Source organism: Diospyros lotus, chromosome 11, assembly GCF_014633365.1.
Source record: "Diospyros lotus cultivar Yz01 chromosome 11, ASM1463336v1, whole genome shotgun sequence".
Lineage (NCBI taxonomy): Eukaryota > Viridiplantae > Streptophyta > Magnoliopsida > Ericales > Ebenaceae > Diospyros > Diospyros lotus.
In genome coordinates this window covers 29,099,714-29,243,129 of record NC_068348.1, presented here as the reverse complement: position 1 = coordinate 29,243,129, position 143,416 = coordinate 29,099,714, and the positions used below count along the sequence as shown (strand labels likewise).

The window sequence follows — 143,416 nt, the reverse complement described above, 5'->3', positions numbered from 1 at the left end:
GCTTATGTACAAGTTCACCCTCTTATGATGCTCTTTCTATATACTCTTTACTCGCCAATAAAGTAAGTCCTGTCTTATTAGATTAACATTTTCAAAAGTTCTTTCAGGTTCATATGTTTTGTTAGTAATGAATATTTTTGACAATGAAGAAATGAAGAGAATAAAGAAGCTTATTGGTAATGCTTTTTTTTTTTTTATTTTTCCCCATGTTTTCTCCATCACCCTTCCTATCAACATTTCATCCGTCGGGTATTATGTTTGCTACGTAGAGAACTCTGGTCACAGTTGCAAGTAGGTCAGAGTTGCCAGATTTGTACATTTCCCCTCACTGAATGTCTTCCAGAAATAAGAGCTACCCAGGAAGTTAATGGGTTGCATTGCACTGCCAAGTTTTTTTTTTTTTTTTTTTTTTTTTTGTGGTGGCATTGTACCAGAATAATGGTTGGTGGCTGTGAAGATCAAGTGGCAAGCACATCTGTGAGCAATAAAGTAGGTTTTGCCGCAGAATTTGTGGTAGGAGATGGAAGTATTGAAGGATCACATTTCTCAGCAGAAGGGTCAAGTTTAGATTCTGTAGCATACTTATGTTGAGAAAGAGTAGATCCAGTCCAGACTCTAGTCTCATCTATTACGGTAGGTCTTGAGGTGTCAACTCTGTCAACTTTCTCTAGCTACACTTGGGTGTCATTTGTGGGATTGATAACACTCCCTGGTAGATTTCAGTGGTGGCATGCATGCAATGCAAGACGGTGATGGCCTCGTGCCATCCGCCAACTAGGTCCACGAGAGCAAAAAGAAAGATTGCCCACCATGGGCGAGTTTTTTTAGTTTTTTTTGGTACGGTCAGTCTCATATCACTTGGTTACTACCGAACTGGTGAGATAACCGATTCATGCCCGCCGCTACTTTAGATGGTTACCTGATACTGGCCTAATTAATTTAATGATATGCTATATTTCAATGTAGGAAAAATGGAAGTTAGATACTGAACCGAATGGGTGATCGGTTCTTGCTTCTTGGGAGACAGGTAGGTCATCCATCGAAAAGGCTCTTGAACTCAAAGATTTGTTTTGGACATAGGTATAGAAATTCTGGTATCATAATCAGCTCTCTTCCAAAATCCTAATTTTGATGGAATTTTCGTTTCACGTTATCAAAATTTGTTGCAATACTTTTTTCACCTGTTATTTTCAAAATTTACAAAATATCTTTAGACAAAAAATAAAGACATAATATTTCATAAACATTTAAAGAAGTAAAAATAATATTTTATTCATTTCCAAAGTAACGAAAATATTAATTTATTATCTTCTTAAATTGAGAACAGTCTTGTTAAAGAGTTATTTCTTTTTCATTTCATTTCATCTAAGGTTTAATATACTGAAGAAAATATAATAATAAAATAGACTAAAAATAATCATAGAATAAAATGATTATTTTATATTATTCTCATGCTCTTATTTTTGTAAAACAATAAATAACTCTTTATTTAACCTTTTAAATTTTAATACAAACTTCACTACATAATTGAAAACATTTACAATGCCTCTCCAGGTTAGGCCACAACTAAGAAGAGCATGCTTTCCAAACCCTGTAGGGAATTAGGCCTATTTTGGTATCTCCAGAAGCGATCCATCTACCATTTAAAGCGGCGCATAGAATTCACCAACCCCATGCTGGTATGAACTTCAACCTAACCTACCTGCAACTAGAATTCAAAATTCACCCTGGGTTTGAACCCACAACACAGGAAAATACTTGAGGTATCATACGCTCAACGGCCAAGATTTAACTATCTCATTCAAGATTTCTTGATTTACTTAGATGCTTTTTTATTTTACTTTTAGTTAATAAATTCTTTAACTAAATCAAGAGGCTTTGAATAACATAACCAAATTTTGACCATTTAAGTGTATGTACGGGGCCACCAATACACCCGCGGTGTACCTAACGAGACATACCAAATGTATATCACCAAGTGGCATACAAGCACAATCATGCATTCGGAACAACAATCATCATCTCCATTAAAATAGCACTGCAAGAGTTGTTTTTATAAAGACCGGTTCCTTACTTGCGAACTGCATACCTAACTCTACAATGTACCATTCATTTTCCCAAGTCCATAAAAGATGAATCTGGAGCTAGCATAGCATTAGCAAACACCAGCATAATAAACCATCTTGGAGCCTACCATCTCAACCCAAACCAACATGCAACCGGTTCCTTATAATATGACAAAAAAATATGGAGCTGCCTGTAAAGTTGCAAACTATATTTACCCACCCAATCTGCACAAGGATAAGCAGCCACAGCCAGGATTGAATTTGAAGTTTGAGCATCATCAGTTGAAAAGATCTAATATGTTGGCTGGCAACATAATCGTCTCAAACGAACCCTTTCCTGGAAGACACAACAGATGGATCATGGATGTCTTAATCTTATAGTTATAGCTTGAAGGGAAGATCAACAAGAAGAGATCACACCAACTGTGGATTCGTGAAAGCCAATACAAATAGCTACTTGCCTCAGTTTTGTCATGGCCATATTGAATCAAGAAAAGACACCTGCAGCCTCTTATATCATGCATTCTCCTTTGAATCTCTACAACACGGGCATCATAGTATCGGGCCTGATCTCCCTTCTCCTAATAATATACCCAAATAAACCAAGTACAGGTCAGGGCCGTTCTTGTGGAATCATATGAAACAGAAACAAGGGAAGTCAAATTACCTGAAAGCAAAGTACCAAATCTCCAACTTTCACCTTTCCACATTCTGAATGCTCCAAGGGGACAGAGCGTTCACGGATGGCCTTCACATTAAGCCATTCATCCTCCTCAGACCCAAACCCCACAAATCTAACCAGAACCTCCTGAAATAAATAGCTACTTTAGACTTTTATATCGCAGATGCAGATTATGAGTTTTATGAAGTGCTTGCATAGAGATACCATTCTGATAACCAAGCCATTTATAAAAAGTTCCACCATGTTGAGAAATGTTCTCTATCAGTATAATAATGAGGCGGAAAAGGTAATGGCTACAGCATTAACAAGGCACTGTACAATAACTAAGCTTCATCCACAATTGATCAAAGCAGAGTTTGGTTTGGAAGAAAAATAATGCGATAACATTATTAGCCAACACATAGTTGTATGTAAAATTATCTTCACCCTTCAAACCCACTTAAAATAATACTTGGCCTGTCTCCAACACAAATTGCTAATTATATTCTTTGTGCCAGCATGTAAAAGCACGAGAACAGCCACTATTTATTTAACAGTGTTATGCCCAATAATCGGCCTGGATGCGAAGTTTACAACCTAAAAGGATGGGCCAAGCAACCAAGATGGGTTGGAAGATTAATTTGAGCCAAGGCGAAAAGGACTTGGGGAGGACCGATTAAAGACCAATTAAAAGGTCACTCAGTCTTTCCATAGTCGCTTGGTCATTTAATACTCACTCGGTCAAATGGTCACTTAGTCGCTCGCCCTTGCTTGAAGGCATACAAGAGACCATTGAACCTATAGAAGCCTCACTCCAAGAGACCCTCCCGAGAGGCCGTGAGACTTGGTCAAAGATGCTCCCAAGATGCCCACCAAAAAGGGCGAGTCACATGCCACTTGTCAGCTTTCTCCCCCTCTATAAATAGGAGGGTCACCTCCTCACTCAAAGTGCACTCAATTTTACGCATAGACTCTTTTGCTTTCAAAATTTCACTCTCAATGACTGACTTAAATATCAGAAGGTCCACCCAGGAACACTCACTCACACCCCTAATCGACTTCTTTCTCTGCAAGTCTCTCGATCACTTGGGACTTCTTCGTCACTTTGGGGTCTCTAAGTCACTTGGGACTCCTTCACTTTGGGGGTCTCTCGATCACTTGGGAGTCACTGGTCACTTTGGGACTCTCCCATCACTTTCAGACTCTCCTGTCGCTCTAGGACTCACAAGCATCTTGAGGGTCACCCACACCTTGTTGAGCCACTCACATCGCACTTTTCTGCATTATAAATTTATTGTTGTATTAAGACAACAACAAACAAAAACAATGACCATAAACAAAATACTGCCAAAACATTGCACATATGCATTGGGTATTTAAGACCTAGCACCATGCTATTAGTTATGTGATCATGCCGGACTATTGAAAATGACAAAAAGTGTCAAATGCCCTATAAAAGTAAACACCAAGAATTCAACTTTCATTTCTGGAAATTTGGAAATATATCTTCTGATATTTTTGAGCTGTATCATTTTATTTGAAGCATATTGGTCATACTCTTTAACTATTTTACATTGACTAATTGCTTGCATTTTATTAATTAACCTGATTCCACTCAACACTAAAGGTTTAACATCAGTAATGAAGACAGTAATGAAGGTAGCAGTACACTCCCAGGTTAAAATTTAAACCCATAAAAAATCAGGAATGCGTGGCCTTTTTTTATCTTATCCACTTACAGCTTCACCTGAACTAAGAAATCTGTGGTTGAGAAATGTATCCACATCATACCTGTCAAACAGGGGAAAAAAAAAAAAAAAAGGATTAACATAACATTCTTAAAAATATATCCAATAACATCTGATTGTACTCCCCATTTGAAATTGGTCATGGTATTCTGCACGTTAACAGAATGAAGCAAAATAAGGGTGTGATTTGGGGTAAGTAGCACAACAAAAGTTGACTATCAGAGAGGAATAGGATCAATGTTGGGCATTCACTAACCATTAGTGATTCTATGATATACACAGAGGCCAAGTCACTTTTATTCTAAAGATTTGTGAGAGACTTTAGATGTTAAGCTACTTGAATTGTGAGAAAACAAACCAAAAAGTCTTTGGAAATAGCTTCATAATAGTTTTACCACTGGCTATTTTCATGATAATTAGAACTTCAAGGAAAAGAATACTGGAATTAATTAGTCAGTTCAAATTCTGCAAACTATGAGAAAGGGAACAAGGTACAAATTTCAATGCAACTCTTGCTTTTGAGAAAAAGGAAAAATTAGTAGCAAAACATGGAAACTCTTAACAGATGATATAGATATTTTTGGAGATGGAAAAGAAATGCCAAAATTCATAGACCCAGTTGCATTATAGAATGTTGGAAATGGCAATAATCTAGCAAGTGTATTCATATGTTTACAACATGTCTAGCAACATAAGGTAAATGGTCACTGAAATAGAAACTCTTAACAGATTATGGTTATTCGTGGAGATGGAAAGGAAGCAACTCTAAACTGGCAGTCTACCATATTTCAGAAAATAAAATAACCATCTAAACAGAATTTTAGACCAAAACAAGTATCAAGTGCCAAGCCGGAACCAAGTTTGAGTTTCTTAACAAGAATAAGTCAGAGAGAAATATAATACAACTAAATTCATCCCTTTGGCAGTTTATCCTTTCTCCCACACATTCCAGGGGTAGGAAGACACTTGTCTTTCTTAGTTATTGAGGATCAAGATGCCCTTTCACCAAGGGTGATTGGAGATATTTTGGGGGCGCTGTGAGAGAGTTCTAGGAAGTTCATGCCTGTTGGCAGGGGAGTTCATCTAAGCTTTATATGGACCCCTGGATCCAAGAAAATTGATTGGACATCCTGCCACATTGGTCATCTTGAAAATGCTCATTATGTGGGTGGGGCGGATGCATCAACCTGGCTATTAGACAGGATTCACCATTGTGGCTCAATCAACCTGTCCATTCAGTATGCGACAACTGTAAGTTAACCTCTCTTTTACTACATGGGCGGCCTTCAAAATTCACATCCTCTCAACCCCAACTGGCAGCACTCAAACTGAGTTGCAGGTCATTCTAAGGAGGGAGATATCAAGGCTTGAGCTGGAGTTCCAACATTATACAGCTCATTTCTTAGAGCCCATCAGCATCCACAAGTCTTTAAGGCTTAACATGTTCAATTGTGCTGGGATCTATTCTCGTCATGGCATCCAGGGGAGAGTACATTCAATGGTCTTCAGTAAATGTAGAGGCAATATTATTTGTGTCTAGGTATTCTGAAAAGATGGTATGGTGACTCAGAAAGTAGATGTGGATATCAAAAATATATGATGACTTTAATAAGAGGGGTAGTACTGATGAAAGTAGTTTGATAAAAAACCATTCAGGAGGAAAAGAAAAGGAGGAGCATCACAAGCAATAAATAATCATCAACAAACTCCACTTTGAGGGGGAAAGAAGTCCGAGGCCATTGAACTCCCATGTTACATCCGAAAGGACTAGTTAGCTTTCCACTGAAGACAAATGTGAATCAAGGTAACTCAGATTTTACTGCAAAAATGAGGACATGAAATACCATCACAAAGTCTTCTTCTGAGCACCATTATAAAAGTTCAGAGCAACTTTCATGAAATCAAACTTCTAAGTATTGTTCACTATGTATTATAAGTTCAGCACAAAATAAAAGGAGAATAAAGATACATCCACAAGAATCATACACAAAATCAAACAACCAGCTAATGAAGAAATAACAAATCCTTTCTTGTTGCTGTGTGTAGGCTTACCATGCCCCATCTTTAGATGATCTAGCTTCAAATTCCAACTCTGATAGGTCAGGAACCTTTTCACCTGTTCTTGAAACAAGATTTGTTAAAAAAGAAAGAAAGAAATCACCGAGTAACAATAGCTTTTCATAAATCTTAAAGGTCTTTCCAATTTCATAAATATAAAAAATTCTGACAGTAGACAACAACTAATGGTACAAAGAAGTAGTAAAAGCTAGCACAAAACAACATATCAACCCTTAATTCCATAGGTGAGGTCGGCTACATGATTCTACCTCACCAATTATTTCAATGGTCATATCTTCTATAAGGCCATTAAAATGAAAAGCAAGCCAAAAAAACTTTAGGAGAGCAACAAAAAAAAAAGTTGAATAACACTAGAGAGAAAATATTCAATCACTAGATGGCAACATTATCAACACAAGTATAGAGGAATCAGCAACTGCATATCTCCAAATTTTTATTCATCTAATCAGATGAAGCAGAAATATGTATATAGGGAGAGACTTAGTGGTGATAATTGAATAAAGACTCGGTTTCAGCTGAAATAATAAACAAGAAAAAGTCTTTCCCTGAAAATTTAAGCCCTACACAAGCCTACAAAAATAAGTGAGACTGCTTATTGTTCAAAATCTCAAGACAAAATTCATACATAAAAAAGATATCTCAAGCAACAATTCATAGGAAGAAGAGAGTACACCATCATAGGAAAGTGGTTTGACCTAATAAACTTTAGTAAATTAACCTTTCAACAAGAAGGCAATTTCATCTGACTGCTCAGTGTCGTGGAACACAAAAGTAGGGTTGTATGCTGCTGTTCACATCAGTTTATAAGCTTATATAAAAATGCACATCAGTCAGAACAAAGAATAAGTAACTCAACCAAGTTGATAGAAAATTAAAAAAAAAAAAAAATAGTCCACTAAAAAGATATGATTCAAATGCAGAAGCAAATAAATATGAAGAATTCTGTAAACGGCCAACAATTGAAGAAGAAATGTCTGTCCTGCCAACAAATGTACAGCACACCAACAGTTGCTACATTTACAGGAATTTGACACATAAAATATGAACCTTTCTAACATGTGGGATGCTGATACTACATCAAACAAAATCAAATTTCAACAAATCTGTCTCAGAGAAAACAGTTGCCCTAGAGGACACTTTTAATCACACACACAAAAAAAAAAAGGAAACAAAAAATCCATTTGCCTTTAAAGTTCTACATCTTCAGGAATTTGTTCAGACAAAACCTATTATCGTGATTATTAGGAATTCTTGCATGTCTTGCAGGTGCTAGTTACTCATCTGAAGCACTCTGCCGTATGCCACAAAGATTGCACACTTTCCTTATTATTATTATTATTATTTTACACACAGAAAATGGATCATATCATCGCATACTTAAGGCAAGGAATCTTGCCAAGCAGTCCCACAGCTTGGTTCCTGCTTTGAGCTATAGAAAGGCTTGCATATTGCTTGTCCCACAACCCCAAAAATATATTTGTTCAGAAAGTCTTCTTAGTTCCTGAAACTGTCTAAGCTTGGAAAAAGAAGTTCAATGGATCAAGTATATACAGACTCTGATGACTGGACAAACTGATTCCTACCCTTCAAAGTCATATCCGACTGTACAGAAAGCAAAGTACCTTTTGATGCTGCAGGACTTTCATGGGCTTTATTCAGAGGGCCAGCATCTGGAACAACTGACAACTTCTTGGGAGGATCAGGTAAAGAAGCATTTTTCAGTGGATGGGGAACAAGCCTATCCTGGAACCAGCTTTCTACCTGCAACAAATTTGTAACAACAGTTTAAAGTTTTAAAATAAATGAAATAATAGAGTCCTATATTACAGGAACCAGGAGAAAAAGACAGAGAGAACCTCAGTCCACTTTAAGCTAGGTTGCCCAACTCGACCTTTGGAGGAGCTGAAGATAAAACAGGCCAAACCAATTACTCAAATGCCAAGTTACCATTTCTTCAAAAGAAAACCAACTGCCAGGTCCCTAAGATGTGTTCATTTGATAGGCACATGCTCGTACTGAAATCAATGAAAACTAAACTCACTTGAAATCTTTCACAAGTTTTTTACAGAACTCCCGATCTATAGATTGCTCTCCCAGCTCTTCACAGATTTTCTCCATTTTCTCTATCTGCTTGGGTTGAAGAGAAGAAAAATTTTATGCATCAGGCCGCTAAGTGTGTTGTGAAGGGAAAGAAGGAATAAAAAACCAAAACAAGTTAAGGTACCTACTCTGAGATTCAAGTAGTAGAAAAACCCTGTCCAGGCCTCTAATCCAAACTTAGGAAAACATCAAATTCAGAAAAAAAAAAAAAAAAGGAACTGTAAAAAGACCAAATATACAGACACATTATAAGCAGTGAAAGGAACAGCATTCAAATCAAAATATACAATTAAGGGCATCACAATTACACCCAAAATAATTAACCATATCCTATGGGAGATAATTGCAGTAAAAGTCTACTTTCTTTTCCCCATTTCCCACTAGTTGTCTATAGAAATGGAATAAGGTTAATTAAGGATGTGCCAACTCCCAACCTTGACCGGCCAAACATAATACTAGCCTTTCGCAAACTTAGTCATAACAAGTGGTTGTTCCAAGACCCAATGACAATTGGAATATACCAATCCTATATTGGTACCACACACACAGACAACAAGATAGATAAATGTGTGTGCACGATTCATTAACAAGATAGATATTGCTGCTAGATTCATTAAAAATCCCAAGATCATTGAGTGACTTTCTTGAGATATTTTTTGAAGTAACTCATTTATTGATCCTTATCTTCATTAACTTCCACCCTCATCCCCACTCTTAATGGACTTTAATAGTTTATGTGTGTCATGTACCGCATGGTAGGGGGGTGAAATAACAATTAAATGTAATAGGAGGAAAAGTAGTATATTAGTAAAATATGTTGTAGGGAGTTGTACTAAGTTTGTTGTTGCTCTGGCAACTTGTACATTCCCAGCTCTATAAGCGGTTACCCGCACATGGGAGGTTAGGATCAAGCTACATATAGCTGATCCCTTCCCAAGCTGATCCCTTCCCAAGGATGGATATATGAAAAACCATACAAATTCTCTGAATTCTCTCTCTCTATTCTCTCTTTCTCCCTCATTTTTGTCTCTCTCCCCCTAATTTCTCTTCCTCAACCTCAGGGGTTTCTCCCCCTTCTTCTTCTTCTTCATCTTCTTTTGCTTCCAATAATAATAGTTGCCACTTGCCCTTGTGCCCCACAAAGTATTTATCTCCGCACTTATAGTAGAGGCCGGCTTGGCGCCTCTGTTTCATCAACCTTCCCCCATTTGTAGGGTTAGTAGTAGTTGTTGAGGGTAGTGCTGAGACTCCCTTGCCACTGTGCCCCATATCCCTTCCAATTACTTCGTTCCCTGGCTACCATCCACCCGTGATCACCCCCTTTACTTGGCTCCTCTACTTCCTCATCAAAGCCTCGATTGTCATTTCTTGCAGCCTTGCACTATCAGCAACTTGCTTGACTGTTCAAGGTTGCATCATTTTTACCATTGGCCTCACTTCATCCCCTAGGCCACTGATAAAACTTGACACAAAATATTCCCCAGACAAATGGGGTTGGTGCACTACCATTAAGGACCTCAGCTCTTCAAATTTGAGTTGATAAGCCTGCACCGTTCCTTCTTGCTTGAGCTTATTAAATTCCTCGATCAAATCTCTCATGTTCCTATCCCCAAACCTTGAACAGAGGTTTTCAGCAAACACATCCATGGACTCCCCTCCTTAGTCGTAAGCCATCCCTGAAACCAGACATCTCCCATATCGTTTAGGTAAGTAGAGGCCAAAGTAACCTTTTGTTGTTCCTTCTGCAGCTGGGACTCCATTTGCTTCATCCTTGTTCCATCAACCATGGTGATGGCTTCTCAAGGATCCGATCGTCGCCCAAGAGCACCACTTTGATACCAGGATTTCAGCTCCCTAAGGGTCTGATGAGCAATTCTCGATCAATAGGTTGATCGAGAGAGCAATTAGGGAGAAAGAGATGAAAATGAGAGAGGGAGAGAGAGAGAGAGAATTCAAAGAATTTGTTATGGTTTTTCATATATCCATCCGTGGGAAGGGATTGGTTATATATAGCTTGATCCTAACCTCCCATGTGCTAGTAATCGCTTACAGAGCTGGGAATGTACAAGCTGCAAAAGCAACAACAAACTTAGTACAACTCCCTACAATATATTTTACTAATATACTACTTTTCCTCCTATTACATTTAAGTGCTATTTCACCTCCCCCCCCACCCACCATGTTGTACATGACAATGTGTCTACATATTCTTCCTATATCCTAATAAGTAACAAGTTTATATCTAAGGTTCTCTACATCCTTTATATTTAAGATAAAGATCAAATGTAGTATATTGCTTTTTAATCAATTATATGAAAACAAATTTAATTAGTATTTTATATTGTTATGTTGTTTAATTATATGAAAACACATTTCTCAAAACCTGGCTTCACAAAACTCTTACCATTCATAGCCTGTAGTTTATTTTATTATATTTTTCCTCTTAGAGGATATGGTCAATGATAGAGATGGCTAGAGGTCTACAATTCATACAGTTGACCCCATTAAAGCTTGTGATTGTTCTCCTGGATCACTAAATTCATTATTTTGGGACAAAACCGTACTGTGTTTGGGAATGCAGAGACCAATTTGCTTTCAGTTTTCGGTCACACAGATCCAAAGCCAAAGAGCTTTAGCAACTTACAAATTATCTGAAGACTGCTTCATAAACTTGTTAACCTAAAATTCCCACACAATTCTCACTTACTGAGGGATTCTAGAATAAGAATCGGGAGTATATTTTTCAAATCTCTATATTTCAGTTATGATTTGAAATACAAAATTGACTCACAGCAAGAGAGTAAAATCAATTGCATAACAATCACCTCTAGCAAAAATTGCAAAATAAACCATAAGTGGAAGAATGCATCCATGTAAAATATTAACATAATAGGTGTGTGCATGTTATGATTGGCAAGCTAAAATCCATATAGTCAACCGCAGTTAGCTGGATAAGGGTTGATGGTGGTGATCTTGTTAGGTGCTTACATCTAACTATGGCAAGCTAAGATTTACATGCACTTTTTAAAATTTAAACAAGGTATGACTGATTATAACTACTATTACAAGCTGTCAGCACCTTCTTTACCTTTGCTAACTAGCCTATGTCTGGATCAAGGGGAATGAGGGGGAAAGACCGAAAGAGAATAAAGGAAGAGAAAGGGGAACAACCCCCTTGTTTGGAAGAAATTTAAAGAGGAGAGGAGAGGGGAGGGGAGCCCTCCTGAATTCTCATCCACCCAAATCAGGGGGTATGGGAAGGGATGTTATATTTTTTTAATAATTTTGTGTTTATTTGACTATTTTTCCCTTTCTCCCTCCTCCTCTTGAAACATTTTCATTAAGAACATAAGGGCTATATTGAAAATTTAATGTTATAACCCTTCTCTACCCTTTCAGCTCCCATGCAAGGGGAAAGGAATTCCTTCCCTTTTCTCATTAAACATCCAAACAAGAGATAGGTAACCACTTCTCCTTCTCTTCCCTTCCCTTCCCTTCCCTTCATAAACTCTTCCTTCCCCTACCCTCCAAAACTCCCAAACATGAAAAACCTAGATATTAACATAATACTAGAAGAATGCTTCATCATTTAAAAACAAATGCATTCCAACCATCTACATGAGATTAAAATAATGTTTGAACACATAAAATAAAACAAATACATGCAGCCATTCCCACACATATTTATAGATACCATGAATAGTGATAAAGGATCAAACGTATGTGTAGGAAGTACGAATGGTTCCCTCCGACCACAGACAGAATCTAGAACACCTTACCCTTCCAACAAAATTGGTCACAAAACTACGCCAGCCTGATTTTGCTCAATCACGAAATCTGCGTAGAACCCATCAGCCAACAAGCCCAACTACGACAAATCATGCTTTAGACAGAAAAACCTAAAACCCTTCTGCCTTAAGGCTTTACAATCACAAACCAGTGAATTTGTGCAATGCAAAGCACAAAAACCACCAATGCACTAATCCTGTTATCCTTCTCTACAACTATATTTTTTTTTTCCTAGCAAACCAAGAAACGTAGTTCTCGAAACAAGGGCTAATTCTTCGATGTTCCGTAAATGAGGACAAAGATAAATCAAATAAAAAGACAAAAGAAAAGGGGAATATGGCTCTGAGTGTAACCTCTGCAGTTGAGAAGGAGAAAACCTTTCCCGGCCTCGGCCGAAGACGATCCATGAAGCCCCAGGTCGGTCTCTCTCCCCGAACAAGCCCTTTTACTCGGTTGAAACAGAGAGAAAATCAGACCATCTGGAGCGAGTTTATAGGGCCAAAAAGTTGGATTCTGATTAGGGTAACGGCTGCTTTGCGTTGCTTCCAGGTTCCTTTGAGCGTGACACAATGAATCGTTTCTATAAAGTTGTTTGTGTGTCAAAAACATATATATATATATATATATATATCCAGTCCAAACTGATAGCAAAAAAGCCACTGCTACAGCAACCACCACACCACACCGCGTCTCTAACTACTACTCCGTCTCCCGTTACCAAGGCCCTGCTGTTTGAAGTAGTTATTTTAATAATTTTGTTTTCATTTGTCCTTTATTTTTTAAAATATTCTCAATATAATAATCTTATTATTGTGTTATAAGTTAAATCACATTAGAAAAGACAAAATAAATGTCCAAAAGCCTAAAATATCACTTTGGACTAAAAGGCATAAATTTTTCATATGTAGAGAGTCCTACGTAAACACATAAACTAAATGATTTCGATATACACAAATTTCTCCAAAAAGATAATTAATCATCCATAAGAAATTTCATCATAAAAAGGACAAGATAAGTATCATTTATAAAAATATATGTAATTTATAACAATTATAGTCTCAGTCAAACTATAATTAATCAAGATAAGTCTTATCTACAAGAATTTTAATTTTGTTACACTTTAGATTATTTCATATTCTTCTATAAATAAACAGACACTCATTCTTAAAAATGTACGACGTATCTGATATTAATTTTAATACAAATTTTTTCATCATATTCAGTGTTTGACTTAAGCATTGGACTATTTGTGCGGGAATCTCCCTGCTCCTTTTGATTATTTTCTTATTTTTACAGATTTAGGTAGCTTGATGATGACGTTTCAAATAAACTAAATTCATTGTTATATCTATATAACAACAATTGACGTCGTTTATATGAAACATCTAAAAAACCTATTAATACTACAACAACTCTCACACAATCTCAAGCGAGTATAATCAAATCAATTGGGAAAGAAAACATTACAGGTATGTGATAATCTCATTAATGATAGGAAAATGCTATTGGTATACCCCTTGTGTAGCCCAAGATGTACAAAAATGGTGTACATGTAGCATGATCCTTAATGATATGCTCATTTGTTTAATATTTATGCATCTTCCTCGTTTTGTTTTTTTGGTTATTGTTTTATGTGAAAACAAAATATAGCTATTTTCTCTAATTGGGGACGTAGGTATTACGCTGAACTGCGAAAACAAAAATATGGATATTCTTTTTAATCATGAATGTAGGCGTTACGTCGAACTATGAAAATAAAAAATGGGTGTTCTTTAATTGCGAACATAGACGCTATGACGAACCACGAAAAACAAAATATTCATATTCTTTCGAATTGAGAACGTAGGTGTTGCGTCGAATCGAGAAAACAAAATACTCTCTATGATTGTGGACATAAGCGCTATACTGAATCGCGAAAATAAAATATTGATATTCTTTTGAATTGCAGACGTAGGCGCTACGTCAAATCGAGAAAATAAAATATAGATATTCTCTATGAGTGCGGACGTAAGTGTTATTCTGAATCGCGAAAACAAAATATGGATATTATTTAATTGTGGATGTAGGCATTACGCTGAATCGCAAAAATAAAATATTGATATTATTTCTAATTGCATACGTCGCCCACAATTCCAACAAATACATACACACAAAATTGGGGAGTCGCGACAAAAGTTGTTTCAAGAAGACCGTTAAGATGTCTAGGGGTCAGTAGATGAACAAGACTCACCTTGAACACATGCGACAACTGTTAAGATGTTTGGGGGTCGTTTGTGTCAACGGACGAAGGACTCGCCTCGAACACACGCAAATGTTGAACTCTATTAAGATGTTCGGGGGTTAGTAGATGAACAAGACTTGTCTCGAACACACGTCACAACCGTTAAGATGTTTGGGGGTTGCTAGTGTCGACGGATGAAGGACTTGCCCCAAACACACGCGGATATTGAAGTCTATTAAGATGTATGGAGGTCAATACCTAAGACACTCGCCTTAGACACATGTGGCAACCGTTAAGATGTTTGGGGGTTACTTATGTCGACAGACAAATGACTCACCCTGAACACACACTGATATTGAAGACCGTTGAGATGTTTGGGGGTCATTTGCATTGATGGATGAATGACTCACCCTAAACACATGAGGATTTTCAAAAAATTGAAGTGCGAATGGTTTGAAAATTGAGGAACGAGGGTGCGAGAAAGTTTCAAAAACACCAAAGTGCGGACGTTTGAGAATGATTTGAAAATCAAAGTACGAGGGCGTGAGAACAGTTCAAAAACACCAAAGCGTGGACGTTCAAGAACAATTTAAAAATCGAAGTACGAGAGCGTAAGAGCGAATTAGAAAACAAAAATGAAAAAAAAAACATGTGACTGAAATAAATCAAAAACTAAGAAAGTGTGAAAATAATCTATCATCAGAAATAAAGGTAAGCCACGACACATTTTACTCTTCCATATGAGAAACTCGAATAAAAGAGTGAGAAATAATTGTTGTGTCATAACGAAAAGTCCATTAAAAAATACCAAAGAAAAGGTCCAAAAGCCCAAAATATCATTTTGGGCTAAAATGCGTAAATTTTCCATATAAGGGGAGTCTTACACCAATGTGCAAACTAGATAACTTTAACATTCAAAAATTTTTCCGGAAAGATAATCAATCATCCATAAGAAATTTCATCACCAAAAAGGGAAAGATAAATATCATCTATAAAAAATAAATGTTATCTATAACAATTTTACTCTCAGGTAGACTATAATTAATCAAGATAAACTTTATCTATAAGAATCCTAATTTTGTTACACTTTAGATTATTCCATATTCCTCTATAAATAAATAGACAATCATTCCTAAAAAGGTACGACATTTTTTATACTAGTTTCAATACAGTTTCTTTCATTATATTCAATGTCTGACTTAAGTATCAGAATGTTTGAGCAAGGACCTCCTCGCGCCCTCTAACTGTTTTCTTATTTTTGCAGATTCAAGCGGCTTGACGATGACGTTTTCAATCAACTAAATTCATTGTTGTATCCATGCAACAACACTTGTTAATATAAAAGAATTGTTATAAAAAAGAAAACGTATGCATATTTTTGTATTGTGTAATGGATACACATATATTAAATTTAAAAATTAATCTTGGAATTATGAATTGGATAAATATATTATATTTAGTAATTTTAAAAAATTAAATATAAAAAATAAAAATTTAGAATAAAATTATACGAAAAAAAGGTTTAAGGTGCAATTCAGGCAGTGGTGTCGAAGCGTTGAGGGGCAACACAAGGGCAAGCCTTGGTTGTTTATCAGGAGACCTCTATTTTTGATATGTTGGGAGTTAGGCATGGTCCTTTCCTAGGTTGTCCAATGGTCGATTCCTCTGTGGGTGAAGATTTATGGTTTGTCACTAAAAGGATGGACTCAGAGTGGATTATCGATTATTGCTAGTGTTCTTGGTTGTCCTATCCATGACAAAGGATTGAGAGTGGCTTGGCTATGCCATAGTTTGTGTTGAGGTACATGTTTGATCCCCTTTTCCAAAATATATTGAGTTGTAACAGGGCATTGATGCATTCACAGAGGAACCCAAAATAAAACTTCCAATGGAATACCAATGGACTCCTTCGTTGCGTTAACATTGTGTGGTGTTTGGGCATTCTAAAGGTAATTGCCTAAAGAAAGTAAAGCAAATTTATATTCAAAAGCAAAAAATTCATACTGAGGATGTAATGAGTGATAGGGGGACTCAAAAGGTGGCTAGGCAAGGGCTAAGGCAGAAGAGGAATTCTGGAAAGGCAGTCCTTGAATGGCAAAAGAGTTATATAGTGATCCAGATAGAATAGGGGCTTTTTCTTGAGCAAAAAAAAAAAAAAAAAAAGGGTTATGATGAGGATTATCCTTATGTCCCCATCTTAAACTTCATAAAGTCTATTACTAAGCTGGTTAACTATTCTTCAATAGATGTAGGGCATGTGGTGGCCAATTGGTGGATGACCTTGGGGACTAAAAAGAGATAATATCCACCTTTGATGCGACTTTTAGCCTCAGGAAGATAGACTTTGCTTTGAAATCCAAAACCTAACGCAAGAATGAGCGGCAAAGAAGACATAGACAGAGGGGCCCCAATGATGCTAGCGCTACCTAATCGTTATGTAGCTTGGTGCCTAAAATATCTGCGAGTTGAACCAACTTGCCAAGTAGTGGGAGGTACGCTTCTTTATTCTTAAGTATCAATTATCTTTAATTGTCTTGTTGGAAACTCAAGTATAGGTCCATTGAAAATTGGACATTTCCCGCAATATCATGGCCCGATAAATAGAGAATGAACTATGATTATTGTAATGGGGATCGAATTTGGTTTGGCTATGACCTTGCCCAGCTGTCTATGGATGTAGTGTGTGGCTCAGACCATTGTCCTGCACTCGTATGTCTAATCAAGTTATTTTTTGTGCTATATTTATCTATACTTTACATGAAAAAGTGGATCAATTAAGGCTCTGGCACCATCTTTGCTTTTTTACTACTTTTATTAATATGGAGTCTTGGGTTCTTCTTGGGGCTTCAATGTTTGTCATCATGTTTTGGAGATGTGGGGAGGCAATCCCTCAGTTACTCTGGTTATGTTTTGATTTGCGGACTTTATTGATTGTTCTTTATTCTAGGATTTTTCTTTCAATGGGTCAATCTTGACTTGGAATAATCGTCATTTGAGAGATGATTGTACCTATAGAAAATTTGATCGAGTCCTTGTGAATGATGGTTAGTTAGCTCACTTTGGGGAGAGTTGTACTCTGTTTTTGCAACTAGCAATATCTAATCTTAGCTTGGTAGTGGTTTATCTCCAGGCATCTTAGAGGCAATTTAGTGGTTGTTTTCGCCTTAACAACCACCTCACTAATCATCCCATTTTCCCCTTTATTTTTGGAAGTGCTGGGATATGGATGTTATAAGGACGCTTATGTATCAGCTGGTCTGAAAGTTAAAGTGGTTAAGAATGCCATGAAATTCTTGAACCGTGCCCATAGGTATGTGACTGTGTAGGTTTTACAATGTTGGGAGCAACTTTAGTTTATTCAAAGGTTGTTGCTTAATTCCTAGTTGCACCTAAAAGAGATGGAGTTGGGGTTTTCCTTCTTTGAGGTTTTAAGTCAAGAGTCTGAATTCTTTCTTCTTCAGGCTAGAGTTAGTTGGTTTGGGGAGGGTGATCGTTATACTAGCTTATTTTTCTAGTAGATGATGTCTCATCAGAATCACCACCACATCCACAGTCTGTTTTGAGATGATGGCTCCCTTACAACATCAACTTTTGAGGTTTAGAAGCTATTGGTGCACCACTTCAAAAATTTTCTGGTTCCAGGACTCGAACACATAAGCTTAATGCGGATAAGGTGGGGATCTATGTTGATAGGGCTATTTCTTCGTATTAATTGATGACTCTACAAGCTAAGACATCTTTTAAGGAGGTTAGATAGGTTTTTTTTAGCATAGGCAATGATAAGGCCCCTAGTTCTGATAGTTTCATAGTGAAATTCTTTCATTAGTTGTGGGAGTTGGTGGGGCCTAAGTTTATTGCTGCGGTTTGCAACTTCTTTCACTGTGGCAAGGTTCTTAGTGCAGTGAATGCTACTATTATCATCCTGGTGCCTAAGGTCTCTCATCTGGAGATGGCTAGCCAGTTTCACCCAATTTATTGTTTTAATGTTTTATATAAGGTTATCTCGAAGATTCTAGCAAATAAGCTTAAGGTTGTGCTTTCCAATTTGGCAAATGTGTCCCAAATTGCTTTTATCCCTAAGAGATCCATTAGGGATAATGTCATGTTAGCTCAAGAGCTTCTTTACCATTATCACCTTCATTGGAGTCCTTCTTGATGTATGCCAAGTTGATTTAGGGAAGGCATATGATTTAATGGATTGGGATTTCTTGCTATTTGTCCTTAGCTTAATAAACCTCTCTCCTAAATTTTGTGATTGGGTTCAGGCATGTATTACTTATCCCAATTATTATGTGAAGATTAATGGTGAGCCTTATGCACATTTTGTTGGTGGGTGTGGGCTCTAGCAATGGGATTCTTTATCTCCCTACCTGTTTGTACTTGTGATGCAAGTGTTTTAGGGCATTGTGAAATATCATTCTCAGGATAACTCATTTCAATATCATTGGCGGTGTGAGAGGTTGGGTGCAGTAATGCTTATGTTTGCTGATGATCTTCTACTTTTCTCTCATAGCGATCCGGGGTTAATTGGTACCTTGAAATCTTGTTTGGCGTGGTTTATTGATCTTTCTAGTTTGAGGGCTAACTCGCATAAGAGTGACTATTTTGTCTCCTATCCTGATGAGGTCTTTCGAAAGGAGTTGATATTGATCTCTAGTTTTCGTCAAGGAGCCCTTCCTATTTGGTATTTAGGAGTCTTCTTACTCTCTGTAAAGCTCACACATGGGGATTGCTGGCCTATTTTGGGCAGAGTGAGGACTCAGATGAGGACTTGGTGCAGTAGGATGTTATCTTTTGGTAGTTGTCTCTACTTAGCCTAGTTTGTCTTGTTGACCATTCACTTGTATTGGGCCTTTATTTTTATTCTAACTAAGTGGTGATCCGCAAGCTAGAGTCAGCTTATTCGGTCTCTTCTTTGGAGTAGCTTTGAATTGAATTCCCATAAAGAAAAGGTTTCGTGGCAAGAAGTCTATTGCCCTAAAGATCAGGGTGAGCTAGGGTTGAAGCCATTGCTTGTTTGGAACCAAGCCCTGGTGGATAAGCTGATTTGGAGAGTTTTGCAAGGTTAATGGAGTCCCTGTGGATTAGGTGGATTCACACGCATCGGGTTCATGATCATTGTTTTGGTTGTTCCATATACCATATTCATGTCCATGGCACTAGTGTAAGATTATCTTACTTCAAAATGTGGTGCATCATCACTTTGGCTGGAAGATTGGTAATAATCATCAAGTATTATTATGGTATGACTTCTGGTATCCCTTGGGGATTCTGGTGGATCGCTTTTCTTATCAATTGCCTAGGTAGCTGAACATTCCCATCTTTGCCCATGTCTCTTCCATCATTGAGCATGGTATGTGGAATTGGGCTATAGTGGACTATCTAGCCATGAAGCTTACTTTAGGGTTTATGCTCGATTCCCCTTGGTGGATTGTCATGATTTGCTCTAGTGGCTTCTTGCTTTGGATGGTGTTTTTTAAGTGAAGTCTATGTTGGCTGTTTTGTTAGCTAGCAGGGGGCGAGTCCCATGCTAATCTTTGGTTTGACATAACTCAGGGGTCCTATCTCATGCCTATATTCTCTAGCTTGCTATCTAGGAGTGTCTTTCCTCTCTAGATAGGCTTAACATGTATCTTTCATTTCCCAATAGGTTCCCAACAACTGTTGTTCTTTCATTCCCCAATAGGTTCCTAACTAGTGTTGTCCCTGTCAATAGGTAATTGAGCAACATTGCTACCTATTCTTTGATTGTCCTTACTCCAGGCAAATCCCGACGTTCTTCTGGCACCAAGTGAAGTTTGGATGGCCTTAACAGTTGTGGGATCAACGAGTTAATTGGGCTGCCCCGTAGTGGTGTGGCAAGTAGCCATGGGCAATTTTTACCCACCTTGTCTTCAACCTTTATTTACTTTATTTGGAGATAGTGAAACAATCGTTGTTTCTATACTTGGGAGTGATTGGCATCCCAACTAGCTTATTTAATTTAGAGTGTGGTTTGGACTCGTTTGTCCACCTTACAATTTCCCCGATCCTTACATAGATAGGGCTTGGTCCATTTTTGGCATCTTCCTACAACCTATCTTAGCTATTATCTTAGACATGAGAATCTAGTTTGTTTTTGGTCAGGAGCCTTCTGTCTCTCTTAATGTGTTAGATTTTTTTTTTTTTTGTTGCTCTGCTCAGGGTATGCCCTATCTTCATTGGTGTTCTCTCTCTTTTTACATTCAATGAAGTCTCATTTACTGACAAAAATGATATTTTAATTCTATTAACGATGTTAATCCCACTCCAAATAAAGAAAAAAAAAAAAAACCTCACACATTAAAAATGCTTAAATTGAATTTCAAATTTATATTTGAAGAATTTTACAAAGTTGCAATTTGATATTTTAAAAGTACAGTGATTTATTTGGTTCTCTCTAAAATACAATAATCAATTTAATCTTCAAGATAAGATGATTTCTTTCACACTTCACCTTAAAAGAAAAATGAAAAAGGGCAGAGGAGGCCAATTTGGGCCAGCCTCTCTGTTGGGCCAGACCACAACGAGATGGGCCTTGCGAAAAGTCTAATAAGCCCATTTCGAGGCTCCTTAGAGTTATGAGACAATGCCACGGTATTGTGTGAATCCAATATACTAATAAATATATATATATATATGCAGTTATTGTTATTTACCCTGATAATAAGCAATAATTATATTATTCTAATATAATATATTACCAATATAATTAAGAAAACATGGAGTTTTGATGAGTGAAAATGTCAAAAAGGAATTGAAGTCAATACCAAAACAAAAATGCTATACACAAAAACAACACTCACATTAAAGTGTCAACACACAAAATTTATAATAATTTTATCCAAAATTAAGTATAAATATGCTCACTATTACGAACTATTATTATTTTAAATAAAATTATTATAAATTTTATACATGTCCCGTTAATTTTTAAAAATTATATATGAGCGTTGTTTGTGTATGCATGACATTATATGAAAACCTCTCGAAGTAACGCAGATGATGCACTGCACATGTTTGAGAGCTTGGGTTATCGCAAGGTTGAAGAAACAAGACCCGAATTTTAACTTGCGATTTATCTGTCCGGTCAAAGACTGTAGCAGTGGAGATTTCTCGATTTTTACGATAAAAAAACATTATAGAAAAATACCTAATACACATATTGGTCCAATTTTTACAATTCAATGTCCAATCTTCTAAAAATGGCAATACCTTGAACTTACCAAATGCGCCCACAGAAAATTGAAGGCCGTCAGGTAAATCAAAGATGCACGTCATTAGGACAATATCCCTTTAACCACCTTTTGACTTATTTCCCGTCAATTATAATAAGATATATATACTATGGGCTCATTGTGTCGTCCTTTAATCCACACCTTTCATTTTACTCTTTTATTTTCTATTCAATATTTGTTATTTAAGATATTATCTTATTTTATTTTTAAATTTATAACATATATATAATTATATAAGATATATATATATAAAATAATATTCATGAGACTATATTTCTACCACTCTATACGTATGTGCAGATATTTTAGATATCTTTATTGTACTTGTCTTGTGACCAACCCTTTGTACTTGATTAATCAAGAAGTCAAATAATGTGTTTTAAATTCTTATATTTGCATTAATAATATATGTAGATTAAAGTCGATGAAAGGGTCTCAAAAGTTAAGTATTGACACATTCACTCTTTGTTGTTTCAAACTTCCACTACCAGTTGTTGGCCCATTCAACTGAGCAATTTTCAAATGAGCAAAAACTTATAATAGACTTTGGCATTGGCAACACATCTTTTTGACCCTACAACACATCTCTAATATCAAGATAAAACTAATGTTGTCCCCACGACAGTTAGATGAGTAATATGTCAGTGTCAATTTGGTGGGTTGCGAGTTCGATTCTCGCCTTGTATAAGGGTTAAAGGCTCAACCTGCGATTTATCTTTTTTGATGTAATCGAGGGTAAAAGTATCGAGAACCACGCAAAAACGATCATTTCAAGACAAAACTAATGTTTGAACTGAGAGTTATAGAGTAAAATTACTTAATAAAAAAAAATTAATATAGTTATTTATTAAGGTAATATTTGTTAAAATGAGTAAGATAAGATTATATTAAAATAAGGTTAGAATATTTTTTAAACTAAGATATGGAATGTTCAAGATAAGACTGAGAAGTATTCCAAGATTTTTACTATATTATTTATTAAATCTTTTAGAATGCACTAGAAGACATATGAATCATTTTTTCTTATCTGTAAAATTTAAAATAAATTTATCTGGAGAAAAAAGAGATAAATTTATTTAGAAAATCTCATATAAGAAGTCACATAATTTATTTTTCAAGGGTCACTAGATAAATTTAACAAATACAATATAAAACACTTTTATTTGAAATATTTTTTATATATGACTTTTTTCGGTCTATATATTAATTAATAAACACGTCATAAATAATAAAACTTTTAACCACGTGAAACACAATAATAACTTTGTGGAGAATAGAGAAATACTAAAATGTATCGACAGGTCAATAATGACCATTGTGTTACTTAGGAGTCTACATCTGTTGCTCTCATTTTCTGTCTTCTTAATTGTCTCCCTAAAAAAAATAAGTCACGTTATCAAATTAATACATATCATCAAATAATAATTATTCTAAACAAATTATAGAATCGTATATATTAATTAGTATATAATATAATTATTATTATTTAATGATGTATATTAATTTAATGAAATCACTTATTTTTATTGGGTCGACATCTAAAAAAATTGGCAGAGTGGATCTGACTCGGTACTCAGTGTGTGCTCTTATTTTTTTTTATTAATTAAACATGAAAAGGGGGCTTCACATAAGGATAGAATTTCAAGGCAAAAGTCAAGAGTTGAATGGGTTTTGAGGGGCAGATGTGGTTTATAAGGTTGAAACAAAGAATAGGGACCTTCCCCAGTTGTGGCTGTGGAAACATGGTGTACTTGTTTTGTACATTGTTTTATTTTATGTTTTCTAGGCCTTTGTACAATGTTGAAAGACAAAACATGGTTGGTAAATGTTACCAAGAACATTTTTAATTGGAAAAAAAAGATTATTTTTTATTCACATGGCTTGGAGTTCCCATGACCAAGATTTTTTAATTCCTTATGTTATTTATGTATGTATGTATGTATAAATTAATAAATAATACTAATATTCCTCGATTATAATTATTAAGGGGGCATTTGCTAATCAACATATGAGGTGAAAAAGTTAAGATATGCGATGCATTCCGGACTTTTATGATTTTTAACATGTTTGTTAAGTTTATCTGACCATTCTTAAAAAAATTATTAATGACATCTTATCTTAATTTTTCAACATATGCATATCTTTCGTCCTCTCAAGATAAATATATCTTAATCCCTACATATAAGAAAAAAATGATTTTCGTGTTCTCTAATGTATTTCAAATAATTTAACAAACAGTTTGATAAAAATCTTAAAATGCTTCTCAACTTTATCTTGATCATTCCATATCTTGGTCCGAAAATTATTTCGGACTTATCTTGATACTCCCTTATCTTGCTCATTTTAACAAACACTACTAGCTAAGTGTGTTCATGAGACGAATTAGTTTGAGTTTGAGTTTAAGATTAACTTATAATTATATCAATTTTTGTCGAATCTACAAAATTGGACCCATAATTAAACAAATGCTTGTACAATTAAATTGAATCGACCCAATAAAAAATAAATTGGTTCGAATAGATGCACAGTTTCAATTGCATATAATAATTTATTAATCTCAAATTTTTGTTACATAAGCTTTGAGAAAATAATATTAATGCTCGATAGATAGTTTGCACCTAAGCACACTACACAATAATTAATAATTTGTTTTAAAAAATGACAACTAATTTACAATAAACAACTATAAATTTGAAAAATATATCAAATAATATTAAATATTTATCTATTTATATATATATTAATCGATTCAAGTGGAGTCAAAGACATTGACAGATCTAAATTTAATTTTTTAAACCCATAAACCAAACCTGTGTTAAAAAAATCAAACTAATTAGATTCAGTTAATCTGACTTTCGACATTATCAGACTGATCAACATTCAACACTCCTATAAACAACAAGACACGAGGCCAGCACGTGTTAAGCCACAGGTATTTTTTTTATCCATTTTAAACATAATAATTATATTAAATAAAAATAAAATACTCTATGCAGCAGTCCTCCTTGTAACTTCCTTTTCTTGGAGAATTATTTATAAAAAATAAAATAAGACGGTGTCAATTATTATTTAATATTTTAAAGATAACAATAAGCACATCTTATTTTTTAGGGAGAAGACATATAAATATCCTTGTAGTTTATCAAAAATATTGTGTGACACTACGAAATTTCAAAACGTTCAATTAGACACCTCTATTTCAAAAAAATGAAATTATTAAATATTCATTAGACATCAATTATGAATAATTTGAAAGCATAAAATGCAAATCTCGTGAATATGGTCAATGAGAGAGCGTCACGTGTGACCGCAGGAAACACAACTAAAAAGAGAAAAATAGTTAAGGAGATGCCATTAGTGAGAGAGAGGTGTCCTTACTAAACGCACTCATTAACGTGTGCTCTTATATAGTTTGTTGGTCGGCAAAAAGGTGTTAAATAGTTTAATTTTTATATCTTCCCCTATTTTTCACTTAAAACTATTTTTCTAGTCAAGAAAAAAGTCACGTGCATGTTAACAGATCACGTGACTTTTAATTAATCCACCAGTGGTGGGGGTTAATATTGTACTTAAAAGTACATGACAGAGATTTTGCTGACTAAGCTCAGTTTAATTTACACGTGCCATGAGTTAATTAATATTCTTGCATTGTAAGTGGGACAAAGCATTATGCGTTTAATGCTTGAAGTTTGAGAAAGGCATCAAAATGGTATTAAATGGTGAATTTCTTTTTTAACAAAAAAATTGAAGGAAAATAATCCCCCAAGACCCAAATATAGCAATAAGGGCGCGTTTGGCTAAAGGACACAAGCAAGCAAGCGTCGTGCGTTCCACTCTGTTCCATTGCAGGAACCACGAGCTTCTTCCATCTGTCACTCTCTCTCCTCGCCGCGAACGCGGCGGAGATCTCCCACTTAATCTCTCTACATACGCGGAAAACCTGTGCCGCACTGTCCGCACGTTGCTCTCACTATGATCTCGTCCATCCTACGCCATTTCATGGTAGCTAATCGAGCATTATTAAATTCAATTCCATGCCAAACATTCACCAATCCACATGCTGCTTCCACGTATTTTCCCCCAGCAACAACGAACCAATATATATTAAGTCTTTGGGGTCCTCATCGATGTGCTCCATCTCGTCAAATTTATTAGCCCATTTTTGCCTTTTTCGTTAATTGATTTTCTTTTGGGGAGTGGAGTGGTTATAAAAGGTGGGCAGTGTTTCTGGGTTGTTGAATCGTCTGGTTTTTTTCAGAGGCGAGGTCTGGGAGTTTTTGCGAGGAGGAGAGGAGGAGAGAGAGAGATAAGTATTGCGATGGAGAGGAATGGCGAAATGGAGGACAAATCCGGCGTCGGCGGTGGCGTTGAGGACGCTTACGGCGAGGATAGCGCCACGGAGGAGCAGCTTATCACCCCCTGGACTATTTCCGTTGCTAGGTGATAATGCACTTCTGTCACTTTCGATCGTTGCTTTTGGGACTTGATTTATCACTGGAAATATCCATTCCATTCATTTTGATTCTATTCCTAATGGGTTTTTTTTTTTGTCGTGAAGGATGTCGTTTTATTAAGTGAATATATAGAATTTATGTCCTGGAATCCATTTAATCTTATGAATGATGTCGCCTTATTGAGCATAAATTTAGAATTCATGTAATTAATTGTTGGTGTTATTGAGGTTGCTTCTTCTTGTTATTACTGATTGGGATAATAATTATTTGATTCTTTAGATCTAATAGCATTAGCCTGATCTGTCCTCCATGTCAATTTTGATTCGGTTTTTCAAAATACATACATGGATGTGCAGTTCTTTCCAGGTCGGAATCTTCCAAGTTTCATCCATTTAGGGACCAAATTTTGCTTCTATCCTTGATGATTTCTTGCATCTATTGATTTTCCCATTGGCTGCTTTAATTAAAATGTAAGATGGATTATTTTCTTAACTTTTTAAATCATAACTATCTTGCAAAGCAAGAAATTAGAATCTCTACATCTATGCTTATTTTCAACCTCCCCAAGCATTTCGTCACTTATTAGGGGATGTCATTTTTTATTTGAAAAAAGATAACTTTTTTTTTTTTTCTCTCTTGACTTTCCTTTTCCTCATATAGATTTTGTACCCTGCACATAAATAATTTATGAGACCAAAATAGATTTTGATATTCCTGGTTTCTGATATTTTATATTGTGTTCAATATAACCTTGGCCTGTGGATGGTAGAATCTAAGGCTGCACTTGTAATGTAATGGGGAAATGAAGATTTGGTTAAATGTTTCTATTAAGATTCTATTCTGTATTAGGCAGAAAAGATTGACATTTGATACCTTAGATATAGAGGCCCCATCTAATCTAGCATATTAGATACAGAGGCCCCCATCTAGCATATTTTCCTTTTTATGGACTTTTATAATATCTCTATAGTTTGTATATTATGTCAGAACTAGCAAATATATTTTTTACTTAAAAAAGGAGTATCCTACTAGGCTCTTATTTTGTAAGGATGTGAGAAGATGATGCTTACCTTATAAAGAAACTATTTCTGTAACCAAACTCGTGTCTTTTTAATTATAAAAGAACAAACTTATGATTGCTATTAAGGCCCGTCACTCTCTATACTTCAGGGTGAATAATTTGTCACTGATCATTTGACATTGTTGCAGTTCATTGCATTTCTTATTCAAGAATCTTAGCTCTAAAGTCTTTTTATGGCTTCAGTTTGAATAATGTCTTTCCTACTCCTCTAAAGTTCTAATGCCTTGGGCAAATTGCGCCAGAACCACTTCAACTTTGCAGTAATAGCAAACCCCTTGGGATAGTTCAAGTGGTCGACCTCATGGGTTTCAGGTGTTGGGTATGCCAATGTTGTGTGTTCGAATTCTGAGCAATATGGTAGGTATCGCTTAACTATACAAGGGGCCATGGACATGGATCTTTGACCCGGACTTACTTTGGCCTGGCTTGATGGTCCGGTTTGGGTAAGCTCGTAGGTTATAGGGTTGGTAACACTCGCACCAAAGGCGTCGCTAGGGGAAGCTCCTCGATTTCTACGTTAAAAAAAAAAAAAAAAAAAAAAAAAACTTTGCAGTAATAGCACAAGCAAATGGTTCTCAATTTTCACTTCCCCAAACATTATCTGCTTTGAAGCCTGATGAAAATTTTTCTTTCTTATGGGCAGTGGGTATACTTTATTGAGAGATCCAAACCACAACAAAGGGCTTGCCTTCTCTGAGAAAGAGAGAGATGCCCATTACTTGCGCGGCCTTCTACCACCACAGATTTCAAGTCAGGAGCTTCAGGTTGCCTAATTAGATAGTCGTCTTCTAAGTTTAAGCTTAGTGTACTGCTTCTAACCGAAGCACTATGTTCTTACTCGTGATTCTCATTCGGGTTTATCAGGAGAGGAAAATGATGCACAATATCCGCCAATATGAAGTTCCACTGCATAAATACATAGCAATGGTTGATCTTCAAGAGAGAAACGCGAGGCTTTTCTACAAGCTTCTCATCGACAATGTGGAAGAACTGCTCCCGGTTGTCTACACCCCAACTGTTGGTGAGGCTTGCCAGAAATACGGGAGCATTTTCAAGCGTCCTCAGGGGCTTTTCATCAGTTTGAAAGACAAGTATGGTCATTAGATTGCCTCCAATTCTACACACCCCATCTTTTTCGTTCTCCCTTTTGTCCATGCTTCTGTTTAGAGGCATTATGGACTCTGTCTGCGTTCTACATGAATAGCAACACAACGAAGTCATTGACTACCGGGTTTTTGCAGAGGGAGGATTCTTGAAGTGCTGAAAAACTGGCCCGAGAAGAACATTCAAGTTATCGTTGTAACTGATGGTGAGCGAATTTTGGGACTCGGAGATCTTGGGTGCCAGGTAAGTGTGTGTGTGTGTGTGTGTGTGTTGTGCAGGTCTTTTTTGGACACGTTTGCATGATCCTGAAACATTTGACTGTTGCAGGGAATGGGGATCCCTGTTGGCAAACTCTCTCTCTATACAGCACTTGGGGGAGTTCGTCCTTCAGCGGTATGTGCTTCTAAAGATTTTTGTTGATTAATCTAGTGAAATCTTTTAAGTATTTGCCCAACACAGGATATCATCTCTAAAATGTGGCCCTAATCAACAAGCTAGAATCCATGTAATCAGCCCCACCTAGTGGAATTAAAGCTTCTTGTTATTTATTTTAGCTTTTCACTTTCTTATATTGTGATTGGATTGCATAAATCTCAAGCAAATTGAGTTCCATGCAGTGTTTGCCTATAACCATTGATGTTGGCACCAATAATGAGAAGCTGCTGAACGATGAGTTCTACATTGGGCTCCGGCAGAGGAGAGCAACTGGGCAGGTGTACAGTTTTTCTTACTCGGCATAGTTCTTTCTTTTATGTTCCTCTCCTTTTATAAACACCCAACATAACAAAGTATCTTGTAGCTTTTGGATATCTGTCACATTGAAGTGGGATTCATTGTTGGATCTGGGAATATGCTAAGCGTAGAAATGATTATGTAGCCAACCTTATTATATGTACCTGATCTTATATAATAAAATAAAGACTTAATATGTTATCGTTGTTGTAGGAATATGCTGAGCTTTTGAACGAGTTCATGAGTGCAGTTAAGCAGAACTACGGAGAGAAAGTCCTTGTACAGGTCAGTTTCAGTATAGACATATTGGTTTATTTGACTTACGGGTTAATAGTTGTGAATTTTGGAATAGGTTTCAAAACTAATATTTTGACTGTAACCTTCAGTTTGAAGATTTTGCAAACCACAACGCATTTGTGCTGCTGGAGAAATACCGCAAAACTCATCTTGTGTTTAATGATGATATTCAGGTAGATGATGAAGGCTCTACAGCTAGACCTTTAGGTTGATTTTGAGAAAGTTTTTACATCTTTGAGCATTTATTGTTATTGTAGGGTACGGCTTCTGTGGTGCTTGCAGGTCTCATTGCAGCTCAGAAATTACTTGATGGAACCTTAGCTGACCATACATTTCTATTCTTGGGTGCTGGAGAGGTAATATTGATGTTTCTTTAGCCAATAGATTCGCCTATGAGGCGAGAGATGAAATAGGGTAAGTTTATAGCAGAAAAGGGAGAGGAAGACCCAAAAAAAAAACTTGGTGGGGAAACTTTTTTATTGCTTTAGACATTTTAGTGCCCCTCAACTGATGTTTTCACCTAGTTTAGATGTTCTTATGTGGTTCTTAGTCTCTGTTTCTGTTATGTATTCATCTCTTCTGTCACGTCTAACTTTCCCCTCTTGGGAACTGAAGGCTGGGACTGGTATAGCAGAGCTTATAGCCCTCCAGATATCGAAAGAGGTACTTAATATACTGCTCTATCTATCGTCTTTAAGTCCTCATCCAGGCTCTTGGATCAATTCTCTAACCATTATTTTGGCAGACAAACGCTCCAGTAGAAGAGGCGCGCAAAAAGATTTGGCTAGTTGACTCAAAGGTACCAGGGTCTAATCTCTAGGTCCCTGCTCGGCAAACAATATTTGTTGGCATTTGTTCCATCCAGCCTTTGTTTTCAGCAAATTTATTTCCCCTATTCGAATGGTCGTGTAAATAATCTACAGGGCCTGGTAGTTAGTTCCCGTATGAAGTCCCTTCAGCATTTCAAGCAGCCTTGGGCTCATAAGCATGAGCCAGTTACCAGCCTGTTAGATTCTGTGATGGTATGGATCTCTTTCCTCTGATCTGTTTCAATATTTTAGTAAAAGAATGTCCTAATATACGAAACTCTCTTCTTTGTGAGGGACGGGGAGAATTGTTCATTTTGCTGTGGTGTCTCACATTCTTTTTTGTATCTCAGGCAATCAAGCCAACGGTATTGATAGGAACATCAGGAGTTGGGAAAACATTTACAAAAGAGGTTATTGAGACCATGGCTTCCCTCAATGAGGTACCCCCTCCCTCCTTGGTCTCATTGATTCAAACATTTGTGTCCTAAGAAGATTCTGACATTGATGCTAATGAAATGCGTGCAGAAACCTCTCATTCTTGCTCTCTCCAACCCAACCTCACAGTCCGAGTGCACAGCTGAAGAGGCTTATACATGGAGTGGGGTAAGATGAAATACAAATTTTGGTTTCAGCACTAGGTTTTACATCACAAACCTCATACAACTTCAGCTGGTTGGACTAAAGTTTCCTAGAGTCATGCCCCATAAATCTGGGGCATGATGGTGAAGACAAGCTAAGAATCTTCTTGCTGCATTCATCTTTAAATCTGCAGGGTCGAGCAGTCTTTGCCAGTGGAAGCCCATTTGACCCCGTTGAATGCACAGGGAAAGTTTTCGTGCCTGGCCAGGTTCAAAAAGCATCTCTCTCCACTTTGAATCACGCCTCTTTTCTAATATTGATTGGAAACTTATTTCTATACTGGTCTTATGAAGGCAAACAATGCATACATTTTCCCGGGATTTGGTTTGGGCGTGATCATGTCTGGCACAATTCGAGTGCATGATGACTTACTTCTAGCAGCCTGTAAGTGAAAATAAAAATGACTGACAAAATCCCTATGTGATTTTTCTCTCTTTTTCTTTTGCCACAAAGTTTAACTATTTTATGTACTCAAAACAGCGGAAGCTCTGGCATCTCAAGTTACTGACGAGAACTACGAAAAGGGACTAATCTACCCACCATTCTCTAATATCAGAAAGATATCAGCTCAGATTGCTGCTAAAGTAGCAGCAAAGTCATATGAACTTGGTTAGTTTCTCTCTGAATCACTATGTCCGTCCAGAAAACACTACCCTGCTGTAGTTTATCAACTAACTACAATCTATTCTCTGTACAGGTCTGGCTTCTCGTCTTCCTCGCCCCAAGGATCTTGTCAAGCATGCAGAGAGCTGTATGTACAGCCCGATCTATCGCCACTACCTCTAAGAGTTGGGCAAATTCATACAACCTGCAGGCCTCTAAGTCTTTGTTGCAAGATTATTCACAGCCCCCTTCTTCCAATTTTCGTTCCCCTAACCGCATACTGGTTTTGGTGGATTAGGATCCTTGTATTGCATCCAGTTCTGATATAGCATGTTGTAATTTTTTACGGACTAACTTCTTCAGTTAAGGTTTTCTCACATTACAATGGAAAGTAAGAAAAATAAATAACCACAAGTTGCATTGTTAATCTTTCACCTAGTTTCTACTACAAAGGTGTAAGTCAAGAAACAAACAGAAAGCTTTGGAAGGAATAAATGTTTTCTGCAGTTATGGAGTTCCCCCCCCCCCCCCCCCCCCCCCACCCCCCAAATCTCTCCCCGATTAAAAGATTAAGCTCACTGAAGACCACCTGGTCAGGAATCCAGACGAATCAAAAGATACTATGTTTTGCTTGCCAGTGTACCCTGAAAAGATTGATAGCAATGTCTAATCTCTCCCAATTAAACTCGTGGACCTTATGACAGGCCCCAAGCATTATTAGCAGAGCTAAGAATCAAACTCCTGCGCAAAGTGATAATCCTGAATCCTATAACCATTAAGTTACCACCTTGGATACTTGTCTCTTATCTCAGCCACCTAATCACAAGTCGCCACCTAAGGGTTCTCCATAATACCTTTATCATAGATATGTATGTGAGTGTGAGAAGTCAGAGGTAGAACTCCAACCTGAAAAGCTAGCTTACCAGATGGAGGGATCCTCCTCCTTATATATAGCTCAGGTCTCCCTTATGAAGGCGATGTGGAATTCTCAACATTCCCCCCCCCACGCCGAATCTTCTCCAGTAATTGATACATGCCCAGGTGATCGAGTAAGGTACTGGTCCATGACTACGACAGCCAAGGGTTAGCTCTGATACCATGTGAGAAGTCAGAAGTAGAACTCTAACCTGAAAAGCTAGTTTACCAGGTGGAGGGATCCTCCTTATATATAGCTCAGGTCTCCCTTGTGGAGACGATGTGAGATTCTCAATAGTGAGCATTGGCAAATAAATATCAAGCAAACAAGCAATTTGACCAGATAAAATCTCAGCAAAAAAAAAAAAGTTTGACCAGATAAAAGAAGTGAAAGCTAAAACATCATAACAAAATATTAAAGACAAGTAAAACGAAATTTCAAAATAATACTCCTACAAACATATTATTAATTCTAATGAATGGTCAATTAAAACTTAAAAAATAAATGATTTTTTGAAAATTTTCTTTTGGCACCTACATGTATCTTGAATGCTTTCTTGAAATACAAAATGTATTCTTCATAAAAAAATTTCTAACATTTTTCAGAAACTACTACAACATTTTGTTTCCATGTTCACAATGCAATTCTTCACAATCACATTTCCTCACCTACACCTAAATAGAGTTCTCTAGTAGTATGGTTTGAATTTAATGCTGAAAAATTATCCTCACTCAACTGATACTCATTTTTTGTTTTTCAATATTTTGGAGCTTCTAATAGATTGTCAGCATTGAGATGCTTTCATGACACGATTGTATCTTCAAGCAAAGACACCCATTTGCATTGCAAGATGAAAAAAAAAACAATGTGAATACGAACATACATGTTCTTGTAAGTCATAGAAACACATTGGATCCACAGTTTGCCAGAAAGGAAGTTCAAAATCAATAACACTTCTGCTCAAACAATAAATACGCAAACAGCAATCAATAGCAATAGGTACATTCTGGGAAAGTAATACTTTGTTCGTCTGATGTACAATAAACATGCAACTCAATATTGTTTGAAAGTGGTCATATAACCTTAAGTGATGGAAGCTAAAATGGAAAACGAACATTCACAACGGATTAACTAAAACATATAAATAAAAATAAAATCTCAATGGTTCTCAAAAGAACCATATAATTCTCTAGCAACTCACTATTGTTAGAACAGAGTTGCATATGAAGTACATATGTCATTATAGTTTTTTCTTGCTAAAAGTGTCATTATAGTTAAAGCATTTCACTTTAATCTAAACCACAAAAGTTGAGCATCAAGTTTGAACTACAAGAGAGTTTAACATATTTTTCATGCAAAAGCCAAGAAGGTCAAAGCATAACTTAACCTATACAATATGTACATCCATTAGATCCATAAAATTACCAAAAAGAAAAAGCTGGAGCAGTCATATCAGGAAAACAACCGATGATTAGCTTCTGAAGGGAACCCATGCAGGAGTAGAGGTGGAGAGTCATATCTACAACGCTGGCTCGTAGCTCCATACATGATAAGAAGAAGATGTGTCTGGCTGCAGAATGGAAATTGGATTAAGAAGATTAAGACAATTTACACAAAAAAAAAAAAAAAAGGCCTCCAAACTTATAAACATGACCGGAAACTTCCAGTCTCTATTATGTACTCTTAAACATGTAACCTACACTTCTTCTACAGATGAAAATTAACAGTTTATGGAGCAACTAGAGTTGCATTTACTAAAAACAACAATCAGAAATCTTAATCCTACTAGGCAGGTTGGCTACATGAATTTTAAGTCTCCATCATCTCTATCCATGGCCATATCCTCTCTAAGGCCATTATATCCTATGTTATGTTTAAGGATTTCCCACCAGATTTTCTTTGGTCTTGCTCTCCCTCTTTTGCTACAAAATTCCTCCACTCCATCCACTCACTTACAGATGCGTATATCAAACTTCTCCCAAGATCAAGTCATCTTAATCATGTCTCCCACATTTTATCTTCAATAGGCATCACCATTCCAACCTTATCGCATAATCTCATTCCTTATATTGTCTTTTTCTAGAAAAACTGGTAATTAGACATCTACATACTTGTTTCAAGAAAAAGATTAAGACAAGTACATGCAGGTTAAAGAAGGTGACAGAAGGAATTTGGTATGCAACAGAAGCCTCAGTTCATGTCATCGGCAACTTGAGAACTCCGAATGCCCCAAAATGAGCTGGGCTTCAATTTCTTATTTGTGGCTGTAAACAGCCACCCTATGTAGACATAACAAGTGACACATTCTGCAATTGTCCATGCATACCTGCAAAAACATTGTCCATTAGAAACTTGACGTCTAGTTGAAATCCAGAGTCCCAGACCCCAGCATCCCACAGCGAAGTTGACACAAAATATTTTTTCCAATTAAATCAGTAAAGAAAGAAAGAATAAAAGTACAAAGCATGTGGAAAATAATCTTAATCTCTCTCAAAGTTGGTGATCAAAAGGTTATTGACCATTAATTTGTCATCTGCCACTGGAAACCCAACCAGCAATAGTAGAATAGTTTAAATTGACTAGGAGAAATTGAAGCATTTACTAAATAACTAGCATATCTCAAAAGAATGCTTGTTGACAAACAAACGTGATTCATATCGCATGCCTGTCCGGAAGTGTATCTGATACCAAGTTCCTGGAGTCATATTTCAAACCAGTAACCCACAGGCAACAAAATTATCTCCAAGGATAAATAATTTGAAATTTCAGACTATTATTCACATTCTTAAGGTTTTTGTTTATTGTTAATGTTTTCAAGTAATGTGTTATCAGGATGAATGTGGCATCTATACTCCAGTAACTTAACTGTTAGTAGCAAAAACAAGCATGAGTCCTAACTCAAGATCAAATGTGTTATCAGCTCAAAATTTAGCTAGCCTAAATAAAGGTGCTCATGAAGAGCCAACAATTAGCTAGTAGTTACAGTATAACTTATTCTAGACATGCAGTTACAGAAAATGCTCCAGTTCAGTAAGTTGTATCCCATAATGATTTGCACTAATCCCTCTGCTGTTTCAGTCTTTCAGAGTAATCCAAATGCCCTAATTCGACTAGGTGGGAAACATAAAAAAAATGATAATACAACAAAATTAAATAAATGGAGCACAGAAGACAAGTTTTTAAGAATACAAGCCATAAAAAGATGACTACTTGCCCCGAGGCTTTTCAAAAACTTACATTATTTTCCAACCGTTTGAGATAATTAATAAGTGCTTGTTCAAGAAATAACATATGCTAGCATTGATATTATAACTAGTACAACAGAAATTTTAGATCCATACCCAGGAAACCAGCTGTATTCTTCAACTGGGCCTCCAACAGGAAATAAACCATTGGCTTCACGGAGAGTCATTATTTCATGCACACAGCCATGTGGATTCACATAAGCACCCAATGGCCCTTCACAAGACATCATCAACATATCACTCCGCTTTCCAATCACATTCTACAACAGAAAAATAAGGAAGAAAGAATAATTGAATGTTGGTGGATTATTATGTAAAGAAAGCTTTAACAAGACAACCATGTATTACCTTGCAATCTTTACATCGAACACAATCAAAACTCTCCAGTAACTCAATTTCTCGCCTCAGTCTGTAAGAAATTCCATCAATTTCCAAAAGCTCCTGTCTCATGGATTCAGATACAGGAATTTTACTGGCTATATAAAATGAAAGAAGATCTGGTTTCCAAACAAGTCCATCCATGCTTGGCAACCCAACAATTTGTTTCCATTTATCTGCAATATTTAGATAAGAAACATCACTGAAATTGAAACATACAAATGTCAACAACATCACAAGCCAAATAAAAGAACCGCAAAAGGATAAGAAAGTACATCTTCAATTAGATATGGTTACCCTTATTAGGCCATTGTTGTACCTAAGAAGGATATGAGAGGGGGCTATCAAAGACTTCAGTAATTTTCTTTTCCTTTCAGCAAGTTTTTACTTGCTTCTTTACCAAAATTACCAGGAATCAATGTTTTAGCTGTAGTAACCTTGAATTAAATGCAATGTTTTGAAACCCAAACTGCGGTATCAAACTGGAAATGGGAGAGGGCCAAGGACCAATGGTTGGACCAAGGTCAAACCGCAATTTATTTTATAAATAAAAGATACATGATAATTAGAAATTTGATCAAAACAATAAACCAAAAATAAAAATCATCAGACATACTATAATAGACTTAAAACTTGATCAACATTATACTACAATAGAAAAAGCCCATACAATAATATTAACACAAGTTTAGGATGAAATAAAATAAAACTCACAGATCAAATATTTTAAATTGCAAGTTAACAAATGCAAAAAAATTGTCCATGCATCAACAAGATCCAAATTATAAATCACAGTGTTGTCCCTTTCCTTTATCTTGAATAGGATTTGAGCCACTACAATGATTGATGATCCCCAAGAGTTGCCACCAACTCCTTCCAAATCATTCAAATTATTGTTCGCTTTTGGTCATTTAAAAATAAAATGGTAAAAGTGAAAAAAAAACCAGCTGGTTGAATTGGGTGGATTCATCCAATTTCTGGTTCAACTGGTCGATTCAGCAGTTAATAGATGATACCCAAAGAGTTGATACCAACTCCTAAATCATTCAAATTACTGTTTCTTTTGAACATAAAAAATAAAATAGAAAAGATTTTTAAAAACCAGCCGTTGAAGTAGATGGATTCATCTAATTCCTGGTTCAACCAGTCAATTCAGCGGTTAACTAGCCCCTTTTTCCAATTAAATTTTTTACTTACAACTGGACCAGATGACCAGTTCATCAACTGGTTCAAAATTTTTTGTTTGTTTGAACCAGTGGTTTTATCAACACTGATTAAATGATAACCCCAAATCAAAACTAAAATGTTTATAACTTAAGACAAAAAGTTTCAAGTGCTTTCTATCTTTATGGAAATCCAGGTAAGCCTTAGCCCTATGCTGCCATGATCATTGCACATTAATACAAAATGTGTTAAAATCGTGTGAACTGGACTTTGGAATGAGCGAGCGAGAGAGGGAGACTTCTTTGTATCATCGTTATCATCCTCATCATCATCACAAGCCTTAGTCCCACTACGTTGGATAGAGAGACTTCTTTATATAAGGATGTCCCCAGTGCATCAGGCCACTTGGTTTATGAGGATGGAGGGTGTTGTTTTTGTATAATCTTACCCTTACTTTGCAAAAAGGTTGTTTCCACTGCTTAAGACCAACCTTTCAACCACAAAAGAACAACCTCACCATTGTTGCTAAGGCTCGCCCTCAGACAGATATTCTTTAAATGATTTTTTAATATCTGTTTAGTTGTTCACACCATTAAACTACGTTGGATTGTTTGATCCTTTCATATCCATAAATTTGTGGAAAGAATATTTGTAATGGTAAAATATATTTTATACCATATAACTTGTTGAATAAGAAGCATTTACCACAAGATAGTTTTGAATCTACAAATCACAAGACTTACAATAAACTATGAGGTTTAATTTAACCCTCATTAGCAACCAAACCCAGAATTACCATATACATGATACACTTGTGCCTTGTGGGTGAATTTAGGAAATCAAAGGTTTAGTCTGTTAGGATGGAACTAATGTGGCTCTATCTAGGAGGGTATAATTGTTATCAAAAATGAAAAAGAAAAAGGTAAGGGATATCCCAGTGGTTTAAGTTGCATTTTCACAATAAAGGGAGTCAAATTAAACTTCATCTTACTATTACGTTTGAGAAAAAATCCATCCTATACAAAGAAGGGCCTTTGATTTATAATGTGATGATAAATTAGAAAATTATACTTGCGATGAATCAAGTTGTTGAATGCTGTATTTATTGTATAGTTGACCAAGCTGATTGGCTGATTTATAAGCTGACGTATAGCCGATTTGATAGATTGATTTATAGGTTGATTTGATTGGCCATATTGTCACATTCCAAGGGTATAATTGTTATCAAAAATGAAAAAGAAAAATGTAAGGGATATTCCAGTGGTTTACGTTGCATTTTCACATTAAAGGGAGTCAAATTAGACTTCATCTTACTATTACATTCGAGAAAAAATCCATCCTATACAAAGAAAAGCCTTTGATTTATAATGTGATGATAAATTAGAAAATTATAACGAATCAAGTTGTTGAATGCTGTATTTATTGTATAGTTGACCAAGATGATTAGCTGATTTATAGGCTGATGTATAGCTGATTTGATAGATTGATTTATAGGTTGATTTGATCGCCCGTATTTTCACATTCCAAGGGAAGTCATTGTACTTTGTCTTTTCCTTTCTGTTATGGATATTTTTCCATTAGCTATAGAGGCGGTTACGCTACCGTTTGTACTGCACATGGGAGGCTGTGAGACTATATAATAAGCCACAGCTAGAGGATAGGGATTCATGAATGAAATAACCTGAATCTTTTCCCTGTGAATTCTTCTCTTGAACCTTCTCTTCTCCCTCTTTCTCTTACTACTCTCTCTCTCTCCCCCCCTCTCTTTCTCTCTTAATTTCTCTCCTCCCAATTTTCGTTAATTTTTGAAAATTCACCTCAATACCCTTTGTTAGATCCGAGATCTGACAATTGGTACCAAAGCCCAGCGATCCTCGACCATTTAGTTTCAAGTACCACTGGTGAGCAGCAGATTCCGAGTGATCGGAATTTAGTGACATCACAATCGAAATTATCCACCAATCAAGTTTGGTGAGCTGGAAGTCGACTGAGCAAAGACGATCAGAATTTGCATAATTATGATCAGTTACCTCCTTCGATTGACTCCGGCGAGTTGGGTAGCTAGGTGATCGAAAGTAACAGGCAAATCCAATGATGGCAGAAGGAACAATGATGAGACAACTAGAGACGCGGTTGGATGCGATGGAGATTGACCTTCAACAAAACCAGGAGTAGATAGAGGAGATGTTGGAGACGACGGAACTCGACCTCCATCAGACTCAAGAGGAATTGAGTTGAGGCCAAGTTGAGATGATGGTGGTGGAGAGGAATCGGAGATTGACCTTTGACAAAACCAGGAGCAGATAGAGGAGAGGTTGGAGACGATGGAACTCGACCTCCATTAGACTCAAGAGGAAGTGAGTTTAGGCCAAGCTGAGACGATGGTGGCGGAGAGGAATCTGAGAGAAGATTTCTCTAATCTCCGAGAGGAATTTTCTAGTTTTTTACAACAGCTAAGCACCGTCTTAAGCCTATTATCCAGAATTCCTAATTCGAGCCTGCCAGCGAATTTTCCGCTGAGAACCAATTTGGCTCCAATATTTGTTGGGGCCCAAGTTAGGCAACACACTTTGGATCATATAGAAGCAGAGGAGCAACCGGAATTGGTGTCGGAATCGTCAACGAGAGGCGCTTATACCAATACTAACCATACTCCAATGTCGAGATTATACATCCCAGTATTCAAGGGAGACAAACTGAGATGGTGAGTACAAATATGCGAATAGTTTTTCTACCAATATAGGGATGTAGAAGGACATAAGGTGAACTTAGCAGCCACCTATCTCAATGACATCGGGGATGTATGGTTTCAAGGATGGAGTAGGAGGAGGAGAGAACTAAGTTGGCAAGAGTTTTTAGAAGACTTTTATATGCGATTCAAGGAAAGAAATATGGCGGACATTATTGAGGAATTTAACAAAATGAAGCAAGAGGTAATGGTGGATGAATATTTACTCATATTCGAGGAGCTCAAGTCGTTGATAGATGTCGCCCATCCCACCTTGGACGAATCCTATTTTGTGTCTAGCTTTATCAGTGGGTTAAACGATGAGCTAAGACCGATAGTTAAGATGATGCAACCCACCACCATTAAACAAGATGCAAAGAAGGCCAAATTGTAGAAATTAGCCCTAGCGGCGATTTTCAAGAAGCATCGGGTAGTGTCGAGGGGCCTAACTACAAGCAGCCCATTGGTAGGGGGTGGAGGAGTGTCCAAGGCTATCAATCAAGTTCCACAAAAAGGAAATATGCTGCCAAAGACTTCACCAAATCCAGCTCTGACGAAGTCCCTGTTCATGGAGCAAAAGGGGTAGCTCGGGTTATATCTCTGTTGTGGGGAGAAGAAAGGCCTTAGACACAAATGCCAGAGACAACTGCTATAGATGGAAGGGCTAGAAGAAGAAGGGAAAGTAGATGTTGTTGGGAAGATGAAGGCTACTATAGAGGAAGATAGTGAGATTTCCTTGCATGCACTACAAGGGAGTCCAAAAGAGGCTGATATTCTCATTGATAGCGCCAGTATGCATAGCTTCCTAGATGAGGCTACAACTAAGGACTTACAATGTCCAACACAAGAAACACTTCCTTGTTAGAGCCGGACTCTAACAAGGTGAATTATCCTCAGATTGGGGAGAATTTAGGGTAATTGAGAGGGAAGAACATAGAGAATTGAGGGGGAATAGACGTGAGAGAGAGAGAGAGAAATAGGCGGGAGAGATGTATATTGATATTGATCTTCGATGCTTTAGGGTGCAATATCAGTGTGTTTATATACTGAGCCGATTCCTACTAGTGGCGCCAAGGCCCACTTGATCATCAATTACATAAGTAGTTTGAATTTAAAATTCAGGCCTAATTGCCTAACTACTCTTCCCGCCTAAACAATCAATTAACCATAATTCCCCCCAATTATTACAATTGTACGTCCGTGACATTCCTTTGTCAATTGTAGTAGCCAATGGCAGCAAGATGATGAGTTAACTGGGGTGTCAAGGGTTTAAGTGGACCATGCAAGGTGTGGAGTTCATCCTAGATCTGCGAATTTTGAAGTTGGGAAGCTGCAATGTCGTCCTTGCGGAGGACAAGGTGAGAACGGTAAGCCCTCTAATATTTAATTTTAATAAGTTTAGAGGTTACTTTTGAAATGGAAGGGAAGAGGCTAACATTAACAGGAAGTCGAGAGGCTGGAGAATGAAAAATAATAACAGGTTGGAAGATGCAGAAATTAATCCAACAAGGAGGAGCCTCAATAGCCCAATTGCACTACATTTATGCGGTTGAGGTGGAGAAGGGGAAAAGAGAGGAAAGCAGGGAGGCAGCAACAGAATTGAAAGACCATTCATGGCCTGCATTGACTTCCAATCTGCATTCACTCACTGAGGTACACTCTTGTGACCCCTTACACTTGCTGTTGATTGAGTTTGAGGATTTATTTGCTGAGCCCTCAAACCTTCCCCCAACCACTCCTTGACCATGCCACACACTTGAAACCCAATGCGGAACTTGTCAACATTCGGTCCTATAGATAACCACCCAAACAGAAAACAGAGATAGAGAAATTGGTGAAGGAAATGTTGTCTAAATCTATCATTCAGCCAAGCCAAAGCCCATTTGCCTCGCCTGTCTTATTAGTCAAAAAGAAGGATGGTACTTGGTGTTTTTGTGCTGACTACCGACAACTAAATTCCATCACTGTAAAAAATAAATTTCCTATTCCAATCATTGAAGATTTACTTGTTGAACTAACTGGGGCCACTATTTTTTCAAAACTTGACCAAAGATTCGGATACCATTCTATCTAGATCTTATCCGAAAATGTTGTCTAAATCTATCATTTAGCCAAGCCAAAGCCCATTTGCCTCCACTGTCCCATTAGTTAAAAAGAAGGATGGTACTTGGTGGTTTTGTGTTGACTATTGCCAACTGAATTCCATCACTATAAAAAATAAATTTCTTATCACAATCATCAAAGATTTACTTGATGAACTAATTGAGCCACCATTTTTACAAAACTTGACCTAAGATCTGGATACCATCAAATCCGGATGAGTTCTGCAGACATTCACAAAACTGCCCTTTGGCCTAACTAAAGCCCCTGTTACATTTCAAGCCTTGATGAACCATATCTTTAGTCCTTACTTGAGGAAATTCATCCTTGTGTTTTTTGATGATATCCTCACATATAACCCATCTTTGGACCAACACTTAACCCACTTGAAGGCAGCATTTGAGATCCTCAGATTGAATCAACTATTTGTGAAGGGGTTCAAAAGTACATTTGTTAAGGAAAAAGTGGAATATATAAGCCACAATCACTGGAGAAGGGGTAAGTATAAACTCAAAAAAGATTACAACTATGTTGGATTGGCCAAGACCACAGACTGTCAAAGAATTGAGGGGTTTCCTAGGCTTGATTGGGTATTACAACAGGAGATTCATTCAGAACTATGGGATTATCCATAGGCCACTGGCTGATTTACTTGAGAAGAATAATTTTTGTTGGAATAGTAATGCGGAGGCAGCATTTCAGACTTTAAAAAAAGCTATGACCCAAGCTCCAATATTGGCCTTGCCCAATTTTTCAAGGCCTTTCATCTCAGAGACAGATGTGTCACGACCCCAGGGCTATAGAAGTAATTGTTTCATACATGTAATTTTTCTCGAAGTGTACCTTAGGCTGCTGTAGTATTGTACCTCTAGTTTGTTACTAATTGAAAGGATGTAACAGCCTACAAATAAGTTGTAGTAGGAGAGAATAGGGCATTGGTGAATGAAATGAATTCTATTTTCTCTCCCAAATTCTCTCTCCCTCTCTGTTTTGTCTGAACTCTTTCCCACTCTTCTGAATTCTCCCTCATTTCTTCTGCTTTCTCCCCCCATTTTTGCCTAATTCACCTTCTGATTCCTCCAAATCCCATTCTAGACCCTAGGTAAACCATAGGGTCGTGACATTTGGTATTAAAGCCAACGTTCCTTAGCTGTAATTCTTGCAATTTGTACCAGTTGATTTCAATGACTCTTTACATAATCGTTCGAGCAAAGATTTCAGGTGATTCCGACGAATTCAAGAACTCTAATGATTTCAATTGGTTGTGATGTTGATAGGCAAGCGTGAGCAAAATTTCGATTTGAGTTCGAACGGAACCAAGAACGATTCAAGATTTCAGGTGATTCTGGCGAATTCAAGAACTCAGACGATTTCAATTGGTCACGGGTGTTGATAGGCAAGCATGAGTAGCATTTTGATCTGAATCTGAATGGAACAAAGAATGATTCAACCAAGAGAAAAAGACAAGCAATTATCGGCTCGGAACTGAAGACGAACAGAATCAATCAGTCCTCAGCTGTGAATTCCGGTAGTACGTGTTCGAATTTTTAAAGGTGAAGCAAGTCAAGTGAGTTCTAATAGTGATTCCGAGAAGATTGTAGCAGAGCCAGTGGTCCTCTGGCCATTGGACGGGGATTGGGTGAGACGAAGGCACTGATTTCAGCAAGAAAGGAAAGCATGAAGTGGAAGCAGGTCTGGGGCGGTTGTTGAATCACAACGATTGCACACGGAGTCTAGGCAATCTTGAATTCGCTATGATCGTGGGCAAATAAGGATCAATTGCAAGGGTCCAACAAGCTAGGCAAACTCCATTAGTAGATCTGTTGAGATCGATATGGGACCGATTGAGTCATAGGAGGTTGACGAGCAGTCTCTGGCCTTCAACTTCTCCTATTCGTGAGATTTTTTGCCATGGCGAACAGAACAAGCATGATACGATTCGAAGCACAACTGCAGTAGAAGACTGCTACAGTTTCTGATATACAAATTTGAGTGGAGACTAGCTGGAATTATGAGTCGACCTTGGCATTAATCAGTAAGTGTAAGGCCTCGGCATACAGAATTATCGAAACGTTAGACGAAATTAATGAAAAGTTGGAAGGCCTATAAAGGAAATTTGATGAATCTTTAATGATGTTTTCTAAGAAGGATCAGGTCGAAGATGAGAGCTACAAAGAGGAGATCAACAAGCTAAAACAAGAGGGCTCAGTTATGGAGTACTTGGTTAGGTTTGAGAAATTGAAAGCACTTGTGCTCAATTCCCATCCAACCTTGACCAAGTCTTATTTTGTATCGAGATTCATTAATGGTCTTGACGATGCATTGAGGCCTATGGTGAAAATGATGTGGCTTGCCACGATACAACAAGCAACTAAGAAGGCTAGGTTGCAAGAGTTAGCACTGGAAGCCATTTATAGAAAGCATGGGCTGCCGCCTGAAAGTTATCTTAAAAGCAGCCAACAAATTGAAGGAGCTTCTAAGGCTTCTAATCAAGTAGTGCAAGAAGCTGATGAAGTAGCATTAAAAGATAAGGATTGCAAGGAAGATAGTGTTCATGAAGCTGGTGAGAGGTATGAGGCGGACAAGGTCCTAAGAATAGGAATGGTAGTTGCAAGGAATAGGGAAAAGTCCATAGTTGTTAAAGGCGTGCCTAGGCGCAAGGCGCCAGTTCAGTGCCTCGCCTGGGCCGAGGCGAGGCGATTTCAGTGAGGCACGCACCTTGCACAGTGAGGCGCTAAGGCAAGAGGTGCGCCTCATGAAACCTAGGTTTTAATTAAAATCTAGGCAGCCCAATTCCTCCCCTCTTCTCAGTTCCAACATGTATACATTATAACATATTTACTTTTATTTTATATTTTATCTTCCATTTACTTTAATACATAAATGTAAATAAGAAAGTACCCTCCATTTGAATTCAATAAAAATATCTAAAAAATTAAAATCCATAAGAATAAGAAAATATAATTTTGATTTTAGTACAAACTCAGGATTTAGCGATTTTACCACCTCCAAAATACGTACCTACTATTTCTTGAAAAATTTATTAAAAATCATTTTAACAACAATAAATATTAGCTAACAAAATACCGGGAGATAGTTTTTCAAAATGAAAACATTTTTTTATATATCTCCTTATAATGCGCTAATTTTCCAGACTTAGAAAAATAGCATTTTTCAAAATGAAAACATTTTCTTGATTGAAGGAGATGATGAAGATATTGACCTTGATGTTGATGATCTCCTTGATGATGATTGATTAAAACTTCTTTATTGATTGTGGACTTGAAGTGTTTATATGTTTGTTTAGAACTTTGCATGATGATTGGTATTTGTTTGAGTTTGAACTTTGATGATGTTTCTAGTTTAGAATTTGCATGATGAATGAATCAACTTTGATGATGTTAGTTTAGAATTTGAAGATAATGAATTATTAATGATATGCATGTGTTATTATTGATAATTTGATAATTTTTTGTGATTTTACAAGATTTTGAGTATTTTTCTTAAAAGGTGCGGCTCACTTTGCAAAGGCATGCCTCGCCTCGTGCACCTCAGGCTCCAGTATCCTTTGCGCCTCGTGCCTTTCAGAACTATGGGGAAAACTTGATTTGGATCAGACAATTTAGGCCGACAAGAAAGGAATGATAATTGCTAAAGAAGCTACTGAGGTTCCATTGGAGTAAAAATCTGCTAAAAGTGAGCCTTTGGTGTACACCAACAATCAGGAAGTAAAAGATACTCCAATTGAGGAGATCTCTACTAAAGATGAGGAAGAAGAAGATGTTATGAAGATGGGAAAGGATATGACTACACCAACCTTAGAGTTTGAAGATTTTAAGTTTGCTTTTCTTAAAGGCATAGACCATCAATCACCAGGACTAGAAGAAGTTGTTGAATTACCTACATTGGATTAGATAACTCCGACTGAAAAATCAAATAGTTGAGAGGAAATTTGTGTTTTAATCAAAGTGAATGACCAATGGAGTACAGTTCAAGTTAGGTTAGAGATTAACAGAGGATGCTCGCATTTGGAAGAAATTGATCACATTGAAACCTTCTAGCAATATATTCGTGATTTGGAGCAGAGGAGGAAACAACAAAACGAGATGGAAGGAAGATGATGGAAGAGTTTTTTGTTGATGGGAACGAGACTCTTGCTGTTTTACTTGTTCACATTCCAGTTGGAGAGCGGTAGCATCAAATCAGGTTTTGACTTATAGAGAAGTTTGAATTCCTTTCTACAATTGGAAATGATACGGTTGCAAGAATGATAGAACAATTGGAACTATTTTCAATTGCAATAGGGAAGAGGTGGATGCCTGGACTTGGTGTTGCAGTAAATCATAGTACTGTTACGGTTAAGGAAAAAGAAAAGGACAAGCAAAAGAGAAGGAACATAAAAGCAAAGTGGAATAGGCCTAGAAGGAGAAAGAAAGATGAAACAAATAGTGAAGATGGGAATTGGATGAAAAAACAACGGCTCAATGGTAATAAGTTTCTTGAGAACAATAAACATCTCAAGAATGGGGGATTGTCATGAACCCAGGGGTATAGAAGTTGTTATGATTAGGAGCTCTTTTTGATAACTCAAACAATGATTCTTACTGCCAATTCTTTCAACTCCTCACCCAAAATCAAAACCAAACAACATAAATAAGACTGAAATTTAAAGGAATGAAAACAGAAATGAAACAATCAAACCACAAAAAGAGACAAGCGATATATCCAGTAATTGCAACCCTACATCCAGCCTTCAAACACCCACCAAGAGCAGCCTTCTTTATTACCAAGAATGATCAGTACAACAGCTTGAGTAATTTCTCCTATTCTCGAGTACATCCAACACTCATTCTCCAAGATTACAAAGTTATCTTGCTCACTAGCCTCTCTCTCGGAATGAATATCCACTTGATACAATAGATTGAGAAAATCCCTCTCTCTCGGCTACCCTTTTCCCTCTATTTATAGAATAGGGCGAACATCCCAACGAAAACTTTAGGTAATCAGTGAATCCTCATCGGTGGTAGATTAGACCCCCGAAGCAGTCCCAAAAACTGGACATGGAGCAGTAGCAGGGGATTTGTTGAATATCCATTTGTCCTATCGCCTAGATGGGAGAAACTATATGCAGTGGACTCAATTGGTAAGCACTTTTCTTAAAGTTAGGGGGAAGATCAATCATCTCACTACCTCCCCTCCAAACGGAACTAATCCTATGTTCTCAACATGGGATATTGAGGATTCCCAGATAATGTCATGGTTGTGAAATGCCATGCTACCTAAGGTAAGTAAGAATTACATGTTTTTGGGTTCTCCTAGGGAGATTTGGGAGGTTGTAAAGCAAACTTACTCTAAAATACAAGATGCTTTAGTTATCTATGAAGTTAAAACCAAAATTAGTAGTTCTAAACAAGGGGGGCTGTCAATCACTGAGTATTATAATCGCATGAATGGTCTATGGTAGAGTTAGACCACTACTAGAATATCAAGATTGTAACGCCCCATTTTTCCCAACCGAGCGTTAACTCGAGATTTCGGGGATATTTTTTTTTTTTCAACAATCATTCAACATATACTCAGCGTAATTTAAACCCTAACAATCCCGATCTCCCATCTCAGCATACCAACTTAAAGAATAAGCTAAAACAAGTAATATCATCACATCAGCGGAAGCAAGAATCGAAACCTCGATAATACAAAACTATAATTCCTTTATTCATAATATAGAATTCGTACTATCGATGTTCAACATGACATCACCAAAATAATACGCCTACAGCTGAATATCTCGTACATAATAAAAAACTACAAAAGATCTATTGTGTATCAGCTACATCTCGATAACGCCATTTCCCTTAGCGCCGCTGCTTTCACCTGGAACATTTGAATATTCCAAGAACAAAGTCCAAATTGGATGATGAATTATCTAAGTGAGAGTTCAAAAACATTTTCATAAATATATGCAAGACCATGAAACAAACCGACATATCCCAACATGTCCCAACCCAAGAGAATCCCACATAGCAATTAACCCTAACCGAGGAAAATGTAATCTCTCTAAAGGCAACACGACCTCATCGACACATTGGCATAACACAATCCTGCTTAAAAGGGACAACCTCAACGCATGAACCCAGGTATCACCCCTATATCATGTTAGGCATTACGCTCCCACTCGAAAGCATTCCAGATCTCAACACAACCCTGGCCACAAGAGGATCAACACTATCCCCGGAATCAACGTCCACCTAGGTAATAATGCTATTTCTCAAAGGAACCTGGGATGGTGACCACTCTTAGTCCCGCCATTCGAGTATATCATAGGGTGAAGTCCGTCTCAACCCCGTCCCAAGTGGGTCACATAGCATTAATCCTTGGCACGCATCCCAAGTGCTATCACTCAAGTGCCACACACAGGTTGACAACCCACATCACACAAACATGCCAATGTCACTATCACCAACCATGCATCATATAAAACCAACATTTGCATACACATAATTTAAAATACAAAATTCAATGCACATGTAAATAACCACTTGGATGAACCATCCATATGCAAACAACCTATCACATGTCAAATCATTTGTATAAACAAATCATGTATAGGGTCGAACCACCCAAAATAAAACCAAGTTTTAAGTAAGAACACTCACAATAAATCAAGTTTGGGGTAAGAACCACTCACTAGTCAAACCATTTGTATAAAAAAACCAAGTTTTGGTAGTAAACTACTCACCTCAAACTTATCTCAGACACCTCGATTCTCATGCCAATATCGATTTTTGCACCAATCCTCAAGTAATCATACTAGTGCTCAACCTTGAGCCTCAACGGTCCCTAGACATCATATTCATTCGAAAGAATATCAATATCTATTTTCCCATAATTTTTTCACAATTTTCCTCTATTTTCCTCCTATTTTCTTTTTGAAAATTCCAAAATAAATCTCTTCAAGGCTTTTCTCAAATTTTCCTCCACAATAATTCATAAAACAATATTCCAAATTTTTTGGGAATTTTCTACATTTTTCTCCTATTTTTCTATAATTTTCATAATTCCTTTTTTTTCTAAAAAATTACAAAATAAATAATTCCTTCGACATTTTCCAGAATTTTCCTAGACCAAAATCCAAAAAATAATTTTCCAATTCTTCTAGAATTTTTTTCTATTTTTTTCCTTCTTTTCTTCTTTATTTTCTTTTTTTTTATTTCTCTTACCTTCTCCGGTGACAACGACCGACGACAATCTCCGATGGCTGATTCGACGACACCACCTTTAATTTAAGCCCTCCTCGAGCCGATCACAATGGCACCCTCCGATAGCCGAAACACCCGCTGGAAATAGCCCGAATGGTCGATTTATAGTCCAACTCCGGCGAGATGTGCGATTTTCCGGCGAGCTTCGAAACACCTTCAAACCTTGATAAAACTTCACGAAATTCTCCAGAATTAGTCCTCAACACATGGGGAACAAAAGCCCCTTATCCTTGACTCTTGATTTTCTCTCAAACACGAGAAATCCAAAGTTTAATTTTGATGCATTTGGCCACTTCGATACACCCATATTTATACCTGTTTTTGGAGCCAAAACTAGCCATGCTCGATCAAATCCAAGCCTCTATCATCATTAAAACCATTTAATGGCCTCAAATCGCGATGATTCGATACGCACATCCCTTCCTCAATTTTTTGGTGATCGCGGCCATACCTCGCCATTTTTTGTCAAATCATAGCCATGTCAGGCCATTCGCGACCCCATACCCTGCCCAATCAACTCACCATGTTGTGGGGCCCATTTTTGTGCCCTCAGACGACCCTAGCAACATCGGCCGGAGGCTGTTCAACGGTGGCAGGAGCTTGGTCGGCCATGGCTATGGCAGCTTTTCAAAATTTGCACTTTGACCCCTTTGAAATTTCCTTTTGCATTTTGGCCATTTCCTTGAAGCCCCTGATTTTTCCAATTATTCCATTAAGTTCCACAAGTTCTAAAACCTACATTTTATTTTCGAAGATTCCGGAAAGCCATCGTTTCGACCTCTCTTAGGCAAAATTAAGAAATTACACTTAGGCTCGAATATACATAGGATCGTGTTTTTACCGAAAATCCTTTTGTTTCTTTCTGAAACCACTTAAGGATTACTCCTTATGCTAAATATGAGCCTACTCAAGGTCCCGTTGACTTCTCGGAAGTCACTTACGATCATTCGGTTTCTCAGGCCGAATCATAGCTGTATTGAAAATTGTTTCTGATCGGATTTGTTTCGGCGTCAAAAATCTTGCCTTGAGACGCTCGTCGATGTCATACCGTTTTCTTTAGACATCTAAATTCCGAGGCACTCCCTACCGCTGATTCAGCGATTTATTTTACTATCAAACTCACTTTTCGATATTTTAAACTCATCCAAATTACGTGGCAACCTCGTGCAACTATGGGGTATTACAAAGATGGTTTGCAGTGTTGATGCTGCAACCCTAACCAAATAATTGAAAGGGATAGGATTGTTGAGTTTTTGGCTGGTCTTAACCCTGAGTTTAATCAAGTAAGAGTGCAGATACTTGGTTGGGAAAAACTCCCCACCCTTAATGAGGTGTTTGCTATGGTGAGAAGTGAAGAAATCGAAGGATAGTGATGCTAAGAGAATCAAACACTAATGGCTCTGCAGTGATGGCAAACAAAGGAGAGAAGGCATGGCTTAGACCTGGGAGAACAGAGGCTCAAGCACGAACTAATGGCAAAGAGGGACTATGGTGCACATTCTGCAAGAAGCCTAGGCACACCCGAGACACCTGCTTCAAGCTTCATGGTAAATAAGCTATCCTTGCAAGGAACCAAGTTTACTTATCTCACAAGGGACATGAGGAAGATACGTCAAGAGAGAAAACAGAGGCTGACTGCAGTCTAGATCTCACCCAACTTAATGCTGATGAGATCAACAAGCTGAAGTCCTTCCTCAAAACAATACAAGATGGAGCCTGCTCCCTAGCTCATCAGGAAACCCCAGGTAATTGCACTCATTCTGCATTCTTTCCTACCTTAAGAACTGATAGGAATGATGTTTGGATCTTAGATTCAGGAGCAATAGGCCATATGACACCTAACCCCTATGTGTTTTCTACCTATCAACCTGTCAAGACCTCCAAAAGAATTACCATTGCTAATGGCACATCAATCCCTATTGTTAGCCATGGCAGAGTTAAACTTAACCCCAATCTCTCCATTCGACCTGTTCTGCATGTACCTCACTTATCAACTAAACTTCTCTCTATTCAACAGCTCACTAAAGACATAAATTGCCAAGCCATTTTTTCTCCTAATATGTGTAAGTTTCAGGCAATGAAGATAGGGACGAGGATTGGTGTCACTAGGGAAAAGGATGGGATGTACTGCTTCATGAGGGGGGTTCCTTATCCATCTAGAGTCCAGTTGTAGGTGGCTTGTTCCTCACAAGCTACAGCCGATCATCAAAACATACGACTACATCACTACTGACTTGGTCACCCTCCATTTACTCTATTGAAAGCTATGTTTCCTAATCTATTTCATTCCATAGATCCTAGTATATTTCACTGCGATGTATGCATTCTATCTAAACAACATCATGTTTCTTATCCCATTAGTAATAAAATCAGCTCTAAACCCTTTGCATTAATCCATTATGATGTATGGGGGCCTTGCAAAATCCCTAATTATTCTAAGGCTCGATGGTTTATCTCCTTTATTGATGATTGTACTCGTATGACATGGATTTTTTTGATAAAAGATAAAGCATCCATAGGAATAGTGTTACCAAATCTTTGTAAAATGATTGCTACTCAATTTGGAATTCCTATACAAAAAATAAGAACTGACAATGCACGAGATTATTTCAATCATCATATGCATCAATTTTTCCAACAAGAAGAAATTGTCTATGAATCTTCTTATATAGATACTCCACAACAAAATGGAGTAGATGAAAAGAAGATGAGGCATCTCCTTAATGTGGCACGTACCCTACTTCATCATCATAGGATTCCTAAAATGTTTTGGGGGAAAGCTATCCTTACTGCTACTTTTCTTATTAATCGAGTGCCAACCAAGATCCTTCACCAACAAAGTCCACTTGCCTGCCTGCCTACTCATTTTCCGGATTTTAATTTAAATACCTCTCTTCCTTTTAGAATGTTTGGGTGTGTTGCCTTTATTCACATTTCCAAACAACATAGAGATAAACTAGATCCAAGGGCAGTCAAGTGTGTTTTTCTAGGATATTCACCTATTCAAAAGGGATATAAGTGTTATCATCCATCAACTCAAAAGCTATATGCCTCTAAAGATGTTACCTTCATTGAGTCCATTCCATTTTTTGATTACTCTCCAACTGGTCATCAAGGAGAGACCCTTTATGGTGACTACAACTTTGATGACATCCCATTTCCTAATCTCTTGTTTGCACCCCAAAATGGTCTTCAATCTAGCTCTAGCCCTAATGCCCAGACCAATCCTATTACTACTCAAACTCAACCCATTGACGTATCCTCAAGTAGCCATAAAGAAAGGCATGATGAAGCTAAGTAGGATGAGCAAGCAGCCACCTGAAGGTTGTCATCTCCAGTAAGGTGTAAGGGGTCTCCTTACATTTACGAGTGAAGGTAGCCTAGCCAAGATCCCCAGCATACTCTATCCTCGACTCCTAGTTAAGGTATGGATTTCACACAGAATACACCCACTGCTTTTGAGGGTCCTATGTTTGATGATTTAGATCTACCTATTGTAGTTAAAAAGGGGGTTAGAAGCTGCATCCAACATCCCTTAACCAATTACCTTTCATATCATCATATCTCCCAAAAACATAAGAGTTTCTTGGTATCCTTAGATTCAATTATCATTCCTAAATCAATACATGAGGCACTAAAGGATCAGAACTGGAGACAAACTATGTTGGAGGAGATGAGTGCATTAAAAAGGAACCATACATGGGATTTTGCGTTCAGACCTAAGGGGATCAATCTGGTTGGGTGTAGATGAATTTTTAATGTAAAATACAAAGCAGATGTCACTCTAGAGAGATAAAAGGCTAGGCTAGTAACTAAGGGATACACACAATCCTATGGAATTGACTACCTTGAGACATTTGCTCTGGTAACAAAAATGACCACTTTACGGATACTCCTCTCATTAGCAACTTATTTTGGGTGGAACCTTCACTAGCTAGATGTAAAAAATGCATTCCTCCATAGGGACTTGGAGGAGGAAGTTTATATGGAATTGCCATCAAGGTTCTAAGAAGGACATGAAGGGAAGGTCTACCGGCTCAAGAAGGTCGTATATGGGCTCAAGTAGTCTCATAGGGCTTGGTTCAAAAGGTTTTCCAAAGCCATGAAAGCTTTAGGGTATGGCCAAAGTAGGGGAGATCACACTCTCTTTATAAAACACTCAAAAGAAGGTAAGGTGACAGTTCTTTTGGTGTATGTAGATAACATAATTGTCAAGGACAATGATGAAGAAGAGCAAGGGAAACTCAAGGAAAGGCTAGCCAAGGAATTCGAAATCAAGGACTTGGAGGGTCCTCAAGTATTTTCTAGGAATTAAGGTTGCCTATTCTAAAGCAGGGATTTTTCTCTCTCAAATGAAATATGTGCTGGATTTGTTAGCAGAAACAGAGCTAATTGGGGGGAAATGATCTAAAATTCCCATTTAACCTAACAGTAGGCTATGGAACAACCCAAATAGCCAACCGGTAGACAAGGGAAGGTACCAAAGACTAGTTGGGAGACTGATATACCTCTCCCACACTAGGCTAGACATAGCTTTTGCAGTCAATCTCATGAGCCAATTCATGCACAACCCAACTGAGGAGCATATGCTAGCTGCAAGGAAGATCCTAAGTTACCTAAAGGCCACACCAGGTAAGGGAATCCTCTTTAAAACAGGGAAGGAGCTAGACATCCAGGGTTTTTTAGATACTGACTATGTTGGGTCTATGACAGATAGGTGGTCAACAAGCGACTATTGTGTTTATCTAGGTGGAAATTTGATGTCATAGAGGAGTAAGAAGCAAAGTGTTGTGGCAAGATCATGTGCAAATGCGAAATTCAAGGCTATGGCCCTATGTTTATGTGAAGTTTTGTGGTTGTGAATCATCCTAGAAGATCTAAGGATTCAAGTCCAAGGCTAAATTGGGTTGAGGTGTGATAACCAATCAACAATTAGCATAGCCCATAATCTTGTCCAACATGACAAGACTAAACATGTTTAGATAGACTGACACTTCATAAAGGAGAAGTTGGAAGCCAGATTAATTCATTTACCCTATGTGCCATCTGAGGAGCAAGTTGTTAATATACTAACCAAATGGTTGCTAGTAAAAAAGTTTGAAGATCTAGCAAGCAAGCTGGGAATGTGGGATATACATTCTCCAGCTTGAGGGGGAGTGTTGACGAGAGGATAAAATCCGAGAGCCAAGCTAAGAAGAAAAAAATGTTGTCAAGCTAAGAAGATAAAGATGTTGTTATTCATTTATTTATTTAGTTGTTTGTAAAATAGTTGTTGTAATCTAGTTCTAGATATTAGGAATGTAATCTAATCCTATATACTAGGATTGTAATCTAGTCCTAAACTTTAGGAGAATTAGTGAAATTATTCTGATTTTCTCTACATGGCTATACATTTTGTTTCCATTGGCCACCGTCACTAATAGGGGAGTAATGGCCGTCAACTTGCATTTCAACTCAGTGGTAGTAGCCTCATTTAAGAAGCTATGGGTGCTGCCACTATCAATCAACACCATGAGCTTCTTCTTGCCCACCAGTCCCCTTACATTAATGATTTTTCCTGTTGGACCTCCCTTGAGTGCATAAAAGGAGATCTCACCTCCTTTATCCTCGTGTTCTTCCCCTAGGGTGTTCTCTTGACCTTCCCTCGTGTCTTCTTCCCCTTCTTTTCCTTCGTCCATTCCCTCCATGTTCAACAACTATCTTTTGCACTGGTGGTTGGAACTATATCGATCCCCATACTTGTAACACAACCTCGAATGTCTCCTCTATTTCATAATGGTGATCTTGACTATAATAGCATTGGGGTTCACCTTAGGCAACCTTGGGGCCATCCTTGCCACAACAGCCAGATGGTTTCCTCCCACAGGTTGGTTAGAAGTAAGTTCGGGTCTTGGCAGGGCCTTGTTCTCTTAAAGATGGCTTCTAAGGTTAGCTCCTGCAACCTTGCCTTCTTTGTTGCCTCTCTCACTATAGCAGGCATCATCATTGTTGAGGTTTGCCTAAAGTTTTTCGATTGGAAGATCAATGGAAGCTATTAGACAATTAGGGTTTTTTAAGTCAAAGTGTAATTGATGTAAACTTTAGGGTCTAACTGTAAATTCCCTATAGTTGTTAGTTTTAAAAGGGTTCTACCTCCTCTATAAATAAGAGGGCAAGGCAGCAGTTGAGTATCATCTTCTTCTTTCTTTTCAAGTTCTCGGTTACTATTGTGAGTACCTTTGTTTTAGAGAAAGTGAGACGTGTGTATTGAGTTCTTGAGCTTTTTTGGAGTGAACAAAGGATTGTACTTGAGCGATAGGATTGTATGAGGGCTTGGGTTTTGTACTGATCAGTTTCTTCTCAATAAAAGTTGCTCGATTAGGGTGTTGGACTGCTGGATGTAGAGCCAATTAAATTGGGTTGAACCAGGATAAATCTATTGTGTTTCCTTTATGGTTTGATCTTTTTCAATTATGTTAATTTTTTTCTATTGTTCATTTTCTTTTCTTATAATTCCACTGCATCCGTGAGTGTTGGAGAGGGTTTATGAGAGGGTTTTCTCGCCTAAGGGTATAATCTAAGAGTCTTAAGGTTAACAATCATCTTGACCATGGACCTTAGTTCATCCTTAAGGCCACTGATAAAACTTGACACAAAATATTGCTTTGTGAGCGATGGTTAGGAGCTCCACATTAGAGCCCCTACCTCCTCAAACTTCTCTTGATAGTCCATCACTGATCCCTCCTACTTCAGCTTGTTAAATTCCTCAATTAAATCTGCCATATTCCTCTCTCCAAAATGTTTACATAGTTCCTCAACAAAATCAATCTACCTGGTTTTAGTCCTTCTAGACTTGGTCCACCCTTGGTACCAAGAATCAGTTATATCATTCAAATAGGTTGTTACCAAGTTAATCCTTTGATTTTCAACCAAATTGTAAAATTAGAAAAATCGCTCACACCGACAGATCCACCACCTCGGCTTTGATTCGTCAAACAAAGGTATCTCCAAGCTTGGCATTGGTGTGTGATTGGAAGTATGAGGGGTTAATCCCCTTACTTGAACTCCTAGCTCCATGTCTGGCATCTCCTTTGTCTGTGTCACTTCCCGTGGCCTAGGGAGGTTGCCCTGATTGGATTGGAGACTGCCCGAGGAGGAAATTCCAGTGGTAACCGAAACTAAGGGAGGGATGACAACGTATTGAACATGTTAATAATCCTCTAGCCATACTGCTCCATCGTCTCCTGATGCCTCTCCAATTCTCGCTACATACTCTCCCGTGTAGCCGTCAAATCCTCACACATGCTCTCCCTGATTGTAGCCACATCCTCCCTACTTTGGGCCACCGCCTCATGCGTCTGAGTCATTCTGAACTCCAATGCCCCCATTCTTGACTCCAATTACTTCAACCTCGTTCCTTCCACCATAGTTTCGTCTTATGCACCAACTAAGCCTTAGCACCACGACTCACTTCACCTCCTGATAGATGGAGACCCACGATCTCGACCACTAATCGCAATTCATAACAATCCAATTGACATCTTCGATCTGCACCAGTCACAATTTCTTCGTCGGGGATCGCTGGCTCTAATACCAAAATGTCAAGCCTCTGATTTTGAGGTTAGGCCAATTCTGGAATTACAGAGAGAGAGAATTTGGAGAGATAATTTGAAAGAAGGGAGAGAAAGAGAGGGAAAAGAAGTTAAGAGGGAAAGAATCGGTATTCTCATTCATGATTCCCATCGTCTTGCACATGGCCTTTTATAGGCTTCTCCTTTCAGTTGTAATGCCATAATCGAATGGGTACAAATAGCTAAAGCTATAATCGCTTAGTACAGTAGGCTTATTCACTAATAGCCTAATTACAGGTATGCCCCTACGGTCATGACAATTTCATTTGGGGGGAGAGGGCTATTTGTCACATTCCAAGGGCAGTTGTTGTAATTTGTTTTTTACTTTTTGTTATGGATATTTGTCCATTAGCTATAGAGGCGATTATGCTACCGTTTGTACTGCACATGGGTGCATGTGGGAGGTTGTGAGGCTATATAATAAGCCACAACTAGAGGATGGGGATTCATGAATGAAATGACCTGAATCTTTTCCCTCTGAATTCTTCTCTCGAACCTTTTCTTCTCCCTCTTTCTCTTACTGTTCTCTCTCTCCCTCTCTTTCTCTCTTAATTTCTCTCCTCCCAATTTTCATTAATTTCTAAAAAGTCACCTCAATACCCTCTATCAGATCCGGAGATCTGACAAGTATTTCAGGCATAATTCTTTGCCTAATTTTCTGTTGTAATTATGTTCCACATTATTATAAATATAGATTAAAACTGAGTCTCTTGCTCTCGGGCATTTAGCCAATTCTCTCTTCTCACATGGTATTCGAGCGAGTGTGAGAAAATTCTTCCCCGCTGTGTTATCCCTCTAGTGGTGCCTTTCTTCTCTTTCCCATTGTGCTATCCCTCTAGCAGTTCCTTTCTCAAGATCCCACCATGATCATTGTTTATCCCCTGGCTGATACTCTCTCCAAGCTGCTCTAGCTCCTTTGCCTCACTCACAGTGACCTCATTTAATAAGTATTACCAAAAGACCCGACCAGCCTACTCACCCTCAATTCTCAACACTTTGTTTCATGAATTTCATTTTCTAAGTGGTGAAGTATTTATGCCCCTTCAAGGGCAAGTATCACCCTTAAAAACAATAGAGACAAAGCCCCAAAACTATACGTATACATATCAATGGTTGTGGGCTCCCATTGACGAGGGTATACAAGTAAATAGGCCTATAATCAGGAAACCATTTGCATCTTGATACAAGCAGACATAAGAAGATGAGGAAACAAAAGAAGCCATCATCTGCAATACTGCACCTACTATCACAGATTAGCCATTGTATAATTAATCATGAACTGTAAAGGAAAGGGTACACACACAATGAACACCATTGTTTTCAGATAAACAACAAATTCAACTAAAACTGACGTGTTATGCCATTAGACAATGAATGAACCATAACAAACTCCAACTCTAGATAATTCTTGTACTTGGGAGAACTGGAATCAACATATAATTATTTTGCAGTATTTCCAAGTCTTCTTAAGCAATTAACTTTAATGCAATGAGGGTGGATAATATACTGATAGCTAGCAACAGTATTTGAATCCGCACATGCTCAACTGGGTAGAGAACATATATATATCACATTCAAGTGCCAATTACCAATGCAACTGCAGGCCAGGAAGGACAATGAACTGCAAGAAGTTTCAATAGGTGAAAGAAAAGAAGCAAAATCAAAATACCTGCAGCCTTCTGAGCAAGATAATACGAATCATACATAGAATAAACCCAATAGGGCCAGAATGTTCTTGGGACTTCACGAAACCTGCTTACAGAACTCTTTTTTTGTCCAACACCTTTACCAGGTACAGTTACTGAAGTTAACTCTTTCTTCCTCATTTCCAAGCCACCACTTTCATTCCTTTTGTCACCTTCTGAATGCAGTGGACCTATGCAATCCTCTGCCACGTCGATTTTACCAGCACCATCATGAGAAGTAAGATCAGAATGATGCAAACTCCTTTTGGTCAGTAAAAATGCATTCTCAAAACTTTCCTCTGAAATTGCATCTGATTCATCTTCATCTCTACATCCAAGGTATTCAGACTGGGAAGTGTTTGGAGGTGGTGCAGCAAAATTCCTCAATGGTGCCAGTCGTCCTACAGTATCTCGTGGAGTCCTCGATGGCAAATCTTCTTGGATGATTTGAACCTCACCACATGGCTAAGAAGAATGTAGGCGGTATTACAATTTTACTGCATAAGCGTTAATGAAGATTCAGCACTAAAAATAAACTTACTGTTCCTTCCATGTCAATCCACTGTCTTTTTATACGAAAACGCTGTTTGCCACGGGCAACAACATTCAGTGAACCATCTTCCAAACGTCTATATTGCCGTATCTGAAATCGAAGGTGGAACGAGAAAGTTAAGCCAGACCTGTAGGCAAACTTCTGGTTTTAGTGAACCCATTTCCTATGCCCAATATAAATATATAACAGAATTTGAAAAATCTACACCCATCAATCTCTTCTTACATAAACATTTTGCTTGCCATTTGAGGGAAGGGATTACACTTCAGCTTTGAACAGACCAACTTTAAGATATGTTCTGAAAAAGCTCCCAAAATTTGACCCAATAGATCTAATTGACAAACTTACTCAGCAAATGATATAAGAACTCAATCATGGAACAGGTTATGGGCTACAGGATCAGATGTTGTATTTATAAAAACAACATTGAGTGAAGGAGCCTACCTAACACAGAGTGAAGCCTGCCATAGTAACCAACAACTTGATTCACAAGGTCTATCACTTCCATCCAAAAGCCATTTGAAGAACAAGGGCTCTCCTAGGGTGGACTTTTCTTCTATGGTCTCTTCTATTGGGCCTATTCTTACATGAAGAAATTAGAAAAAAAGGAGCTAGATTGTGATGGAAAAGTGTTTCGCATGCAAAAGGAGATGGGAGACGACTGATCATTCTCCTTCACTGTGGTTCATGACCTTCTGAGGATTTATTTTTCCATCTTTGCTGTTCAGTTGACAATGCTATCCTCGGTTCTACATTTTCTTCATTCTTGGAACAGGGGTGCCTGACCCACTGGCTTTGTAGGAGTTGCTGAGTTGTTCCTCATGGTGAGAATGGTTTCCTCCAGAAAAGACTACATAATGGACGAGAAGTGAAAAGCTTATTTTCTATTGAGTCTTTGTTTTGTTTTTTTGGATGAGTTGAAAATGCAAGTAGATGTTGGCTTTTGCATTGACAGGCCTGGGTTTTTTTTTACAGGGTGTTTTCCCTTAATATGATGATTCTTTTATATTCATGTACAGTTGTACTGCTATTCCCCCCCCCCCCCCCCCCAAAAAAAAAAAAAAAAAAAGGAAAATTGCTTGCTTAAAAGCAACCATTGGAAATAATGTTCCTATTTTACTTGAATAATGACATTAGCAAACAGTATGCTCTATGTTTCTTATCTAAATATTGAACATTGAAATACAAATCAACATAATATCTAACTATTGCAGCAAGTTTCTGCAATATAGAGTATATAATTCCTCTCTGGAATAACATAATTTAGTATAAATTCTGGTTTGAGAAATGCATATAATAATGTCAAATTTGACCGTTAAGTTGACATTGAAATACACATAATGAATCCAGTTTTCATTTTGATTGATTCTAATATTTAATAAGTATCAACAGTGGTGAGATTGATGTTGTTACAACTGAGAGGCGGAAGTTGATTCCAAAATAAATACAGCTATAGCATAAAAGTGAACAGGCAGGAAAAGAAGTACTGAATAGAAGGTAGCTCAGACTTGCTGACTCATACCTCTGCAGTTGTCCCCACGGTTGCAAAAGGTATCCCCCAGTTGTTGACACCCCCATAAGACCGAGCCTGAACCACAATTTGGATATGCGAGTTTTAAGATAAAAGGTAGTGAGAAATTTTAGGCACACAGAAAGCAACTAATAGCTATCGAGGGGTTCACATACAATGCCAATGGTATAAGGAACATCAGCTTGACTCATCGCTTTTTCAACAGCAGCTATAAAATTAGATTGTAGAACTCGTAGGGGAAGGGTGGCCTCTGGAAACAGAACAACTCCTGAAGAATTACAAAGGAAAATGATAAGAGTAGGACATACAAAATGTGTTCCCTATTGATATAATATAAACATGTCAATAGGCTACAATGAAACCAATTAATAACTCTGCCTCTGTTGATTACATGACCATTTACACAGCAATCACAAGCCTTAATCCCATTAGGTAGAGTCGGCTAAATGAATCCTAGCATTCCACTATCTCTATGACGCCTGTAAACTTAAACCGAGAATCAAACTTTCATAAATTTAAATAAAATTTCAAAACATGCTTTATAACATTCATATAAAATCTAGAATTTATTATTAAAAAAAACTTTATTTCAACAGAAAGAAGGAAAGAAAAAAAAAAAACTTGGATTGGTTTATCTAAAAGACATCCTAAAAAAAAACTGAAATTAAATTCTTGAAATCCTTTTAAAAATGCCACCATGCACCACATCCATGCCCCAACCTCCTTATTCATAGCCACCTAAGGGGAGGAAAAACAGAAGGGGAGGTGAGATCGTGGCCCAAGAGCTTGTTCTCATACCAGAATGTCAGAATCGAATTCTAACAGGGTGTAATTATCCTCGATCAGAGAAGAATTAAGGGAATTGAGGGGGAAATAGAGAGAGAATTGGGGGAGAAAATGAGAAGATGAGAGAGAGATGGCAGGAGAGAGAATTGAGTATTGATAATTCTCAAAAAGATAACCAGGGAGAGTGGCATCAGTGGCTTATATACTGATCTAGCTCACCCCTAGGCACTAAGGGCCACTTGCCCACTTACAAATATTTGAATTCAAACAACAGGCCCAACTGCTTAACCAACATTCCCGCTTATTCTAACAATCAGCTAATTATAATTGAGCCCCCCCTATACAATCGTTCCCGTGACAACACCCTAGGGTCTTGTCAAAGTAGTTAAGCATTTTCCCTGAAAATCCTTACAACATAAGTGATTATTTGTCTAATAAAAAAGTAATCTATTCGGGAAGTTGATAGGCAATTTTTATATGTGACCAAACAAATTCATCTTACTTATTGAACATGTATGGTGAGATCATATGATGTGGCAACATTAAAATAACTTTTCGCTCATTATTTTTTTCATCAAAGTCACAATGTTCATGCACGTCTACAATAATCCTCAGTCATTAAGTTCCTCTAGAACAATTTTAACTACAATAATCCTATTGCCCAACCTTTTCACACACACTAGTCCTGCAAAATTATATATTTGGATTTGGTGAACATTTTAGACCTCTCATTACCTACCATCTCTTGAAGGAAAATAATATCAATTTTTCTCTTAATCGTCACATCCACTACTTTCATAGATTTTCCTATCAAAATTCCATAATTCAATTCTTAGCCTCTGTCCTACACCAACTTCCCTATTTGCACCAGTCCATGCAAATGTGCAAGGTTTTGCACGTTTAACGCTACATATGGAGCATTGATGAACTGGTCCTAGCTCATTTTTCACTACATTCGGGTGACAGTGAGAGGACTATGCCCTAACAATTTACTCTTTTTTCTGCATGGTAGAAAATATGATGATTTAAAGCAAAATATTGACTACCTAATGCAACATTCCTCCTTCATTCAAGCTTGGAACCAAGCATGAATAGAAGTATCTCCATTTATTTTGTCAAAATCTATACCATTTTATACTACTTGGTTAAGAAAGATCCTAAAGCCATACATAGCGAAGCAAAACTGATTTCATAAACCTATTAACTAAAACAAAGAATTAAGACAAAATTAGAATACTAGAATGTGTGGACCATGAAAAAATCCCATTATTTGCAGAGGGAATTGCGTGTAAAGGGTATCAATGCTTACTCAAATACTTGGGAGAACATGAGTCAATGATCAATCTGTTTCCAAACAAAAAGAGGCAATGAAATTTTACCACTAAACTAAAGTTTGCAATTGAGGCATGTATAATGATGAAAACAATCCACATGTAAGATATTACAGCAGAAATTGAATAGAAAAAGCACTAATATATACAGAATAGGTGTTTATAATTGAAAAACTCTCCCCATCTCTCTCCATGGGCAAGTGACTCTTTAGCAGTGTTTAAATATGAAGTGAGTGTACTTAAGAAACTTCAAATTAATATATCTGTAAGCTACCATGGTGGGCCCCCCAAGTTTTTTAGTTTTACTTCAGGATTTTCACCTCAAGTGCCAAGTAAAAAATAACTTAACCATTCAATTTATGCAGAATATAGAATGCACCCAAACATATACCTTCAAGATAGAACAATGGCAGGTTTAATACAGCACCACCTTCAAAAAAGGCAAACCGAGGATGGGTCTCCTCAACGTCTGGTACATTAAAACTGAATAAATCTCAGATTGGTAGTGAGATGGAAAGAAAACAAAAACTAGAACAGTATACTTACCACCGAGATATGTATGACGGGAAGCCAATCCAGTGTCAAAAGTAAAATCACCAGATGCTGAAGCTCCAACATAGCCAAGGGTACTTTGACCCATAACATGACATGCAAAAATCATATGATCATGGTCAACCAACATCCACAAAAAGAACCACAGGAACACTAATTGCTCTTGGTCACAAAATTTTGAGAGCTACATCAAAAAAGTTATCTAAATGGAACTTAAAATGCTTGCAATTACCTATGCAATGTTTATTTGATTTCTAAGATATTGACAACAGAAATAAAAATCTCAAGTGCTCATTCCTGATTAGTTGTTGGCATGACTATATTTGTTGCTTGACATGTTTTATATTACTTGAAATGCCAAAACAGTGTGTTAAATAGTCTTCATATTTATGACTTAGTTTCCTCTTTTCTCTTTTCTCCTTTGACCAACCCATCAGGCTCATAATAAATCAATCAAGTGGGAGGCAAGTTGATAGAATGAAGCAAGTCTTCAGCAAAATAGGTAGAAAAAGGAAAAGAAAAACTTGGTTGGATGCTCTTGGGTATAATCTGAGTTATAAATGCCTCAAAAAAAGATATGGCCAGAGAAAGAAGTTGATGAGCAAGAATATCACGTAGCCAATGCCACATAGTAGAATTAAGACTTTATATGTTGTTGTCGTTGTTGTAACAACAATTTGAATAATACAGGTTAAATTTGGGTAACTGAGATCCTGAACTTGACTATCATACAAATTTGGAACTCTTTTAGGTGAGCCATCTATTCTACAAGCTTATATAGTTAGTAGGCTTTTACATTTGTTTGGGCCCAATCAATAAACAGTTCAAATTCATAGGATTTTCCTAAATTGTATGGACTATGATTTCCAGCTAGGCCTTTAAAAAAGAGACTCGATGGAATTTTAGACATTGAGAGTTTGTAGAGATGTGGCTATGAAAGCGATAAACATACGACACCCAGGATCTAGTTACGGAAAAACTCTGCACATGCTACCTTGGCCCAACGGTTTGGACCCAACCCCACTAGACGTACCCGCCACTCAGGCGATTCCCTTACCTAAAATGATGGAAAGCAAGGGTGAGTCACAAGACTCAGCAAGCATAACAAGAAACAAGGCTGGTATAGCTAAAGATATAACCCCCAATCCACCAGCACGCCACATGCAAAACAAGCAACAACCCGCACCTCCCGTGCCCAAGACACACACATGCACAACATGAAACACCAGTCAAATGGAAACCACATAAATAAACATGCACATAATGGTCCTTGGGGCCCACATAAAAGACACCAGCACCCAAGTACCTAACAAACTTGTCGCTGCTATGAACTGGCAAGCGATAAATATTCTAAGCTCCCACACTAAATTCAGGCTTCCGATACTCTGTGCTCCAGCACAAGATACCAAGCCTTCTCGAGATGGTCCCTCCGCCCGTAAATCAAGCATGCAGATCCCCATCTCCAATCAAGTCTTCCCTCGGGACCTTCCCGAGCTAGTCTAAAAGTCTTCCCTCGAGCTTCCCCCGAGCTAGTCTAAAAGCCGAGCTGAAGCTCCCCTAAATCAGTACTCCCGCCACCTGACCTGAGCCAAAGCTCCCTCGGGCCGGTACTCTTGACACCAGGACCGGCACGGTACTCCCGCTCGGAATAACAATAATAATAGTATTAATAATAACCGCGAGCACCGAAACCATGCAATGCACAAGTAAGAATGCAATGGCGTAGTAAGCATAAACGTGATACAAGGCCCCCATAAATCAGGCATCAAGCCATGCTTCGCCCACATAGTAATACATATTCAATGCAGTGCTCATGCAAGACACACCCTACCACCCTAAGATGTCCGTGCTCAAGCATTCACAAGACATGACCCCCCATTAATGCAGTTCCCAATCCCGACACACATTGTCAACAACAACTGTAAATAAATAATAACTTCACACACAAAGGCCCAAGACCCACAACCGGCACACACACATCTGGAACCTAACCCAACCAGGTGTAGCATCATTTCCAAGGAAATGGGGCGATACAAAGCCCCGTAGCAGTTAGAAAGAAATATTACAAAAGGACTTTTACTCAACTTAAACCACTGTCACAACTCGCCAACAATTCACAAGTATATCATCCGGCACCAAATCGAGGTAAGGGAGGGGATGAAATATGTAAAACGGCAAGGGCTCGCACAGGGATCGAAGAACAAGTAGAGAGGGTACGGAACTTGCCTCTATTCGGCCGATTTTCACCTTTCCCGCGCTCCCACTGCGAAGTAAAACGTTTAACAGAAAATAATAAGTTTACGACCTATATTAATCAAAGCTAACTGTATAAAATCCGTAATTTAAACATATAATACTTCTAATAATTTTACCCACTTACCTGGGTATTTTGAATACCGAATAATCCCAAAAACTCCTTGATTCCCTTCTAATTTCTCCCATTTTCTTGCTGGTCGAGCTCCCTCTTCTTCTCCCATAATTCCTCTCTCCTTTCTCTCGGTTTGGCTTGAAAAATGGCCAAGTTTGGCCCTTAAAAACGTAGCAAAACGCTGCTTGGAGCACAATGCGCAATGGGCGGCCCAGGGGCCGCCACGTGGCGCAGCCTACGGCTGCCATGCGTCCCCACTACCTTAAGCAAAACAACGCCGTTTTGGCGCCTGGAGGCTGAATAAAATCAGCCAAAATCCTCGCGCGCGCTTGCCTCCACCCGGCCTCGAACCGCATCCCCAGCCACCACCTCGCGCGCACGTGCCCCCCGCTCTAGCCACTTCCTCATTAAACATACGCCTCCCATTAATTTTAAAGAGATCTCGCGGCCCTCCCTCAAATTCACACTTCAGCCCCCGATTTTCTAGAAACTCCACTTACACCCCGAACTACAATTTCCGCTTATTTTACTTATGCCGCCCCCAAATCTCCAGAAATTCACCAAATCAATTTATTTTAATCTTTCTTTATTTCTATAAATACTCCCAAATAAAATAATTAATTAATTACCTTAATTTCCTATTCCCTCAAAATAATATAAATTAATATTTTCTCTGAGATCTCCCAATATTTAATAATAACCTCAAATACCGGGATCAATGATTATTATTTATCTTCAAAATTTTGGGATATTACAGTTTCATAACAATTAAATCCCTATCATACATAATGGCACCCTCCTGCCCATGGAGGCATGCAGGATTTGAATTGAAACATTTAAATGCTCTGTGTCACTTCTCTCTGTGTTGTGCATGTAAATAGCAAGTATGCTTCAGGAAGCTTGTGTGACCCAGCATGTCTAACAATTCTCAAAGTTTTCTTATAGCCAGACTTTAAGCTATTAAAAAAAATATGGTATCAACCACACAGCAATTCGCAGATATGTACGTGTGCCTTAAGATTAAAGAAGCTAAAACAAAAGAAAAGTTAAATTTCAGCATGAAGTTCTGATATTTCAATTTGTCTTGTCTAAAACCTCTTTGCAACAAAAGCAAGGTGAAGGTTGCATACAAATACAACCCTTGCAAAGGGAGGAACTTGTGCACAGGGAACACCCTTCCCCTACTATAAAAAACATGATTATTCTTCTTTCAGTTCCAAGTTAAACCACAGTTATGCATTTGCCTGTACATAAAACAGTTATGAGTAGTTTCTATAAAGCCAGAATGTGCATGTTATGTGTGCTTGTATGTGCACATGAATTGAAATTGTATGTATATATCAAGTTTAGGTGTACGAATGAACAAAGAGAACTAGGAACACGTTAACTTATCAAGAAAAAAAAATTCCCTAAAATCCTTCCTCCCCTTCAAATTTTTAAAACCATTTTCCGAAAGGATTTTAGGGAATTCAGAAACAAATTTGTGGTAAATTCCTCCATCGAGGACGACTCGAAGAAACCCTAAGTTCCAACAGGCATGCAAGTAACAAACGCACGAAATCAACAGATAAATAGCCAGGCGGAAGATAAGAGGAGCAACGAGTAAGAAGTGATCGAGGAGCGGATTTTACTTCGTTCCATCGCCAAGGCCTTCCGAGTCGATCTCTCGTCTGATATGCACGCCCGGATTGTTCACTCTCTCTGGAACACTCTCTTCCTCCATTGTCGGTGTTCTTTCGGTCTCCAGTTTACGTCAGAGCGAACCTATTCATATATACAGCGAAGGCGACAAAAGCACACGGGACTGCGAAAAAAAAAATGGAAATGAGTTCAATAGCTTCGTGTTTAAGTTATCAGCCTTGGTATGTTGCCAACCGGTGGGCAACATACCAGGTGCCCGCCAACAAAGAGGGTGTGGGATCCATGTACGTGGGACTTGTGCCCTTTTATTGGCAGTCATCTACTATGTTGCCCGTCAATGATCAACATAACAGGTCTCGTGAGTTATTTAGACTTAATGTTATCCCTTAAATATTAATATTATAGTGTATCGAATGATTTTTTTAAGGCAACAATCTGAGATAATTTGATAAATTGTGTGACTTATGATTTGATAAAAAAAAATTTAATTTTTAACCAAAACACCCGATTAGTCTAATAATATAAAATTAAAAAAATAATTAATTGATCATACTTTCATTCCTTATGTTTGATGTTTGAACTTTAGTAATTAATAGTTAGTTAATTATACTTAGTGTTTGGACTTTAATAGTAATGACATATTTTTTAAATATATTTAAATTTATATTTTGATTTTTTATTAAGTTGTAATTTGTTTAAACTATTTATTGGTATAATTTCTTATTTTTCTTGATAAACAAATTAACTTTGAAATGAAAACTTAAAATATGTTAAAATGATCAATCAAACAAATATTATACCTAATTTATTAATCTATTAAGCTCAGTAGAAACCCCGATTGGACAAATCGTGAAAATCGCACCATATTTGACGGTACGATTTATGGAGATCAAATCAAACTTTATAATTTAGAGCAATAAAAATATTACATATATAGTTTGATGTATTTAAGAGAGTTTAGACCGTCCAAATCGTGAACACCCATAATTTTCAAGTTAATTTAATTCATTTAGTTTTATTTTTTTATGTAATAACTCAAATTTTTTGTTATTTTATATTACAAATTTGTACCTATATTTTTAAATTAATTTAATAAATATATTTTAATATGTAAAAAAATAAAAAGTTAAGTTAGATCAATTATTTTTTTTTATATTTCAAAATATAGAAATTAAATTGAATTGAAAATACAAATACATAAATGTAAGTAGAACAGTGAAAGATTAGAGTTACCACAAGAAAAAAATGTTAAAGTATAAGAATTAAATTGACTAAAAAATTATAAATATAGATGTGTAATTAAAATAAGAAAATTAAATTATCATATAAAAAAAATTCTAACCATAAAAATTATACAAATACTTTATAATAATGTTATTTATACATTCTTTTAACACTCATAAAATTGTAAATATTTTTTTAAGATAATTATTAATTAATTTTAAAAATCATAAACACTTTAAAGTTATAAAATGTCAAAATTAATATAAAAATAACATTATTGAATAATTTACCCAAAAGAATACATTTCATTCAATTTTCACCCTTTTCCATCCATCAATTTAGGGGCTGCCGTTATTCTTCGGAGAACCGAAGGCCGCGGAACCCTCGGCTGATCGAACAATACCCAATCTGTCTGGCGGATAAGAGGACAGAAAGAAAGAGGAAGAAGAAGATGGCCCGCCCGCTTCTCTCTCACTTCGGCACTCTCTCCAACGCTTCCCCACGATTCTTCTACTCTTCACTGTACTCTCCCGCAATCAGTAGCTATGCATTGTGAACTAACTCTTCGATGGGTTTAGAATAGTATTGACAATGAAGTGATATAATCTCAAGCAGGTCATGCTGTGTGGACGCAAGTAGATTGTTAAGAAACCGTGGAGCAGCTTGTCATTGTTGCCTCCCAGTTGGGCGCCGAGCAGCTGCGCGTTATTCCCGGTGCTTTTGCAGCCTCTCAGTACCGGAAGCCACCGCCAAAGAGGCTTCTCCGAGCTCTGTAAAGTATTGATTAAGCACGATTGGACTGCTTGATGTTGGATTTGTTTAGACTGTAGTTTAACTTGCGAAATGTTGGGATGAAGGGCTAGTTTTAAGATGGCAGTAAATAGATTACTATTGTAGTACCGATTCCTTTTCCTCTTTTCCTTCTGAAAAACTAAGTAGTATCGGTTACATTCTGTTGTTTGCAATTCAGAATGTCAAAATGATTGGTTTGATACAATTTTATTACTATTGCAGTAATAGTTATAAATAAGTGATAATTATTCTGTCTGAATGACTAAGTGATGTTCATTTAAAAGTAGGCTCGAGTGAGCAAAGTCTTCTGGGAAGCGGTGCTTGGCACCAAAGAGCCTTGAAACTCTCAAGGTTAGAAGCGGGGTAAACATGCAATAAAGGGGGAGAGGGGAGCCATGCAAGAAATCCTTAGCCTCGAGTTTGTAAATTGGCCTCTTTGAGGTCCCTTGCAATGAGAGGGTAACACCCCATAAATAGGTTGCAAATCTTGGAGGACCAGCCTGGCTGTTTTGAGGTGGAAGTGGCACTTGGACAGGTGGCACTATTTTTCTGACTGATAGATTGGTTACAAAGTTGACCTGGCATCCTTTGCCCAAAACAGTCTCCCTCTGTCAGTGTGGGTTATGGGTGCCTCTAAAGGCTGCAGTAATGATTATAGGCCTTATCCAATAAGTGCTAGGTTCTAGAGAAAATGTATTTGTTTTCAAGTGCATCCCCTTAACCACATGTCCTTGCTCAAAAGTGTTACTGAAGGTGACTATTAGGTTAATGGGACTAGGTAATATACCGAAGACCTCCCCAATAGGCAACCACTGTGGGATTTGGTCATGACAATTTCCCTCCCTTTTAATTTTTGCATCTCACTAAGTTAGAAATCCATCTCCCAATTTGATCCAAACTAGTCTCAAAATAGTTTCTCGGCCTGCATCCACTCAGTAATGGTCCTACGTTGACTCTTACATCACTTGCAATACCATGAGTTCTCAATCGAAAGTACTCACTAACGGTAATTCCTAGGCTCTCAGGACTAAGTAATATAACCAATACCTCCCCAGTAAACTATCAATGTTGAATTTGATTGTGACAAACTCCCTTCCTTTAGTTGTTGGCGTCCTTGCTAGGCCAGAAATCCCACTCAGTAGTGGTCATGGGTTGCCTCTAACATCACAAGTTCTCACCTAACACTGCTAGTTGTAGGTAGCTCTTGGGTTAGTAGGACCACATAATGTACTTTAGACTTCCCTAGGAAACTACCGATGTGGGATTGGGTCATGAGAATGAAAAAATTGATAGTTTCTCACAAGCTTTATCAGGTACGTAATTGATAAAGGAACATAATGAGTAATAAGGAGCAACAATAGTTTTGAGGTTGATTTCAACAGAAAGACGGGATCTGCTCTAACATTTAACAAGAGCAATGTCTCTGATGTACCCAGTGGTTGCTTGCACATGCTCCGACCTGGTTATATGTGATGTTGGGTGCTTTAGATTTTTATAATCTTAATGATACAGTCAGCATGGAAAGACTATTTATCCACTAGCTAAATAGTGTTGGAACTTGGAATTTCTGTTTATATTTGCTTCAGTTATGAAGCAGTTTTGCTTATGTACCAATTACTGAATTTCTGTCTTCTAGATGCTTCTTGTTTCAGTGGACATTTTTAAACCATTTTTTTTTTTTTAAATTTACAGGAAGAGGATAGTTTCTGGAGTTCAACCAACAGGGTCTATACACCTTGGCAATTATCTTGGTGCCATAAAGAATTGGGTCGCATTACAGGTTGGATTACTTTACATCTTATGGTACACATGTTTTAACTAAATTTAAGAATGAAATTTGTTGATCTCTGATCTAATGACTTTATATTATTTCAACATTATAGTCACTTCCATTTTTTTATAATGATGTCATATTATTGCCACTTTTATTCTGAAGTATTGTTCAACTTTGTCACTTCCATTTTAAGTAATAGTTCAACTTTGCCATCTCCAGTCTGTTGGCAGTATTTTCTTCTATGGAGAGTCTGCAACATCACTGCTAATTCATGTATGAGAATTTGTTAGTAGATGATTGCAATTGTTGCTTGAGTGGTAAGTGGTAAGTGACAGCATTACATATGTTTTCTCTAGCTAAGGGCCCTTAAATTAGCCCTTTTTTTTAGGGGGGGGGGAATTTTTGTCTATCAGATTAGTGGTGCCAGTAACTAATGTTGCTGGACATAACATGCATAGAAATTGTGTCCATTACTGTATTGAATCTGCTTGTCAAACTGGTTGGATTGTCAGCTAGACCACCTAATTTTTTTCAGCGTGAGTCATATTGCCAAAAGTGCAATCCAATTTGAACTGTTGACTTGCTAAATTTTTATATTCATTAACTTTATTTAATATTTTACGTCAAGATAGGGTATTTTCACTGATTGATTAAATCAGTTTCTACATGCCATCCCCGTTAAATATGGGTTTTGTCCGGTTTCTATAACACTGTCTGCAATATGGTGGTTACACCAATTTGTAAATGATATCTTTCAACTACAAAAGCAATATAGTGTTCTTTCACCTCAGAGTCTGAGACAACTGGTTAACCAATGGCGGGTAACACCTTGATGCATCTTGAAATTTTTGTTGCATGTGTTTTGTATAAGTCAGATGGTTGCCTATGCAGTGCCTAATTTCTCTACTGGCTAACTATATTGCAAATTTATTTGCATTTAACTTGATAAAATCACTTTCAAGATTATTGCATATGTAATTATTTGTGCCAGCATCACATATGTGGAAAAATGGGATGCATTTCCATTATAATCTATCAGAACCCCTCTCTCTTGTTTGATTTGATAGAATATTTGCAGATAGAGGCATCAGTTATACTTTCCTCAATTGTTTTTTCTGCTAAAATATCTTAATTTCCCACCTAATATCTTCTGCTCTATCATGCTCTGTTTGCTCCTTGCAGGATTCATATGATACTCTCTTCTTCATTGTTGACCTGCATGCGGTATGTTCGTTTATTACCCCCACTTTTATCTTGTTGGATGTGGTGCCACCTGAGTTAGTTTATGTGGTTTGCTGTTGTGACAGTTCACAGTATCCTCACTTTGTTATCCTTTGGCTTTCTCCGAATTCTGACTCTATTGTATATCAAATATCAAAATTAGGCACACATATGTATGCATTAAAGAAGATTAGGAGTCTTGTGATGTTTGGGAAACTTTATACGATCCATGCTTCTGCATCCATTATACTATCTGTTTTGTGCTTGGTAGTATTTGTTTGAGGGGCCTTTCATTATCACTATCTGTAATGCTATTTGAACACATCGTTTTGACACTCACAAAATTATAAATACTTCTTCAAGGAATTAATAACACTCCTTCAGAAAATTATCAACTACATTTCAAAAATCATACACACTTTCAAATTTTTTAACATTTTTGCTGTGTCTAAAAAGTGTTTAGAATTTTTGAAAAGTAGTTGATAATTCCTTGAAGAAGTATTTATAATTCTGTGAATGTCAAAACACTGTGTTCAAATAGCATTTATTGTATCACTATAGCCTTTAGATATGCTTAGGACAAAGTTCATAGTATTTTTAAAGATTTGCATTCAAATAATAGCAAAGCTCTCCAGCACCTTTGCATCTATTCTACTTATCTATTTCATTGCTGATCTTTTCATGTTTCTGAACTCTAAGCTGCCACTATTTGACTGCTCCCAGATAACCCTACCATATGATGCACAAGAATTATCTAGAGCGACAAAAGCTACAGCTGCCATTTATATGGCATGCGGCATTGACACCTCCAAGGTCTGGTTTACTTATTTTCCCTCAGTTAAGTTGTTTTAGAATCTGTTATGATGCTATTCATTTATTCCTAGATGTAAATGGATACCTAAATAACTTGTTCTTCCATGAAAGAATAAAAGAACTTTTTGTTTTTATATGGAAAGGAGAGACATAATAACTTGTCTTTGTTTGCACAGGCTGCTGTCTTTGTGCAATCTCATGTTCGTGCTCATGTAGAATTGATGTGGCTGCTGAGTTCTGCTACCCCAATTGGTTGGTTGAATAGGATGATTCAATTTAAAGAGAAATCTCGCAAAACGGTGTGTCTTTGCTATATGATGCTTTATTTCCATTATTGCCTTGCATAGTTTGGTTCTAGGACTTCAATGCCTGATATGTTATTCTTCCTTGGCAAACTTAATGAACTGAAAGATCTGTTTGATAAGCTTGTTTTTCATCATGTAAGATAAATTTGTACTCCTAATGGAGAAATGAAAAGAAGAGTAGGTTGCTTTCATATTATGAAAATGGTCTGGTAGCTCAAATTTGTTGGAATTTTTTTTATATTTTAGTATCATACTTGTGTTAATTGTTTCAGAAGCTATTGTTTATACAAATGTGGGTACATGCATGTCACACACACAGAAACATTTATTAATTTTGTTAACTAGTTCAAAATCTATGGTTTTCCACATGTGAGCATACATATGGCATACATCAAAATGCCATAACTGTGTCTGACAAAAAAAGTTCATAATTACTTCTTTAAGAATAAATGCCACTGACATGCAGTGATAGGGCTTTCATGTTGAAATTAAGCTCGTGCAAACTTTTTGCTTCCTGATGTTGTGCCCTTTATTTATATATTTACTTTTTTTTTCCTGTGGAACTTATTCAATTTTCTAATTTTATTACTCATTTTGCTTATACAAAAAATGATCAATTCTAGAAAACTTTCTTGGGAACAAATCTCAGAAGCAATTCCCGCAACCACATTTTTCTATTTAATTTTTCATGTTTTCTCTTTGAGAACAGAAAACAATTACTGGTGGGAATAATTCTTATATATCCATTGGATCCTTTATATAATAATATTACATGCACCCAACCCTGGATGCCCTAGCACTTAATTAACTGTAGACTTCGAAATGGATATTTTTAGAGCTGCTTCATTTTTCCAGAACTCCCATACATAGGCATTCCACTGCCGCAATCCCCCCAAAACAAGAAAACAATGGAGTGCACCCACTATGGGAGAAAAAGACTATTGTTTGTAGTGTCTCTCTTGTGACAAAACTGTAAAAAGGAATTGAAGTGAAACCATTTGAAGCTGTCCCGTGGACCCCACCAACTGGAGGGAAAATTAGAGATTTTATAGACATTGTCCTTACCTATATTTCCTAACGCATGGACAAGCATGGAAAACCTATATATCTTCCCTCCTTGCCCTCCTTTTCTTTCTATCACACCAAATATATAGGAAGTTATAAAAGTTTTCACACACAAATGGTTGAGATCAGCAGTTGTCATTTGATCACCTTCATTTGGTCCATTCAGCTATAAATCATATTTGCCTTTTTGTTTTTTCCCTAGTGCCTTCTTCTTACTTTCCATCTTGTAATTTCTTCAAATAAACTTTGGTTCTTTTGTTTTGGCTTGTAGGGGGATGAAAATGTTGGTGTTGCTCTTCTGACATACCCTGTCTTGATGGCTTCTGATATTCTTTTGTATCAGGTAATTTTGTGCCAATGAGGCATTAATGCAATTTGATCCAATAGGCTGTACCGAGTCCATTTCTTTCATTGACTTGCTATTGTTAGTTGTGTAAAGTTAGGGCTTCAAGATGTAGACAGAAAGAAACACAAAGAAACGAGAAGAAGAAATCGGAAAATGAACTTTGGTAGAGTGAATTAATTGAATAAAGAAATAAGGCATAGCTGGATATATATACACCAGCTATCCTTACTAACAAACTATTACTACTTACAACAACTATATTAACAATTTAACTAACACAGCCTTCTAAATACAACAGCAACACAGCAACATAACTAATTACACTTGTAACTCAAACTACTCGACATTAATTCCTTCTACATTCCCCCTCAAATTAGACTCCCTGACAGAGGTAGAAGACTTGAGTTTAGGATTAACTGATGCTGCAGTTAATAAGGTGTGCATAGGTGACAATTTTAGTCCTAGCTTATCACACAAGAAAGAAAATCTGTCCCTTGACAAACCCTTGGTAAAAATATCAGCAATCTGATGTTCATCTGATTCCAATCTCCCCATTCTCTATCTTCTCACGAACAAAGTGCACATCTATCTCAATGTGCTTGGTACGAGAATGAAACATTGGACTTTCTGCTATACTTTTGGCTGCTAGGTTATCACACCATAAAATAGGAACATGACCACAAGGATATCCTATCTCAGAAAACAAAGACTTGAGCCACAATATTTCAGTCACTCCTTGTGCCACTGCTTGATACTCAGCTTCTCCAACAAACTTGGCCACTATAGATTGCTTTCGTGAGCTCCAAACCAATAAATTCTGACCAAGAAAAACACACAACCCACTAGTAGAGCGCCTGGTAATTTTGCAACCAGCATGGTCGACATCCGTATAAATTGTTAAGGACAAATCTCTAGAAGTAGGAGCAAACAACAATCCCAGACTGATAGTTCCCTTAAGATACTGTAGCAACCGTTTGCAAACTAGCCAATGTTGCAATTTGGGAGAAGACAAAAACTGACTTAACTTCTTCACCACAAAAGCTATATATGGCCGAGTATAGATCAAATATTGGAGAGATCCAATGATAGTTCGATTAAGAGAAGGATTAGAAAATGAATCACCCTTATCAGTCAATGACACTCCCAAGTTCATAGGGGTAACACAGGGTTTGCAATCTTGCATGGCTGCCTTTTTCAGTAGATCTAAGGTATACTTTGATTGAGTGAGATATATACTATTAGCATCTCTAAATGCCTCAAAACCTAGAAAGTAGTTGACAGATCCTAAGGCCTTGTTCTCTTTACCGTTTTCAGTTCATTTTGAGTTTTCAGTTTTTCAAAACACTGAAAACGCATTTATTTTTTTATTTTCAAAAACGCATTTTCGAAAATAAGAAAAATTTTTGTAAAGAAAACCCAAAACAACATTTGGGTGTTTTCAGCTAAAACTAATTGAAAACACCCAAAATGTTGAAAACGCGGAAAACATCCAGCAGTCCCTCCCTACCCCACCCCAATCTTGCAGAGACCCACATCTCTCCTCTCCTCTCTCCTCTTTTGGTCGTCGACCACAACCGCCATCACCATCACCACCGTCGACCGCTCCCACCACCGCCACCGCGATCACCGCAGTCAACTGCCCCCTGTCACAAGCCTTTGCATTGCGTCCGACATCACCGCCCCCCATCGTTCGACTGCCGAACGAGCGAGCATCGTGTAAAAACTTAAGAAACCCTAGGAGAGGTGATCAAACAGAAGAGAAAACAACAATTGAACAAGGAGAGAAGAAATTTCACTAACTTTGTAATTCATATTTAAGAATGAAAATCACAACTACAATTAGCTAGCATTGCTGTTTATATAGAAGACAGCTAAAGCGTGCCTAAACAACTTAACTTAAAACAAGGCGCAAAGCTATAACTAAAGCTACTATATGCTACAGTACAAGATGCTTTAACATTCCCCCTCAATTAGAACTCTCCTGAACTGCAAGATGATCTCCTGAACTGCAGGATACTGCAAGATGCTTTAACATTCCCCCTCAATTAGAACTCTCTTGAACTGCAAGATGATCTCCTGAACTGCAGGATACTGCAAGATGCTTTAACATTCCCCCTCAATTAGGACTCTCCTGAATTGCAACCCTTGTGCACTGGAGAAAACTTTAAGCCAAGCTTGCTACACAAAACTAAAAACGGTCCTTAGTTAGCCCCTTTGTGAAAACATCAGCAATCTGATGTTCTGTAGGCACATATCTGATTTCTATTTCATCCTTTTCAACCTTTTTCTCGAATGAAGTGAATATCAAGCTCTATGTGCTTAGTTCTCCCATGGAAAACTAGATTTTCAGCCATACTCTTAGCAACCAAATCGTCACTCCACACAATAGGCTTAGAAGAAAGAGTATCTAAATACCCCAGCTCTAAAAATAATGACTTCAGCCATAGTAATTCTGTTACTCCTTGAGCTATAGCTCGGTATTTAGCTTCCCCTACTAACCGAGCAACCACTGTTTGTTTTCTAGAGCCCAAAACAATCAGATTACAGCCAAGAAATGCACAAAAACCACTGGTGGAGCGCCTTGTAACCTTGCACCCTGCGTGATCTGCATTAGTGTAGACTGAAATAGTTAAATTTTCAGGTGAGAGAGAGAATAAAAGACCATAACCCACTGTGCCTTTCAGATATCTGAGCATGCGCTTACAGGCAACCCAGTGCTGCACTTTAGGAGCTGCCAAAAACTGACTTAATCTATTAACCACAAAGGCAATATTCGATCAAGTGTAAGTCAAGTATTGAAGAGAGCCAATTAGGGTTCGATACAATGATGGATTAGAAAACATTTCACCTTCATTTGTAAGAGAAAACCCATAAGTTGCAAGTGTTGGACAAGATTTATTGTCATACATGTTAGCTTTCTTCAACAAATCCATAGTGTACTTGGCTTGAGTTAAGTAAATTCCAGTTGTATTCCTAAAAGCCTCAAACCCTAAGAAATAATTGACTGAACCTAGGGTTTTTAATGCAAATGTTCTGTCCAAATCTTTAATACACAACTGAAGAGCAGTAGAATCAGACTCGGTTATAAGAATATCATCAAGATAAACCAAAATAAACAAGACATAAGAGGCTGTTCGTTTAATGAAAAGAGAAGCATTTGATGTAGCTCTAGTAAAACCCCAACTCTGAAATGCAGATTTCAGCTTTATATACCAAGCACGAAGTGCTTGTTTTAAACCATATAGGGACTTCCTTAATTTGCAAACATGAGAGGGATATTGGGAACTAACAAAACCCTCGGGATGAGTCATGTGAGCAGTTTCTTCCAAATCACCATTTAGAAAAGCATTGTTGATATCCACTTGTTGAATATCCCAACCAAAAGTGACAGCTAGGGAAAATAATACTCTGATTGTTGGGGCTTTCACAACAGGGCTAAAAGTTTCAACATAGTCTACACCAGGTGTTTGTAAGAAACCCTTAGCTACCAGTCTTGCTTTATGCTTAAGAACAAAACCATCTGATTTATATTTGACCCGAAACACCCATTTGCTTCCAATGAAATTCATATTTGCTGAAAAGGGAACAAGATCCCATGTTTTATTCCTTTGCAAGGCTGCAAATTCTTCTTGCATAGCCTACAACCATTGAGAATCTAGCAAAGCCTCGTGAACTGAATATGGTTCTAGGCTACTCATTAAGGCATGAGGAGAGGCAGTAACAAGTCTTTGTGTTTTAGATCGGGTGAGCATAGGATGTATGGAAGGAGCTACAGGTGGTTTAGATTTGGAAACGGAAGGCAGCTATTTAGAAGGAGGAGGAAAAGACTGAGGAGATGGTTGTTCACAAGGAGAACTTATAGCATGAGAAGCTACTGGCGCTTGTTGATTGGAAGCTGTAATTGACAAGGAAGGAGTTAAGGATGGTGCTACTTTAGACGATTTTGTGCTTGTTATAAGGTCTAAGAAAGGGAAAATAAGCACAACCAAATGGTTGAAGAAGCAAATAGTTAGGAGATTTCCCAAACAACAACTGAAATGGACTGGTAAATTTAATGGGTGATGCTGGCAGCAAATTGATGATATGAATTGCAGTTTGAAATGCTTCTACCCAATACTTAAGAGGCATATGAGAATGAGCTAATAGAGTTAATCCCATTTAAGCTATATGACGATGTTTTCTCTCAGTCACACCATTTAGTTGATGTGTGTAGGGACATGAAGACCGAGCTTGAATCCCAAAGCTTCTAAGATAAGGTAAAAAGGCCTTAAATTCTCCCTCATTGTCAGTTTGTAAAGCTTTTAGTTTGTGTTGGTATTGCACTTCAACAAATTTGTGAAAGGCTATAAATGTGGGTAGAGCATATGATTTGAGTTTCAAGGGATATAACCAAGTGTACCGGGTATATGCATCCACAAATATCATGTAATATCTATAACCTTCAATTGAAAGAACAGGTGATGGTCCCCATAAATTGGAATAGACTAGTTCTAAAGGTTTAATGGATTTGATCTTAGAATGAGCAAAAGGCAGCTAACTTAATTTTCCAAGCTTGCAGGAATCACAAAAAGGAATAGAAGAAAAAGGAACTTGAATTTTATTCAATATAAGCTGTAGTACACGAGTTGATGGATGCGCCAAGCGAGCATGCCATTGTTTACAAACATCCGAACCAGTTTGAACTACATTGACACAATGATTTGGCAACTCATGACAAAATGAGTGCTTATTACATGTATTTTTGTATTGTTTATTACATGTAGAAAGAAAGGTAGACTGAACAAAATCAATAGGCTAAATAGAATGAACAAAGTGACTGGATGCAGCTGGAACAAAAGCTGAATTTAGTCGGTAGAGTCCATTCCTAAGATGTCCTTGAAGTAGCATCTGTCTGGAATCCTTGTCCTTGACAATATACAAATGTGAATCAAATTCAGTAACAACATTATTATCTCAAGTTAATTGAGAAACACTAATCAAATTTTTCTTCATGTGAGGAACATGAAGAACATGAGGTAAAGAGACAAAAGATTTAGGATTAGAAACGGAAGAAATTTGTGTAATACCAATAGCTGAGATAGGTAAAGACTTACCATTACCAATTGTGACTTTGTCATTGCCATGATAAGTTGAATGATTGGACAGATTGTTAACATTGGAGGTAATGTGATTTGTGGCTCCAGAGTCCACAAACCAGGAAGGATCAGACTGATCATAAGGTAAAAATGAAGGTTCAGATGGTTGAGGTGTGGTGCCATGAGCAGTGCCATGATATGAACCTAAATTAGTTATGTAGCCTTCACTAGAATCCCGAATAGAAGCTAGATATGCCTGAGAATCACGAAAATTGTTCTGACCAACTAAACTTCCTTCCAAAATTAGGACTAGAACTCCGATATTTTTTTTTATCAAATCTATGATAGCATTTATCCACAAAATGCCCTGGTTTTCCGCAAAACTGACAATAAATTCTTTTGCCATTTGATCTACCTCTCCCTCTACCTCTTCTAGTGCCAAATTGACCTCCTCGATTATTATAACCTCCTCTAGTGTTTGGAACAAATCCAATTCCATTTTGTGCTGAATAAGAAGCAATGTTAACTGACATTGAAGATGACATAGGTGAATCAAAAGCAATTGTCAAATGTGGCACATTCTGTGTGACTAACCAATGTTCATGCATCAAAAGGAGATATTGCACCTTTTCTAGATCTATTTCATCCATCTGGTTTGTTATGAGACTAACAACAGTCTCATAATCATGATCTAAGCCATTTAAGATAGCTAATAAGAGCTCCTTATCAGGAAGAGGTTCTCCTATGGCTGCAAGAGCATGGCCCATCGTTTTGATCTTTAAAATATAGTCATTAACAGATAGAGATTCCTTCTTTATTGAACGTAATTGTTGCTTTAATTGAAAAGATTTTGCAACAGTTTGTCTAGAATATAATTTCTCCAAGGTAGACCATATCTCAACAGATGATTCATAATGAATCACCTGCGCCAGGACATCTCTATCAATAGTCGAGAAAAGCCAGCCAAGAAGAAGTTGGTCTGACCGTAGCCAATCCATGTAGTCATTATTCAATTTTGTGGCTTCAACATCGCCACTGTTTGGATCCATAATAAACTTTGGAGGAGGTGTTGAATTGTTTAGAAATTGAACCAGATCAAATGCTTGAGTAGTAGCTAGAACTTGGGCTTTCCAAAAGATGTAGTTCCCGTTGTCGAGCTTGATCGGTACATAGTTCAAGGCTTTCGCAATTGCACCAAAACTAGTATGCAAAGCTGAAGAAAGAGAGGGATATGAACGAGGAGGAATTGAAGAGGAGGTACAATGATTTGAGTCGGACGCTATGACTTACGTCGAAGGTTCTGATACCATGTAAAAACTTAAGAAACCCTAGGAGAGGTGATCAAACAGAAGAGAAAACAACAACTAAACAAGGAGAGAAGAAATTGCACTAACTTCGTAATTCAAATTTAAGAATGAAAATCACAACTACAATCAACTAGCTTTGCTGTTTATATAGAAGACAGCTAAAGCGCTCCTAAACAACTTAACTTAAAAGAAGGCGCAAAGCTATAACTAAAGCTACTGTATGCTACAGTACAAGATGCTTTAACACATCGTGCTTGCCATCGCCCACCGCCGTCGACTGACAATTGCCGTTGATTGATAGCCCCGCATCGCACCCGCCACTACCCACCGCCGAACGACCAAGCATCGCCTTCCTTTCACCGATGGTTTCTTCCTGATTTCTTATTGCTGGGGTTGCTCATCTTCTTCTGTGATTTGATTTTTTTTTTGTTTTGTTTTATTTGATTTTTTTGTTTTGTTTTTTTTTGAATATTAAACTAAATATGTAATATGATTTTTTGTATTAATTTTTTTTAATGATATTTCTAAGATTTTGGATTCTGTCTATGATAAACCAATGTTATGTTATTTTGTAATTTATAATTCTTTTCTTCAGTGTCTCATGTTGTGGGTAATCTAAATTTCAAAATTAACATCGGTTAAAAATAAATTTATCATGAAATTAATAATTGAACCAAATCAAAAATTACTTTAGAAAGCACTTTGCAATTTTAATGTATTACATACGATTAGATTATCAGTTATTTCTTGTATTATAGTTTAAAACCTTTGAATCAAATTTATAATTTACTAATAAATGTTTACAATTTACTTTGAATCAAATTTATTAAATAAAATATCATAAAATAATTTTTTTTCAAAATTTCAAAGTAAATGCATTTTTCAGTTTTCTATTTTGAGAAACAATTTTTCAGAATGACAAAAAAAAAACGCGTTTTCAGTAATCTCAAAATAGACACTTAAAACACAAAACTGAAAATGAATTCAAAACTAAAAACTAAAACACGAAGAGAACACCACCTAAAGTTTTGAGTGCAAAATGTGTGTCCAAATCTTGAATGCAAGCTCGAAGAGCTATAGGATCGGAACCAGTAACAAGTATATCAACATACACCAATATGAATGGAACATACTTAGCAGTCCTTTTAATAAACAGAGACGCATCAGAAACAACCCTTATAAACCTCCAATTTTGCAATGTTGTTCTCAACTTTGTGTACCAAGTTTGAAGAGCTTGTTTAAAGCCATACAATGACTTCTTCAATTTACACACATGAGAAGGAAACTGAGAATTTTCAAAGCCCTCTGGCTATGACATATAAACTTCTTCAACTAAGTCTCCATTAAGAAAAGCATTATTAACATCTACTTGTTGAATGTCCCAACCAAAAGTGATAGCTGAGGAGAATAAAATTCGAATGGTAGGAGCCTTAATAATAGGACTAAATGTCTCAACATAGTTTATCCCAGGAGTTTGGAGAAAACCTTTGGCTACCAATCGGGCCTTATACTTAAGAATCGACCCATCAGAATTATATTTGATTCTAAACACCCACTTGTAGCCAATGATGTTCATATCAAAAGAAAAAGGACAAGATCCCATGTGTGATTACACTGCAGTGCGGAAAACTCTTCTGCTATGGCCTTATGCCAATGAGTATCTAAGAGCGCTTCATGGACTGAATTAGGTTCTAGGGTACTCACTAAGGCATAAGGAGAGGTGACAATAAGCTGTTTAGCTTTGGATCGAGTGATCATAGGATGAACTGAAGGAGCTGGAGCAACCCTAGATATAGGTAAAGAGCGCTGAACAGATTGACAATGCTGCTGATTCAAATTAGGTTCTAAAGGATGACTAGAAGAAGAAGCAGGACCAACAGAGATAAAAGAAGACAAGATAGGAGCAGGGGATTGTGCTACTTGAGGAGATGAGGAATTAGAAGAAAAAGTAAGAAGAGAATGAAAAAGATTAGTAGAAGGGCCAGGGAAAGCAAACTGATTTTGAGAGGAAGAACAAGAAGAAGGTGAAAACAAAAATGGATAGGGATATTCATCCGGATTGAATTGAACATGTCTAGAGACATAGATTCTGCCCGAGGGATGCAAACATTTATACCCTACCTTGTACATGGCTATAACTAAGAAACACACATTTAGTGGAAAGGAAATCAAATTTATGCTTGTTATAGGGTCTAAGATAGGAAAAACAAGAACATCTAAAGGGTTGTAGCTGCATATAGTTAGGCTATTTGTGGTAAAGTAGTTCAAACAGAGAATGAAATTGTAAAGGTAAAGAAGGTAAAAGGTTGATAGTGTAGATAACCGTTTGGAAGGCTTCTACCCAAAACTTCAATGGCATTTGAGCATGAGCTAATAATGTGAGGCCCATCTCAGCTATATGTTTGTGTTTTCTTTCGACAACACCATTTTGTTAGTGTGTATGAGGACATGTAAAACAAGGTTGAATACCACGGCTTTGAAGATAAAGTAAAAAGGCTTTAAATTCTCCACCATTATCAATTTGGAGAGCTTTAAGTTTGGAGTTGTATTGTAACTCAACAAATTTGTGAAAGGTTACAAAAGTGGCTAAGGCATTAGATTTGAGTTTCAATGGGTATAGCCACGTGTATTCAGTGTGAGCATCAACAAAAATTATGTAATATCTGTACCCTTCAGTGGAAATAATAGAACCCAGAAATTAGAGTAGACTAATTCCAAAGGTTTCTTGGCTGTAATTGAACAATTAACAAAGGGAAGCTGATGTAATTTTCCAACTTTACAAGAATCACAGAAGGAAACATCAGATTTTGAACAAGAAACATGAATTTTATTCAGAATAGACTGCAGTACAAGAGATGACAGATGCCCTAATTTGGCATGCCATTGCTGCCATGCATTGTTTGTGTGGGCTACATTTACACTAGAGGACAGATCTGAAGAAAGCAGATTATGTCTCTTACATTTATTAGAAGAAACAAAAATAGGAGCAGCAGAATTTGTAGGTTGTTTGGGCTTGACAGCATGAGCAAACCATCAACTGATAAAGACCATCTTTAAGAGTTCCTCGAAATAGCACCAGTCCGGAGTCCTTGTCCTTAACCAAACAAAAATCAGAATTAAACTCAGCAACAACATTATTATCTTTAGTGACCTTAGAGACACTAATGAGACTCTTCTTCATATTAGGAACATGAAGAACATTAGGTAAGGAAATGAAAGAATTTGGACTAATTGGAGTGGATAATTGACTGATACCAACATTAGAAATAGACAACCTCTTACCATCACCAATGACAACTTTATCAGCACCATTGTATGGAGAGTGAAGCGACAGATTGTTAAGATTGGTTGTGATGTGGTTGGTTTTTCCAGAATCAACAAACCAAGGAGAGTTGCCATGATAAGAGGTATGATATTGAGAATCGGGAGACTGAGGCAAAAAGCCACAGTGAGTACTTGACATAGACCCTACTTCTGCCATAAAAGCTTCATTAGACTCATTTGGACCAGCAAGATATACTCGTGGATCAGACTGCACAAAAAAACCACCTCTACCAAAATTCTGATTAGGAACTCAGTGAAAATTCCTATCAAACCGATGATAACATTTGTCCACAAAATGACCAGGTTTTCCAAAAGTTGGCAGTATATTCTTCTTCCACCAGACCTACCACAACTTCTTCCTCTTCTATTCAGGTGATTACCTCCACGAGACATAAATCCTCCTCGATTATTACCAGATCCATTACCATTTCTAGACCAATATGAAGCAACATTGACTTTCATAGATGAGGAAGCAATAGAATCAAAATGAACTGATGAAACAGATAAATTTTTGGCTGCTAAACGTTGTTCATGCATTAATAGCAAATATTGAACCTTCACCAAATTGATATCATCCATTTGATATGTAATAAGACTAAACACGGTCTCATAATCATGATCGAGGCGAGGCCATTTAGAATAGCTAACAATAAATCTTTGTCACTTAGGGGTTCACCAATGGCAATTAGTGGATGGCCAATAGTTTTGATTTTTAGAATATACTCATTGACAGAAACATAATCCTTCTTAATTGATCGTAATTATTGCTTCAACTAAAAACACTTTGCCACTGTTTGCTATGAATAGAGATTTTCAAGTTAAAGTCATATCTCCGTAGATGATTCACAGTGAACCACCTGTGTGAGTACCTCCTTATCTATCTTGGAGAAGAGTCATCCTAGCAGCAATTGATCTGATAGGATCCAATTGGTGTAGGCAGGATTGACTATCAGCGAATCAGATCCATCACATGCAGGATCTGGAATATATTTCAACGGTGGTGGAAACTTGTTAATGAATGATAGCAAATCGAATGCCCTAACTGTTGCCAAAATTTGCGTTTTCCAAAAGAGATAATTACTGGTGTCTAGCTTGATCGGAATGAAGTTAAAAACCTTTGCAACCGAGGAGAAATCGGATTGCGATTCCGACGACAGAGAGAAGGAAGGATGAGGCAAGGAAGAAGAACTGGATTCATGATTAGTAGCCATGGACGCTAGTCAATAGCTCTAATACCATGTAAAATTAGGGCTTCAAGATGTAAGATAGAAAGAAACACAAAGAAACGAGAAGAAGAAGTCGAAAAATGAACTTCGGTACAGTGAATAAATTGAATAAAGAAATAAGGCTTAGCTGGATATATATACACCAGCTATCCTTACTAACAAACTATTACAACTTACAACAACTGTATTAACAACTTAACTAACACAGCCTTCTAAATACAACAACAACACAACAGCATAACTAATTACACTTGTAACTCAAACTACTCGACATTAATTCCTTCTACAAGTTGTCTATTTTTGGATTACTTTGCTATTGTACTTGTTGAATATTTATTTAATTGCAATCTTAAGCTCTTGTACATGCCTAATTGATTGTGTTCATGACCATTACCCTAAATATGCATGATTCTTATAAATTGCAGCATTCCTCTGCAGTCTGACTTTGTCCCAGTTGGTGAGGATCAGAAGCAACACCTAGAGTTGACTCGAGAGCTGGCTGAGCGCATTAATAATTTATATGGAGGGAGAAAGTGGAAGAAACTGGGAGGGTGAGAAACATATCAGTGAGGATGGCCATTAAAATATTTCATGGAATTACTAGTTATTCATTATGCAGCTTCATACTTTTATTTTCATAGTTGATCTCCCGACTATATTATTTGATTGATAAAGGTTAGGTTTTGGTAACTGTCATTATATGAGAGTTGATTGTTAACTTCGTTTTTGTCACAGGCGAGGCGGTGCAATCTTTAAGGTGGATTCTGTTTTTGATGCCTGCTTGATAGCCTTCACTTTCAGCTAATTAAATATCATAATCAGTTGGAAGAATATTGCCTGAATTAGTTTTATGTTGTAGGTTCCTGAACCCCTTATTCCACCTGCTGGAGCCCGTGTGATGTCCCTCACTGATGGTCTCTCAAAGGTTTCAGTTTTTTAAATTTATTCTTTTTATCATTTTCATAGCAATGAAGCAAAAAGTTATTTTGCATTTAGCTTTGAACTCATAAAATTCCATGAAGGTTTAAACTTAAGCCTGTTTATTGTTGACATATATCAAGGTATTATACCACTTATTCTTCACCCTAACCTCATTATTGGGTATGCCATCTCTCCTTTTGCTTTGAGATTGGTTGTATTTTGTGTTGAGAGCATGATTTTATATGTAAAAAAATAAGTGGTGCTCATGAAATCTTTTAACGTTTTCCTAATGATTTAATGATGTGGTGAATGCAGAAAGAATACTTTATGCTGTGCTAGAGAACTCTAGCTATAAATGGTTCTGTTCATATCAAAAGGAAACATGTAAAACAGTAAAAATTAAACGCTCTGCATTGGGTCCTGAACCATTTCTATGGCTGAGTTAATTCCACTTACTCTTCAATTCTGTTTATCCATTTCCAATCCCATGTCTTAAATGCTAGATTACATTCTTTGTAAATTTCTACTGATATTGAAGTGCTATAAAAACCTCGTTGGATCCAATAAACAAACAATGTGTGATTCTCAATAAGTTTTCCTTCCTTTACACATCCTTAATGGCTGTTCGCTTGTCATAAGGTTTTTATCCTCATGCAGTTGGAACTTTGACCAAACTAAAGGATACCCTCCACTCTTGAAGTTAACATGTGCTGTAGCCTGTATGTTTGCATTGAGTGTAGCCTAGAAGAAATCAGTGGAGTCAACTTATATTCAAGTGGCAGATTAGTTAAGTTAGGTTTTGTCTAACGGTAACATATGTATGAGGGGTATATTAGGTATTGTGGTGTCCATTATATTCCTTGTATTGTCCACCCAAATGTCTATAAATATAAGGCATAGGGCAGTCGCTTGAATATCGATCATTCTATTGTACGAGTATTGTGAATTGAGAGGAAAGTCTAGATTTCAAGATAGCCTTTGTAATCTCATAAACGATTGCACTCATGTGAGAGGGATTCTTGTGTACTGATTTCAAAGTTATTAGTGGATTGCTCTCTGGATCAAGAGGCTGGATGTAGGATTATCTTTGGATAATCTGAACCAGGATAAACTGTTGTGTCTTCTTGTGGTTTGCGCATCTCTTCTCTATTTCAATTCTGTTCTTATTTTGTGTTTCAGTTTTTGGGTTTAATCGTGTGTGTGTGTGACTGGAATTGGCCAAGATTGAGTGCATTCCAGTGCTCCCAATTCAACAACATGTTTTGATGCATTCCTTTATTGATTAGGCAATACTTCCAATATCTTCTCCGGAAGAAGTAGGGCAAGGAACATGCACTATTATCAGCATTAATCATCATATTGTCAGCCTTTGGACTTCAACTACTTCTCCATTTGCCATCTCTCAAGCATGCAATATGCAGTAGATTCCTCAAATGAGTGATATCTTACACATTCAGTTTTGAGGGAGTGAATTGTCCACAGCCAGTCCACTATTACTGAATATTAAATCTCTATTGCTCTTTGGTCCCTTTCACAGTCCATGAAATATCAAATTTTTGTTCCACATTTTACCCTCTTTGTCTCGAAAAGAACTATCATCTTTTAATGGGCCTTTATTTTCTTTTCTAAAACTGCAGAACAATTGTTTGGAAGAGATCTATTCCTTTCCAGATTTTGCCCCATGGTTGGGTTCTTAATACTTTACTGGCGCAGTGATTCTCTCTCGGAAAATTGAATGCTTATGTGTCCCTTTCTCATATATATGAAACAATCAATTTGCAGCACCCACCTTTCTACCTGTCTTAGGTTTCTGATCACAATCATAACAGATATATAAGCTACAAAGAATACTTTGTTAGGAAAAAGAAAGATGTATTGCAAGAATATATTGGAAAAAGATATTTTTCCTCTGGGAGAATAGTTTCGTCTCCATATGAAAACATCTTATTTGTCTTGCTACTTCCCAACTCCGCTGTTGACAGCTTCTTCTGATATGTACACTATGGTGCCAGGTTTCATTCAGATCAATTGACAAAATACTCTTTGGTTTTGGTACCAGATGTCCAAGTCTGCACCTTCTGATCAGTCTCGGATTAATTTACTTGATCCAAAAGATGTGAGTTCTCTACTTATGTATTAATTTGTGCATGCTTGATAATAGTCTTCATAACTTACATTTTGTCCAATGTGATATATTGTTTTAATTTAATAGAACTGCTGAATTTTTAATTGCAATACTGTATGACATGTTGTATCACATAATATTTACTATATACTTGCGTGCTGAGCCAAAGATACTACTCCAGCATAGCATGTCTTCCACAGTCATTTGGAAAAGTCTCGTCATTTTTTCCACAAGTTCTAACACACATTTCTGCTTGATGATACACATTAATAACCTGTATAAGCAATCTGAACTCTTCTTCTTTTTTAAACCCTCTACAAGATTTCGTTGGAACTCTATCATAAGCTTCCCTCGTGAAATCTATGAACAAATCAGTTTACAGAGACCTTGGTTTCTTTTCTTAACCTTTGCTCATTCATCCTCTCCCGATTGGTCCCTTTGGAATTTTTGCAACTTTAAACATATTATTTGTCCTTGTAAACAGGCACTGGAGTGTCCTTTCTCCATTCTTCAGGCATCCTTTTTGATTTAAAGATCACGTTAAATAATTTCCTTGACCATGACTGCATTTCCTGCTTCTATTAAAATATTATCCAATCCAATTGTTTTACCATTTCTAATCTTTCTCATTGCTTGCTTTTCTATGAAACTAACTAAATCAAAGAAAATGAAAGCACAAGGACCATAACTGAAAGTGGCAAATCAAGTCATATGGTTTTCGTGTGAAAGATTTGAAAAGTAGTGTTGGGTTGTTTTGAGTTACATTTTTTGAAATAGTTGCTATGATCTACCATAATGTTTTCTTGTCACGTAATCTGCTTTTGTTTGCCCTTTTTTTGTAGGTAATAGCAAACAAGATAAAACGATGCAAGACTGACTCATTTTCGGGGTTAGCCTTTTTACTAGTTCTTTTTCCATCTTGCCAACAGTTTATGCCTTTGTTGTAATTTACATTCTAGGCCCTCTGCCAAACATTTTTGCTGTATATGTTAATCTTTCTTTCTATTTTGAAATATTTCCATGAATTGTAATAAAGTCCCCCTTATCTCCTGTCTCTGGTAAATTATACAGCCTGGAATTTGACAATCCTGACAGACCCGAATGCAACAACCTACTTTCTGTATACCAGCTGGTTACAGGAAGAACAAAGCAGGTATTTGAAATTCATGTATTTTATTCCACTGAAAGCAACAATAGTTTAAAGCTTGATTCCACATCTGCCCATTTAATAGATGCTTCTGAAATTTTATCTGTCCAAATCTGGCTACCAAAATAGTTTGAACAGGAGATGTAATTAACCTATGCATATATCAGTGTTTGCTTAATAAAGTAGTTATCAGTTTACAACTTTTAGCTGTACATGAAACATAACTGAATACTGTTACCTTTGATCTATGAGCATGTTCTCTTAAAGTTTAAACCTCATATAGGTGCTTGTCAGATTTCAGTCTGGATCAATTTACTGTCATATATCACACGTGCATTTGGCAGTGTTATTCTTCCTTGCATTGCTTGTTGGTTCTCTAGATCTTAGCATAATTCTCTTGCCATGCTGCAAAAGGAGGATTACTGTGACTCTCACTGTATAACTGTTTTTCTTTGTAATTGTGGACATTGTTGCAAACATGGATAGTTTTGTATCCTAACATTTTGAACTTTCAATTTGTCTCAGTTGTATTCCTTGGTCCCAGAGGCAATTTTTTTCATGATATTGTCATCCAGTTACACAATTAGGTCCAGCTATTGTTTGAGGTTTTTAAACTTGCCATATGAGGTCAGCACCAGATTTTATAAAATCCTTGTGTGGTGAGCTGAACAGAACATCAAACTATATTTAAGAGAAAAATAGGTGATTGAGGATGTTGTTACTGGAAATACCGACAGAGATTCTTTCTAACCTAATAATTATTACATTATGGAAATGGTTGGGTCTCAGTACAACTGATGTTTGTGCATGGAGAAGTCTAGAGTTACTTTGTGGAGCTGGTGGTTTCTTGGAAATACAACCTGAAAATCTGGAGTTCCAATTCAAGTTGTTTTCTTTGTTAGCCTTGTTCCCATCATTGTGGATAGTTAATTGCTACAAATATAAATGGTACCAATTTTTGTGCTGCGTGAAATCAGATGGTGACCAGGTGGATTCATGCTTGTAATATTACGTTTCTTATCAGTTTTCTGAGTCAAGATTCTCAGAATTTTTAGGATACATAAAGTTATAAAATTGGTCTTGTGGGCTGGATGGGTGATAAAACAACAACGTATCAAGCCTTAATCCCACTAGTCTGGATGGGTGATTGATGGCATAAAATATTATGGTAGAATGGGTGAATCATCTTAGAATTGTTTAAGCCTGCCTTCATCTGATCTTTTCAGGAAGCAATGAATAAGAAGATTTTCTGGTTTGGGGGCAGGAATTGGTTATGGTAAAAAATAGAATCATATGTAGCTAATGGCTTTTGAACTGCCTTCATAGCTCACTTTCTTGGTGTTAAAATTTTTCTTCTGCCCTCTAAATGGAATCTAGGAATGTATTCATTTACTTAGATAAGGGGCACCACATATTAAATTATTGTTTTTGTTTCAGTAAACTACAATTCTTCTGGAACATAATTCATATTTGTAACTTAAAGGTCTTCAATCATGCCACAAATCAGAATTGACGGAAACCATTAAGTGGGGAAGCACCTGTAGAAAAAAATTGGTATTTATTGTGTTAAAAATAAATGCTCCTGATGAATTTCCATCTAGCATTAGTCAATTGATCTCACTTGTGAATGTGCAGAATAAGATTAAATCCAAAGAATTCTTCTACTATTGATTGAAGAGAGAAAAAAAAAAAGGCGCCCTTTTTCTATATCTATTTCTCTGGTCCTGTAGTGTTATCAATAGCTGACTACATTTAATGTATAGCTACTGACCTGCAGTGATACGTACTGTCTAAAATTACAAATTGTGTTTGGTTCTATTTTTCTCCCCAACTCTTTCATTTGTTAGTTTCTTGACTTTTGGTATGATATAGGAGTGTGCCAATCTAAACAAGATGCACCTTTTTGTCCTGAGGCTATGCTCAAATGATAGAAGAGCTTAGCCCAACTGCAGAGTTAGATGGTACATAGAACCAACTTGCATTAAGATTTAAGAATTTTCTTTGGAAGATTTTGTAGAGGTGAAAGCAAGGTCAAAGTTGTGACTGATGCAGTTTGAAAGATGATTGCAGAAATAACAACAAAACAGTAGCTAAAATCAAGAATTGAAGCTAGAACGAAAATAATAGGGTTAAGGATTTGTCAAACGCCTGATTTATGTATTGAATTTGACGTCTAATAGGGTTAAGGATTTCTTTTTCTTTTTTTTTTTCTATCTTAAAAGACTACTTAATATCAAGGTATATAATGATATTTTATCCTAGCCCTTGATTTCTAAATAACCCTTCTAATCTCAGCCATCCACCATCATTAACATCATCACAAGCCTTAATCTCCACTAAGTGAGCTTGGATATAGTATCAGCCATCCAAGCTCATTAAAAGTGCCAGTCACTTAAAGAAAATAGAACATAGTCATTGACTAGAAACTAAGACAAAACAATGTGGAAACAAAAGGAATCTATACTAACTGTTCAAAGAACTCCTTTGATGCTCCTGAATAAGCAAAAAGGCAGGGGAATCGGTTGACCTTTTGGTTCCACAATTTTTAGTTGCTTGCGATATCTGTAGCCTTTTTCTTATCATTTTTGGTGAGTGGTGGGTGATGCCTCCATCTAGGTATGAGTTTTGTGTTGATGGATGTTAGCTTGCTTGAGTAAATGGGCACAAGGACAGTAGGGAATATTGTTTATTTTGTTGTTCTTTTGGCATATTTGTTCTTTTGGACCCTTTTGCTTTTTGTTTTTTTATTTTTATTTTGCATATTTGTTGGGAAATGAATTTGAGAGCTTTTGAGATTGTTGAGAGACCTTACTTTTGTTCGTAATGCGAAAGCATCCTTACTTCCCTCTTTATTGGTTAAGGAGGTCATTTTTATCCCTTTAAGAGTCTTTAGTGATTTTCTTAGATGATTTGTCACCAAAGCATCTACTGGCCTTCTTCTCAAATGGCCAAATCATCTTAATCATGTCTTATACATTTTATCTCAGTTTGATTTGAGTTTTAATTAAGGGTGTTAAAAAAAATGTGGTCATGGATAGAAAAATGATTGACAAGCTAGAGCTGATCCCATTTAGTGAGATTAAGACTTGATATGTTGTTGTTGGCACAGGCTTCACTCCTCTTGCTAGTTTCTTTTGTGTAGTAGTTGTTATCAAGAAAAATAAACAAAATTAAGATAAAATTACTGCAGATGCACCTGTATAACAACATTTGTTCTATTTTCCAATTCTAGATTTCTATTGAGAGCTTTTAGTTCTCTGAATCATGCTGATAAAGTATTCCTCCAACATGTCATTGATTGAGGGAGTAAGTCTTAAATAATTATATTCTTAAAGCTGAGTAATTGTTGCTTTTGGTTTGATTGTGCCTGCATTGAAACTAAAACTTGAGTGAGAGACAAGGGCATATTCAAAGAGTTAAAGTGCACAATGTCCTACTTTTGGCAAACTTTTGATACACCAATTGATGAGATATAAAGTATGTTTCTGTTTCTGAACATGTTAAACTGTTATAGCCTCCTGTTTAATTCGTAATGTGATGCAGAAATTGTTGGTTACACGATACTTAACAAACAGATTGCTTACTGTTATAAATTGTCCAATATGTGTTACAGGCCAAAACTCTGTTTTACTGAGACATGACATTAACAATATATTTGGTAGTTGCTATCCATGATCTTTATGGTACTTCCAGGTGGAAAGTGTATACTTAATGGTTTTCTGTTAGCAGGAAGTTGCACAAGAATGCCAAGATATGAACTGGGGTGTATTCAAGAAACTTCTTACTGATGCTTTGATTGATCATCTGCATCCTATCCAGGTTTTTCTTTCTAGAATTCATGATTATTGTATGACTAGCCTTATAACACAAGATTAGTTGTATACTTGTTCTTTTATGCTTGCATTTTTCTTTCTTGTGTTTCGCAAGGGTTACTTGGGATTATTGAACCCCTAAAGTGCATTCTTGTGTTGCAACTGTATTAGAAAAAATCCCAAAAAAGAAAGTGGCCTGATTATTATGGAAATAACTAATAGACAAACAATCTTGAGCATTGATCTTAAAGTTGCGATTACTTGATGGACATACCAAAATAATTGTTGAAGATATATATAAAACCAGTACTCTCTCTTCTAGGACAGAACATGGAAATTCCATCCAAGGCTGTGTTTGTTTGCTAGAAAACATTTTCCTGGAAAGTGTTTTTTGGGTTTTCCTGTGTTTGGCGCCAGGAAAACATCAAGTCAAAGGAAATCACTTTCCGGTCATTATCAGGAGTCTTCATATATCAGGACATGTCTCTGACTGATACTTGTTTGCTATTTTTATCATCCTGCTTTTACACTCTTAAACATTAAGCTTGACAAGATCCAAACAAGAACGAGTTTAAGCTTCTCCATCCATCTTCTTCCTAGTTGGCCATAGTATTTACTTGCTCACTGTTTATGGTGCTTTCATTATGGCTTCCTACTTACTTGCAGGCTCGCTACGAGCAGATTATGTCTGATACAGCGTACTTGGATAGCGTTTTGGCAGAAGGCGCCAGAAAAGCTGCAGATAAAGCAGATGTTACTCTTGCTAATGTCTACCAGGCAATGGGATTCTTGAGGAGATGAGTGGATTCCATGCTGCAAGAGAAACTAGAGTGAAAAGTCTCTTAAGATCCCAGCTTCCCTTGGATGATTTTATCAATTCCTGGAATTTTTGAATGATGTACAAAGAGCACATTCTTCATGGGCAAAGAGGGGCAAGTTTTCAGACAGACCAACATCTTGTGATGAGTGACACTAACACCTACCTTTCGGATTCGATTTATTCTGAGATTCCTTCATGTTTAGTTGAGTTGGTGGATTGAAATCATTTAGATCTGAATAATCAAGTTGGTCCCAAGATAAATTATTGATTTATCTATTTGTTTGTGTACAACCATTTTTAATTTTCTCTTCTTTTGGATTAATCAACCATGTTTTCTCCATGGATATTTTGATTGTTACAGCTGCTTCAGTATAACCTACTAGGCCATATGTGAACAAGGCATTCACAATGATCCAAGTATGGCCTACTGGACGTAAATATATGATGTTTTTGTGGAAACATCTTAAATCATTGTCTTCAGTTTAAATGTACATTACACAAGGTGCCCTTGAAGCTCTGTAATATTACACTCCCTAATACATTTTTGAGAGAGGGGAGGCTAATTTAATTTCCCAAATGATTAGTGAAACCTCAGGGGTCTGGAGTGTAATGTACCCACAAAAAGGCCACTTTTATAACATTTTGGTGGTCTTGTGCTAATTTTAATGTTTGAATTTAGACACTGTCTATGTTTTAAGCCTGAGATAACAATGCTTCATTCATTGACAAATTACTTCATGATGGCCTTTCTGGGTGCTTGATTGTACCTATATGTCCTGCTCCCTAACTACAAGCACAGGAAATTAGAGCCCATTGACTGCCCAATTTCTATCTAAGCCACCTCATCACATACAATCAAGCAGGCAAAATGGCAATGAAGAAGGCAATCAAGCAGCAAAGAAAAGCAAAAAGGGGAAGAAAGCAGAAGGATGTAAAAGGGTGAGCCTTTTTGAAAATGTGAATAGGAGAGGTCATATCAACAAGATACAAGCCAGATGGAACAAGTGAGTGAGTGAGTGAGTGGAGTGGATGAGTTGGGTTGTCCACTAAAAAGAGTGATATTTTGGAAAGTGCAACATTTGAATTTGGGTGGTCTCAGGGGTAGCATTTGATGATTGATTTGATCTTTTTTCCTCATTGTTCATTGAACCATTCATGCCCTTCCCTTTGAATCAAACCTAAAAGCCCAATGCACCGAGGATACAAAATGGCATGCGCAATGCCTCAAGCCAATCAACAATACAGCAGAACAGAAATTAAAAAGAAAATATATATATATATATATGACTTTTATATGAATAAAATTCTATTTACTCAAATAAGAAAGTGTTGTTTCTATTTGTTTTACTAGGCATCACTTTATTATTTTAAGTTAGTATTGACATTTTCTTTTTCATTTAGTCAATAGTTCTTTTAAATTACGAAAAAACAAGTAAATTTATTGACTTGAATTCATTTTTTGTCATTGAATTTGACCATTATTTGTAGTCTTTGTTGTTATCTTCAAAGTCACAAGCACTTGCTCTATTTAGTGACATCCATGGAGACAAGAGTTCAAGCTGCTCATGAGTAACTTTCATTGAGCTTTAGGCATGTGCAATGATGGTGGTTGACTCCAAATTTGCCCTTATAAACATACCTAACAAGTACTTTTTTTTTTATTTAAGAAATAATATATTTTACATTATACGATAATATAATTAATTACAAACTAGTGCATCATCCAAATGTACCATTCTTCATAGAGAATAATATAATTATTAATAATATTTATATATTAAGAAGTAAAATTTCATTCAGTTAAATTATAATTATAGAAATATCACTGTCACATCAACAATAGACATAATTTTTATTTAAAAATATTTAACAAAATATTATTTTTTCTTAAAACTCTATCCACTACTATTGGCCTTTAGGGCAAAATGGCATGTCCATTGTGCCCATGAAAGTGCCATTTGTTGAAATTCCACTTATACTTCCATTTTGCATTGACCTGGGCATGGCATTGGGGATGCCCACTTACGAATATTGTGGAAGAAAGGTTCCTAGAAATTGAAAGTTGATGAAGGTATCCCAAAGGAAAGAGCAACCATGGAAGGACTTTTGCCCTAATTTAGGGTTATTCACATCATCTTAAATTAGCAAAAGGATATAAATGTCACAATTTTTTATCTATACAAATTCTATTTGTTATGATTTCTATATTTTTTGTTTCTTAAAACAAAGAACCCTTTATCTAAATTAAGTTGTTCTTTACATCCTAATTAAAATGAACGAACAGTGTGTTCTTTACATATGTATATAATTGACGATTGTGTTTTCTTAGTTATAATTTTGGTACGGTTGTGTTCTCTTTTTCTCTTTTTATTGTTTTTAGAAGTGATTTTGGAGGTAACAAAATAAAAGTACAAAGTGTTAGGAGTGCAAACGATCAGTTCGGTTATTGAACCGATCGAAATCCACTAACCGATTAAATCGAACTGAACCAATTGATTAACCTGAAAAATTGAACTAATCGATAACCGAAAAAACTAAATTCAAATCATATAAACTGAACCGAACCGATTAAATCAAATAAATGCAAGAAAAAAAAGATAAAAAATACACAACCAAAGAAAATGACATCATTTTGTAAACATCAAAACAATATTGTTTTAACATTTGGTCGGTTCGATTAGTTTGGTTCTTCCAATCAAAATACTAAATCGAAAATCATAATTACTATTTTCAAATATACATTAAATAAATTTATTGAATACCTATAATAACTTGACAAAAACATAATAAAAAAAAAACTACTTAAACCTGAATGGAAGTTAGTAGCAAATGCATGTTACATCAAATCTTGTAACCCTGCTTGTGACCAAAAGGCCATCAACACTCAACTAAGTTCCTTCTCATCACTTTGCTCTTTTGATCCTTTCTTTCTCTCTTCCAATACAGTCTCTCTCCCTCTCTTGGTGGATGCACCACAAGGGTCCATCATGTGTAGAAAAATATTATCACACATCATTTTGCTGGTATATAATCTTTTCAATCTCATAAATTTCTGGTTTTCTCATATATATACACACACACACACAATTACATACATCACCACATTTATATGCATGATCACATCTCCCACTCTTTTCCTCCTTGCCCATAATTTTGTTCTTTCTTCTGGGCCAGGTTTCTTATATATGCCCTCAGTATCACTTTCCTGGAAAATATGATTTGAGAATAATGATACAGCAGAAGAGTACGTGCCAAGTTGGAACTTGGTGAGTAAGAGCTCTTTACAAGCTATTTTCTTTGCATTTCATTTTCCTTTCCACTTTATAAGATACGAATGGGTTTTTATTTTCTGAGTTGGGGAATGCGCATTTTCCAGGGAGATTCTGTGATTTTTCTTTTCTTCTTCTCTTTCATTCTCATTTTCCTGGAAAATATTGATGGAGGACAAGAAACTGGAACTGAGGCTTGGCCCTCCAGGAGATGATCAGAGTTCACTTCTTTCTCTTGGCTTCAATTCTTCCATGCCTTCAAACAGCTCTGAGAGAAGGTTAAATAATCTGCTTTCCTTTGTTCTTGTTTGGTTCTTCAAAGCAACTCAGAGTGTCATCCTTGTAAATACAAGTCACTAGGAAGAATTTATATTTCTCAATAAATAAAAATAAAAAAAATAATATTTTTACATAATTCAAGTTATAAATAAAGAAAATACTAACTCTCAAACGTTCGTTTTAACATAGAGACTAACTATCAATGCAATTTTCATTGTAATCTAATCAAACTTTACTTATAAAGCAGCAACAGCGATCAACTGACTCATGAAAAACAGTGCAAAAAGTGCAGAATGGCAATGGGTACAGGCATTGGGTGGCCACCAATTTGCTCATTTAGGAAGAATCTTGCAACCAGCAGCAGCCCAAAGGCAGCATTGGACTCACAGAATAAAGCTTCAATGCAGCCGGGGGATAGGAAAGCTGGAAGTCTTGAAAACAGTCTGTTTGTGAAGATCCACATGGATGGAGTACCCATTGGAAGAAAAATAGACCTCAAAGCCTACAACAACTATCAAACACTTTCTTCAGCTGTGGATGAACTCTTTAGATGTCTTCTTGCAGGTGACTCCCAACAAACAGAACTGTAGTTAATGCTATTCTACTATAAACCATTTTTTGAAATATAAACCATTTTTGTCAATTACTTGTTATGCAAATCATGCTATGTTTACTAAAACAGCACATCCTCAGTGAAGGAGGCTCCCCTTTTGCAAAGGTTGAGAAAGAGATCGTATTTATACGTAATATTTTTCATGTTTTTTTGTAAAATGACTGTTTCAATAACATTTTTAAACAATTTTATGTTTGTTTAAGCATGAGGATGAGCCTTTTAACAATGGTAACATTGCTTCTTTATATAAACAATATCCTTTCCAAAAAATAAAGAAAAAACTACATGCGAAAACCACGCTCTCCCAGCCCTCATAAGTGAAGAGTTTCATGCTCGGAGTCTCGATTCTTAACATGATTCCATGTACTTGGACCTTTGAGTGCTCATTAGCTTCTTTTTCTTCTTCCCAATTCCTAGCTCAAATGAATCACTCTGCCAGAGTGAAACAGGAAGAAGTAATGGTGGAGTCCCATACCTTCAGTGGTCTACTAGATGGAAGTGGGGAATACACTCTGGTTTATGAAGATAAAGAAGGAGACAGAATGCTTGTAGGGGATGTTCCATGGCCGTAAGAATATTTCTCTCTTCTCTGTTCCATGGAAGTGGGGAATTAGAAATAGATATTTTAATTCCCCAAAAGTCTCAATTTCTTTCACCCTTCTACATTAGATTTGCTCTCCCAATCCTGGTTCATCTGTTTTGGGTTCTTGTTCAACTCCTCCATATTACCTGTTTCACGGCTAATTTTAGTGAAAGCTCTTGCGCAGAATGTTTGTCTCGACGGCAACGAGGCTGCGGGTGTTGCGAAGATCTGAACTCTCATCTCTGCAACTATATGAATTTTAATTCGTCCGTTATTTCTATATATGCCCTTATATTCTGTAAGACCTTTACAACTAATATCATATTTATGTGTCTCCGACTTCTTTTAATTCAATGTTTTATAATTTTAGACCGGATTGTGTGCTCAACAGATAGAAATTATACTTTGCCGGAAAGAAGAAATGCACAAGCACCTGATCCTCAACAGAGGTATGAAGATTGAGCTCAAATGTGAGGGATTTACATTCTAATAAGCAGCTGCAACAAAAATTGCAGCTCTGTGTATATACTGTTGATAATCTCTTGGCTGGTAATGTAGCAAAGTTTGCCAAGCAAGGGATAACAACAGACCTAGAGATTAGGATGTCTGGAAGAAGGCTCGGACGTAAAATCCTTCCCTGAATAGCACATAAAAAGCCACCGAAAGTCAGGCAGCCATTCAGTTACCGAGCAAAATATCCTAATCTCGAGTTTGGCAGCCTTTCTTTCCAGTTTCCATCCATAAGAGCACCTGTGTTTTCTGTAGCCAAACCCCAGACTAAGGATTTCGAACTTGCTAGATGATTCTGATGGGGAGAGAGTAAAAGGCAAACCAAAGTCCTTCAATTCAAGGGGAATAGTAGACAATTTTGTTTCTCACACAGAATGAGGTTACAAAGGGCAAATTTGAAACATTCCCAATGGAGGTGAATGATGGAACAGACACAAGTAAGAAAATTCACAATGGCATATGGCTGTGCCGAAAATCTCTTCAAAGTAATTCAAACTGTTTCTCTTTTTTTTTTTTTTTTTTGGGGGGGGGGGGGGGGGGGGGGGGGCGGCGCTGTTGCCAAGCACTTCTCATAGAAAAAGACACAGAATGCTACATTTCAATATGTACTCTTTGCAGCAGAGAGAAAGGTACGGGATATCAAGGTTCAAACCCAATGTCCTTGAAATATTCATGCTCCAGAGCACTTCTAGCTGTGATTCTTTTGCTTGGATCAATGCAGAGCATTTTCTGGAAGTGAACATCAACATGTACAAGCAATGAGAACACCCAGAATGAGCAAATTTTCTTTAATTGCAGTCTTCTATTTATTTGCAACTCTAAAATGCAGCAGCAGGATCAGAAATTATTAATCCATATGCTTCTCAACATGTTTCAGAATAATATGTATTCCGTAAAAGAAAAAATGTATTTTAAACAAACATATGAACATGTAACTTCTTACTTTTAGAAGATCAACACCAGCTGAGTCAAGATCTGGAACAACATTAGCCAAGTCCTGAAAGTCGAGGATGCACATTAAAAATCGTGATATAAATATTCACTAACATGATTCAAAGAAACATAGCAAAGTGTGGTAACTGCAATCACCTTTGGAGGCCACTTTGGAAAGGCAGATTTAAAATCAGGCAAAGAAGTAACTCCAGGCCATGTGTCCTCATTGGGAGTACCCAAGACTCTACATAACCCAAAAAAAATCAGTGAACAGAGTGACGAAATTGAAACTCCAGATTTATGAACCTCAACATTAGGCCCGTCATTATTGAAAATTGAGTTCATAAGGGTTTTTTCCCAAATTTTGTAGGCATAAAATGAAAAGACCCGAATCCTTAGAAATAATAATTTAACAGATCATGTGTTAAAAAACATAGTTATTTAATGAGTAGGGAAATCCATTACAGCTTTTTAAATAGCATGGTTTTCTTACTCTTAAAAAGTAGCATATAAATAACTCCAGAAAACCAAAGAAATTAGGTTGGTCATGAGTTGTCTACCTGAAAATTTTGAACAGTTCATCGATCTCAGAGTCCCCAGGAAACAACGGCCGCTGATTCACCATCTCAGCAAATATGCAACCCACTGACCACAAATCAACTGGAGTTGAATAATGGCGTGACCCAAGGAGTATTTCTGGTGCCCTGTACCATAGAGTCACCACCTGGAACACGAACTGATGAGCACCATATATGCAAATAATAGGTCAACTTCAAAGTAGTATTTCACATGATCTTTACAACTCAGTTTGCTGTGATTATATTAGTGCAGGCCTGGATAAGTCACAAGAAGCACACGACTGTTACAAACATTTTTAAGTTGTTCATAGGTCCTCTGGCTTCTGAAATTGAACACAAACCAACCTCAGACCTGCCCAGTTACAAAACAGACCCATAAAATTCATCATCGTAGTCACTTTCATTCTCATGGTTGTCCTTGATACAATTGAAGAAAGATGAAATTGATTAACTATCATCGCCATTAAACTCTTAAAAATTGACTTAAAAATGAGGTTGTAGATAAAGAGCAAGAAAGAAAGTGAGGTATTATTGCATCATACTGATTAAGAATAACGCATAGATGGAAACCAAAACCTAAGACCCATACCTCATGTGTAAATGTCCTGACAGGAATGCCAAATGCTCTGGCTAACCCAAAATCTGCTAGTTTTAGTGCATTCGTCCGGCGGTCAATCAGTAGGTTCTGAGGTTTCAGGTCTCTGTGAAGAACTCTATGAGAATGACAATAAGCAATACCACGAAGAATTTGGCACAGAAACATCTGCAAATTGAATGAGAACAACATAGTTAAACTTTTGGCATCCTGATTGGGTCACTATCACAATAATTAATGAAATCAGACACCAAATGATGAAAAAACTACTAAGAGGAAGGAAGGGTAAATTTAACTTAAGTTCCTCAAGTCTAATGATGAAAGATTCTCCCTTAATAGCAAAGAGACTATTGAAAGAAGATGGAACTACGTATATGCTTTGGACATTCTGATTCCAGGGTTCTAGACAGAAGTGAAATAAATTGCTAATAAAACTAAAAACTAGTCACGAATTGGAGCATTCTGAAATAAATACAAAGTTATATCAATTCCAAAATCCTACTAACTTTGTATTGCAAATCTCAGATATGGTTTAACTTGAACTCCAGATTTACTGATCTTCAATGGAAATCTTGCATAAATTACATATATATACAATTTAATATGTACTATCAAAGTGATTGAAAACAAAAAAGTGTGCATGTGTATCATTAGCATATGCAACTAGTGCAGACAAGCTTGATATTAGTATGCACCAACCTCCAAAGAGCAGGAAGATCACACTCACTTTTATCAGACGCGGATCTTTAGAGAACTCGGGACAAGAATCCATGTGTTTCTTCAAATCTAAGTCCAGATACTCAAAAACCAGATATAACCGCTTCTCACTGTGCACAACATCCTTTAACCTGTCACCCAGTAAATTATCAAACATTATATTACAGACCTATCCAAAATAATATTCAAATAGCAGCCCACTAATATAATATAATGAAATGTAGAAGAAGTTTGGATCTGCTTTGTGCAATATGATTCAGTAGGGTTCTGTAACTGAAAATATATAAACAAAAGAAACAGCACTGTACACATTCAGTAGGGTTCATTGCATGCAACAAGTTTTACCATTTCAGAGATAAAACCATATATGATTTGTACAAGTTGGGAATTTGGATATTTGTTCCAAAATACAAACCATTTTTGTTTTGAAAAGGTGAACTGAGCCATCCAAATGATGGCCAAGTATGTCATATTTAGTGCCTTAAATGTTTTCTTAGCACCATAGAAAAACAAAATGGTAAAACCAAATAAGGGGAGAGAGGAATTTTGGCAACATAAATATCACTGTGTTCCAACAACTGTCTTTATGTGATTAATTTGAAGAATAAATAATTTTTTATTCTATGTTTTTTTATGACTAATTGTTAAAAGATAATGGCTCCAAACTTTTTTCTTCTTTTTTTTTTCATGTACTAATGGCAATCTATACAAGTCTATCCTACCATATGACATTTTGGAATGTTGTAGCATATCAAATCCCTAATCTCATTTCAGGCGCCACAACAATCCATGTTCCAGATAATACAGATCTATCCATCAAAAAAGATTGGCAGGTATGCATGTCAAGACTCCACCTTGGAACTCAATTTCACTTTCAATTTGACCAACAGTCAATCATCAATTATTTAATTCCAAACAAACTTCTATGCAAGGAAATTTCTTAAAATTAATATTCAAAAGGTAATTTCTATCTTCCACCAGAAACAGAAGCAGTCACTGCCTTCAGGAAGCAGTTTCCTTATTTTTTTTCAAGCCAGTGGTTTGTCAAAAAATAGCGGCAAACAAGAGACAACATGAAAATGGCAATACAAGGGAGAGAACATAATAATAGCAACCAATATCATCTGGACAAACAAAAGAAAAGTATCTGAAGCACAAGAACATTCAGGATATTTAAAGGCTAATGACACTTACATATTCATGTTACAAACAAAAATTTCACCCCATCATCTACATGCAGTCATGCTTGCTGTGCTCCAAATTTATTAGAAAAACATAGTATGGCAACAAACCTGACAATGTTTCCATGCTGCATCTCTTTCAGTAGAGAAATTTCTCTTATTGCAGTGCTAGGAACACCCTCATCTTCCTGCTCCAAACGGATCTTCTTCAAAGCTATAGTCTCATTGGTCTCACGGTCGCGAGCCTTGTAGACTACCCCATAGGTTCCTTCACCAATCTTCTCGACCTTTTCATACTGAAGAGTGCACAAAAATCAGTCTAGTACAAAATGAAAATAACTAAAAGTTAACTAAATAAGAAGGATGCCAACTCTTTTACCTGCTCCATTTAATCAACTTCAACAGACCTACAACTCCTGGGACTCCGAAACCAAGCAGATAAGCAACAATGGAACAACAGTTTCAGTAAAGCTGTGAAAGCATACAATGAAGAAATCACCCAACAAGGTGCCCAACCAAGTCAAGATGCACCTAAAAATACAAAAGAATAAAACTATATCCTACAGAGTAATAACAACAAATTTTACAAGAGCAATATGGTATCCAATGAATTAATAATATGCGGGTCTATCAATTATCTTGCAGAGTGAAAGCAATACCCAGACATGGCAAAAGAAAACAGGATGTCAGTTATTTCATCATTGTTTTATTGAGCTCGATTTGGTGGTTGGAAACTTAAAATTATCAAGATTATCATCATTTTTTATTTACACTTGGTGATCATCCAAAGTTTTCCCCAACAGTAGTGTTACAGTGCCAGTTAGTCTAGTCTAAACTAAAAATAATGATGGTTCAATTGTTGAATGCAAATTATACAGCTTGAAAATTGCAAATGAGGGATATATAATAATGTAATTTAACTGTTCCCATTTAAGGAAGTAAATGTCAAGCCTATGAAAATATCATTCGTTCATTTATGCACTAGATCAGCCATGATGTGCTCCATAATATAAGATTGAAGGTGAACATTGCAGATGCAAGATGGTAGTTAGAAGAAGATTGAAGGTGCACATTGCAGCTGCTGTGGCTTATGTTGGCAGTATTACTGAGTCTTCACAAGAGCCAGGGAGTATCTTTGCATTTCACTACCAGAAGCTAAGAAGTTGCCACCAAATATTTATGGAAGTTGCCGCCAAATATTTATGGGCATAAATATCAGTCATGGCCATAGCTAAGAAGTTGCTGCCACAAAAGGAATACTTTCAATGAATGATTCAGAGTACACCATGAAGAATGCTAAGCCAATTGCTAGGCCTCTACTCCATCAATTCAAGTTAAGAATCGCTTTCCCTCAACCAATGGAGGAAGAAAAGAGATGGCAACTGTTTCCTCGATGGTTTGAAGCCAGCCCAATATGTCTTATGTAATAGGGTCATGAACAATACCTTTACTTTACAATCCATGAATAAACCATTTTGAGGCCTTCAATTGTATTCTTTAGGAATTGAGCGTAAAGGAAGAACAGCCAATAGCCTATTGTGACACTCAAAAGTGCTACAAACTTTGACACGTAGTTGGATTATCCAAGTGCCCAATTCCTTTTAATTGGTGAAAACCAGACTGATAGTTCAGATTATCAAGCAAAATATTCCCAGTTAGTCCAGCTAGAGCAAGAATAGGAGAACGGCAGTGCCTCCAATTCCATCATAATTGGTGTTGATATAAGTCCCTAGTCACTCTTTGTTTAAGCTTCTTGTTAAGATTTGGGCATTTACTTGAGAGAGTTTAATTTTTTGTTCTCAAGTCATTTGGAGATAATTGTCGATAGCACATTGGCCTTTTTTTCCTTTTACGTAAAATCTATAAATCAGTCCAAATTTCTCTCAACACCTGTACGCTAGCATAAAATCAGATCTTATCGAGAAATCACGACAAACAGCACAAAGCGCTAGATAGCAAATTTCAAACATTCCGAGCAAGTGTTGTTCGATAACTACATCAATGCGTGCATTTACATGAACAAACACAGGTTTTGGCGACGGAGAGGCAAGTGATTTGCGAAGGGACTCACCTGGAAATGCGATCAGATGGCGAATAGATTGAAGGCTCGTGATGATGCTGAGAGAGACACGGAAAGATAACACTCTGAGAGAGAGGATTTTTGTAGGTCGCTACCAGAAGCGCAACCCTAACCCTAACCACTCGGACAGGCACTTCTCAGTCAACCATCGGTACCGTTTAAAGAGTGGGGATAAAGCGGGATGCGAGGCGTTTTATAAACAGGTTTAGAGACAAAACATAACGTGAGACATTTTTGGTAAGCGAGCCAATTATGCAAGCGTTTTATGATTAATAGATGAGTACGAAGACAAATGAGTTAAAAAGATAAAGTGATACATTTTATATATTTTTAGATAACGCGTTATCATTCGTGTTTCGCTAGACTCGTTCCAAAATCATCATGAAAGAAATAAATCAAGGATATATCTGGGTGACTAAGGTTTGAAAGTGTGTCCATTGACACTTACCAAGAACCACTCCCATAAGAATGCAGATTTACTTCTCTCAAAAATCGATCACACATTAGTAGTCTCTAACATGACTTTATAACCCCCTCATTTGTCACCCAACTGTGCCCCTAGGGGCCATTTTATATATTTGTTAAGTGAATCATGAGATGAAATGCTATATAAAGTGTTTTATTTCTAATAGATTAATTAAAAGGTAAAATATGATAAATGAGTCGAAAGATAAAGTATAAAACGAGATGTTTTACATTTGTTAGATGAGTCATAAAATGAAGTATTTTATCTTTAATAGATGAGTCAAAAGATAAAGCATGATAAATGAATTAAAAAATAAAACGTAAAACGAGACGTTTTACATTTGTTAAATAAGTCACGAGATGAAGCGTTATATAAAGTGTTTTATCTTTAATAGATGAATTAGACCATAAAACGTGATAAGTGTGTCAAAAGATAAAATGTAAAGTGAGATGTTTTACATTTATTAGGTGAGTCATAAGATGAATTATTGTATAAAGTGTTTTATCTTTCATAGATAAATTATAATATAAAGCGTGATAAGTGAGTCAAAATATAAAGTGTAAAGCGAGACGTTTTACATTTATTAAATGAATCATATGACTAAGCGTTATAAAGCATTTTACCTTTGGTATATGAGTCGAAAAATGAAACATAAAGCGAGATATTTTATTCTTGTTAAATAAGTTATAAGAGTATTATGTAAGTCATTTTATCTAATATTTTAACTTTAATAAGTGAGACAAGAGATAAAATGTATATGAAAAAAACTAATGTAATATGTTTTACTTTTATAAATGAACCATATAATAAAACATTATGCTTTACACTTTTTGATAGATGAATCAAAGCAATGCAAGATATTTTATATTTGGTGAGTGGACATAAAACAAATACTTAACACAATATTTATTCAATAATTAAAAAAATATGATATTTAATTATTAACGTATAAAATATTAAAATTCAGTATCTCAATTATTACAAATTATTTATTTAAACCTTTATTATAAGAGAATGTTAGTGCATGTATAAACACTTTTATTTTTGTAAGTGATATGTTAGGTGGATAACTAATTGATAGTATGTAAATAGATTATCTAATTTGTTAGAAAATAATTAAAAATATATGATATTTGATTTCTAATGAGTAAAAATATTAAGATTTTATATCTTAATTATTAAAAATTATTACTTTAAATTATTAATTTTATTGAGAACAAATAAAGTTATTATTTACGTTATGTAGAAAATATATATATATATATAAAATATCATGTTATAAAAAATTACATTAACAAAACACATCAAATTAAAATTTATATTGAGGGTGCGTCAAATTAAAATTTATATTAAGAGTGCGTTTCATTATATTTCTTATTTTTCATCAAAAATGATTATTTTCCACCGGTTGTAACTTTTGTACTGATTAGCTAAGTTTTCAGGGAAATTAAGTTTTAACTTTCGGTCACGTTAGGCGAATTAATCGCTTTTGCTGGAAATGGTTTTCCCGGGGGGGGTAGTCACCGCGCACAGCACCTCTTGCTTCCGTCCACCTCGATTTCTCTAGGGTTTTCCTCTCCCATTCGAGCCGGCTTCGTCCCCTTCCTCTTCGTCGCCATCCACCGCTGAAGTCGAGCCCCGACTCGGGCTTCGTCGCCATCTCCGACTTCCTGTGAGTCGCCATCCACCGCCGAAGACGAGCTCCGTATTGGGCTTCGTCGCCATCTCCACCGAAGGCCAGCTCTGACTTCGTTTTCGTCGCCATCTCCGCAGAAGACCATCTCCGATTTCGAGTTTCAGACCACCGGCGCATCTTCATCTTATTCCACGGTAAGGTTTCCCTCCACGTTCTGTTCTTATTTCTGTAGATCCGGCGAGCGATCTTGGTCTTCGTCCAACGATCTTGGTTTTTCTCTCTGTTTTCAGCGAGCGATCTTGGTCTTCGACCATCGACCTGGAGTCTTCGTCCACCGGTACCGATCTTGGTCTCTGTTTAAGCGAGCGATCTTCGTGTTCGCCATCTCCGTCGAAGTCGACCTCCGATTCCGACTTGCAGACCGCCGTTCATCCTCGTCGCCATCTTCGTCCACGGTAAGCTTTCGTCGCCATCTTCGCCATCTTGGGCAATTTTTGTACTAAAAATTTATAATTACAGAAAACTTCTCATTTATAATTATAGATGTTTAGGGTTGCTTTGTGGCAATTTTTGTACTAAAAATTTATTATTACAGAAAACAACTGTCACACATTATGCATATAATATTTTGTATAAAAATTGTGTGTGCGTGTGTGTGTGTGTGGGGGGGGGGGGGGGTTGGCTGAAAAATTATGATCATGGAATGGATAACCATGGACAATTAATCCAACTGTATGTCACTAATTAAGCTTGATAAACAAATAATTAAGAAGCAAATCCACTCAATGGATAGGCAGTGGCGATGCCACCTATGCTATTTTTAATTTTGCTTTTTTAACTTTTAACAAAAATAAATTATAGACGTATGATATTTCTCTAATCACTGTATGCCACGATAAGGATTAATTTTACTATTTAGTTTGTGTAAAGTTATGTGAGTTTTTGTTCACTTTTAATGGTGAAAATATTTTGTATGTGTCTTATGTAATTATATTATATAATTTATATGTTGATTTTATTGAATTTTTATTTTATACATGGTAGTGAGTAACATGCCTTCAACAAGGAATCAACGTCGATGGCAACGACAACGTTTGTGTTTATTTTGGATGATGGTCATGCAAGCGATTGTGACATATAATGATATTAGGCGTCGCAACTGACATCTCCCAAGGGCTCCTCATATAAATTGGGATTCTAAAAGACAAATGACCCTTACACGAATGTTTGGAATGAGTGATATAATTTGTCATAACCTACTTAGGATGAAAATAGAGTCGTTTCATAGATTATATCCTCGATTACGAACATATGGATTGGTTGATAGTAGATTAGTCCTAGTTGAGGAACAAGTGGCTATTTTTCTAAACACGGTCGGGCATGACGAACGTAATCGAGTTGGAAGTTTTACTTTCTTTAGATCTAGACAAACAGTGAGTTATTACTTCCATAGGGTCTTACATGCTTGTCTCGGACTGTATAGAGATGTTGTCAGTAACGCCACTATTCACAACTCACCATACGAGAAAGAAAACGTCAAGCCTTGGTTCACATATTTTCAGGTTAGGGGTTGAAAAGGAAGTAGATATTACTTTGAAAAAATAAAAAGAAATGCATTTCGGAGAATGGTTCCCGAACCCCAAAGTTGGAGAGAATGCATTTTTCCTGAACCCTGGGGTTTGGACACTATTTGCGTCCTCGAATCTTGGGGTTCGGACGCCAATGAACGCGTGCTCTGAGCAAATGGGCGGACGAGTTCAGCAAGAGATGTGAGAGAGGTGATTGGTGAGTCCTGCGATGGCAATAGGACAGAGCAGATGGCTAGGCGATTCCGATGAGAGAGGAGATTGGAGCCATTGGTGATGATGAATGGAGAAGAACAGATCCGTGGCTGCAAATAAAGGACAAAAATGAGTTTTTCCTCTATCTTATTTTAGTCATATTAAATTTAGTAAAATGTGGCTGTGGAGAGCAAAACACATGGCTTCAAATAGAATTTCCCTAAATATAATACATATTTACTATTATATCCTTGGGGATCCTTGGGGTCTTGACATCCCCCGGGATCAAAGGCCGAGTTTTAGAGCCAAACGACAGATAACTATTCAGCATAGTTTGCAAAGCACCCACCCCTTTTTTTCTCCCTTTAGCGAAAAAAGGGTCCTACTTCACTTCTTATGTATTTGTCACTTAGGACCTTGAAGGGCTTTTTTTCCCCTCAACACAGATTTCAAGAATCAATCGAACATCATCCCTTTAGTAGTCCACAACTGTTATGGTAACGAACCCAACTCAAAAAATTGCCTCCCAAGTCCCAACATTAACTTTATACCAACTCCACCTCCTTGGACATCCCATCTCCGCATCCTCATCTACAAAAGAAGATCAACAAGCTTTCTACATCATGACAAACAGACACAGAGTAACCAATAATCTCTGTCGGTCCTAACATGAACTTGTAATCTGATTCGGCACAGAATAACAATTAAAGACCAAAATTACAAACTATCCTCCAAAATTACAAAATTGTACCGTCCGTTTGGTTACCCAGAAAAATATTTGGAAATAGACTTTACTCTAAACCTTAAACTATTTTCCCTAGCTAATATTCAACAAAAAAAGAATGCCATGATCAGAAAAAAGATAAAAAATTAACCAATCTAAGGTACGTCCAGATGGGCAATCTGTTATCAAGGAAACGCGGACAAGAAAAGTTCATAGAACCACAATTTCTTGTTCTCCTTTTTCACAGTTTTCTCAGGAATCAAACGGAAAAAGCAATGCAGCTAAACGCAACACCATAGATTCAAGAACCTGAAAATCTAAATAGACAAGCGATCAATAGTGTTGAGAACGAACCTGAAGAAACCTCCCTCCGCACAAATCTAGAAATCGCGATTGAACGGAGAGCAAGGGGAAATGAAACTGCGCAGCGTAGGGTTTATTTCCTTTCTTAGATCCCATCATGGTCTGTGCAATTGTTACGCATTCGTTAGGGCTTGTTTGTTTGTATGTAAACTCAAAACTTAATTTCCAATTAATTATTTCATAAATTTTATAACCAAATTTATAAAGTTGTTTATAAAATTGGTAAAAAAAAGTTCCAATATAATTTTTTCATAAACAAAGATGAACAAATGATCTCAACAAAAGTTTAACCAAACATTACCTTATAATAAATTATAAAATTTAGAAGATCAATTAATAAAATTAGAACTTTAGAATAGGCAAAGAGCTTGCCTCCTCCTCTTCCGCTTCTTGGAGTAGTGACAACTATGACGTGTTCTTGAGCTTCAGAGGTGAGGACACTCGCTGGACCTTTGTCAACCACTACACGGCTCTTACGAACGCCAGAGTTTACACCTTCAGGGACGATGATGAAATCCAAAGAGGAGAAAGCATCAAGGTTGAGTTGCGGAGGGCTCGGTGCCTAGGATGCTGATTGGCATGAAATCACGACGGCCAGGTCATGTGCAACCCAGGCAGGTAGGTGACCCAGGCCGGGCCTGACCTAGGCGGCTAGGCGTCGATTGGGCCCGACACCTAGGGGTGCCGATTAGGGTTTAATCGCGACGACCAAGGGCCGCCTAGCGCCTAGGCAGTCGCCATGGTTGCGTTTTAGAACACTGATGAATGCAGAAAGGGCAAAAATGGGTTTTTCCTCTATCTTATTTTAGTCATATTAAATTTAGTAAAATGTGGTTGTGGAGAGCAAAACACATAGCTGCAAATAGAATTTCCCTTATATTTATTAGTTAGTGTTAGTTACTGGTTGTACTTTGCTGTTTCAGTGATTGTGTACCTTTCAGTTGGAATAACCTATAAATAGGTTAGATTAGGTAGAGGATAATATAGATGAATGATAATTGATTTCTGATTTCTTTCTCAATTGTTTTTGATCTCTCTCATTTCCCTCTGATCACTCTCTCTTTCTCCGTACAGTTTGCATTCTCCCTCAATTCTACTGAATTTCTCCCTCTGTTTTGTTTGATTCTCCCTCCATTCTGTCTAATTTTCCTCGGTTCCTTCCTAAATTCCATTCTAAACCCTAGGATCATGACAGGTGACAAAGCTGAAGTGCTTTTGCCTTTGAGATGCTCTGCCCCATCAGTCAAGCGGTGATGCATGGTTAGTTTTTATGCTACCACACTAGAGGCATGAGACAATGAATGTTGGGTAGAGATGGTAGAGCAAAGTGTGATGACTTATGAGTTATGATTTAACAAAGATGTGGAACTAGGGCGAAAAGTGTCTCGAGATAAGTATAGTTTGAGTCCCGGAATTCCTTAAGTTCTTAAATTTTGTTTATGAATTTTATATAAATAAAATTAGTTTGAAGTGATCAGTTCTTTTTAATATTTAAATTAGTTTCTTTTAGGAAGTTGAACCCCTTTTGAGTAAGGATGTCTATTATTGTTTATACTATTTTTGGAAGATGGATTTATAGAGGGACAACAGAACAAAAGGAAAAATGGATGGTTTAAAAGAATTATTTTCTGAAAATTTAATTGCCCAGAAAAGAATTATCTCTTTAACTAATTTTATTTTCCCTTAAAAAAACTGCTAGTTCCCTTTATGAATGCTTGTTTTCTTTTATGCCTGAATGAGTGGAAGAAATTATAACTTTTGAGAATATTGCATGTACAAGATTGGAAAAAAATGTAAGGAGCCTAGGAAGTACTGAACCATGCTATTTGTTTTCACATTTTTCATACCTGATTCCCTTGTTGACCTCATTTGTGATGCATGTGTGTTTTCTCAATACGTACCTATCCCTTCTTTCAGCTTTTATATCCAATTTCTTATTTGCAATATAAAAGGCATCCTTTATGTTTCTCAAATTTGCTTATGCATTTTTACTACAGAATACATGGAGCTGATTAACTGCAATGTTGAGTGACCTGATCATAGAGCTTTAATTTTATTTATCCGTTCAATTTGTTTGAAGCCTATAGGGATGAATCATAGACATTGTTAACAGATAACTTTAAAAAGGAAACAACTAAATTCCAGCCACATTTTCTTAATTCCCTTAAACAACTAGTTTCTTCCACATTGGTTTGCTATCAATTTGATGGGTTTTGAAAGTGTAGTAAAGTGCTTCCAGAAGCAGTCCGATAAGATGCAAGCCAAGTTTTGGCATGCTGAATTGTAAAAGCTTCCTCATTAGTGGGGTATTAGCCTTTAGAACTTTCAATAAGGTTTTTGATTGATTTTTCATACTGGTGTATTAGAAAAGACCTATTGGACCCATGGAAGTCTCATTTTTGACTAAACTAAGAAGTGAAGAGGATGCTTTTCTTAATCAGCCAATATCAAAACCTGCAACAGAGTCCTAACATGTTAATGGAGAGCACCCAACTTGCTTGTTGATACATAAGGAGAAATAGGAGTCTTGTTGGGGGAGGGGTGGAGGCAGGATTTACCACTAGGGCCCTTAGTTGGCGATGGTTGGTCTCACTATTCCTTCAAACTATTGGGAAAACTATTAGTTTAAGGACTTCCCTTACATCCAAGAATAGGGATAAAAGGATTGTACATCTGAAATATAATAGGGAAATAAAGAAGGTTGCAGTAGTAATTTTTTTGAGGTGTATGCCTCTCCAATGAGGTGTAGAAACTTGTAAAAAGCTTGATAGTTTTGTGATGTGGAGCTTGTTGATCCTTCTTAGGTGTTAGATAATCAGAGATGTAAATCTTTTAAACATACAGGACACTCACCAGCTTGTGGTTCTGTTTTGTTTAGTTACTATTTAAATGTCCTGAAGGTTTTAAACTTTTAATGCCCTTCTTTCTCTAAGTGAGCTTGAATAACAGCTGGCAACAGTGATTTTTAAAAGGCTAACCTACTTTATACCCTGTGCTTGGCCTGAAATCAGACCCCGCTACCCTCCCCAGGCCCTAAACTTCAATGCTTGACCTTCAAGTGGTTCCATCCAATGGCCCGTCACCCAGTCCCATCCACCCAGAAAGAAAAAGGTAAAAAGTGTTTTGGCTTTGCTTCCGAAAAAACAGATGATGGTGTGTACAGATGCACAAGTAGATGTCTAACTCTCTACTAGATTAGTAGAATGCATAGGATGATTATTTATTTTATTTTTTGTCCCTTCTTATATCTGTTTCTTATTTGATTGCAGGCATAACCTTAGGCTTTAGTAGTCGGGGAGACCCTAGCTGCAAAAGGTTCAGAAAATTACAGAATTTCTTTTGTTGTTTGCCTAAGTGCTCAGCCAGTTCCTTGTCCCTTTCTTTTCACTTCAGAAACTGCTATCACCTCCTTCTGCCCAAGTAGCACAGGGTTTCTATATTTCTTGATCCATGGGAACCCCAGAGACCTCTCGGGAACCTTGCCCAGATCGTATTCTTGATGACGTTGGTGGTGCATTTGGCATGGGTGCTGTTGGAGGTGCAGCTTTCCACTTTCTGAGAGGCATCTATAATTCACCAAAAGGGGAACGCTTTATTGGAGGCTCTCAAGCAGTGCGCATGAATGCACCTCGTGTTGGTGGTAGTTTTGCAGTCTGGGGTGGTCTCTTTTCCACATTTGACTGCACTATGGTCTACATCCGCCAGAAAGAGGATCCATGGAACTCAATTATCGCAGGTGCTGCCACTGGAGGTTTCCTTCAGATGCGTCAGGGTTTAGGGGCTGCTTCAAGGTCTGCAATGTTTGGTGGGGTGCTACTTGCTTTGATTGAAGGGGCCGGGATAATGCTGAACAAAATAATGAGCGCACAGCAGAATCTTCCGCCAATGGAAGAGCAGATTTCCAATATTCCTGGTGCACCACCAGGATATCCAATGGGACAATTGCCTGGGCAAGCTCCAGTAGCGATGGGAAGTTTGGGAGATGGATCTTCATCATCTTCATCACCCCCTCCTGCCTCTACATCCTCTTCATGGCTTGGAGGCCTTTTTGGTGGTGGAAAGCAGCAGGAAACAAGTACAAGTGGCGGAAGCAAGACAGAAGTCTTGGAGAGCTTCGATTCCCCTAGCCCGCCGAAGTTTGAATACAAGTGAGGTTGGCAAGGAATATTGTGCTACAGTGAGCGAAAAATCCTATCTAATTAGCCATGGGACGGTGATTTAGTTTTTGCTTTGAAATTTCTGAATGTGGATGATCTAGAACTATTGGTATTAATTTTATGCCCTTTATATGCCATTAGCATGATGCAGAATTATAAAGTCATTTCATCATTCACTTCTATCTAGATGCAGGTTTGGGCAAATATAACTGCAGAAAACCCACTTCTTTGGGCATATTTATTTATGTTTCTTGAGTCTAAAGTTGTTTTCACAGGGCATGGAATCTTCTTGACTTCTTTCTTGCTGACAAAATAAAGAGAGTTGAGCTGCCCATTTGCAAGGTGAGTCCATTTGTTATTTGGTGCAAGTATGGTTTCTTGACTTGATGTAGTTGCTTTGCATGAAAAGGGCTGTCTGCCAAATGAAATGAAATGAGCTTTGATTTAGCTTAGGGTTTAGGGTTAAGGATTACATTTGCATGTGATTTTTTCTTTAATTCTGAAAATTGCACATAGCCGTATTTAATTCTGATTTTGGATGTGAGAAGTGAGACAACCAAATTGTAGGGCTTTTTTGTGTGTAGAATTTTAACTGTTAAAATTTTTCCATAAACATTTCAGGATACAACAGGATGTTACATTAATGCCAATGCCATGCATTCAGCCTAGGAAAGTCAAGGATGGAAGCAGTAAATTGGGATCTATTTACTATATTTAGTTAAGGTGTTAGTTAAATGGGTTGGGCTGGTTTGGTTTGAATTGTATATAAATTTGCATACTGACTAATTTTGAATTTTAAACTTAAAACCAACTTAATCATAAAGAACACTATTGAATTAACTCCATTTTAACTAAATTTAGGTTCCATTGGATTAGGTTTAGTTCTAAAATTTATATAATTATCATAATTTTACAGCCAAAATCACCAAGATCTTAAGGTCTATACAATTTGCTTTTAAAAAACAGAAGGCAATTTATGTGGATAAATTTTGAAATTAGCATTCTAGAAAGTAAGTGATGAACTTGCAAGTTGTTTGTAATCTATTAGTTGGGTTGGTTTGGTTTGGGGAGACTCCATAATCTAATCCCAGCTAAAACTTAAAAAAGTCCAAGAAATCATATTAATTATATTATATTAAACCGATTCCTAATCCACTTTCTAAGATGCATGAGTACCTTTAACTAGCTGATAACGATAGAAAAGTTAAGGTAAATTACTGTTACAAAATTACTTTTTGCTGTTACTTTCTAAAAGTACGAAAGATTGCAATGAGACGCAATGACTTGTCATTTCAAAATTTCAGCAGAACTGATATAAATAATTATTTTAAAAATACTTTTCTTTTGCTATGGCCCATGGAGTGTACATGCCGTAAAAGCGGGTCCCCAATGCTTTTTAGGGCGGCTGACTGTTCCCTTTGTGACACCTTCCTTTCTTTCTGCGATAGCCTAATCGCCACTAGTTATTTATTTATTTTTTGAAACTTTTAGTAGGTGAACTAAGGTACAACGTTGTGGAGCTCCACAATTAAGGGGCATTTCACCCACTCAACCCTAGCTTGGTCGCCCAATTTAGATTAAATATTATTATTTTATTATAAATAAAAAGAGAAGAAAAATAGCAAATTGGGTACTCAGTTGAAAACGTGTAATCATTCTTGTTGAAGGTAATACCATAACCAGTAAACATACAAGATCAAATAAAATTTATATTAGGAGGAACAATATCAATTGGGTGTAAGTTAAAATATGAGTTGTTTATAAATAGGGATTGTTTTGTTTTCTCGATAGGAGAACCCTTTTTAAAACTGAGTAGTGCCATCATGTTCGTGTGTATTGTTGTTAAACTCACAAGTTAACTCATACGGGTTACGGAGTTTTAAACGAGTCAATTCGTTTATAAAATTAGATTTTTATAGAATTGGAGTGAACTTGTAATTTAATATTATAAACTCGGTAAACTCGATTGTAAACTCATAAACTTGAAATTTTATAGAAAAAAAGAACATTCAAATTGTGTTCCTTTGAGGTCACTTGGACTTTTAATATTGGTGGTTTTAAATTAAAAGATGATACTGATTTAGAAGATGCAGCTGATGATTATGGTGACGGTGATGGTAGAGATGGTCATGAAAATTTAAATATTTCTGTTAATGATTTATTTTAGTTTATATTTTGTTCATGTAGATTTTTAACGTGTAGTTTTTATTTATATTAGGTTATACTGACCTATCAAAATTTATATTATATATAAATTAATGTTTGAAATTATTATTATAGATGGATCATGGATAAATAATGACAAATAGATTTAATTTTTAAAAATTTTATATTATTTAATATTTTTAAAATTAATATATGAAATTATTTTAAAAATAGGTACATACATGTATGAATAATATTGCAAATTGTAATAATTAATATTAATTTATTTTTTATAAAATTATATCATTTTAAATATATATTTACATACATTAAATGATATTTTTAATTATTTCTAAAATTTTATAATTTTACGATTCGATTTTATAGATTCTCTTTCAATTTTATTATAAAATCTCGAGTTTAACAATCTTGTTCTGTGTGCACATTTAAATTATATTAAAAAATATTTTTAGGGGTGGCTCATGTGACGAGTTGTTCTTTAGGATAAGCATGAGGTGGTGGAGTCGAACTTTAATGCTAAAGAGGAAAAAAGTAATACCAACAATTGTAACTACTCAGAGAGTTAAAGTTGAAGATTTGATAATTTCCACTAATTCAAAGGGAAAGTATGATTGATTCCTATTAAAGCAAGGAGAGATTGAGGTTGAGGTTGAGATTTCTATTGGAAATCAACAAAAAGGTAGGCTGTAGGCTGTACCCTCCAAGGCCTTTCAACCAAAGAGTGTGGAAGAAGACAGGCATATATATATAAAGCCAGAAGGGTTATCTTTTTAACACATTAAAGGAGATAAAAAGCCAGTTTAATAATGGTGTTTTGGGTCCAGATCATATCTAAAGCTAAATATTGCCACCTTTTTTACATAACCACGAGAATTTAAAATTATTATTTTTAAAGTATATGTTTAATATTAAATTAAAGAGCACACAAATAAAACATAAAAATATTAAAATTTATGCACAAACTCGATTTGATTCCAAATACCAAAAAGGATAAGGCATAATACATATCATGCGCTTTTAATAATTAAAAATTATGATGTTTAATTCATAATGTGCAAAACGTCAAGGTTTAATATTTTAATTATTAAAATTATTATTTTAGATCTTTAACGTGACGGAATGTTAACGGATGTATAAACATTTGTGTTTTTTCTATAATTAAAAAATACGACATTTAATCTCTAATGTACAAAAATGTTAACATCTCGTATTCTAATTATTAAAAATTATTGTTTTAAATTTTTAGATTGATTAAGAATAAACAAAGTTGTTATTTACGCTACGTAAAATATACATATAGAAAAGAGAAAGTGTTATATCTAAAAAGTCACGTTAACGAGACATATTAAATTAAAATTTACATTGATAGAAAAAAATTTAAATTACCCATAGCTTCAAAAAAATCCTAAATTCCGAACATCTAAATCTTTTAATCATTAACCCAAAAAACACTACTTTCTTCAATTCTCAATTATAAAATATAATCAAACTAATCTCTATCCTTTATTTTTGTCAAACTCGATTTCATCGCTCTCACTCTCTTGATTATATACTCTTTTACGTCTCATGATAAGAATATAAAGTAACAATTCTTAATAGTTGAGACATGAAAAATCTTGACATTTTTGTATATTAAAGATTAAATGTTATATTTTTTAATTATTGAGGGAGTATAACAAATCAATTATCTTCTTTAAATACTGTCAATTGCTCATCCATGTGGCGTGTCATTTATTTGATCATGGTAAGAACTTAACATAATAATTTTTAATAATTAAAATACTAAATCTTTATATTTTATATATAAAAAATTAAATATCATATTATTTAATCGTTGAGAAGGCACCTTATCCATTAAGTCAAAGGATAATCATAAAATCTTTTAACACTAAAAACAATCCTTAAGTAGCTTCTCATTGGCAATGCTCATGCCTATGCCTTATTGGTTACTAAAAACCCTAATTATTTCCAAAAAGAAAAAAAAAAAAATAGCAGAAAGCTGGAAGAACTCCAGTGTTGGAGGGAGAGGAGTTGGTGGGTGTTCTCATGGTTTGATTAATAATAATGGTTTCTTCTGTAATGGCATAAAGCTTCAAGAATAGCCTTTATGGAGTCTGGCAAAGGTGAGAAAATCTATGCCATAAATCTCGCTTTCCACATAAACTCTTTCTTTTTCGTGGGCTATCCTTCAAAAGTTTCTTTGGCGTTTGCTTCTTTTTCTCCCCCCAAACAAATGTGAGTGAACACTGCCCACACATTACCTATCTCTATATCTATATCTATATCTATTAATTAATATAAATTTTAAAATTATTTGATTGTAAAGTTTATGTTAATTTTAACATTAAACCCCTTTTGTGTTCGTATCATGGTCCATTTTAGTCTCCATCTATCTTGTACGTAGTTGCTAAACCTCTACTCTATTATCTATCTTGTCATTGTCGTTTGTGTTGCCATCTATCTTGCTATCGTCATTTCGATTTGCCATCAACCTTGCCATCGCCGTCTAGATTGTCATTTGTGTCATCATCTTGCAAGCTTAATGTACTTCATTTATTGGGTTTATGAAAGAAAAAAAAAAAAAGAAGAGAAGAATCAAACACATGCTTGCATAAAGAGAGAGAGAGAAGAATCAAACACATGCTTGCATTAGTCTTTAGAGCCATTAATTAAGAGTCCAATTTTATATTACAGTGAATGGCTAAGTGCATTTCAAACCAGTCATGGTGGAATAAACACAGTTGACTTGACCAATTATTATCCCACTAAACCTAATTATTTTAAGTAATTAAATAATTAATGCCTCCCAATGGAAAATTCCTCTTTATTATTTATTTTTTTTTATTTATGGTGACCATGGAATCAAATCGAAATGATAAATTTATATTAGCTACATTTTTCTATATATATAAGAATTGATGATGGTATAGTTGAAAGAAACCCTTTACCTTTAGGCATCTATTGACTATTGCTTTAAACTCTGCTGGAATTTTTAATTCAATTAAAAATAATAAAACGATTAATTGACAAATAAGAATTGATATTTTTAAATTTAGTATTATTGTTACATTGTCAAAGAACCTCTTGAGGCAGCAACTTGACCAATTGATTCAAATGAATTATCATTACCCACTTGCTCCCAATGTTCACTCCACTTCCCCATTTTTCAGGGCACACCAAGGACTAGCTGGGAACATAATAATTGGAAGCATTCATAGACTCTGTTATATGTCATGTCTTAAGATGATGAATTAGTACAAGTAGTAGTGCTACATAAACTGTTAATTTAATTTATATGAAAAGAATGTGGGACAATAAATTTATTTTAAATATTATTGTAGCCAACCTCTTGCATTTCATTTTGATGAGTATATATTTTGCACGGGCATTTGATTTATTATTTCGATGCTTCGATTGCCTTTTTGTTAATGTTGCCTGGTCTTTGGTTGGCAGGCTTCAGTTCAGGCACCCAGAAGATGCCATTGGCCTTCGCCGAAGAAGACCTTGGCCTGTTGCATCTTCCATGCTTCTTCTTCCACCTTTTCTTTACTATCTCTATGATCGATTTAGTCCAATTCCAATTAAGTGGGCTTTGGTTTGGTCTTCGTTCACCTTTCGTTGCTGTGGCCTGAATCTTTCAGATTCCGTATTTGCATGGTCTTTCTGAATGTTTCTCAAAACTGGCCATGAAGGGACATTTTGCAGTAAGTAGGGGAGGAGGGGAGAAGGGGAATTTACACTACAGTGACGAAGTGGAGTGTGATCAGGGCTTAGCGAAGCGTGAAGGAGGTAAGGTTTTCTGTTCCGAAGGTGGCTGAGAAGGACAGCACATCTAGTGGAGAGAAAGAGATGAACACTAACAGTACTGGTCGATGACAAGCATATACAGGACAGCATATGTTGGGGTTGATGGATGGGTAGCAAGCCTCCATCATCCTGTTTTGGAAATGTTGTTCAAGAGGTGAAGGACCAAGGTGCACCTCCATTCCTAGAATTGCAGGGTTTTCATGTAAATAAGAATTTAATTAAATTAGAAGATTTAAACAATTAATAAAAATTAAGAGAATTATGTACAATTGTCAGGCAGGAGTACTTATCTATCAATGCGTTAACGTACCTATTTAGGGCTTTATGATATGATCTTATATAGCTAAACAAAAATATAAATAAATGATGCGATTTATTAACATCTATATATATATGTATGTATACACACATGTGTAAGAGTCTGTCATGAGGGAAAGTGTGTACGTATATACATTATATATATATAATTAAAAAAAGTTGTGGACTTGGAATGGAATAAAGAGATTGGTTGCCACCACTAAGGAGAGGAGAGGAGACGATAACTGATCATGCGAGTATAAATACTGAGTAACTGCAAACTCCCATCATCGGAAATCCATCTTCAGCTCTCTTCTCTCTGTTCCAGAACTCTCCAGAATCCTCCGCTCACCCACCAACCCAGCCCTATTACCTACTTCACTTAATTCAGATATACATAGTTACTTCACTTAATTCAGATCTCTCTCTCTCTCTCAACATTGAATTTTGCCACCCTGTAGGTCGTCTTGATCTTGAACTAATTTCATCTGGGTTTCTTACCTTCTCTCCTTTAGACTCTTAGATCGCATTCTTGAGCTGTAGTTTCATCTGGTTTTTTTACCTCCTTATTGGGAACTCTCTCTCTCTCTCTCTCTCTCTCTCTCTATAGTTATTCCCAACTAAAGAGAGAGAAATGGCAGAACAGCATTTTCAGCCTGGAGGTGTGTGAATCTGGCTTGAATCCTCATAAAGTTGCAGCCGACGGAGACTTTGATGATGATGGAAAGCCCAGAAGAACCGGTATCTCTCTCTCTCTCTCTCCCTCTCTATCTCTCTCCATTCCACTGTTTTTGATAAGAAAAATTAGATATTTGTTCATGTTCTTCGTGCAAGGGAATAAAATAAATAAACAAAGAACAGGCTACCCAGATGCTAATTAACAAGCAGGTTGTGTGTTATTGTTGGAGTTCTAGCTTAGTATTAAGTGGTAGCATTAGTCGGCGTTTAAATCTTTATGAATTTCCGTTGTCTCCCGCTAGGTCTTGCCTGATATAACTGAAGCAGACCGGTTCAAGGCATAAAGCCACGAACGCCTAGGGCCCCTAAAAAAGAGAGGCTCCAAAAAATTGAGGTCCTTCTCGTTTGAAATTTTATTTTGTGATCGTTTTTTATTTGGGTTTATATTCTATTTATTTTATTGTTTTACTTAAATGAGGAGACTCTTAACTTTCTAATTCCACATATTATTTTTTAATATTAGGCAATAAATAGTAAGATATCATTTAGTTGATCATGTAACTAATTTTCTCTTTCAAAACAAGTTTGAACAATTTAAAATATACGAAAATAGTTTTTATTTCTTTGTAATGTAGAAAAGTAAAATTACTTAATGATGATAATTTGAAGAAAAATTATTTAAATCTTGAAAACTTTTTAAAACACGGCATAGTCTTTGATATTGATGGTTTAAATTTATTTTCATAATTAAAATTTTAAAAGAAGTTATAACCATGAAAATAAAAATGCCACTTGTGATATTAAATTTTATAAAAAAAGAGAAATTCTTTTCTAAATTGATGATGAACAGTTTATATAATATTATTAACCATGCATTTTTATTATTCTAACTTCACTAGAAAGAAGTTTTTTAAAATTAAAATTAATAAAATTTTTTAGATTCAATTATGTAACAAAAATATTAAGTAATTTGACTATATTATCAATTGAAAAAAAATTTATTTTTAAACTTGAATAAAAAATTAATTAGTGATTTTGAATTTCAAAAAGTAAGAAAAATAAATTTTTAATATTTATTTATATTATTAAAGGACAAGCAAAGTAACCCTTGTCCATAATCTTAAATATTCTTAAGCCAGCCCTGAATTAAGGGTAAGATATACTATAAAATTATGTGGCTTAAAAATTTGCAAACACCTTTAAAATTTTATATAACTGACATTTTTTTCATTTAAACACTTCATTTATTGATATTTTTAAACTATAAAAAGGTTTTATTAAATAATCTAAATTATAAAAAATATAAATACAATTTACCTTTAAAGTAATCTTTACCTACCAACTCTCTTTAATCCTCAGTTGCTTTAACTATGGTTAACTTCTGTAAGTTATGCATCAATTTGGCTCATGATTCCAGGAAGAATAGAAAAAAAGTTCATGATTCAGTAGTCAGTTGTTGCAATAATTATATATTAATTAGTACAAAACTAGTTGTGACACGCAATGTTTTTAAGTGAGAATTTTTTTTTATAAAATCCGATCTTAAATTAAGTTATATATATACACACGTATATAAATGAAAATTATGATGTATCATATATGATGAGTCACATATAAAATTATTTCTCTGTATATATGCATTATGTTGGTGTCTCTCTCTACATAATGTATGGATGATATATGTATATGGGTGCAGGGACTGTATGGACAACAAGTGCCCACATAATAACAGCAATCATAGGGTCAGGAGTGTTGTCCCTGGCTTGGGGGGTGGCTCAGCTAGGGTGGCTTGCTGGGGTCACCACTCTTCTCGTCTTCTCCTTCATCACTTTCTACACTTCCAATCTCTTGGCTGACTGCTATAGGTCTCCTGATCCAGTCACTGGGAGAAGAAACTACACCTACACTCAATCTGTCAAAACCTACTTAAGTATGTCTTTCTTTCTTTAATTCTTCATTCCCCTTTTTAATTTCGCATGCCCCTGGAATATTGATTCCGAATGATGTGATTATTATATATTATGACCAGGTGGGAAACTGTATGTGGCATGTGGAATTGCTCAGTATATTAATCTGTGTGGGATGATGATTGGCTACACCATCACTGCTTCAATAAGCATGGTGGCTGTGCACAAGTCTAATTGCTTCCATGAGAGAGGCCATCAAGCTCAATGCAGCTTCTCACATAATCCCTACATGATAGCCCTAGGCATCCTTGAAATTTTTCTCTCCCAAATCCCAAACTTCCACAAGCTTTCAATCCTCTCCGTTGTTGCAGCAATCATGTCTTTTAGCTACTCCTCCATTGGAATGGCCCTTGCCTTTGCCAAGCTTGTCTCAGGTACATGTATATATTTATGTGCGCGCGCGTATGTGTGGGATGAACAAATGAAAACCTATATAGTACACGAGGTGGTAATTCAGTTGTTGGTGATGTCCCTCGAATAGTCATTTGAGATTTTAAGTTTATGTCTTAAGTGTTTAATGGTTGTTTTGAGTGGTCATTAATCCATTATATGATTTACGATCGAGTTTAAGGGTGAAGGAGTTAATGGCAATGTTTTAGATATGGCTCTTAATAGTAGGGGTTGGAAAGATAATATTTTTACATGTTAATTTCTAGTCACTTAAGTTTTTTCCTTTTTCAAAAAACCAAAAACTTTGTTCTTATAATTAAATTTTTATGTAAAAAAAAGGTGTTGAAAATTTAAATATATAGTGGGTTTCTTTTGATTTAGAATGATCAAGAGTTTCTGTACAGAGAAACAACAATTTAAAAGCTCAATTATATACTAATCATTGCCAAAATGTTTCTGTCACGCATTTTGATGTCATTTTCTTTTTGTTTTCTGTAAATTATGGGTAAGAAAATAATGGAGATTACTAAGAAAAAATGGGATTTTTGAGCAGGTGAAGGAAAGAAAACAACTTTAACAGGAGTTGAAGTTGGGGTGGATTTGACTGCAGCTGAGAAAACCTGGAAAATGTTTCAAGCATTTGGAGACATTGCATTTGCCTTCTCCTATTCCCAAATCTTGATTGAAATCCAGGTAATTAAGCAAATTAATTAATTAATTAAAGATCAATCATCAACAAGAAACCTAATTTAAGTACATTTTCATTAATTAAGAAAAGAATCAATTAGTTTATGGTGATTTAATTATATATATATATATATATGTAGGACACAATAAGATCTTCATCGGAACCTGAGAACAAGGTGATGAAGAAAGCCAACACCATGGCAGTGTCCACCACAACTGCATTCTACATGATGTGTGGCTGCTTTGGCTATGCTGCATTTGGGAACCAAGCAAAGGGCAACCTGCTGACTGGATTCGGATTCTACGAGCCGTTTTGGCTAGTCGACTTGGCCAACATCTTCATCGTCGTGCATCTGGCCGGAGCATATCAGGTATATATATATATATATATATGTAATGAGATAAAAGCCTCGACATATATATGTGTTACTATTGTTTGTTGTTTTCATGGCATGTCGGGTAGGTGTTTGCACAGCCGGTTTATAGCGCAGTAGAGTCCTGGGCAAGCCAGAGGTTCCCCAAGTCGAGATTTATTAGGGCCGAGTACCCGATAGGGATGGGAAAGAAGCGCCTATTCAACGTCAACTTTTTCAGGCTGGTTTGGAGGACTTTGGCCGTAATACTGGCGACGCTTATCGCGATGACATTCCCATTTTTTAACGACATGCTGGGGCTTCTAGGGGCGCTTGGGTACTGGCCGCTGTCGGTTTTCTTCCCCATCGCGATGCACATTGTGCAGAAGAAGATCAAGAGGTGGAGCTGCAGGTGGCTGGGGCTGCAGCTCATAAACATAGTCGCGTTCCTTGTTGCTTTGGCTGCAGCCTGTGGCTCAATCCAAGGCCTGTTTGATGCTTTTAATAAGTACAAGCCCTTTCAAGTCAAGGATTGATCATATTTGAGCCATAGGCCAACTACTCAATAATGTGATGATATATATGGATTGTTTTTCATATATATATGTATCTAAGTTTGATAAGTGTTTTGAGTGTTTGTAAAATTTGGTCCTTGTTGAGTCTTTAGCTCTAAGGGCTATGGAATGCAAGCATGGATCTCCTATGCAATTCCTCCAAAAGTTTTTTATGCATCAACCATCCATTTATTGACTAAAATGACAAGTGTTAAGAGAATTGGACTACTGGATCAGTCAGTCTAACAATTTGATTCACCCAATTAGTTTTTTTTTTAGAGTTTTAAAAGAAGATAAAATGATTTATGAATTGATTCAAACATAGTCTTCTTTGCAATTATATGGTCTATGGTTTTCTCAACGCGAAAAAAAAGGAGTAAATTTTAATTAGAAGCTTTTGTAAGTTTGACAAACAACGTTACTTGCCTTACTTGATTAATATACTTAACTCATTTTGATATTGATTTGAAACATTTTGAAAGATCAAACACTTCAATTTAATTTTATTTTTTTAAAACAACTGAAATTTATGCACCTCTAAGACTCATTGCCAAAAATAAAGCCTCATTTGGCATTTAGTGAAGCACTAAAATCTTGCTACAATGAGCACTATATATATATATATATATGGGGAGTTAGTCTCATGGTAATAAGTGTTTATGAAGGCAAACCCACTTAATATTTTAGGAAAGACACAGAAGGTTTATTAATTTATAATGTGTTTAAGAGAGGGTATGAAAATTGATGGATTTGAAGAAGACAATAATATGCAATAGAAAATAAAATGAAGATAAATGAAAAGGGAAAATGGATAGAGACACAACACATATCATCCCCCTCTAAAGCCCTATTTATTGTTTCTTTTAAATTGGAGAAAAAAATGAAAAAAAAAAAAAAATTAAGGTTGCATTTAGTTTTAGAAAATATTTTTTAATTTTTAATTTTAATTTTATAAATAAAAATCTCTTAGCATTTTATGTTTAAAAAATTTATGGCATTTATATTTAAAAAATTTAAAAAATCAAAAACAAAGTTTTCTAATTCATAGGTATAAAGTTTAAAAAAATAGAAAATTAATTTTATATTATTTAATGAGAGATTCAATTATAATAAATAAGTTAACCTACAATATTTTTAATTTTTAAATATCCTTTATGAAATAAATAACTTGAATTTATATTTTTGTATTATAAAAAAATTTAATTAGGATATTAAATGTCAAAAATAAGATTACATAGCTATCACATATATAACCGTGACATTTTATTATAAAAAATATAATATTAATAAATCAAATTGTCCAATAAAATAACGATAAGAATACAATTTTGACAAGTATTTTTTCACAATTTGTAAAATAAGGTAAAAAAATTAACATCACAACGACGGAGAAAAAGAATGAGAATAAAAAAATCTAAGAAAATGAGAAAATCCCATATATATACTATAAATAAAATAAGAAATAATATTTGCCAAAATAAAATAAATAATTGGGGCCTAAAATTCTAATTCATTTTTACCAATTTTGGCCAACTTTGATAGATTTTAGAGTTTGAAGGTTAATATAATTCCAATTTCTATACCTTTTTTTATTCCAAACACAATAATTCAATTGTAATTAGAATTCAAATTCAAAAATTATTTTAATAATTCAATAATTCAAGGCTAATATGGGAATTAACCTTCTTAATAGTTTTAATTATTTTTGATTGAGAAGTCCTTTCAACATAATTTTTTGATTAAAAAAACTAGATTTATATCGTGGACAATTAATCTTAAATAATTACAAATAATTTTATTATTATAAATCAATTAAAAAATATAAAATTTACCATTAAAGTGGAGGAATGTAGCACAAATCAATGATTTGAGAGAGAAAAATAAAAAAAAAGAGTGAAAAAAGTATAACTACTAAACTACTAAGCCAAAAAGAAAATAAGAAAATTCCAAGTTATAGCGTTTAAAAATTCAATCAAAAACTGTATTTACAGATAGAAAAAAACTAAGAAAATTTAAAAAATAATGTGGTTAAAGATTCAATCAAAAACCATATTTACTGATAAAAAATAAAAAATAATAAAAAAATTCAATTATTTGGAAATTATTTTGCTTCCATCATTCAAAAATAAATTTGGGACTAATTTGTTTTGTGATTCAAAGATAAATTGAATTTCACTTTGGTTTTTGCATTCACTTCTTTTTACACTTTTTGGAGATAAATTAAAATTTTGCTTGGATTTAAAGATTGATTAGGGTTAGTAATTATATTTTCTCACATTTTTTTCTATATTGCCTCTCAAATTAATTATCAATTTACGCCACTTTTCTTCACTTATAAAAGGCAAGTTTGGTATTTTTTAATTAATTTTTAATAATTGAATTATTTATAATTTTTTTTAAAATTAATTGAGTTGTGGTAATTTTTTTGACATGTAAATTTAGTATTTTTCTTGGGTTAGAAAATGATGTCATATGAGGTTTTCGATTAAAAATAAAACTACAAAGAGATCAACTGCCTCAAGTTATAAACTTTTAGTGGTTTAGTTGATTTTAGCCAATTTATTTGACTATAATTCTATGGGAAATTCTATTGATAGTTCGAAAAATTACTCTTCACAGTCCACATCCCATCAAATTTTCTAAAAATTGTAAAGTACCCATTTTACCTCACAGCCAATTCTCTTCTCCAATCACCTCTCATCGTCGGCCATCGTCTCGCATCTCTTTTTCTCTCCCACATTATATACACACACAAACATACAAATAAATATATATACACGCGGCCATTCAACCAGCACACACACATATACATATATATATATATATATACAGAGCATGGCCGTAGCCATGGCAGTCGCGGCCATACAACCAGCAATCGCACACACACATAAACCAACAAGCGCGCGCGCGCGCACACACACATATATATATATATACACACACAGCTTGGCCGTGGCCATGGCAGTCACGACCATGAAACCCAGCACACACACACACACACACATATATATATATACACAAACACATGTATATATATATACACACACACACTCACACACACAAAAGCATGGCCGCTGCCATGAAAACCTCTGCACCTCGCGATGCGGGGGTTTCAGCAACCCTTGCATCGCGAGGTGTGAGATTTCAGCAATCCTCGTATCTCGCGATGTGGGAGTTTCAAAAACCCCCGCACCACGAGGTACCGAGGTTTTCATGGTCGGGGCCATGCTTTTGTGTGTGTGAGTGTGTATATATATATGTGTGTTTGTGTATATATATATTTGTGTGTGTTTGCTGGTTTATGTGTGTGCAGTTGCTGGTTGTATGGTCGCGACCATGCTCTGTATATATATATATGTATATGTATATGTGTGTGTGCTGGTTGAATAGTCGTGTGTATATATATTTATATGTATGTATATGTATATATAATGCGGGAGAGAAAAAGAGATGCGAGACGATGGCCGGCGATGAGAGGTGATCGGAGGAGAGGATTGGCTGTGGGGTAAAATAGGTACTTTACAAATTTTAGAAAATTTGATGGGATGCGGGCTATGAAAAGTAATTTTTCGGGCTGCCAATAGAATTTTCCTAATTCTATTTATGCACTAATTTTTAATATTTAATTTTGATACTTACAAAATTATAAGTATTTGACAAAAAGTGTTTATAATTTTTAAAAATAAAATATCCTATAAAAATAATTGATAATTTAAGAAAAAATATATTAATTCCTTAAATAAGTATATATAATAATTCTATTAATGTTAAAAATTAAGATACAAATATAATATAATATATTATTATACAATTAAGAGGCCTTCCCCCCAACTAACAAGAGAGAGAAACCTTGACCATAATTGAGAATTTATTACATATATACTGTGCCTTTTCTAGTCCACGCACCGTCTCTGCATTTCATTTTCAGATACATATAAGGCTGAATAAAGACACCATTCTCCGTTGCAGGTACATCACCAACCTCCGTGCATGATCTATCTGTCTATCTATCTATATATATCTTCTCTCTGAACTGCAACTGCACCTGGGTTGCAGATATTCAACTCTCTTTTCAAATTTTCTTGGTGGAGAGAAATGGGAGATGGGCTTTTTCACTTGCAGATGTCTGATCAGTCCGAGATTGATCCCAAAAATGCTGCAAATGTTGAACAGTTTGATGATGATGGGAAGCCCAGAAGAACAGGTAATCGATTGATTAATTAATTAACTTTTTTCTTTCGCCTTCTGAATATATATGTATATGTTGGTGTTTTTGGCAAGAAAATTGAAAATCTTAGCCTGATTTTGCATTCTAGTTTTCATGAAAGAAGCACATATCGACTCTTCATAGTTGTTCTCTGTTCATCTTCTTTCGGAGAAAAGAAGAGAAAATCCGAGAAATAGGGATTTAGACGAAACAATATAAGGGGTACACGTAAATTTTACCTTACTCTGTAAACTAAGTTTACATTTAGACCCCTCTAACGATGTGATATTTTCATTTAACGCCCCTTATGGGTATGAGTATTTGCGTTGCATTAGGGACCGTTTGGACGGCAACTGCACACGTAATAACAGCAGTGATAGGCTCGGGAGTTCTGTCCCTGGCATGGGGAGTTGCTCAGCTGGGGTGGCTCGCCGGAGTTTCCACCATTTTCATCTTTAGCCTCATCACTCTTTACACCAGCAATCTCCTGGCCGACTGTTACCGGTCGCCGGATCCAGTCTCCGGCGAAAGAAACTGCACATATGGAGATGCTGTCAAGGCAAACCTGGGTACATCTTGCATCATCCAAACAGAGCACATATTGAATTTCTGAGTTTGATATTAGTTTCTTGAGACTGACCCTATTCTTTCAAATTTGAACCTTTCAGGTGGGAAAATGTTTCTGGCTTGTAGAGCTGTTCAATTTGCAATCCTCATTGGGATGTCCATCGGCTATACAATCACTGCATCAATAAGCATGGTGTAAGCTAAGTAATTTGCATGCATGGAACATATATATATATATATAGATATAGATATGGTATAGATATAGATGTATAGTTAGGTATCGACAGACTTATGTCTGCGCGGACAAAGTTATTAACATTGAGATAATTTTATTTATCATGTCATGCTGCCCTGTATGCCTAACTCCACTGGAGGAAAGTTTGTTAAGAAGCAATCCTAATGAGATTGGGTCTTTAATTTACCTCTATCCATATATTCTATTTAGAATAAGAAATTACTCAGACACACTTATTTGAATTTGATCTAACACTTGTCAAGCAAATGTAATTTTCAGGGCAATACAGAAATCAAATTGCTACCACATGAGGGGGCATGAAGCTAAATGCAATTTTTCCCACAATCCATACATGATAGGGATGGGAATCCTTGAGATTTTTCTCTCTCAAATCCCAAATTTTCACAAACTCTCAATGCTATCTATTGTTGCAGCAATCATGTCCTTTGGGTACTCCCTCGTAGGAATAGGACTTGCCTTTGCTATGGTTGTCTCAGGTACTCAACACACCTCTCTCTCTCTCTCTCACACACACACACACACACGCACACACACATCTCTTGATTTAACTGACAATGTAGAGTGACAGGCATTTAAGTTGGCATGAGATGAGCAAATACTAACATATCATCAACTTATCTTAATCATATTATGTAGGGTTGGTCGGATAAATAAATCTGAACTGGTCAGATATTTTACTTAGAATTATGTATATCTTCAATAAAGTATAAAACACATGTCACACTTAGTTTCTTACCAAGTTTATTTTTTTCTATGATAAAAGTTTTTAAAACATATATCATATTTAGCTCATCATGAATCACTGTTCAACACATGTATATCATGCTTGTTTCACTTCATTCTTCTCATAAGAATCTTTATTAATTGGCCTTCTTCTTAGATGATTAAACTATCTATGTATCCTCATGTATCTTATATTTTCAATGAGAGTCAATTTAATTAATTTATTATCAATAACTTAATTTTTAGTTTTATCATTCTTGTACCACGGTACGTGGCCATTTCTACTTTGAGTAGGCATTTGCTGTCTTTTTTGTCAAAAATGGAGCTCAAAAGCATTGGCCAACTATAAATTCCATAGTAGAACTTAGCAATTGCTCAAATTTTTCAATAAGTACTAAAGACATTGGATTTGGGATTTTGGATTAATTAGTGCTACCACCTGCCACTATGTAACAAATCCGGAAATCACATGTTAGATCATCATGTTGTGGGTTTTGTTCTTATATATGAGCAAGACGATCCAAATTTTGGGTTTATTTGGTTCTGGTCCAACAAGTATTCTAAGCTCATTCTTTTATTAATCGCAATTAGTAATTATTGCAACATGGGAGATTTCCTTGTTAAACTCTAAAATCAGTTTTTTGGATGATAGATTTGAAGTAGCCAGTGGTGTAGTGTGTGAGAAGTTTGAGAGAGAGACTCACAAACAAAGAAATTCGTGTTGATAGTGAACTTGATCACTTTAATCGGGTGGCGATTTGTTTTCCAATTTGGCCAAAATTTTGTAGGTTTGTTGGGGACTTGTGGCAGGCACTACGTACACTGTACGTACATGGTTGAATCATATATATTTTGGTAATTTCTACAATGACATTGTGGTGCTTCACAGATTGCTGTATATTTTCCAGTGAAATCTCTTCATTTTCTCTTGCTTTGGTTTCCACTATATCGATATATAGTGGTTTGATTGTTGTTAATTATCTAGATGGGATTGTTTGTGATATTTGTTGATGATTTGGGATTTTGTTTTACCTCTAGCTTTGCTTAGGCATACTTTTTGTAAATTTTGACGAATTTGAACTTCGATCCAGGGGTCTGTTTGTGTGTCTGGTCGATTTAATTCTACAATGTTCTACTGCATATAATGCTCCATTCTGCACAGGAAATGGAAAGAGAACTACCTTGACCGGGGTTGAAGTTGGGATGAATCTCTCTACAACCGACAAAACCTGGAGAATGTTCACAGCATTAGGCGACATCGCACTCGCCTTCTCTTACTGTCAACTCCTAATCGAAATCCAAGTGAGGAAATACAAAAAGAAAATCTCAAATCATTGAAACACTAGTATTTTGTTGACTAGCTGATTGATGTTTAAAACACGAATTAATTATAGTTAATTTATGGGTTTGGTCTTAATTTGCAGGACACATTAAGCTCGGCCGAACCCGAGAACAAGGTGATGAAGAAAGCCAACACCATGGCTGTGTGTGCAACCTCGGCTTTCTACATGATGTGTGGCTGCTTCGGCTATGCTGCGTTTGGAAACGAAGCAAGCGGCAACTTGCTCACAGGATTCGGATTCTACGACCCCTTTTGGCTCGTCAACTTGGCCAACATTTTCATCGTGGTGCACCTCGTGGGGGCGTACCAGGTTTGAAGATTATAATTCCATCCTTAGCCAGACGGATAGAGATACCCAAAATATCTGCTAGCCTTGGACTCGATGATATGCTATAATATTGTTGCTTCTTACAGGTCTTCGTACAGCCGGTGTACGACTCATTTGAGTCGTGGGCCCGCCGGAGGTGGCCGGACTCCAGGTTCGTAACCGCGAACTACTCCATTGTCATAGGCAAGAAGAAGAAGAAGAAGCTGAAGTTGGATACCAACCTCCTGAGGCTAACATGGAGGACCGGGTTCGTGACATTGGCGACGATGACGGCGATGGCGATGCCTTTCTTCAACGACATACTGGGGCTTCTGGGCGCCGTAGCGTACTGGCCGCTGACGGTTTTCTTCCCGGTGGCGATGTTCGTCTCCCAGAAGAAGATCCGGCGGTGGAGCCGCCGCTGGATCGGGCTGCAGCTCATAAACATGGTGTGCTTTTTGGTGGCTTTGGCTGCAGCTTGTGGCTCCATTCAAGGCCTCAACAAGGCTCTCCATGCTTACAAGCCATTTAATGTCAAGGATTAAGGGCATGTTTGGCTAAGCGTTTCAAATTGCAGCTTTTAAACTGTTTAGCTTTTAAGTAGTATAAAATTTTTAAATTGGATAGTGTTTAAACTGGTAATATGTTTAAATAAATGTGATTTTAATTTATCAATTGAATAATTATGTGTTTGATTTGAAAAAGTTGATAAATTATTAGAATTTGATAAAAAAACAAAAATAGACATGTTGAATGATGTAAAATTTTATCATTAGATGTTGATAAATATATATTAATATATTAAAAATATATTAATAGAATATAAATATATACACCTTTTATTTTTTCCTTCAAATATATTATCATTAGATTAATATATATATATATATAATATATATATACACATTGTACAAGCATACAGTGATTGGGGAGCCGCTAGGGATAGAGCCGACGATAGAGACATGAGTGGCAATTGAGGCAACGATCGACATCGATTGAGATTGGAGGCAACAGTCGATGGGAATAAGGATGAGTTTGGAAGCGACGGCTGCAGGCGATGATGGAGTTGGAGATGGTGGTCAACAATGACAGTGGGGGTGATGGCTAGGGCAACAGCGAAACGGATGGAGATGGACGACAAGCAACAATGGCAATCGAAAATTGGTTGTAGAAGGTTAAAGAAGAAGGATATGGGTTGAAAATTTGTGTTTTATTTGAGAGTAAATAAGTAATTTACTTGGTCAATGCAACTTTTATTCTATTAGTGTTTTGCAAAAGCTGATGGGGAAGAGCTTGCAAAACGCTATTGGGATAGCATTTAAGTTATTTGGATTTGTCAAACACTTAATTGAAAAACTCTTGACATCTTATAAGCTACACTAATAGCTTATAAGCTATCAAACTATTTAGCCAAACAAGTCTATTCATAGCAACTCTAATAAGAGCTTAAACTTTATATAGCTTATAAGTTTTTCTAACAATGTTTTGAAAAAAACTGCACTCCCTTTTTCAAATAAGTTCTTAGGAGCTTTTTGTGTCGACCAAGGAAATGTCTGATTTATTCTCAAACAAAAAACATATTTTCAATTAACCAAACACTCTTCTTCATCTCTCTATCTTTTTTTGTCATTGTCACCACCTCGAGCCAGACTCATTTCCATCATCATCACCATCGTTGTCGTTCGTTGTCCTCTACTTGCTTGCATTGCGTCGTCTATAGCTCCAGCCCATCGCCGTCACTTCCATTTTCTCCTCCATTGCCTCCTTCGTTCACTATCGCCTCATTCATTCAATATATATATACAACATATATATATTTAATGCATATATTTTAATATATATTGAATTAATATATTTAACATTTTTATTAAAATTTAGTATTTTTATAAATTTTATTTACATCACTCAACAACATGTTTATTTTTGTCCTTTTATTAAGTTTCAATAACTTATCAACTCTTTTAAATCAAACACAAAACTATTAATTGAAATCTTAAAAAGTTAAAAACACATTTATCAAAATACATTATCAGTTTAAACGCTACTCAACTTTTAAATTTTATATAATTTAAAAGTTAAATAACTTAAAAATTATTAAAAAAATGATAAGCCAAACACCTCCTAAATCTAATTAATTAGAACAGCATGATGAAGCAGATTAATTAATCAAGATAATTAGTACAAGTTTTATCTTAAATATTTCTTCCCGCTTGGTGATGTTTTGTTAAATTCCATTTTATTAATTAGAAGCAAAATGGCATTTATGGATACAATATATATATATATATATATTGTATGCAAAATAGTTGATAGCGAATGATTTCTTTGACCTTTTTGGCACAAGGAAACAAACATTTGTGTCTCAATCTCACAAACATTAAAATATGCTAATTTAAACCACTCTTCCCCCCCGGCAGTTGCTCCCCGCTCGTTGACTTCTTGGGTCTCCCTTTCCGTTTCATGTTCAAGGACCGACATTTATACAATAAGAAAAGTATAATCTATAACACAAAAAATATTATATATATATATGTATACATACATCTTTATGTGATAATTGTATAATTTTCAATTTGTTTATGTAATATATTTTTCGTATTATTTATAATATTTTTTACATTATACAAGATATATATATTTATATATATATAAATCATAATATTAAAATAATTTTTTTTTTTTATAACGCAAAAAATTCAATGGATCTCTAATAGACACACAACCCCATAATATCTTATCGTGTTTGTATCTTGACTTGAATAATGGACAATGTTCCTTTTTGATCAAAGGGAACGATCGGAGGTGGAATCGTAACGGCAGGGTGCAGGCTTCGATGATGGGTTCTTCTAGGGGGTGATTGACAACTGCAAGCATTTCGATGCTTGAGTGAGTAAAAGAGTAAGAAAAAAACAATGTATTAGTAGGTCAAAGGGCAAAACATACCTTTATTCTGAAAAGAGTTGGCTGATATAGGAGGAGGAGATGTCCTCTTACATGCATGCGTCGTACGTCTGCAGGTGATGTGACTGAGTATCCAGCACCAGTAGAGGTTTCCAAGTAGCAGCATAGTGGCGATGAGACCCCCATTAATGTAGATGTGATCTGCTATTAATGAGGATGAGATCTAAGGCGACCGTACGAATACCCAGTCGGGGTTGTAATGATACTGTGACAGGTTGGCGCGGGACCAAGAGATGGACCGAGATTGGGCCCAGAAAAAGGGCCAAGAGATGGGCCGAGATTGGGTCCAGAAAGAAAGCCCAAAGATAGGCCAAAATTGGGCCCGGACGGTCCAGACAAACTCGAGATAAATCAAAACCCAGAATCTATCTCTTTGAATAAACAACTTTAGAAAATGACATTTCATTAATTATGCAAGTTTAGAGATAAACATAACCCCATTTCAACCTAGGAGTTGCCTAACAATGAGACTTGAAAAGAAAAAGTAGGCTATAAATCTAAGCCCATTTCAACCATATAGGGTTAGTGAGTAATCCACCCCCCAAACGCACCAAACTCAAAAAGATAATGTTGTGTATATATATTTTACACCACAACCCAATTAAAATTTTATATTTATTTATATAAGAAATAAAAAAATTTACAATAGTGCAAATTTGTAGAACCAGCCGTGCCATATGTATTATTTGAAGTTTGAGAAAAAAGCCTGGGCATTCCAAATGACCCCTCAAAAATAAAATAAACCCTAACATAAAACCCCAAAAATAAAAACCCATATATTCATTATAATAATTAAGAAAACCCATATATACAAAACATATAATATATACAATTTTTAAAAAATTTCTTGAGGACCATTATAGACTAAGTTACATTCTTGTTAAAATTAGACATTACATACGTTTCTAAAGACTTAGATGTAAGATCTCGTAAATAAATTAACTCAAAATTATGAGTCAGTCTATTATCATAGTAGTTAATAATTTTTAGTAAAGAAATTAGTTTTTGTAACTGGACCCGCAAAAAGGGGTATGGAATACAGTGCTATATATATTTAAGTTTAACAAGGTGGCAAGTTGTGATAAACAATAACATTAATGCACAAATATTGCAATTAATTAAGCAATGTGCCTTGCTTTACTCTTGAGTGATACTCAATTACAGTTTTAAGTGCTCAATAACTTTATTAGGCCATCATTGTTCTTTTTAATACAAGGTTTCATATATAGCCTTGGAAATTGACATTGGTTTATGTAATAGGGATAGATCTGTGGGGGGTTTAAGGGTGGGTTGAATTGATCTCATTTAATGTTAATATATATTGGGGCATGGTTAGGAGGAAGTTGCTTTGAAGCCATTCCATGGGCGTTACAATATTAATGATTCAAATCTTGGGAACACCAATTTTTAATAGAAAATTCACTAGTCTTAGTGAAAGAATGCTACTCTAATATATATTAGAGTAATTAATAAAATAGTAAAGTTAAGGATATTATCAACAAAATCTTATTTAGTGAAACATAAGATCAGTTAAATGAATTACGAAGGCTAATTACTATATGAGTTGATTATAAGAATTTTAAATTATATTTATTTATAGAAGGTTAAGTTAATAATATTAGGTAATATTTCATCACTTGATGTTGCTGAATAGACACATGTGCAAGGGACAGTTGAGAGAGAGGCACTCCAATGTTGACTTTGCTTTTGATGTTCTCCCAAACCGTATAAATTCACCCACATCACACTCTCCATTGCAAAGCCTTCTGAATTTTCTTTCCAACCTCTTCTTACCTCACTTTCTCTGGAAGTTAGCCCTGATTTTCCCGGCAGACAAACAAAAAACTGCCTCAAAATGACCAAACTACCCTCGCCTCTTCTCTCTTTCGTCCCGTTCCTCTTCCTCTTCTTCTCCATTTCCATCCTACCCTTTCTAGTAACTTCGCAGGACTCGGCGGCAATTGACCGAGAGATTCTGTTGATACTTAAGCAGCGGTGGGGAAATCCACCGTGGGCACAGCGGTGGAATGCCACCTCATCACCGTGTGACTGGCCGGAGGTTCAATGCACTGTCGGCGCTGTCACCGGATTACTCCTCAGCAACAAGAACATCACCCAGAAAATCCCGCCTGCAATCTGTGGCCTCCGGAATCTCACCACTCTTGACTTGTCCTACAACTACATCTCCGGAGACTTCCCGACGGCTCTCTACAATTGCCATAATATTCGGCATTTGGACCTCTCTCAAAACTACTTCGTCGGCCCGGTTCCCTCAGACATCGACCGTTTGTCGCCGTCTCTCCGATACTTCGACATCGGGGCCAACAATTTCTCCGGTGACATCCCGGCAGCGATTGGTCGGTTGCCACGGTTGCGAACCCTGTATCTCTACCAAAACCAATTCAATGGCACGTTTCCTATCGAAATCGGAGGCTTGTCCAATCTCGAATATCTGGGTATGGCTTACAACACATTTACGCCGAACAAGCTGCCACCGGCATTTGGAAAGTTGAAGAACTTGAAGTTCTTGTGGATGGCTGAGACCAACTTGGTTGGCGAGATAGCGAAAAGTTTTGTGAATCTAACGAGCCTTGAACACTTGGATTTATCTATGAACAATTTGCAGGGTCGAATTCCTCAGGGAATATTCCAATTGAAGAATCTGAGTTTTGTGTATTTGTACGACAATCAACTCTCTGGCGAGATTCCAACTCCGATTGACTCGCTGAACTTGATCGAATTGGACTTGTCCATGAACAATTTGACAGGTTCAATACCTGCAGATATTGGGAAGTTGCAGAAATTAGAGATCTTGCATTTGTTCATGAACCAATTCTCCGGCCAAGTTCCAGCGAGCATTGGCCTAATCCCAACTTTGAAGCATTTTAGGGTTTTCACAAATAGGTTGAATGGGACTTTACCGCCAGAATTCGGCCTCCATTCGAGGCTAGAGGCTTTCGAGGTTGCGGAGAATCAATTCACCGGGAAGCTACCGGAGAGCCTCTGTGCAGGGCAGGCTCTGCTCGGCGTGGTGGCTTTCTCAAACAAGCTCACTGGAAGCGTGCCTAAATCGCTTGAAAATTGTGGAACTTTGAGGACTGTTCAGCTCTATGAAAACAATTTCTCCGGCGAGGTTCCATTAGGCATGTGGACTTTGCCCAACATATCAAGCTTGATGCTTAGCCAAAACTCATTTTCCGGCGAACTTCCAAGCAAATTGGCCTGGAATTTGTCCCGGCTAGAGATCAGTGACAACAGATTTTCGGGTCAGATTCAAAGTCAATTCTTATCTTGCGCGAGATTGGTCGTGTTTAAGGCAAGCAACAACCAGTTTTCAGGCAAAATCCCGGTGGAGTTAACTAGCCTTCCCCGACTCCTTACTCTGAATCTTGATGGTAATTCACTTGAAGGTGAATTGTCATCCACAATACTTTCATGGAAGTCTCTAAACACTCTGAATCTTGCTCGAAACAAGCTCCACGGCCCAATTCCAGCCGCTCTCGGTTCTCTGAGCGACCTCCTCAACCTTGATTTGTCTGAAAATCAACTTTCTGGCCAAATTCCATCCCAATTAGGCCGTTTGAGGCTAACCACCTTGAACCTCTCCTCTAACCAACTCACTGGGAAAATCCCCGATGAGTTCGATAACTTAGCATACCAAAACAGCTTCCTCAACAACCCCAATCTCTGCTCCAAGAAGCCAATTTCCAACCTCAAAAGTTGCACAACCAGAACACAAAGCTCCAACCTATCGTCTGGATACACCCTCACTCTGGTCCTTGTTCTCGCGGCTACCCTCCTTCTAGTCACTATTCTATCAATCATTTTCAACATCAGAAACGGAAGGGGAAGAAGCTCAAGCGATACCTCGAAAGTTGGAAGCTAACCTCATTCCAGAGGTTTGCCTTCACCAAGGCTACCATTCTATCCCAGCTAACCGAAAACAATCTAATCGGAAGTGGAAGGTCGGGGAAGATATACCGGGTCCCGGTATCCCATCCGGGAGATTTTGTCGCTGTCAAGAGCATCTGGAACAACCATAGATTTGATCACAATCTAGAGAAGGAATTTTTGGCAGAGGTTGAGATACTGGGAACAATTAGGCATGCCAACATAGTGAAGCTGTTGTGTTACATTTCAGGTGAGGATTCAAAGCTGCTTGTCTACGAGTACATGGAGAATCAGAGTCTGGATAAGTGGTTGCATGGAAGGTTCGTTGGTAATTCTGTTTTGGATTGGCCGACGAGGCTGCAGATTGCCATTGGAGCTGCCAAAGGGTTGTGTTACATGCACCATGGCTGCTCGCCACCGATCATTCACAGGGATGTGAAATCGAGCAATATCTTGTTGGACTCTGAGTTCAGGCCAAGGATTGCTGATTTTGGCCTGGCTAGGATTCTGGCCAAGCAAGATGAGCCTGAGACCATGTCTACTGTTGCTGGTTCGTATGGGTATCTTGCTCCTGGTATGATCTCTTTTTTCAACTTAATCCATTGCTAGTGCTGCAATTTATGAAAGTGGGTGTTGAGTTAAATTGTGGTTTGATTGCAGAGTATGCTTACACAACAAAAGTGAACGAGAAGATCGATGTATACAGTTTTGGAGTAGTGCTATTAGAGCTGGTGACTGGAAGAGAGGCCAACGAAGGAGACAAGCACACAAGCTTGGCAGAATGGGCATGGCATCTCTATGGAGAAAGAAACTCCATTGAAGACGCCTTGGAGGAGGACATAATGGAGCCATCTTGCTTGGAAGAAATGAACACTGTCTTCAAACTTGGGCTGGCATGCACAACCACGCAGCCTTCCGACCGGCCTTCCATGGAGGAGGTGTTGCAGATTCTGTGTCGCTGTCCTGCCCCGGCGGAGGGCGGCCGGCGGCACGGGATAGGGCGCAAGTTCGACGTCGCCCCGCCTCTCAGCAATGCCAAGTATCTTTACAACTATAAGCATAGTAACAAGGTTTGTGATGAAGATGGCAATATGGTTTGAACTTTGAAGACTGCATGTTCATAATTATGTAATTTGAGGACTTTCATAATTATGTAATTAACTCCTAATGTAACTTTAATCCCTTTTAATGGGTTGGATACATCAATTTTAGACATTCATAATCTCACTATATATATTGAAAGAAAGGGGTGAAATATCAAACAAGATATTGTAATTTAAGAAGAATTAAATAAATTATTATATTTTTAAATTTAGAGTTAAATTAGTCACAATATTTTAAAAAATATTAAATAAGTCATTGTATTTTAAAGTCAAAGGATTATTCTAACTATTGTGATAAATATCATCCCTAATCAAAAGATCGTACGATCGCAAATGTTTAAATAGAATTTTAAATTTGGATTCAAAGAATATATAATTGTAATTTGATCATTTTTAAAATATAAAAACCAATTTAGCAAGTCTCTAAGAGATATAATTAATAAAATGTCATTTTCTAGTAGGGGTGTCCGTGGTGCGATTTGACCAGTCTGAACCATTTTTAGCATGTCAAACCGTTAGTACGGTTTTTCGAACAAACCAGACCACGGTTTGGTTTTGGTCTAGCCAAACCGCACCGCATTTGCAGTTTGGTTTGGTGCGATTTACCGCAGTTTGAAAATCTGATACAGGTGAGTTTTAAAATCACTAAAAATGCTACTTAAAAATGATAAATAAAAATTACCAGTGATTATCATCAGATTACTAGTGACATAACATCAATTATCAAATAATGCATATCATCATACAATAAATATGCAACATACAATTATTTCCAAATATATATACATATATGTAATTGAATAATGTATTGTCCAAACCAATTATTTTCAAAATAATTATTTTAATTATTTTTTTATTATTTTCTGGACAGAACTGAACCGCCTACTGTCCAAATCGTGAATCGCGTTGTAAGGGCCCACTCCCGAATGTGCCTGCTAGCATAGGACATTCGAAAGGAGGTCATCACAAGGATGATATAGAACAATACCTCATAATAAACACACACATTTATCTATTTTCACGCAGCGAAATATCAATAACTTTCGTTACAAACCAATGTTGATACATCTAGGCTCTTAGGCCATACAAACCGAATATGAGGCTCTAATGTAAAACAACAATTTAAAATCTCATCAATCTTCCTCACCAAAACGCAACTAGGATCTCCGAGTTGAGTGCCTCTGTACACCACTACCCTTGGGTTGTAGTCCCACTGGACTCGCCCTTAATGACTGCTTTACCTTTACCTGGAATGGCATAAGAAGATCAAGTGAGCCACAAGGCTCAGCAAGTTCTAGTACAAAGGAGCAGTATGAAGAAAGAGAAATCATGATGATACCGAGAGGAGTGTACAACGACTTCATATCAATATTCAATTATAGAAGTCGGAAATCATATCTCATAGAATTATAAATTTCAAATTTTTGTTCATGTATAATCATACAAGTGCATACATCATAAGTATAAGTCCCATAGGCTCATAAGCCACGATGCAAAATATGCGTTAATCATCATATCAGTAAATCAACACATAATGTATTGAGCACAACCTGCCGGGCTATGGCCACCTCGTCCCGCGTCAGGCGCTCCTAGGGTACCCTTTATTTCCGCGCAAAATAATAAGTGCGCTAAGAACATATATATATATGAGCATCATGTACATGTATGCATCATGTATGCATTTACCAGCAATGTAAAATTTAAATTCTCGTTCTCAATATACATTTAATACCATTGAAGAATGTTATGGCAAAAATTGTTATTTTTCCACCATACAATCGCTCTAATACACTAAGTAAATGTTTAATTAATATTAATAAAAATTTTCGGATGGGTACTGTAGCGGGGTACTATACGGATACGGTATGGTACTGTAGCAAGATACTGTATGTATACTGTACGAATACGGTAT

At 36.4% G+C, this 143,416-nt stretch overlaps 10 protein-coding genes across 24 annotated transcripts; 7 read left to right on the top strand and 3 right to left on the bottom strand.

The window, feature by feature from the left end:
• Positions 1-1,998: 1,998 nt before the first annotated feature.
• Positions 1,999-13,132, bottom strand: LOC127812637 (protein SAWADEE HOMEODOMAIN HOMOLOG 1-like). Of its 3 annotated transcripts, none has more exons than XM_052353120.1 (10): positions 12,797-13,132; positions 8,783-8,820; positions 8,596-8,681; positions 8,411-8,456; positions 8,177-8,315; positions 6,528-6,591; positions 4,467-4,518; positions 2,734-2,874; positions 2,528-2,647; positions 1,999-2,403 (listed from the first exon to the last, which is right to left on the bottom strand). In XM_052353120.1, exons 1-10 carry the CDS (start codon positions 13,050-13,052, stop codon positions 2,359-2,361), a joined length of 987 nt encoding a protein of 328 aa, XP_052209080.1. In that variant the 5' UTR covers positions 13,053-13,132; the 3' UTR covers positions 1,999-2,358. The 3 variants fall into 3 exon arrangements, with proteins under 3 accessions (XP_052209080.1, XP_052209081.1, XP_052209083.1); XM_052353121.1 differs by having other exon boundaries at positions 8,783-8,808; positions 12,797-13,131; XM_052353123.1 differs by lacking the exon at positions 8,783-8,820 and having other exon boundaries at positions 12,797-12,994.
• Positions 13,133-25,726: 12,594 nt separating this feature from the next.
• On the top strand, positions 25,727-32,073 carry LOC127813621 (NADP-dependent malic enzyme). Its single transcript, XM_052354672.1, has 19 exons — positions 25,727-25,922; positions 26,179-26,360; positions 28,099-28,219; positions 28,320-28,546; positions 28,697-28,802; positions 28,887-28,952; positions 29,177-29,272; positions 29,505-29,576; positions 29,678-29,761; positions 29,846-29,944; positions 30,204-30,251; positions 30,334-30,387; positions 30,512-30,610; positions 30,748-30,837; positions 30,923-31,000; positions 31,170-31,244; positions 31,330-31,420; positions 31,517-31,645; positions 31,734-32,073. The coding sequence occupies exons 1-19, from the start codon at positions 25,893-25,895 to the stop codon at positions 31,820-31,822; spliced, it is 1,836 nt and encodes a 611-aa protein (XP_052210632.1). The 5' UTR covers positions 25,727-25,892; the 3' UTR covers positions 31,823-32,073.
• Positions 32,074-33,647: 1,574 nt separating this feature from the next.
• On the bottom strand, positions 33,648-67,741 carry LOC127812955 (uncharacterized). Of its 5 annotated transcripts, none has more exons than XM_052353575.1 (11): positions 67,477-67,741; positions 63,472-63,554; positions 63,317-63,394; positions 60,964-61,076; positions 60,800-60,865; positions 59,266-59,367; positions 58,709-59,189; positions 36,149-36,354; positions 35,897-36,060; positions 34,697-34,881; positions 33,649-34,121 (listed from the first exon to the last, which is right to left on the bottom strand). In XM_052353575.1, exons 1-10 carry the CDS (start codon positions 67,566-67,568, stop codon positions 34,746-34,748), a joined length of 1,521 nt encoding a protein of 506 aa, XP_052209535.1. In that variant the 5' UTR covers positions 67,569-67,741; the 3' UTR covers positions 33,649-34,121; positions 34,697-34,745. The 5 variants fall into 5 exon arrangements, 4 of the variants coding, with proteins under 4 accessions (XP_052209537.1, XP_052209535.1, XP_052209536.1 ...); XM_052353574.1 differs by having other exon boundaries at positions 33,654-34,125; XR_008026024.1 differs by having other exon boundaries at positions 34,004-34,125; positions 34,667-34,881.
• Positions 67,742-69,055: 1,314 nt separating this feature from the next.
• LOC127812957 (tryptophan--tRNA ligase, chloroplastic/mitochondrial) lies at positions 69,056-95,223 on the top strand. The gene is made up of 15 exons (XM_052353578.1): positions 69,056-69,232; positions 69,326-69,487; positions 71,195-71,282; positions 72,459-72,500; positions 73,221-73,310; positions 73,487-73,609; positions 74,952-75,023; positions 86,397-86,509; positions 86,694-86,715; positions 86,818-86,883; positions 88,939-88,995; positions 89,847-89,893; positions 90,076-90,157; positions 93,881-93,970; positions 94,630-95,223. The coding sequence occupies exons 1-15, from the start codon at positions 69,162-69,164 to the stop codon at positions 94,762-94,764; spliced, it is 1,260 nt and encodes a 419-aa protein (XP_052209538.1). The 5' UTR covers positions 69,056-69,161; the 3' UTR covers positions 94,765-95,223.
• A 2,445-nt stretch (positions 95,224-97,668) lies between these two features.
• On the top strand, positions 97,669-100,193 carry LOC127813478 (auxin-responsive protein IAA26-like). Of its 3 annotated transcripts, none has more exons than XM_052354447.1 (6): positions 97,669-97,806; positions 97,958-98,049; positions 98,160-98,330; positions 98,579-98,895; positions 99,362-99,512; positions 99,712-100,193. In XM_052354447.1, the coding sequence occupies exons 3-6, from the start codon at positions 98,221-98,223 to the stop codon at positions 99,788-99,790; spliced, it is 657 nt and encodes a 218-aa protein (XP_052210407.1). In that variant the 5' UTR covers positions 97,669-97,806; positions 97,958-98,049; positions 98,160-98,220; the 3' UTR covers positions 99,791-100,193. The 3 variants fall into 3 exon arrangements, with proteins under 3 accessions (XP_052210407.1, XP_052210408.1, XP_052210406.1); XM_052354448.1 differs by lacking the exon at positions 97,669-97,806 and having other exon boundaries at positions 97,887-98,049; positions 99,712-99,825; positions 99,919-100,193; XM_052354446.1 differs by lacking the exon at positions 97,669-97,806 and having other exon boundaries at positions 97,887-98,049.
• A 342-nt stretch (positions 100,194-100,535) lies between these two features.
• LOC127813477 (cell division control protein 2 homolog A) lies at positions 100,536-106,302 on the bottom strand. Of its 5 annotated transcripts, none has more exons than XM_052354442.1 (9): positions 106,113-106,302; positions 104,421-104,572; positions 104,153-104,337; positions 102,871-102,991; positions 102,138-102,311; positions 101,531-101,694; positions 101,127-101,214; positions 100,981-101,034; positions 100,536-100,766 (listed from the first exon to the last, which is right to left on the bottom strand). In XM_052354442.1, the coding sequence occupies exons 2-9, from the start codon at positions 104,427-104,429 to the stop codon at positions 100,677-100,679; spliced, it is 885 nt and encodes a 294-aa protein (XP_052210402.1). In that variant the 5' UTR covers positions 104,430-104,572; positions 106,113-106,302; the 3' UTR covers positions 100,536-100,676. The 5 variants fall into 5 exon arrangements, with proteins under 5 accessions (XP_052210402.1, XP_052210403.1, XP_052210404.1 ...); XM_052354443.1 differs by having other exon boundaries at positions 104,421-104,512; XM_052354444.1 differs by having other exon boundaries at positions 104,421-104,463.
• A 1,966-nt stretch (positions 106,303-108,268) lies between these two features.
• On the top strand, positions 108,269-115,385 carry LOC127813531 (mitochondrial import inner membrane translocase subunit TIM17-2-like). Of its 3 annotated transcripts, none has more exons than XM_052354542.1 (3): positions 108,269-108,417; positions 108,514-108,678; positions 114,361-115,385. In XM_052354542.1, exon 3 carries the CDS (start codon positions 114,542-114,544, stop codon positions 115,241-115,243), a length of 702 nt encoding a protein of 233 aa, XP_052210502.1. In that variant the 5' UTR covers positions 108,269-108,417; positions 108,514-108,678; positions 114,361-114,541; the 3' UTR covers positions 115,244-115,385. The 3 variants fall into 3 exon arrangements, with proteins under 3 accessions (XP_052210502.1, XP_052210504.1, XP_052210503.1); XM_052354544.1 differs by having other exon boundaries at positions 108,275-108,417; positions 108,586-108,678; XM_052354543.1 differs by lacking the exons at positions 108,269-108,417; positions 108,514-108,678 and adding an exon at positions 114,178-114,202.
• Positions 115,386-119,521: 4,136 nt separating this feature from the next.
• Positions 119,522-126,312, top strand: LOC127812828 (amino acid permease 8-like). Its single transcript, XM_052353353.1, has 9 exons — positions 119,522-119,649; positions 120,868-121,009; positions 121,056-121,203; positions 122,056-122,259; positions 123,893-124,126; positions 124,226-124,537; positions 125,107-125,246; positions 125,381-125,611; positions 125,704-126,312. The coding sequence occupies exons 1-9, from the start codon at positions 119,522-119,524 to the stop codon at positions 126,127-126,129; spliced, it is 1,965 nt and encodes a 654-aa protein (XP_052209313.1). The 3' UTR covers positions 126,130-126,312.
• A 3,752-nt stretch (positions 126,313-130,064) lies between these two features.
• LOC127813391 (amino acid permease 8-like) lies at positions 130,065-134,203 on the top strand. The gene is made up of 8 exons (XM_052354338.1): positions 130,065-130,116; positions 130,204-130,351; positions 130,690-130,923; positions 131,023-131,116; positions 131,436-131,653; positions 133,063-133,202; positions 133,325-133,552; positions 133,657-134,203. The coding sequence occupies exons 2-8, from the start codon at positions 130,243-130,245 to the stop codon at positions 134,092-134,094; spliced, it is 1,461 nt and encodes a 486-aa protein (XP_052210298.1). The 5' UTR covers positions 130,065-130,116; positions 130,204-130,242; the 3' UTR covers positions 134,095-134,203.
• Positions 134,204-138,284: 4,081 nt separating this feature from the next.
• Positions 138,285-141,623, top strand: LOC127812629 (receptor-like protein kinase 5). The gene is given in 3 exon segments (XM_052353091.1): positions 138,285-140,349; positions 140,352-140,975; positions 141,062-141,623. Coding segments are annotated over 3 exon segments (3,048 nt in total). The 5' UTR covers positions 138,285-138,365; the 3' UTR covers positions 141,502-141,623.
• Positions 141,624-143,416: the final 1,793 nt, after the last annotated feature.

Excerpts from the sequence above, each read along its gene's own strand:
- LOC127812637 (XM_052353120.1), bottom strand. The coding sequence starts at position 13,052 with ATGTTTTTGACACACAAACAACTTTATAGAAACGATTCATTGTGTCAC. Across the intron at positions 2,648-2,733 it reads ATTTGGTACTTTGCTTTCAG|GAGAAGGGAGATCAGGCCCG; the intron begins GTAATTTGACTT and ends GTATATTATTAG. Across the intron at positions 2,404-2,527 it reads ATGGCCATGACAAAACTGAG|GAAAGGGTTCGTTTGAGACG; the intron begins GCAAGTAGCTAT and ends TGTGTCTTCCAG.
- LOC127813621 (XM_052354672.1), top strand. The coding sequence starts at position 25,893 with ATGATCTCGTCCATCCTACGCCATTTCATG. Across the intron at positions 26,361-28,098 it reads TGGACTATTTCCGTTGCTAG|TGGGTATACTTTATTGAGAG; the intron begins GTGATAATGCAC and ends TCTTATGGGCAG. Across the intron at positions 28,220-28,319 it reads TTTCAAGTCAGGAGCTTCAG|GAGAGGAAAATGATGCACAA; the intron begins GTTGCCTAATTA and ends CGGGTTTATCAG.
- LOC127812955 (XM_052353575.1), bottom strand. The coding sequence starts at position 67,568 with ATGGAGGAAGAGAGTGTTCCAGAGAGAGTGAACAATCCGGGCGTGCAT. Across the intron at positions 63,395-63,471 it reads CCGTCATACATATCTCGGTG|ACGTTGAGGAGACCCATCCT; the intron begins GTAAGTATACTG and ends TTAATGTACCAG. Across the intron at positions 60,866-60,963 it reads TTCCTTATACCATTGGCATT|GCTCGGTCTTATGGGGGTGT; the intron begins GTATGTGAACCC and ends ATTGTGGTTCAG.
- LOC127812957 (XM_052353578.1), top strand. The coding sequence starts at position 69,162 with ATGGCCCGCCCGCTTCTCTCTCACTTCGGCACTCTCTCCAACGCTTCC. Across the intron at positions 73,610-74,951 it reads AAGAGAAATCTCGCAAAACG|GGGGATGAAAATGTTGGTGT; the intron begins GTGTGTCTTTGC and ends TTTGGCTTGTAG. Across the intron at positions 86,884-88,938 it reads TCACTGATGGTCTCTCAAAG|ATGTCCAAGTCTGCACCTTC; the intron begins GTTTCAGTTTTT and ends TTTTGGTACCAG.
- LOC127813478 (XM_052354447.1), top strand. The coding sequence starts at position 98,221 with ATGGAGGACAAGAAACTGGAACTGAGGCTTGGCCCTCCAGGAGATGAT. Across the intron at positions 98,331-98,578 it reads TCAAACAGCTCTGAGAGAAG|CAACAGCGATCAACTGACTC; the intron begins GTTAAATAATCT and ends CTTATAAAGCAG. Across the intron at positions 98,896-99,361 it reads CTTTAGATGTCTTCTTGCAG|CTCAAATGAATCACTCTGCC; the intron begins GTGACTCCCAAC and ends CCCAATTCCTAG.
- LOC127813477 (XM_052354442.1), bottom strand. Across the intron at positions 101,035-101,126 it reads TTCCAAAGTGGCCTCCAAAG|GACTTGGCTAATGTTGTTCC; the intron begins GTGATTGCAGTT and ends CTCGACTTTCAG. Across the intron at positions 100,767-100,980 it reads CTGGTGTTGATCTTCTAAAA|AAAATGCTCTGCATTGATCC; the intron begins GTAAGAAGTTAC and ends GTTCACTTCCAG.
- LOC127813531 (XM_052354542.1), top strand. The coding sequence starts at position 114,542 with ATGGGAACCCCAGAGACCTCTCGGGAACCTTGCCCAGATCGTATTCTT.
- LOC127812828 (XM_052353353.1), top strand. The coding sequence starts at position 119,522 with ATGGAGTCTGGCAAAGGTGAGAAAATCTATGCCATAAATCTCGCTTTC. Across the intron at positions 121,204-122,055 it reads CTTAGCGAAGCGTGAAGGAG|CTGTAGTTTCATCTGGTTTT; the intron begins GTAAGGTTTTCT and ends CGCATTCTTGAG. Across the intron at positions 124,538-125,106 it reads CTTTGCCAAGCTTGTCTCAG|GTGAAGGAAAGAAAACAACT; the intron begins GTACATGTATAT and ends ATTTTTGAGCAG.
- LOC127813391 (XM_052354338.1), top strand. The coding sequence starts at position 130,243 with ATGGGAGATGGGCTTTTTCACTTGCAGATGTCTGATCAGTCCGAGATT. Across the intron at positions 131,117-131,435 it reads ACTGCATCAATAAGCATGGT|GGCAATACAGAAATCAAATT; the intron begins GTAAGCTAAGTA and ends TGTAATTTTCAG. Across the intron at positions 133,203-133,324 it reads AACTCCTAATCGAAATCCAA|GACACATTAAGCTCGGCCGA; the intron begins GTGAGGAAATAC and ends CTTAATTTGCAG.